The sequence below is a fragment of the Salvelinus namaycush genome, chromosome 15, assembly GCF_016432855.1.
Source record: "Salvelinus namaycush isolate Seneca chromosome 15, SaNama_1.0, whole genome shotgun sequence".
Taxonomy (NCBI): Eukaryota; Metazoa; Chordata; class Actinopteri; order Salmoniformes; family Salmonidae; genus Salvelinus; species Salvelinus namaycush.
In genome coordinates, this window is record NC_052321.1 from 38,087,049 (window position 1) to 38,207,409 (window position 120,361).

Below are 120,361 nucleotides of genomic sequence, written 5' to 3' on the forward strand. Positions count from 1 at the left end.
ACAAAACAACATCGACCACCGTAAATGTCAGGTAATATCTGGTCCCCACTGTTCATGTAATCTTATTCATTATGATTATGAGGATTAAAACGGGTCCTAGATCAGAGAAACTTTTTGAATATGTGGCAGAAAGAAGGGAACTTTGTGCAATCGAACTCAGTCCAGCACAGGACTGGGTCACTTTCAGTTTCATTTCCTGTACACTGAGGTCTTCATGGTTAGTCCTGCCTCCTTATCACACAAGACCCTCATAAACACTGTGAGATGGATAAAATTGCTGTCATACAGGTCTCAAACGTGAGGAGAGGAAGGAGAACAGCACCACAACACCAGCAAACCGTAAATTACTGTAAATATAACATATTTTATGTGTTTGTTTGTGTGATCTTGTTTGTCTATATCAGGTGTGTATACTTACTTAAGAGCCACTGAACAGTGTGTTTTTCTGTTGCTCATTAGAAAAACAAGATTTCAGTCTTAGAGGTGTGTTTCCTGACCGATTCTGCGTTTGGTTAATGATGTTTGTCCCTAATGAGACACGGAAGCCTAATCCATGTCTCATACATATGCAAACAAAGTCGGAACTGCGGTGCAGGTCTGTCTCACTGTCTATGTTATTGGATAGAGGGCAATCGCTGCAGCTGTTCACCCCATGTTAGTCGGCAAATGGACATCGTCAAATCGAAACCCAACCTTCATTTACCCGTTGTGACGCACAGATGTTCCAAACTCCGTTCTTAGACGAGGCTGACTTTATGACCCAAATGATCCTATTTACACTTTGTAGTACATTTTGACACTAGGATAACTGTTTGAGACTCAAATCGATGCCACATTCTACGGGATTTGTTGCTTTTTAAAGGCAGTATCTAAAAGGTTGAACACTGTGATGATACAATGCTAGTATTAGTTAAGAACAGCTGGCATGTTGTAAGGGTTATGTGTCCATGCCCACTAAACATATTTGTCATACCCATTCACACCCTTTTTCTACCATAAAAGCATTGTAAGAGATTGCCCTCTATTTATTACACAACATGGTTGAATATTTTCTTTAAAGACCCAGGGCAGTTGTTTTTTTAATCTCAATATCAAATCATTTCTGGGTAACAATTATAAGTTTCCATTAAAATGGCCGAAAATAAACAAAAATGTTTTTTTTTGCAAAAACTATTTCTCAAGCAAGAATTTTGCTGGGACTGTCTGGCAGTTGTCTGAGTGAGGGACTTAAGAGGAGGGGACTCATGGGATGGATATTTAACCTGAAAACTAACTGTTATTGACAGAGAGTTAGAACTCTCTTTGCTATTGGTGTATTAACAATCTAAAACTCCACCCATGCAAAACCTGCTGATTAGAAGGTTCTGGCTAAATTGTACTTCCAACAAGCCACTATTCAGAAATAACACTGAACACATTTTCTTCACACGTTTATAGAGTTAGTTTCATCAATATTATACAAAACACAGGTAAAGCAGAATGTTGACTGCACTGGGCCTATAAAGTTCCATGGTATACACTATTCATCTCGAGCGGCTAGATGTTCTTTACCATTCGGCCATCAGATTTGCCACCAATGCTCCTTATAGGACACATCACTGCACTCTATACACCTCCGTAAACTGGTCATCTCTGTAAACTGGTCATCTCTGTATACCCATCGCAAGACCCACTGGTTGATGCTTATTTATAAAACCTTCTTAGGCCTCACTCCCCCGTATCTGAGACATCTACTGCAGCCCTCATCCTCCACATACAACACCCGTTCTGTCAGTCACATTCTGTTAAAGGTCCGTCCCCAAAGCACACACATCCCTGAGTCGCTCCTCTTTTCAGTTCGCTGCAGCTAGCAACTGGAATGAGCTAGCTGCACTCTTACTGACAGCTGTAGCTGTGTTGCGTGATGCCTTGTTCTCTCTACCTTCCCTTTGTGCTGTTGTCTGTGCCCAATAATGTTTGTACCCTCTTTTGTGCTGCTACCATGTTGCCGTTATGTTGTGTTGCTACCATGCCGTGTTGTCATGTGTTGCTGCCTTGCTATGTTGTTGTCTTTATTGTAGTGTTGTGTTGTCTCTCTTGTTGTGATATGTGTTTTGTCCTATATTTATAGTGTATTTATTTTGTTGTTTTAATCCCAGGCCCCCGTCCCCGCAGGAGGCCTTTTGCCTTTTGGTAGGCCGTCATTCTAAATAAGAATTTGTTCTCAAAAGACTTGCCTGGTTAATAAAGGTTAAATTAAAAATTAAAAAATATTATGGGATTTTATTGCACACAATCACACCTACTAAAGTTCTCTCTCTCTCTCAAGGGCACCACCATGGTTCGAGCTACGTTGAACACTATGGCAGATCTAAGACGTTCTGGGTTTGGTCGTCACTTGCCCAGGCATGGACTCAAGCTCCTGTTCTGGTTCGCAAAGAATTACATCGACTTTGATATCATGGGTGAAATGGTTGCAAGATACAACCCCAACGAGGGGGGCTTTGATTTCCATCCCTTCCAGAACAGACCAGAGTGGGACTGCAGCAATGTGACCACAACTATATCTGCAATTTCCTGCAATTCCCCGCTCCAAGATAACGTCCACCCATACTATATAGTGGGCAACCTGAATCTGGAAGAATCCAATTGCCTTCCTCAGTATGTCAGAAAAGACTTTACTGGTGACCAAGACGACAGTAACATGGACCGCCTCATCATCAGTCTGCGTCCAGACGGGACTGTGGATAAGGTTTATGTGACCCAGCATGACGATGACGGTCTGAGTTTTGACCCTGACAACACCTACCGCGTCACCAGGGGTCTGCTCAGGGACATCCGTGACCTAAAGCTGCGTAAGTTCCTGAAACAGGCAGGTTATAGCAACCGCCAGCCAATCATATACATGAATGATTATGAGGACATTCTGAGTTATTTTGAAGACTTCTTGATACTGTAGTGTAGTACAGAGCTCTGTAACCATGATTCCACTATTGATCTGATTCTGAAGTGAAAGGACAGGACAGGAAAACAGCAGTATAGTTTTGCTTAGCCTTTTGCAATGTGTATTATATAGGTCAACTGATTGTATTTTCATTGTATGCTGTTGTAACCCCCTCCTGTCTTATTCATTGTTTTGTCATTTAGCTTTTTCGTGATGAAATCGATTTTTGAATAAAAAATTATCTATTTAGCATTACTATGCTATTGGTAATACAAAAAATATAAATATTTTCTATACAACATTATTGTATGTGTGTGTGTCTTGTGTGTGTCTAGCTCATGCAAATCCTATGTTATGAACAGTGCCTCTTGACTCTACCATAATACCTTTCTGTAAAAAAAAATCGGTGTAGTAAAAATTACGTTTTTCCTGTGTTTTGTATAATTTTGTACAACAGCTGATTAAACTAACACTGTAAAAAAAAATATGCAAATGTGATCAGTGTTATTTTCTGATAAATGCTATTTGAAAATACGATCGACACAGGACCTGGTTTTGCATGGGTGGAGATTCGGCGTGCCTCGTGAAATCCTCAGGCAGTATAAGTTAATAGACCAATAACAAATAGAGTTCCAAACCAGAAGAGGAACAACTTTGTGGAATGAAACAGCCCAGGGTCAGATTAGCCTGGTCCTCAGACCAGGCTGCAAGGGTTACCAGAACTACTTGGCTGTAACTCACACTCTCGGGCCCGTATTCACAAAGCGTCTCAGAGTGGAGTGTAAACACACGAAAAACGCCATTCTGATCCTTTATTATTTAATGCAAGTGGTTACACTGCTTTTGAGGAAAAATGTGTTGATAGTTCAGGGAGCATTATTTTAGTCACCTCTAATGATGAGCGTTTACTCACTTATTTTCTTCACCCCTACAAATCACTAATGTCATTAATGTCTCAGGTTGTACTGTAGCTGTGATGCCTTACCTTGTAGTCAACAGGAGTGTTGTGGCTGTAGAGGTGAGAGCCCAGACCTCCGACTGTCCCACTGCACCCTCTGGCCGCATTCATCCAGCTTGACTCCTCAGTGGTGCTGACCAAACCTCCTCCTCCTCCTCCTGCTGCTCTTCCTCCTCCTGCTCCTCCTTCTCCCGCTCCTCCTCCTCCACATGCTCCTCCTCCCTCCACGCGCATCCCAGCTGTGTCAAAAGTCAGGGTTCTCTCTATGGACCTCAGGTAGTTTAGAATGCCTAGGGAGATGCGCTATAAGGGAGAGAGGACGGGTAAGACAGCTCAGGCTCCAGATGGAATGGCAGGGTAAATAATATGTACCAGTAGATAATGGATAGCAGTTCAGCATCCCAACAGAGACTCACCGGGGAAGAGAGGACAGCTCAGGGTTCAGTGGGAGCGACAGGAGTATTAGAGAGCAGTCCCTAACAGTCTACCCTGAACTCCCTTGTGGTCTTGTGTGGCGCTAGCTACGCCAAGGTCATCGTTTCAATTCCAGCAGCAATCACGCAAGTCTCTTTGGATGAAGCTCACCTGCAGTTCCCTGATCTTGAGGTGTCGAAGGTAGAGGAGTGACAGGTAGGCTCCCCTGGCTGTGACGGTGTCTGAGGTACCCTCTTCCCCCTCCTGGCCCTCATCCAAACCCAGCAGCTGCATGCTGCTCCGGTAGCTATAGCTGGGACGAATGAGAGAGAAGGGACGCCAAATAAGCAAAAGGCATTCCGTTTTAATCCAATTGAGGTCCACATTCAAGTGATCCTATTCTGTCCTTCTTAATAATGTACCTTTCATTTATTTTCTTGACTGAAGTGGTTCTGCTCTTTGTGTTGCTTTTATCCTGTCCTCCACATCCACTGGATTCCTAACAGGAAAAAAATGCTAATTGTGGTTATAATGAACCCAGACACAATCCATTTTACATGATGAAAAAGCATGTTGCCTTTGTAGCACACATAATCACATCTCTGACTAGGTAATACATGCCTGATAAAGATTGGCAGCGCTGTAAATGCTGGTCCAGATCTGCAAGGTGTTGTGTCTGTTGGTGTGTGATGATGTCAGCGATGATGAGGGCTGGATGGCCTGAGGGTCACATACCTGGGAAGCATGCTCCCTCAGGGCCTCAGTCACTACGACAGGATCTGACAGCTGGGGAGGGAGAGAGTGAGGGAGAGAGAGAGCGAGAGAGAGGTGTCACTGTGAGTATGCAAAATAACACATGATTGAATGTAATCGTTGTTAGCCCATACTTCGATACACGATACAAGCTATAGAGATGAACGTTAATAGGTCATTTATAAAATCCCTCCTTTAGGTGTCAGACCGTTTACCTGGAGGAACCTGCGTTGAGTCCTCAGCAACTCATCATAAGACTGGAGCTCCTTCAGCTTGGTGACAAGTTTCTGTTGCCAGGGATCCCGTTTGGGCTTCACCTGTTTTGTTAGTGTTTAGTCAGAAAAGAAACATTAGGGATTGAATTTAAGGATTTGGGGCACTGGTCAGCCGGGCTAGTAGGCCGCAATTCTTTTTTAGCCTAGGTCCAAAATCTGTGCCATGCCATATTTGGAAATACAACATTTTACTAGTTTGCCACATTTTCTTCTAGCCCAGTCTGAAAAGTACTAGCCTCTGGATAAAGGGCTAGCTTAATTCCCCTCCCTTATATATCAACGTTCCTGACACCTTTTCTTCAATCATCTCTGAACTAACTTGTTAGCACTTCAAGTGTTATCAAACCAAGTACTATGCAGGACAAGGATTGACAGGAGAGAGATCACGACAGAGACTGGGACAATCCCTCTCTCTCCAGACCTGAATGTATGGTATCCAGTTAGCGTTCTTCCTCAGAGCCATGGTGCTCCTCTTCCTCCCCCACTGTCCCTCTACAGCCTCTGTCCCATCATACTGGAGGAAGGTCTTCATCACCTCCTGCTGTCTGAAGATCACCCTGAACTCCTTTGAGATCTGACCAACAAACAAAGGACCAGATTCAGAGTTGAGATAAATGCGAACAGCTCAGACGTTCGCATAACTTATTCATTGACGTCAATGAGAAACGTACACGAAATTGAGGTTTGGTGTGCGGATCTACACCAAGAGAGTGCACTACGAACCAAGTAACTTGAAATGTATGTTTCAAAGGTACTACCATGCTGAAGAGCTCCATCTCCTCTGCAGTGTTCCTGATGTTTTGGGTGTCGTAGGGCAAACGGAAGTAGGAGACCAGGCTTTGTAGTTCTGGGAGGAACTCCTCCAGTTTCACAGTGTGCATGGGAACTTGGTTAGCCAGTCTAAACATCCCTACGGAAAGGAACGATCACGAGCATGAATGAATCTCTTTTGTAGCCACATGTAGAGTTATATCTAGTTCAAGTAAGACATTTAAATGTAGAGGTTCAATAAGGTAGCAGTCAATGTTAGTGTTTACCCTCAAGCCCAGGAAAGACTTGGTCTTTATCTTCTGAAGATGTGTGGACAGATTCAATCAGCACTGGGGAACTTGATGGGGACTTCCTTAATAACTCAGAATAATCTTTATCCCTCTTCTCAGAGGCTGGGATGTAGTGGATCACCTGTAACCCATCATATAGTGTGAGGTAACAAACTGTCCTATTTCTAAATAAATCTGTTACACGGTATTCATCCACCCATCCCAAAAGTCAACCAAGCTTTGGGGTGCATCTCAGTAGTCTAAAGTGACTTCCTCTCCTTGTCTCTTTTTCTTTATCTGCTCTAATCTAAACTAGCCTTTGATTTCAGCTACATGGCGATGAAGGAGAGGAGACGAGTAGAGGAAGACACTTTAGACCATTGAGATGCAGCCATAGGATGCACCCTGAATAGTACCTTCTTCCCTATATGGGGCACTACTTTTGACCAGAGTCCTATGAGCCCTGGTCAAATGTAGTGCACTATATAGGGAAAAAGTTTCGATTTGGGACATACTCATAGGGCAACGTAGTGAAAAAGCAATGTGTTAAGTGAAAATTGTACCATAAACCTCATTGTAATCTGGCAACGAGATTTAATTTGAAACTTTTTTTCAACAATGTGCATTTCAACAAAGAGGCAACTATTTATATATTGCTTAATCTCCTCCGTATAATGCACATTGTTAAAATTATTTCACAGTGCCAGATTACAATGAGGTTTACGGTCAATTTTGCACTAAACAAGTTACTGTTGCGCTACAAAAACATCGCCCATAGTCTCTCTGATGGCCTTACTGTCAGGAAGTGGTGGATGGTCTTGGAGGCATGCAGGTGACAAACCAGCCAGGTGAGGTAGATGGTCACATCTTCCTGGGTGACAGCGTTGATGGGGTTGCCCCGCCCTGTCAGGACCTTCTCCCTGGAAACAGCCAGTCTCCTGGCCCGCTGGACAGCATCCTCATACTCACTGACCAGGTTTGATACCTGGGCCTAGTGGAACAGTATGGTGAAAGAACACACCTGACCTGGGTTCAAATAGTATTTGTTTTCTTTCAAATAATTTAGTGCTTGATTTAGCTTTCCTGCTGGAACACCACAGAGATCAACTGTTCATGTAAAAAGGATTTATTGATTGATCGATTATCCTCTATTACTCATAATAAACTAAGGTGATTTATTAAATATCAAAGTGCCAGGTTACCTTGTAGAATGGATACAGCTGCTCAATGATGTGGGAGTGACGACAGAACCGTCTCCATCTCAGCATCAGCAGGTACTTGATCTGAGCCAACTGGTAGCATCGGTCTGCATAAAACTACCATAAATACACTGAGTGTACAAAACAAAACACCTTCCCAATTTTGAGTTGCACCCCCTTTTGCCCTCACAACACCTTCAATTTGCAGGGCAGCCGTGGGGCCCTAAGCGTCACCAATGTGATCCCAATGACATTATAATCAGCACAGTTGATACCTGGTGCAGGAGAAGAGGCAGACTCTCAGGTGTGTACTCCAGGCTTAGGCAGCTTTGCAGCTCTCTCTGTAGCACATTAGACAGAGGCACCACTGGCAGTGCTTCTGCCACCTGAAGACCTCTCCTCAGGACCTGCTCTCTCTCCATACGAAAGTACGATACATCTTTAGGAACTGGAACTGAGCTATAGTACGATGAAAAAAATATATAGAATGCAGTAGAAAACAATAAAATACAAAATAACATTTACAAAAAAGACAGCCAGTATCAAACAGACAAAATCACAATCACTGGCATTTTAACTAGGCAACTTTATTTTGCTCACAGACCTCCCTCATATCCATGTGTCCATCTATACCTGTAAGACTTGGAGGGTGTTTCCAGGGGAGATCCATTCTCCTCTATTTCAGTTCTGAGAGCCGACAGCTGGACAGACAACTCTGCTTCCATCTGCTCCACCTTGGCAGTGGAGGAGACTTTGTACCCCACCTTGGACATGATGGGATGTCCTGGATACTATATAAGTAACAAACCCCAAAAGGTCATTTATGTACCACAGCAAAATCAAGCGGCATAACTCTATTGGTGGTGTTATCCAATCAAAACATCTCTGAGGAGAAATATTGCTGTTTGGGGGGGGGGTTATATAAAAAAAATTAGTAGTAGTTAGATTTCTCAATAGGTCTTCCAAAACAGAAAATGCCTTAATAACTGAATCATTGGCTCCTGAAAACAACTCCAAACTGGTTCCCAAGCGTGTTGTCCAGAGTCACCATGGAGACTATGGGGCCATAAAAGTCTAAACAGACCTATACATACTTTTGAACTCTAGAGGGCACCAGAACTTCAATAACGCCCCTTGATCCAACAGGATTGCTGACCTATGCAAATCTGAATTTTCTGACAGACAAGGACCATATGCCAAAATGTGTGTTTCAAATGTATCAATTTGTGGTAATATTTGTCTGTGCTGTTTCTTTCATTGGTGAATACACTTCTCTTTGAATAATTTCAAGGGAGATAAATACACTATGCTCTTGTAAAATATTTTCAGTGATAATATTTTTAGCCGATTTTTGTTTTCCAAAAAGAATAAAGACAATCACATCACTCAATGAAATGACAATGATAAACTTCTGTTTTAAATTTCCAAAGCAATGATCAGCAATTTAGATAAGTCAGGTGTACCTTGCAGCAATACAGTGCAATGATCTCTTGGTGGTAGATATTTACCCTACTGTACATTTCAAATACTTCATTATTCTATTATCAGCTCCCCTAGCTGGATTTAAATAGCTCAACATGCTCACTTCTCTTGGATACAGGAAAGCCGATTGGCTCCAACAGAGGATGGGCACATCCAATAAAAAATTGTCACAAGGTGCACTTCTACCAATAAATACTCAAGGACAAGGGAGTTTCATAATTCCTTTGTCACCAGCAGAAGGAGGAGAGGTTGTGATAGCCTGGACTGAACTGCATGGTGACTGTGATTGTGGATGGAGGATTAACAAGAAAGCAATATCCTGGTGCCCCCTTGAAATCAAATAATGTTTTGGGGGAGGCAGGTAGCCTAGTGGTTAGAGTGTTGGGCCAATAACTGAAAGGTTGCTGGATCAAATCCCTGAGCTGACAAGGTACACATCTGTAAAAACCCACTGTTCCCCAGTAGGCTGTCATTGTAAATAAGAATTTGTTCTTAACTGACTTGCCTGGTTAAATAAAAAAACATGGCCTTGTTATTGAATTTATGAATCAAGTGTGCATCCACACACCATACTATTCCTATCCCAAAAAGGCAGTACTCAGTTTTATTTTTAACCATCTGGTAGCTATCAATCCCCCATTTTAAGATGGCATGTTTCCCTAGCAACCATTTTCTATAGCATGATGTCTGAGGACAAAGGACATATAGGAAATCGAACAATGTTCTTAGAAGAAGGCTCCCTTTTGTCTTCAAACATTTTGCTATATAAATTCAATCCATTTTTGCTAGGTTACGCTTGCAGTAGCAGTGGAGTATTTGAGTATTAAAAAAAAAAAATACATGTTGAGATTGATAGAAATATTCAATACAATAAAAGACCGAGACACATTTTCAAGACGATTATAGTGCTTCACAAAGCTTTTATTTACATGCACCATTTCTTAGACCTACGTTACATCATCCAAAGTGAAAATACATAAGGGAATGCCAACAAACATCAAGTAGAGTGACGTAATTTAGGACCAGCAAGGTTAATAAGATCATAGGTAGGCAGTGAGTGATCTACAGTACGAGAAATAATACTGCAATATTACTTGAATGATGATACTAAACAAACAAAAAATTCAGCAAAAAACCAGCCAGTCAAATGGTTAATATCTAATCATCGTGAAACAAATCCAAAATATGTTGTATCAGGAGTCTAAATCCATCTACATTTATTACATAGAACTCCTATGTTGGTAGCGTTAAGAGTTACAAAGATGTCAAGAAAATAAGGAGTCATTAAAACTCCTAACATTTTCAACACAATAGCATAGGACACCCGTAAAGCTTGTACAATGTATGTTGACTCGAAATTTTGGTAATAATCTCTTCACTTAATCCTATTCCATGTGAGAAATCGGCTCAAAATATTTACATTATATTATTTTTGGGGCAATAATTTAAAACAGAATGTTAAAAGAGTTTATTGCTTCTGATTCTGTATGGAATGGGCTTTTCAATAACCTGATATTTCAGGCTTTGCCTAAATGTCAATATTTAGCATGAGTAAATGTTAATCCAATGTAAAAAAAAAAAATAGGAGTTTTGTAAACTGTAATTCCTTCGGGTGTTCAAAATAAGTAAAAATACAAAGTAGATCCATTCTCATTGGATGAGATTGTAAACTTAAACCTTATGTTGACCCTTTTTTGTTCTTACAAAGTATATTGGAAAACCATGAGTTAAATCCATTGTTAAATTATTGTGACAGTTGTTTTGCCTTTAGAATTGTACTTTATCCCTTATTTCTACTAAAGCGCGGCCTGTACAAAGTACATTTTCAATGTTTTATTTCTTGAATGTGGAAAAGATTTGGCAATATTCAAGAAGATATTGTACTGTAATTGTTCCCTATTTAACAGCTATCTAAATGGTATGCTACCATGCAACTGCCAGTCCTTTTTTACAACGCTTTTCCTTAAAGGTTCTGCATGGTCAATCCAACATCTGCAATGGCCGTACAGCGTTTAGAGCGACGCGGCCTCCCCAGAAGTCAGAGCATTCACACTTCTTGCGCTTCGCAGAGCTGTTGGAAGTTGTCAGGGAAGTTAATATGTGTTTATAAAGCACCTTCCGCCCCCACGTACCGTCGACCAATCATGTCAATGCAGAGCTATACGGAGCCCTCCGTATTATTACAACATTTGGGCAATGCGGTGCGGAGCTCGATTTGGCCTCTGCAAGCCTCCAGAGGCTCCGCTATCGCGTCAAAACCTCCATACGGAGCATCGGGATCGCATTTCCAGAGCAATCAAGAATTGCTATAAGGACTAACAATCAAGCAACACCTGGGCCTGTATTCATAAAGCTTCTTAGAGTTGGACTGCTGATCTAAAAGGCTAAACTGATCCTGTATCAGTACTCATACTCAGAAATGCTTTATTGAATACAGGCCATGTTATAGTGCAGAGTGACATTGCAACTTTACAAGCAGAGAATTCGCTCAGGAGTATTGAATACCAAAATCACTGAAGAAAATTAACCAAACATCACATACATACAGTACAATTAACACCATGTGGATAACCTTGCATTTGATGACGTTAAACATTTATAAACTAAACGTTCTATGATACAGGTGCATGGAATGGTTCTTTGATGCCAGGCGTTTCAAAAATACACAATTGCTCTTTTTCCTTATTTCTTTCGTCCTCTTTTCTGCTGAGAACATACCGGTAAAAAGCATCAAAAGCTGAATCAAGTATATACAAAATAATGGTAACATTCTCTGGAGCTTGTTAGATGTAAACAGGCAGTCAACCACACTGGACTGACGGCTGGTTTGGCAAAAATATTGTGTTGGTTAATGTATGGTTAAGAAATATGACATGGGAAGCAGGGTAAAAAAAACAAAATAACATTTCATTATCAGTGTTTACTAATCACCACATAAGGATAAATCCCTGAGACTTAAAATAAGTGTCTATTTCACATTTTAACTTCACATTTACTAAAATCCCACTGATAATACTGATCGTTACCGTCTCAACTCCCAACAGAGACTAAACAGAGCTCCACAGTCCCAGGCCTGTACTCACAAATCATCAATGCAGTCAGCATCCATCAGCTCATTACGTATGATAGTGTCCATGTCACAGTCCAGGCTGCTGTTGAACACGTCCAAATCCAGATCGTCAGGGATGGGAAAGTGGTCCGGAGCGATCAACTGAAATGGGTTTTCAGAGGTGCTGTTGTTGGTACCAGAGCCACCAAGCTGCATAGAAGAGTTTCTACTGGGAGACGGTAGGTGCTGGAGAAGCTGCTTGGCCTGCTGGTCCAAGTCATTGCTTGAGCACAACACTTCATTGTTAGGTGTAGACAAGCCAGCCTGAGCCCGCCAACCAGGCATTAAGGAAGTCTGGGAATTCAGACCCGCAGCACCGTCCCAGTTTGATGACATCATAGGGTCTTTGCGGAGCAGCATGGCATTCCGCCGGGAATTCTGGGACAAAGTGACAGAGGCGCTGGCTTGTGACATCAGTGGGTCAGAGTGCGTGAGCATGATGTCGCTGACATGGCTGCCATGTGTCTCCAGGCTCAGCAGGTCCTGCAGGGTGTGGTGGTGGTTGAAACGAGAGGACAGGCAGGAGAAGGAAGCTTGGTGGTTCTCCTGGATGGTCTGCATGGGGGACTGGCGTAGGGAGGTCACTGAGGAGGACGGGGGGCTGAGCTGGAAGATGGAGATGGGAGGCCCGTAGCTGCCGGAGGATGGGATGCCCAGACTACTACTACCTCCTGAACAGCTGAAGGTTAACACTGAGCTCCCCATCTGATTGGGTCCTCCGCTCTCCACCTCCTGCCCCAGGGGCTGCTTGGACGCCGTCAGGCTGATGTTGTCCAGAAGGTCGCCCATCAGGTCGTCAGGGAGCCCGTCATTGAGGTTCATAGTGAGGGCCAGGTCGGCCAGACCTAGGGGGCCGGTGGAGGGAGACAAACTGCTGGGACTGGAGTAGAGCATGGGGGAGAGGGGAGAGATGGAGTCGTCATCCAGCGCCTCGTCCAGCTCTGGGTTGGCCAGGATGGGGGAAAGGCGCCCGCTGATTGTGCTGGCGTTGGAGTTGGTGCGAGACCTGAAGTCCGTCCAGGCATCCAGTTCGTCGCTGCTGCGAGACGTGGGACTTCCTGTCCACTTGGACAAGCTAGAGGATAAGGATAAACTCTCGGAGCTGCCATCTTGGACGGCCTGTAGGCCTAGAGATGCTTTCTTCTTGGCTGCGCGGCCTCGAGCACCTTTGATCAGCTTGTTGCTGTTGTCCATGGATACGGCCCGTCGTCGTGGAGCTTTGCCGCCTTTCCCGCCCTCAGGGTTGACCATCCACCAGGAACTCTTCCCCGTTCCTTCATTCTGCACCCGCATGAAACGACTGTGGAGAGACAGGTTGTGTCGGATGGAGTTCTGGAGATAGAGGAAACGGTTAGTTTTGTGTGACACTTTAACAGGAGGTTAATACAATATTGTTACCTGTTAATTAGTGTTACTACACAGGTATAAGAGCAACAATACATAAAACATGTTTTCGATGGAGAAAGAGCCCAATGCATGTGAATTTTGCAGTATTGATTTAATCCCTGATGCAAATTTGTGGATCGTCTTTGATGTTAAAGATTCGTAGTGGTAAAATTGCTCAAAAAAAAATTTTTTTATATGGAGACTTAACCCCTGTAAAAAAAAATTTTAAAAAGCCTGTGCTCAATCATACATACACACTGGACATGAAGCTGAGAAGCAAAGTAAAGGGAGAAAACAATAATATACACACACGGGATATTACACTGCAGTTATGCAATGTGTGGGTCTCATTCTGGGAGATACAGTATTCCAATGCAGCTGTGACCTATTTTCTGTCTGCTTCTGTAAAAGGTCTAACAGATTTCCCTGGAGATATTCTCAACCATGTAGCTTCTAAATTAAAAGGGCTGGAGTCTGTCTGTGCATTCAGGTTACACTAACAGGGAGTCCTGCCACAGAGCGAAGCAAAGGAGAGCAGGGGAGAGGAGAAAACGCAGTAAGTCATTTCTGGGTCTGCAGCACCAGGGCTTGGAGAGGGGTGGGTTAATGAGAGATGTATGGATATGTGTCAGTGTTCAAGGGTAGTCCTAAGTGCCTCTACCATTTTGCCTAGCAAAATCTGATATGCACACGTCTGCCTACTATGCAAAGCTGGACATTTGTGATGCGAGATAGATCACTGACCAAACCGGCCTATTCTTTCCTATGGGTCAGTGGGCTGTTCTGTCTATATCTAAATATGGGTCAATGTTTTGGTCTGTCGACATCAAACTTCCCGAAAACCCCTCGGTCACTGACTCGCTCCAAGCCAATTACAAGATTAAACTAAGCAGTGACACACTTTTATCATCCAGTCAGGAGTGAAACATGCTTCTCTTTTCCTGAACTGTTAATGCACGACTCATCAGTCGTTCTTTTACTTAGCCTGGCAAGGTTGATAAGACTTTGCAACATGCCAACCTCTGTGGGTATGACTGTGGTTAGCTGTAAAGCTGGGAATTGGCAGGGACCCCATGATACGATATCACTATACTTACACTACCGGTCAAAAGTCTTAGAACACCTACTCATTCAAGGGTTTTTCTTTATTTTGACTATTTTCTACATTGTATAGTGTAGGCATCAAAACTATGAAATAACACATATTTCATAGTGTTTATGTTATTCTACAATGTAGAAAATAGTACAAATAAAGAAAAACCCTTGAATGAGTAGGTGTTCTAAAACGTTTGACCGGTAGTGTAGGTGCTGACATGATATGTATTGCGATTCTCACGATTCTATATGTACTGCGATTCAATACTGCCATTTTATATACAGTTGAAGTCGGGAAGGTCACATTCACTTAGGTCGGAGTCATTAAAACTCATTTTTCAACCACTCCATACATTTCTTGTTAACAAACTATAGCTTTGTGCATGACACAAGTCATTTTTCCAACAATTGATTACATACAGATTATTTCACTGTATCCCAATTCCAGTGGGTCCGAAGTTTACATACACTAAGTTGACTGTGCCTTTAAACAGCTTGGAAAATTCCAGAAAATGAAGTCATGGCTTTAGAAGATTCTGATAGGCTAATTGACATCATTTGAGTTAATTGGAGGTGTATCTGTGGATGCATTTCAAGGCCTACCTTCAAACTCAGTGCCTCTTTGCTTGACATCATGGGAAAATCAAAAGAAATCAGCTAAGACCTCAGAAAAACAATTGTAGACCTCCACAAGTCTGGTTCATCCTTGGGAGCAAATGATCCTTGGGACAAAGATCGAACTTTTTGGAGAAATGTTCTCTGGTCTGATGAAACAAAAATAGAACTGTTTGGCCATAATGACCATAGTTATGTTGAGGAAAAAGGGGGAGGCTTGCAAGCCGAAGAACACCATCCCAACCGTGAAGCACGGTGGCAGCATCATGTTGTGGGGGTGCTTTGCTGCAGGAGGGAGTGGTGCACTTCACAAAATAGATGGCATCATGGGGCAAGAAAATTATGTGGATATATTGAAGCAACATCAGTCATAAAGTTAAAGCTTGGTCGCAAATGGGTCTTCCAAATGGACAATGACCCCAAGCATACTTCCAAAGTTGTGGCAAAATGGCTTAAGGACAAAAAAGTCAAGATATTGGAGTGGCCATCACAAAGCCCTGACCTCAATCCCATAGAAAATTTATGGGCAGAACTGAAAAAGCGTGTGCGAGCAAGGAGGCCTACAAACCTGACTCAGTTACACCATCTCTCTCAGGAGGAATGGGGCAAAACTCACCCAACTTATTGTGGGAAGCTTGTGGAAGGCTACCCGAAACTTTTGACCCAAGTTAAACAATTTAAAGGCAATGCTACCAAATACTAATTGAGTGTATGTAAACTTCTGACCCACTGGGAATGTGATGAAAGAAATAAAAGCTGAAATAAATCACTCTACTATTATTCTGACATTTCACATTCTTAAAATCAAAGTGGTGATCCTAACTGACCTAAGACAGGGAATTTTTACTAGGATTAAATGTCAGGAATTGTGAAAAACTGAGTTTAAATGTATTTGGCTATGGTGTATGTAAACTTCCGACTTCAACTGTACAACACTGCCAAAGATATTGCACACCATGTCTGCTGCAGAGGGACAAGAGAGAGCCATGAGAAAACGAGTTGTGATCAGACATAGAAATTAAAAAAGTGCTGGAAACGTGCTGGCTCACCATTTTAAAAAGAAGATGGAGAACAAGCTAGAGAACGAGAAATTCCGGAGTTTTGGCACAGGTACAGCTGACTAGCGCTAGCTAGAGTTAACTACTTATTATTATCATCATCAATTATTTTTGATACTTGGAGTCAAGATATCGCAATACTCTGCTGTATCAATTTAGCTGATTAGGTTACACAAACCTACCTCATTCAGATCTAAATCTATACATTGTTGTATTATTTGTATTTTCCCATGTATAATTGCAAGTAGAATGTGATCTCTATATTTTTAGAAAAATATATATATTTTTAAACCTTTATTTAACTAGGCAAGTCAATTAATAAGAACAAATTCTTATTTACACTGACAGCCTACCCTGGCCCAAACCCGGACGACATTGGACTAATTGTGCGCCGGACTCCCAATCATGGCCAGTTGTGATAGAGCCTGGAATCGAACCAGGGTCTGTAGTGACGCCTCTAGCACTGAGATGCAGTGGGAGCCCAATATGCAGTGCTTTCTGTAAAAAGACAGAACTAGAAGCACCCACTGCGGCGCTCCCTTCCCCCACTCTGTCATACAACAGCAGCAGCCGGTAGCAGCCTTTGACCAAAGCCTCCTTGTGAAGACAGAGAGACAAACCGACACAGACACCAGAATTCTTCCAGTCTACACAAAGCAACGCCAGATCCAGAGTAAACCTCTTCCCCCTCTATTTCTCACACCGCTCACATCATCCCCGTCTCTCCCTCAGACACCCTCTATTTCTCCCTCGCTATCAATCTCTCTCGGTCCCATCTCTCACTCCCTCTTACTGCTACACATTGACCTACATAGTTTCCAGTCAGCTGATTCTGATTCTTGTGCTCGGGCCACCAGCCAAAAAAAAAAAAAAATGGAGGTATGGAGCACAGCAGCCAATGGCAAGACTCCCATTGATTGTAAACTAACCATAGTAGGTAGACCCATAACACTGTACCAGGACAATAGCTACAGCAAAGGGTGCATTGCCTAGCAACCTGGCATAATGCATCCATTCCGTAAAAAATAAGACTTACAAACAAAATGTTTCAGAACAAATGTGCACTAAATAGGTAAGTTATGTATGAAACAAGTTGGGTTGACTGCAGGGCTAAATAGAAGTATATTCAAGGTTGAACAGAAGCACTAATGTATGGCATAAAACATAGTGTTATTATCAAAGTGGGAGCCGAATTACCTACTGTATAGATTAACAACGTCAACGATTAGCCCCAAACCACTCTTCATAAAGGACATAATGCACCGACCTTGCACCAGCTCAGCCGATACAGATAGACAGTCTAAATCTTATTTCTTAATGCCACACTGTCTAATAGCTGAGATGAACTACTGACCATAGAACTATAGGCTAAATCCCTCCCTAATATGCAGACTAAACCTCTTCCTGTGTGTACAGGGTATCAGTACACTACTGTACCAGATATATAGTGTCAATAGAAGAATAGAACTAACCTATTGAAACTAAGACCTAAATGGTGATCTCTAAAGCCGTCAGCATGCTTCAGTTCGGCTGGAGGCAAGCCGAATCGTCGTTTGAAAAACTAGAAAAAAAGCGTCAATAGTACTGTTTGTCCATTTTGAGACGCCGTAGCCAGCATACACTTCCTCAAAATAATTAGAATGAATCCAACTCAATAAATCTGTAATTTTGACATTTTTGCCAAGATCATAACCACACAATTTTACATAAGATGTTTGGTGCAGTATTTCTCAATTAAAAAAATCTCTCTCGTTGAATCACAAAGACTTTATTGAAGAATCCCTACTGTTGACCAATCACCGACGAAGGGTCGTAGAATTCGGCAACCGACTTTGGCTTGCCTCAAGAAAAAAATTCGGTGTGCCCTAACAGTCAAAAAAAAAACCTTACCGATGTCCTAAACGAACTAAAATGTCACAAAATGACGTCATAACATATACACAAACTCTTCTGAACTGTTTCGGCTGGGAAGCATGCGGACGCCTTAACAGTGTGAGCCACCCACAAGTAATCATGAGTGGTTTGTTGCGTGACTATTTCCATGACTAGCTAGGTTCCCATCCAATTGGCGACAGACTTTCATGTGAATATTCAGAAATCTGCATAAAGAAAGTATGCTCATTTTCCCACCAGTGGTGGGTTTCCACCAAACTTACTTGTTGTGGCTATATATCAGTGCGTGATGACATAGTACATTGTGTGCACTTTCTCGCTTAAGTTTTCAGGTACCGAATAAAAATGTAAAGTTCAATGTGTTTTTAATCGCATTTTAAACTCTACCGATAGCTGTCAAAAACTGTTGCGTTAAATAGAAAATGTGCCTTCTCTGGTATTGGCACACCTGCACTAACAGCTCACAGGTACAGCGCGGGTAGGCTGTGCGGGTAGGCTAATGATTCAACCATATACGCATCAGCAACCACAGCTAATGAAGTCACTGAAACCCTTAAAGAGTTGCAGTCTGTTTTGGAATGGGTGGCCAGTAATAAACTGGCCCTGAACATCTCTAAAACTAAGAGCATTGTATTTGGTACAAATCATTCCTTAAGTTCTAGACCTCAGCTGAATCTGGTAATGAATCGTGTGGCTGTCGAACAAGTTCAGGAGACTAAATTACTTGGCATTACCTTAGATTGTAAACTGTCATGGTCAAAACATATAGATTCAATGGTTGTAAAGATGGGGAGAGGTCTGGCCGTAATAAAGAGATGCTCTGCTTTTTTTGACAACACACTCCAAAAAGCAAGTCCTGCAGGCTCTAGTTTTGTCTAATCTTGATTATTGTCCAGTCGTGTGGTCCAGTGCTGCAAGGAAAGACCTAGTTAAGCTGCAGCTGGCCCAGAACAGAGCGGCACGTCTTGTTCTTCATTGTAATCAGAGGGCTGATATAAATACTATGCATGCCAGTCTCTCTTGGCTAAGAGTTGAGGAGAGACTGACTACATCACTTCTTTTTATATGAAACATTAATGTGAATAAAATTCCAAATTGTTTGCATAGTCAACTTACACACAGCTCTGACACACACACTTATCCCACCAGACATGCCACCAGGGGTCTTTTCACAATCCACAAATCCAGAACAAATTCAAGAAAGCGTAGTATTATATAGAGCCCTTATTGCATGGAACTTCCTTCCATCTCATATTGCTCAAATAAACAGCAAACCTGTTTTTTTTGTTTTTTTTTAAACACCTCACGGCACAACGCCTTTCCACTATTTGACCTCGATAGTTTGTGTGTATGCATTGATATGTAGGCTACATGTGCCTTTTTAAAAAATGTATGTAGTTCTGTCCTTGTCTATTGATGTTCTGTATTATGTTTCATGGTTTGTGTGGACCCCAGGAAGAGTAGCTGCTGCTTTGGCAACAGCTAATGGGGATCCTAATAAAATACCAAATATCTACATGGAGATATTATGGATAACAATATTTTTATTTGTCAAACAACGATCATCAGGGCCGTGTCCGAATACCATACTTAAAACTGCATGCTATTTACTCATTGGCGCATACTATTTAGCGCGTACCGTTTAGTAAAGAGTATGCAGTATTCCACGGCCACAACGCAGTAGCGGCTCCTGATTGGCTTAGGTGGGGAAGGGCCGAGTGCGAATTCAACAGACATATATCGCATTAACCAGCCTAAACTCTGAATAGAATAGGTTAGTTATAGGCCTACTCATAACATTTGACCTACACCGTAGACCATATAGCCCATCTATCCCATTTAAAAAGTGCTGAAGTCAAACAGATCATTTAGTTCCATTTCGACATATTTAGTGAAACCAAAGTGCTGTAACATTTATATGAAATCAAATAGCCTAGTACACACACCAAAACTATTCTAAATGTTCAAATCAAAAGGCTAGTTCACAGAAATTCAGAACCGCTGGACAGCAACAAAATAAACTAACGCACTAATTATTGGGAACGAGATCAAAATGACTGCTAAGGCTTGATCCATAAACGAAATAGGTAGACTAGCCAACAAAACTAAAACAATCCACATGTTCAACTCAAAAGCAGCCATTTCCCGAGTCCCCGGTGCCGACAGATTCAGAAATCAAAAGATGTTTTAGTATTTCGTTTTAAAGCTCTGACGAATACCATGGGAACAAAGAACACTTCAGTGAGAAACTAGTAATCCACTTTGGGATTTAATTTTTTTTTTTTTTTTAAGAATGTTTCCAAAGATGCAATACTTGTGATCATTTTAAGGAGAACAAAAACTACTTAGCCTACATTTGAAAACTACCAAAGAAGCTTTGGGCATCTTCCCAATTTTGTAGCCTAGTTTTGTTGTTTGCTACTTGAAGAGAACTTGCAGCTCACCTCTTCCAATGCACGGTGGAAAAGTGTGCATCGAATTCTACTAGATGACAAGCCGGAATGAGTATAACACCCTGGGATTTTAACCATACTTGATTTTCGAAATGTCACATACTATTAAAACATTCTATATTTGCATACTGAGAATGCATCATTGCGTTGTTTCCCGCTATTAGTTGATTTTGGTAGCACATCCCCATATCTAATTGATCAGCTGTTGTCAAAGCTGAAACGAGTATGACGTCCAGGCATTAAAAGTATACTTGATTCTCAAAATGTCGTATACTATTAAGCTTTATTTTTTCGCATATTCAAACAGCCTACTATTGAGGACGCAAGTATGGGTATTCGGACACGGCCCGTGTCACCAGAATAAGACCCTCGTTATTGATTTATTGTTATAACTATGATCATTATCATAGTAATGATCCTAGTGGCGTTGCGGTCTAAGGCACTGCATCTCAGTGCTAGAGGCATCACTACAGACCCTGGTTCGATTCCAGGCTGTATCATAACCGGTCGTGACTGGGAGTCCCATAGGGCGCCGCACAATTGGCCCAGCATCTTCCGGGTTAGGGTTTGGCTGTCATTGTAAATTCAAATTTGACTGACTTGCCTAGTTAAATAAATGTTAAATAAAAATAAAACACCAACATTTTAATTATTCCATTTCTGTAGACCCACCAACCTCTATCCAACAGTTGCACAGGATTACAAACCTAGACTATTTCTATTTCCAGACCTCTTTTTTCCATTTAAATCCAGCAAAGCTGAAGCTTTCATTAGACTCGATTCCATGACGGATGGATTGGTTTTCCAGGCCAAACTAATCCCCAGAATCAAACGGAGGCAAGAGACAACAGACCAGACAGAGAGAGCCCTTTGCGGACCAAAATTATAGGCTTAAAGGGATATTTCAGGATTTTAGCAATGAAGATCTACCTACCTCCCAAGACTCAGATGAACTAATGGATACCATTTTTATGTCTCTGCATCCAGTATGAAGGAAGTTAGGGATAGTTTTGCGAGCCAATGCTAACTTGCTTAGCGCAGAGACGGGTAGTCTTCGGCTACAGCTAGCATGCCACCAGTCTTTGTGCGAAACTACCTCTAAACTTCCTTCACGTTTGCTTCATAGCCAAAATCCGGAACTATCCCTTTAACCACCAGGTTATAAGGGCACTAGAAGAGAGGCCTCTGATGAGAGGGACTACCTGAACTAATGAATACTCCCCAGGAAAAACAATACTCATAAAATGGGAAAAGGTGGATGAAGAAGTATCTCCACTCGGGAGAAATGAAAGGAAAATAACTACCTTCATTGGCTGTTGAGGCCAGGTAGTGGGGTCTTTTGTTTTCCCTACATACTTTAAAAATATATATATATATATATTTTAAATTTTTACCCCCTTTTCTCCCCAATTTTCGTGGTATCCAATCGCTAGTAATTACTATCTTGTCTCATCGCTACAACTCCCGTACGGGCTCGGGAGAGACGAAGGTCGAAAGCCATGCGTCCTCCGAAGCACAACCCAACCAAGCCGCACTGCTTCTTAACACAGCGCGCCTCCAACCCGGAAGCCAGCTGCACCAATGTGTCGGAGGAAACACCGTGCACCTGGCCCCCTTGGTTAGCGCGCACTGCGCCCGGACCGCCACAGGAGTCGCTGGAGCGCGATGAGACGAGGATATCCCTACCGGCCAAACCCTCCCTAACCCGGACGACGCTAGGCCAATTGTGCGTCGCCCCACGGACCTCCCGGTCGCGGCCGGCTGCGACAGAGCCTGGGCGCAAACCCAGAGACTCTGGTGGCGCAGCTAGCGCTGCGATGCAGTGCCCTAGACCACTGCGCCACCCGGGAGGCCCCTTTTTCCCTACATACTGTAGTGACCAGACCCTACGGGACCCTAGTAAAAACAAATGCACTATAAAAGGAAAGAGGATGCCATTTGGGAAACAAATGTGTTTAACTGCGCCTTTGTTCCGATTATGTCACTGAAAACTGCTCTGATGAATAAACTCAGATCAAAAGGACACCAACCTAAACTTCCACTAATATTACAATTGGTCACCCTAAATGTGTTTTAATTTCATTAAAATGTTTAATTTTCAACTGCTGACAAATATTTCTTTACAAGAAAAGTGTTTGTTGTAATTTGTTACATTGAGCCGAGATCCCCTGCAGGCCAGAGGGCCTCTTCTACATGCAAATACTCTGATAAGACTGTCAGTCAGAGGAACTCTCCACTCAGTGTTACAGTACGAGTAGCGTAAAGTGAAACTGAACAATTCGGGTTGGACCCAGGCTGACAGTATATAGCCTAAGTCTCCTAAACCAGAGCCATAGTGTAGGCCTATATGGTTCTGTCCTAAACTCCAGACAGCATCTGATTGTCCAGCTTTCTCTGAATGGTCTTCATCAAGAGGGCTGAATGACAGTGTAGGTATGCATCTGCTTCTATTACAGCACTGTCATAGGCCGGGTGACAAGAGTGGTGTTGGCTACACTCAGGAGGGGCCTCATGCAATAGTGATATCTGCATGGGGCATCCCTTGTTTCTATCAGGCAGCCACACACTTTCCAATCCCAGCTGGTTATCATTTTTTTTGTATGCATTGTAATTCCAGAAAATGTCCATAATATATCTGCCGCTGATAGTGGAATGATATGGTTTTACAGTATTACTTACCCGCCACTGTTCGCTCAATTTCAGTTTCTGTGAGAAACCCTACACTATGCAGTGCTTGTTATCATTGTACCATCTAAATCGCTGTGAAATATCTTTTCAATAACAAAAATATATCGTTTTTATAGTTGTTTGAAAATTAGTTGGTTTCAGTTTTGGTCCAAACTGTAAAAACGATATTTGTTACTGAAAATATATATTTCATAGCGATTTAGATGGTACAATGATAACAAGCACTATTAGTGCTTGTTATCTCAGATAAACTGAATTTGAGCAAACAGTGTAGAATCTTTGCAACAAGGAAATGACAGCGATTTCCACTAGATAACACAGCCACAAAGTCAGAACAGCTTTTCTCAGTATGACAACAGATGCCAATCCAGCGGGAGAACTCAATAGGCGAAAATCACAGCCAATCCCAACACTGGTGGGTAAGTAACACTATGAAACACTATCATTCCACTATTAGCGTCAGATATATTATGGACATTTTCTGAAATACATTTTCATGTGTAGCACCTATAAGAACACTATCACCCCAGGCCATATAACCCCAGGAATTACAGGAAATTAGCTTTAAAACGGCACATTGTTCGCTCTGCCCCATGGCAAAATGTGTAGAATTGCAGCAAACTTGCTTTAAAAACTAAAACATTTTCTCTACGTCCCGTGTAGAATTGCAGGAAATATACTCTAAAAACGATATAGTTATTTCTTTTATCTCCGCTGTCAAGGGGGGGCACTACTCGCAACAAATTTCACGTGGGGCCCCCAATAGAATAGGGCCGGCTCTGACTACGTGTGGGTATGGATGTGGGTAAGCAGACCCGCAAGCCACACAAAACATACTGTGGTCCTGGTATGTGTGTGATTGAATACCCCGAGTGTCCCCTCACGACAATATGTACAGTATGTAGCCTACCTAAAACAGATTAACTCCAAGTGAAAGCATTGTATATCTTTATCAACTCAGATGCCACCTGCAGATGACAGTGCACACTAAGGACACATGGGCTCACTCACACAGCCTTTGTTACAGTGTTATTACTGAAAGCATCATCCCATATCAGTGATGTCACCCTGCTGCTCACCTTCCAGCCTGCAGAGCTGTTGCTGTCTCCTTTGTCCTTGAAGTAAGGGACAGACCTCACCATCCACTCATAGATCTGGGATAATGTCAGCCTCTGGTCCGGGGAGCTCTCTATGGCCTGGGTGATGAGGTCCGCATAGGAGTAGTTCCCCCAGGCATTCCTCCTAGCTGAAGACTTCCTAGGTTGGGAGGCCAGGCCATTGAGAGCTGAGACAGCATGCGTCTGTGTGGACAAGGAGGACCCATCGACGTCATTCCCCTCTTTGGAAGTGGGATTTAGTACTTCTTCCTTAGTGGTGGTGGTGAAGCATGGGTGTTTAGAAGAGTTCTTTGTGTTCTGATGTATGGCTATGCCACCATTCACATTATTGGCAGTATAAGAGCTAGAGCTGCTGGGTGCTGTGACATCATCATCCTCTTCCTCGGGGATGCTGTCATCGTTTGATTCGGGCTTCCCTGCATTGGACTCTGGTCGAGGCAGAGGCCAGGTGCAAGACCTTGGTCGTTTCTGGGGCTCAAAGTCTGGATCGATGTCAATATCCTGAGAGAGTGGTTCATTGTGTGATACTCCAGCCATATTCCTCTCCTTGGTTTCTTGCTTGTATTCGGTATACACTGATCAACAAAGTTGCATTCCATTAATAATAGGCTATTATTCGTTTGGTTATCATGCATAATATTAGCAATCAATCACCAGACTCATTTAAAGCATGCATAATGAGTCAAATGTGTCCACGGTCCACATTCCACACCTCCAGATGATTGAACTCCACGTGCGTCCCGTCGACTGTCTTTTCTCTGATGATCGCAGCAACTTGATCGTGCGATTCAAAAGACCATTGTTTCATGTGAATTTATTACTGCAGCGTCTGTCTGTAAACAAATTGATTTATTATACATACGACATTTTAAGTGATCCAACAGAATTCCATCACCTATCTTGGGAATGGCGTGTAGCGCACCCTCTAGATTCTAGAATAACGTTAGCTAGCTACTGTATACAATCAACAGCGTTCCGTGTTTGTTTACTATTTCCAATATGCGGGTTACATTAAAAAAGAAAAATTCCTCGCTAGCGATAAGAATCCACACCTTCACATTCCAAATGGAGCTGCCATCTTGACCATTTCCTTCCCAAATCCTTTATTAACCGTGTAGCTATGAGCACCGCCGAGAGCTTTCATTCCCTGCCTCCAGTGAGCTACTGGTTTACCATCGAGAAATTATTTTCAGCATTTGTAACAAATGAAGAGTTCAGCTACTTACACAATGTTGCATGTCGAATTAATAAAACATTCGCTCTGCTTGTGATTCTGCTCCCTCTCCTCATCCCGAGCAGCGGTGCACACCACAAGCACAACCTCCAAGGCCATCTCCAGCTGGCTACTAGTACTGTATAGTCCCAGATGAAAGAAAAGACCTGCCCCCTGGATTGCACTGAAGGAATCGGCGTTAAAGTGACACGCTCACTGTATTGCATCACATTGACAGGTTGGAACGTTTCAAGTAAAGGCAACATACCAAGACATTTAATACAATAATTCTGCATAATTACAAAAGGTACTTACTTGGTATTTCAAATAATAATTATAATACTATTATGATCATGGAGGGCAAAATGACACATGGTACTACAGAGTAAAGATACACTGTATATAGAAAAGTATGTGGACACCCCTTCAAATTAGTGGATTCGGCTATTTCAGCCACACCCGTTGCTGACAGGTGTATAAAATCGGGCACACAGCCATGCAATCTCCATAGACAAACATTGGCAGTAGAATGGTCTTACTGAAGAGCACAGTGACTTTCAACGTAGCACATAGAATGCCACCTTTCCAACAAGTCAGTTTTTCACATTTCTGCCCTGTTAGAGCTGCCCCGGTCAACTATAAGTGCTGTTTGTATTTATTTAGGATCCCCATACTCTTCCTGGAGTCATACGCAATTTTAAATATTACATGACATTTCATAACACTTTACACAATACATTAGGTGTTCCCTCGGGCCACTACTCTACGATCAAATATCTACAATACCTGTTATTGTGAAGTGGAAACGTCTAGGAGCAACAACGGCTGAGCCGCGAAGTGGTAGGCCATAAAAGCCATTAGAACGGGACTGCCGGGTGCTGAAGTGAATCTGTCCTCTGTTGCAACACTCTACCGAGTTCTAAACTGCCTCTGGACGCAACGTCAGCACAATAACTCTTAGTCAGGAGCTTGCTGATATGGGCCGTACACAAGCCTAAGATCATCGTCGGCTGGAGTGGCTTAAAACTCGCCGCCAGTGGAAACGCGTTTTCTGTGATGAGTGATGAATCACGCTTCACCATCTGGCAGTCCGACGAACTAATCTGGGTTTGGCGGATGCTAGGAGAACGCTACCTGCTCGAATCTATAGTGGCAACTGTAAAGTTTGGTGGATGAGGAATAATGGTCAGGGGCTGTTTTTCATGGTTCGGGCAAGGCCCCTTTGTTCCAGTGAAGGGAAATCTTAACGCTACAGCATTCTAGACGCTTCTGTGCTTCCAACTTTGTGATAACAGTTATGGGAAGGGCCTTTCCTGTTTCAGCATGACAATGCCCCCGTGCATAAAGCGAGTTCCATACAGAAATGGTTTGTTCGAGATCTGTGTGGAAGAACTTGACTAGCCTACACAGAGCCCAGACCTCAACCCCATCTAACACCTTTGGGATGAATTGGAACACCAACTATGAGCCAGGCCTAATCGCCCAACATCAGTGCCCAACCTCACTAATGCTCTTGCGGCTAAATGGAAGCAAGTCTCTTCAGCAATCTTCCAACATCTAGTGGAAAGCCTTACCAGAAGAGTGGAGGCTGTTAAAGCATCAAACGGGAGGACCAACTCCATAGTAATGCCCATGATTTTGGAATGAGATGTTTGACGAGCAGATGTCCACATACTTCTGGTCATAAAGTGTATGTCATGTCAAACTACACAATTGTGCCCAGTAATCTGTGTTTCCTAGCCTGATCCTAGATGTTTGTACTCTTTCCCACTCCAATTATTTGACATGACAATGAGTGACAAAGAGGTGGCATGACAGCACAGCATAGGCTGGCACTCAGGTTACAGTCATTTGTTTGCTAAATAAAACTTCAAAACCATGAAGAAGGCAGGATGTTGCTTTCAACATCAGAGACAAGCAGCCTTACATACATCTGTATGAACCATACTGTAGTCATCACTCTCTATGATCTTCTCAATAAAATAATACAGTACATCACTTATTAAAATAGACAATCCTTTTCATCATAAGATATCAATAAAATAAACAAATGTACCTTGAACCAGTAGTTCCATTTGTATAAGTGGATTTCATTGAACTTTTTTGCAAACGCCATTCATACAATTTACCCTATCTACCGTATGTGTACAGTATAGAAAGAACTCCACAGATAAAGGTTTAACTTAAAATATTCTGTACAATATGGTCAGTTTGTAAAGTGCAATGGCAAAGTAAAATCATAAAGGCTTGAAGTCATACTTCCTTAGTATAATAAATATATTACATTGTTTGGAGTCCCTCGTGGTAGTGTATGTGCATGTTTGAGACGGACTACTTTGCAGTCGGACGGCGTAGAATCACTGATCTACAAATCACCACACTTATTATATGTGATCATGATTAGTGATTCTGCGCCTCGCACTGATCCCGTCAAGTGCTCAAACTGATCCCGTCAAATTAACTGATAGTCTGTACTGGTGAGGTGGTTTTCACTGTCCTCGCAGGTAGTGAAGGTTTTAGAGGGTTGATGAGGGGTACTGTGCAGCTACGTGGTGATGGTGCTCCTGTCCCCTTGCAGCCAGTACTCTTCAGTCTGCATCTCAGTGAGGCGAGACACTGTCCTTTGGAAGGCAAAGATCTCCTCTGCTCCACTGAAGATAGACAACTCACTGGCTGCATCCTGATCCAGGAACAACACATGAGGGTGTAAATGCATTCAATAGAAAAACACCATTAGTGAAAGTGTTTGGTCTTTTTTGGTGTTTTCCTAAAGTCTGAGAACAAAGCAGGTTTGGAGAGAAGCTGAGAAGTCAACAAACAGAAGGTCATAGTGTACAAAACATTGGGAACATCTGCTCTTTCCATAACTAGGTGAAAGCTATGATCCCTTACTGATGTCACCTGTTAAATCCACCTCAATCAGTGTAGATCAGAGGTCTCCAACCATTTCTAGCATGAGAACTACTTTAAAAAAATAAAACATGTCACAAGATACTTTTCTAACTTTCAAATAATCACATTATTCTCTTCTCCCGTGTCTTTAGTGTACCAGTGTACCAGAGAAAGTAGTGCACTATGTACTGTCAATATACCTGGTAAAATAAATGGTTAATAAACAACTAAGGGGGACCTATAAAATCTGTGATTCCCCCCCCTAAATTGTTTTATATTTTCCCAAATTATGTTCTCAGTTGTATTTTTTCTGGTTCTAGATTTTTTGGTCTTTCACTCTCAAAATTACAATTGTTCATAGAGAAACAACAAAATAGGATGTTCTGAGTCCATGTCAATGCTTAAATCACATCAGAAGACACATTTTTCTTCTTTCTGGAAGACTGGAAGGAATTCCCCTTTAATTGCGCATCTGGCCCTTTAATTGTGCATCTAGTGAGTAAAGAATATGCCTTCTAAGGCGCCAGTCTAGTGATGATTCTGTACTGCTACTGCTCATTTAATGTGAAAGTTTGAAAATAACAAATAATAGATACATATTATATTTGTTAATGACCGTTTACGGTGGAGTACTTGAAAATTGCATATACTTTCAGAATTGTTTAGCGAGCTACTCAAAGGTGGGCTGCGATCACCCTGTTAGGAGACCCTGGTGTAGATGAAGGGGAGAAGACAAGTTAAAGAAGGATTTTTAAGCCTTGAGACAATTGAAACAGATTGTGTATTTGTGCCATGTAGAGGGTGAATGGGCAAGACAAAATATTTAAGTGCCTTTGAGCGGGGTATGGTAGTAGATGCCGGCGCACCAGTTTGTGTGTGTCAAGAACTGCAACGTTGCTGGGGGTTTCACACTCAACAGTTTCCTGTGTGTATCAAGAATGGTCCACCACCCAAAGGACCTCCAGCCAACTTGACAACTGTGGGAAGCATTGGAGTCAACACGGGCCAGCATCCTTGTCGAAGGCTTTCAACACCTTGCCCCAACCGAATTGAGGCTGTTCTGAGGTCAAAATGGGGTGCAACTCAATATCCTAATGTTTCGTACACTCAGTATATTGTAGGTCATATACTCTCTACCTAAGTTAGAGACCAAGAAAATAATGTTGGGAGTATTTGGCTGCAATTCGTACCTTTTTTAGGTTGAGATCATCCATGAGTTCATGATGGTGGTGTTCGTGATCTCCGTCGTGTACAAAGATGTCATCCAGAGGGTGATCGGCCAGAATCACCACTCGTACCTGGGGGACCCAGGATGAGACATTTACTGACACTGGTTGTTCTCATCAAGCCTGGTCCTAAAACTGGGACCAGGCTAGTTTTTAGCAACTCAAAAAAAGAAAACAAGTGCTACTCAAACAACCTCAGCATTACATATAAAAAGCACACAAATCAAAGGATAGTCTCAAAAAACAATAACAATGTGTTACAATAATAGAAGATGTGAGATAAGAATTTATGGCGCAAAGACAAAGTTTCCTTATAAACCATACCATATTAAAATGATCCAGCCTCAAGCTTAGAAATAAAGCCCTCTGTTTTCACCCTCCCTGTATGATTATGCTTGTTGATTTTGTTTCTTATTAGGTGCAAATAAATAACAAATTAAAACTAAAGTGGTTTTAATGTTACCTTGTGGTCATAGAAAGCATCTATAAGCGTGATCAAGCGTCTCGCTTGAGTCTTCTTGTTCATAGTGAGCAGGGGAATGTTCCTGATGAATACAGTATCAAACTGCCTGGAGATCTCCAAGTAGTCACTGGCACCCAATGGCTAGAACACAAAACACATCATGTATAAGTATGCCCCTTACAGTACAGGGAGTGCATATATACAGTGAGTTCCCGAAGGTATTGGGACAGTGATATGTTTTGTTGTTTTGGCTCTGTACTCAGCACTTTGGACTTGAAACGATACAATGACTATGAGGATAAAGTGCAGACCGTCAGCTTTAATTTGAGGGTATTTTCATCCCTATCGGGTGACCCGTTTAGAGGCTGCAGCACTTAATTTACTCTCCCCATTCAATGGAATGAAAAGTATTGGGACAAATTCACTTACATGTATTAAAGTAGTCAAAAGTGTAATATTTGGTCCAATTTTCTCAGCACACAATGATTACATCAAGCTTGTGACTCTACAAATTTGTTGGATGCGTTTGCTGTTTGTTTGAGTTGTTTCAGACTATTTTGTGCTCAATAGAAATGAATGGTAAATAATGTAGTGTGTCATTTGAGTCACTTTTACTGTAAATAAGAATATAATATGTTTCTAAACACTTCTACGTGAATGTGGATGCTACCATGATTACAGATAGTCCTGAATTAATTGTGAATAATGAGTGAGAAAGTTACAGATGCACAAATATCATACCCCCAAGATAATCTCCCCTGTTATTGTAATGGTGAGAGGGTAGCATGTCTTGGGGGTATGATATTTGTGCATCTGTAACTTTCTCACTCATTATTCACAATTAATTCAGGACTATCTGTAATCATGGTAGCATCCACATTAATGTAGAAGTGTTTAGAAACATTATATTCTTATTAACAATAAAAGTGTCTCCAAAATGACAATACATAATTTACCATTAATTTCTATTGGACACAAAATAATCTGAAAAAAAAGTGCTGTAATTTCTAAACGGTTGACCTGATATGTATTTAAAAAAATACCCTCCAATTAAAGCTGACATTCTGCACTTTAACCTCATAGTAGGTCAGAGCAAAAACAACAAATGTGTCACTGTCCCAATACTGTTGGAGCTCACTGTATTTAGTATGTCTATGTGATCCCTGTGGGAATTGAACCCACAACTCTCTTACCAACTAAGTAACACAGGACGTACAGTTAAACGTACAGTCTGGTGTGGTCACTTACTCTATCACACAGCTCCTCGAAGGTACAGTCTGCTATGGTCCCACAGGTTTTCATAAGACTGACCTCCCTGGCTAGCAGTTTCAGAGTCCTTGGCCGTGTTACTAGAGAAAGAAAATCTGGTTTAGCTAAATTACAAGTAATAAACTCAACATGATGAACACAATGAAGCTCAATATATTATTAAGTATACCATTAATACAGAATGTTATGTTCATATCTTGCACCTATAATTACAGATCGCTCCATCGATCCCTCTTTATCTACACTCAATGACAACATGAGCATCTTACTGTCATTCTGTTTGAAGGCCAGCTCGTCAAACATCTTGTCCAGTATTGCCTCAACACAAGGTTCACTTGAGCTGTGTCGAAAAAGGGTAACATAGCAAAATATGATGAACCACATTATTTAAAACATGAAACTATACTGATCAAACACAAATTGGCTTGAAAGAAAGAGTTCCATACTAAAATAAATACTACCAAATATAACCTAGTAATTTGAGTATTGAAATGCCTCATGACTGTATCCATGGTTTGCACCATGCAGTTCTTACAGGAAGTACAGTTTCCCAGCTGAGGGTCTGTTTCTTCTGCGGTAGTCTATCCCAGAGTCCAGACGAAGCTCTTGGCAATAGTTCTGCATGTAAGAGGCAGACTACCATAAGACAAACCTTGCCTGTACGTTTTCAAATCAAATCACATTTTATTGGTCACATACACATATTTAGCAGATGTTATTGCGGGTGTAGCGAAATGCTTGTGTTCCTAGCGCCAACAGTGCACTAGTATCTAACAATTCACAACAATACACACAAATCTAAAAGTAAAAGAATGTGATTAAGAAATATATAAATATTAGGATGAGCAATGTCAGCGTGCCATTGACTAAAATACAGTAGAATACATTTGTCTTATATACAAAAGAAATCAGAAATGTATTTCTTATTTACCTTCAACACAGCAATAAATGGCACAAAGTTGACCCTCTGTAGTCCGTTCTTGTACAAATCTAGAAGAGAGGAATAGGTCTGGTTAGATCAGTATAGATTGTCCTCTATGGATTGTGCTGAACGCAGCTCAACAAGGTATTTGTTTTGTGATGTAATATTCTACTTGCCCTCTGGGGGCCGGTTGGACGTGGCCACTACAACAACCCCATTCTTAAAGAGGTTTTCAAAGAGCTGTTTCAGAATCATGGCATCTGCAATGTCTGTCACCTGTGGAATGAATTTACAACCAATTCACTCATATAGTTATATCCTGTTATATTTTCATGCTTCCAATACTGGGAACCATGCATAGAATAGAATATAACTTTATTAGTCCAACTCTAAAACAGGTTTTGGCTAAAACAGGATTCCTCATCATCACATCCATACATTAGCTAATGCTATTCAGATGATTTTGTACAATTATAACATGAAGGTATAACAGTAGTTACAAGTGATCAGTAAGAGGAATATCCCCCGGACCTCACCTGAAACTCATCAAAGCACAACAGACAGGCCTCTTCACTGATCTCCTCTGCTATTGGCGCAATCGGGTCATAGACTTTAGCCATCCTCCCAGCTTTCCTTTTTGGCAGGCTCTTTTTAAGGCGATGTATCCCTAAATACAATAAGTAAAAGAACAAAGATTGAGTTGACTCTGGACCTGCTCATAGATCTCAGTTCAATCAATCTGAATCTATTGCTCAACTCATTATTGACATTAAGTATGATCAACAAGTCATGTCAATCGTCATTTAGCGACACAACTTAACCTACTATTATGTACATCTAACATGAAGCCGTGGAAATGGACCCTCTTTTTCTTCTCTGTCTCCACGTATGAGTAGAACATGTCCATAACCATCGTTTTCCCTGTGCCTATAGATAAAACAGAGAAAAACGGAATGATAATTCATTGTTTCAAATGTGCAATGTAGTCAAAAAGGGAAATATCATAAATGTAATGCTAAAGTGGCAGCACAAAGATGGATATTATACAGCTACTACTTACCAACATCTCCATAGATGTAGTACCCTTTTGGGGGCTTTGGTTTAGAGAAAAACTGTCAAATAAAATAGACAGTGTTCAATGTATTGTTCAATGTATTGTGAGTGTGTGAATATAGGGTTAACTATAGATTATAGTCTATACATTATTTAATGTGTTTTGACAGTGTTAAAAATCAAATAATGTATTATTGACATCAGTAAGAACATGCATAGAAATCGGATTACTTTAGAGAAGAGGGACGTAGGCTGGTTGTTGTAACCTCTTAGGGTTTTGTGCATTTTATCCAAGGTCTGAACCACGGCTTTTTGATGCGGGTCCTCTTGTAGCGACTCATCCCTGACCAGACTGTTGTAGTGCTCCATTGGTCCGCTGTACGCTGCGGCAGCATTGCTGTCTTCTGCAGCCGGCTGGGGGAGAGCATCCGTCGAGTAGCCTGAGCAGTAGAAAATATCACGGAATCGGAATTATCGTTACATCCTGAAGCTGTGGTAACTAGTAACATAGTTAACTAGACCCCCTTGTGGCGGTTATTGGTTAACGTGCTAAGAGCAGAAACGTAACGTTATTCATTTAACGTTAGCGAGCAAACTGTCCAAAGCCAAAAGGTTCCGTCAGCGATTCGATATTCCCTCGTCTCTAAAGGTAAGTTGTGTAAGCACCGTAACAATGTAAGTAGCTATCTAAAAATGTCATTATAATAATGGCTGATTGACGCATAGGTTGCTAGTTAATTAGCTATCTAGTCTAACTAGACAGGTCAGGAATGGAATTAAGTTTGACAGCTGGCACTAGGGGTTTAGAGAAGCTAGCTATGCTAACTAACTGTCAGTACTCATTTTGAACAACACACAGCAGTCAATGTAGCTCTTGCCTCACCAAAATAATATTCTCACCTCGTCTGGAAATGTTAGTCACACCGTTACATATCGTTTTCGAGGAATAGTACTGATCTTTCAGTAGAAATCTAATGATGGGTGACACCAAGGGCGACATCTTTGACGACAACATGCACGTCGCCATTTTGGCTTCAATTCCAACTTTATTGAACAAGGCGGAAATGTACAAAACGATTCTGAAATGCGTCAGGAGAGGGCAGTAGTAGAAGAGGAAGAGCGAGGCCCAACTCGGCGGAAAATATGTGTCCTTCCAGCAGGTGGCATTTTTTTTCGTTGTTTCGTCCACCAAGCAAAGAGTTTGAGAGAGAAATCAATCAGTGTTGAATTTGGTCAACAACAAAAATGAATGGCTTATTTTTATCACATGAGGTTTATTTGATAGAATATATTTTTTGTAATGCTTAAGTTGTTACGAGTGTACTGATATAAGTAGGACTCGTGATATCACGGCAACTTTGAGAAAAAACACTAACTTTGAGATATCTCCAGATGGATAATCATGCATATTCATGGTATGAGGCCGGTAGCATAGCATCCAGTGATGTGTATTCACGGTTGCCAAGGCTTCCCCAAAAATTTTACCAATTAATTTAATTGTTTTACAATTTATCTTTAGTCTCTCAATGTTTCATCATTTCCCTTAAATTTGCAAGAGGCTGAATGTATTTGGAGCCAGATAGCTGCCAAAAGGTTGAATGTATGTATTGTTAGGATCGTAAGAAAATCCATACCTAAATTGTTAGATCGTAAGAAAAGCAATGTGTGAAACATGAAACGTAACCATTAAATTAGATCTGTAAATGTACGATGCTATGTTACGACTATGAATTAACATTTACACATTCAATTCTTACTTTACGTCTCCCTTTACTCGGTTATAAATCTTTTTTATACTTACAAACTTTTGTCAGGAATGTGACATCTGCAAAGGACATGAGCTGAACGTAGCTAGTCTAGGTTAGCTAGTCAATCAAGCAACTGTAGCCCAGACTTTAGTTGCTTTGCAGCTTCCAAAAGCAGCAGCCAAAATAAAAGTCTCGAGCTTGTTTTAGAATGACATTCGCTAACAACATTTTTCAATTTCCACCAAAAATGACATACCCAAATATAACTGCCTGTAGCTCAGGACCTGAAGCAAGGATATCAAATTATTGATGCTATTTGAAACTATTTGGGGTTAAACTGTAGACCCCAGTTCCTACATTTGAACATCAAAATGGATTTTATCAAACAAAACTATGCTACATTTTTATCTCTGGGACCCTTAGGATGACAAATCAAAGCAAGATTACTGAATGTAAGTACATTATTTACCTTCAGAGGTGAATGTATTAAACCAGTTGCTGTGATAATTTTTATGTTCTTGTGCACTCTCCTCAAACAATAGCATGGTATTTTTTCACTGTAATAGCTACTGTTGATTGAACATATTACACATGTCTATGTCCCGGAAAGATGGCTGTTGTATACAAAGTCATTCTAGTCACATTAGCGCACGTTAGCAACAACCGTCCAGGTTTAGGGACACCCATCCCATAGAGGTTAAATGGAAGAAGTTTGGAACCACCAAGCCTCTTCCTAGAGCTGTCTGCTCGGCCAAACTGAGCAATCGTGGGAGAAGGGCCTTGGTCAGGGAGGTGACCAAGAACCCGATGGTCACTCTGACAGAGCTCCAGAGTTCCTCTGTGGAGATGGGAGAACCTTCCAGAAGGACAACCATCTCTGCACCACTCCACCAATCAGGCCTTTATGGTAGAGTGGCCAGACGGAAGCACTCCTCAGTAAAAGGCACATGACAGCCCGCTTGGAGTTTGCCAAAAGGTACCTAAGGACTCTCAGACCATGATAAACAGGATACTCTGGTCTGATGAAACCAAGACTGAACTCTTTGGCCTGAATGCCAAGCGTCACGTCTGGAGGAAACCTGGTACCATCCCTACGGTGAAGCATGGTGGTGGCAGCATCATGCTGTGGGGATGTTTTTCAGCGGTAGGGACTGGGAGACTAGTCAGGATCGAAAAGTGAACGGAGCAACGTACAGAGAGATCCTTGATGAAAAACTGCTCAAGAGTGCTCAGGACCTCAGACTGGGGCCAAGTTTCAACTTCCAACAGGACAATGACCCTAAGCACACAGCCAAGACAACGCAGAAGTGGCTTCGGGATAAGTCTTTGAATGTCCTCGAGTGACCCAGTCAGAGACCAGACTTGAACCTGATGGCTCCAAAGAACATGGCTGACGTTTAACATTCTCCCAACCAATTCTGCTATTTTGTTAGTTTTTTTGCGTATTGTTTAACTTGTTTTTTAAAACTTATTGTGTACATAATGTTGCTGCTGCCGTCTCTTATGACCGAAAATAACTTCTGGACATGAGAACAGCGATTACTCACTGCGGACTGGAAGAAACTTTTTCCTTTAACGAATCCGACGAGAAGGATATCCTGCTTTCACTGGAACAGGCCCAGATCCACGCCTTTTGCGTGAAGAAAAGACGCAGGAAAAGGGGCCACAGAGAGGGCAGCCTTGAGAATCCGTAGGCGAGCGAGTAAACTCCTATTGCCATCCGTTCTTCTTGCTAACGTGCAATCATTGGAAAATAAAATTGATGACCTACGTTTTAAGATTATCCTACCAACGGGACATCAAAAACTCTAACATCTTATGTTTCACCGAGACGTGGCTGAACGACGATACGGATAATATAGAGCTAGCGGGATTTTCCATGCACCGGCAGAACAGAGACGCTACCTCTGGTAAGACGAAGGATGGGGGTGTGTGTCTATTTGTCAATAACAGCTGGTGCGCGATGTCTAATATTAAAGAAGTCTCGAGGTATTGCTCGCCTGAGGTAGAATACCTTTTGATAAGCTGTAGACCACACTATCTACCAAGAGAGTTCTCATCTATATTATTCGTAGCCATCTTTTTACCACCACAGAATGAAGCTGGAACTAAGACCGCTCTCAACCAACTCTATAAGGCCTTAAGCAAAGAAGAAAAAGCTCACCCAGAAGTGGCGCTCCTAGTGGCCGGGGACTTTAATGCAGGCAAACTTAAATCAGTTTTACCAAATTTTTACCAGCATATGTCACATGTGCAACCAGAGGGGGGAAAAAATCCTCGACCACCTTCACTCCACACACAGAGATGCATACAAAGCTCTCCCCCAACCTCCATTTGGCAAATCTGACTATAATTCTATCCTCCTGATTCCTGCTTACAAGCAAAAACTAAAGCAGGAAGTACCAGTGACTCGCTCAATACGGAAGTGGTCAGATGACGCGGATACTACACTACAGGATTGTTTTGCTAGCACAGACTGGAATATGTTCCTGGATTCATCCAATGGTATTGAGGAGTACACCACCACAATTTTACATAATTATGACATAACATTGAAGGTTGTGCAATGTAACAGCAATATTTAGACTTAGGGTTGCCACCCGTTCAATAAAATACGGAAGGGTTTTTCTCTGAAAGAATAAACGTTTTGTTTTCGAAATGATAGTTTCCGGATTTGACCAGCTTTTTTACATGGCACATATTGCACTTTTACTTTCTTCTCCAACACTGTTTAACCATTATTTAAACCAAATTGAACATGTTTCATTATTTATTTGAGACTAAAATGATTTTATTTATGTGTTATATTAAGTTAAAATAAAAGTGTTCATTCAGTATTGTTGTAATTGTCATCATTACAAATATATAAAAATCGTCCGATAAATCGGTATCGGCTTTTTTTGGTCCCCCAATAATCGGTATTGGTATCGGTGTTGAAAAATCATAATCGGTCGACGTCTAATTACAGGCAACATCCGCATCGAGCTAAAGGCTAGAGCTGCCGCTTTCAAGGAGCGGGAGACAAATCCGGACGCTTATAAGAAATCCCGCTATGCCCTCAGACGAACCATCAAACAAGCAAAGCGTCAATACAGGATTAAGATTGAATCCTACAACGTTCGTCGGATGTGGCAGGGCCTGAAAACTCTTACGAATTACAAAGGGAAACCCAGACGCGAGCTGCCCAGTGACGCGAGCCTACCAGATGAGCTAAATGCCTTTTATGCTCGCTTCGAGGCAAGCAACACTGAAGCATGCACGAGAGCACCAGCTGTTCTGGATGACTGCCGATGTGAACAAAACCTTTAAACAGGTCAACATTCACAAAGCCGCTGGACCAGACGGATTACCAGGACGTGTACTCAAAGCATGCGCGGACCAACTGTCAAGTGTCTTCACTGACATTTTCAACCTCTCCCTGACTGAGTCTGTAATACCTACATGTTTCAAGCAGACCATCATAGTCCCTGTGCCCAAGAAGCGAAGGTAACCTGCCTAAATGATTACCGCCCCGTGGCACTCCCGTCGGTAGCCATGAAGTGCTTTGAAAGGCTGGTCATGGCTCACATCAACAGCATCCTCCCGGACACCCTAGACCCACTCCAATTCGCATACCCCCCCAACAGATCCACAGATTATGCAATCTCAATTGCACTCCACACTGCTCTTTCTCACCTGGACAAAAGGAACACCTATGTGAGAATGCTGTTCATTGACTACAGCTACAGCTCTACAGCTCGTTCAACACCATAGTGCCCTCGAAGCTCATCACTAAGCTGAAGACTCTGGGACTAAACACCTCCCTCTGCAACTGGATCCTGGACTTCCTGACAGGCCGCACCCAGGTGGTAAGAGTAGGCAACAACACGTCTGCCACGCTGATCCTTAACACGGGGGCCCCTCAGGAGTGTGTACTTAGTCTCCTCCTGTATTCCCTATTCACCCATGACTGCGTGGCCAAACACGACTCCAATACCATCATTAAGTTTGCTGACGACACAACAGTGGTAGGCCTGATCACCAACAACGATGAGACGGCCTATAGGGAGGAGGTCAGAGAACTGGCAGTGTGGTGCCAGGACAACAACCTCTCCCTCAATGTGAGCAAGACAAAGCAGCTGATCGTGGACTACAGGAAAAGGCGGGCCGAACAGGCCCCCATTAACATCGACGGGGCTGTAGTGGAGCAGGTCGAGAGTTTCAAGTTCCTTGGTGTCCACATAACCAACGAACTATCATGGTCCACACATACCAAGACAGTTGTGAAGAGGGCACGACAAAACCTTTTACCCCTCAGGAGACTGAAAAGATTTGGCATGGGTCCCCAGAACCTCAAAAGGTTCTACAGCTGCATCATCGAGAGTATCCTGACCGGTTGCATCACCACCTGGTATGGCAACTGCTCGGCATCTGACTGTAAGGCGCTAGTGCGAACGGCGAACGGCCCAGTAGTGCGAACGGCCCAGTACTGCCAAGCTTCCTGCCATCCAGGACCTATATAATAGGCGGTGTCAGAGGAAAGCTCATAAAATTGTCAGAGACTCCAGTCACCCAAGTTACAGACTGTTTTCTCTGCTACCGCACGGCAAGTGGTACCGGTGCGCCAAGTCTAGGACCAAAAGGCTCCTCAACAGCTTCTACCCCCAAGCCATAAGACTGCTGAACAATTAATAAAACCGCCACTGGACAATTTGCATTGACCCCCCCCCTTTTTTGTACACTGCTGCTACTCGCTGTTTATTATCTATGCATAGTCACTTCACCCTCACCTACATGTACAAATTACCTCAACTAACCTGTACCCCCGCACACTGACTCGGTACCAGTGCCCCCTGTATATAGCCTCGTTATTGTTATTCTTATTGTGTTACTTTTTATTATTACTTTTTATTTTAGTCTACTTGGTAAATATTTTCTTAACTCTTCTTGAACTGCACTGTTGGTTAAGGGCTTGTAAGTAAGCATTTCACGGTAAAGTCTACACTTGTTGTATTCGGCGCATCTGACAAATAAAGTTTGATTTGATTGAACATCTCTGGAGAGACCTGAAAATAGCTGTGCAGCAATGCTACCGATCCAACCTGACAGAGCTTGAGAGGATCTGCAGAGAAGAATGGGAGTAACTCCCCAAATACCGGTGTGCCAATATTGTAGCGTCATACCCAAGAAGACTAGAGGCTGTAATCACTGTCAAAGGTGCTTCAACAAAGTACTGAGTAAAGTGTCTTAATACTTACGTAAACGTGATATTTACTTTTTTAAATATTTTTTTTTATACATTTGCAAAAATGTCTAAACCTGTTTTTGCTTTGTCATTATGGGGTATTGTGTCTAGATTGAAGAGGGGGGAAAAAACATGTTAATCCATTTTAGAATATGGCTGTAACGTAACCAAATATGGAAAAGTCAAGGGGTCTGAAAGCTTTCCAAATGCACTGTATTTGTCATGTAGTGACTACATGTCTTTCATGTGCATATGACAAATAAACAAACAAACTTGACGAGAGCATTCCAACGGCCAGAACTGGGTCGTTCCACAAAATGAGTGCCCTTTGATATGTTAAGTAGACATTTTTACAAATTTTGAATTTTAAAATACTTTTATATCAAATGAAGTGCCCTTTGGTATAGCCCACATGGAGAATTCAATCAATCTAATTGTCAATATGAATGAAGACTTGCTAAAGTGCATTTTTAGTAATTTATCAAATCAAATTTATTTATATAGCCCTTCTTTCATCAGCTGATATCTCAAAGTGCTGTACAGAAACCCAGCCTAAAACCCCAAACAGCAAGCAATGCAGGTGTAGAAGCACGGTGGCTAGGAAAAACTCCCTAGAAAGGCCATAACCTAGAAAGAAACCTAGAGAGGAACCAGGCTATGAGGGGTGGCCAGTCCTCTTCTGGCTGTGCCGGGTGGAGATTATAACAACATGGCCAAGATGTTCAAATGTTCATAAATGACCAGCATGGTCAAATACTAATAATCACAGTAGTTGTCGAGGGTGCAACAAGTCAGCACCTCAGGAGTAAATGTCAGTTGGCTTTTCATAGCCGATCATTAAGAGTATCTCTACCGCTTCTGCTGTCTCTAGAGAGTTGAAAACAGCAGGTCTGGGACAGGTAGCACGTCCGGTGAACAGGTCAGGGTTCCATAGGCAGAACAGTTGAAACTGGAGCAGCAGCACAGCCAGGTGGACTGGGGACAGCAAGGAGTCATCATGCCAGGTAGTCCTGAGGCATGGTCTCAGGTCCTCCGAGAGAGAGAAAGAAAGAGAGAATTAGAGAGAGCATACTTAAATTCACACAGGACACCGGATAAGACAGGAGAAATACTCCAGATATAACAGACTGACCCTAGGCCCCCGACACATAAACTACTGCAGCATAAATACTGGAGGCTGAGACAGGAGGGGTCAGGAGACACTGTGGCCCCATCCAATGATACCCCCGGACAGGGCCAAACAGGCAGGATATAACCCCACCCACTTTGCCAAAGCACATCCCCCACACCACTAGAGGGATACCTTCAACCACCAACTTACCATCCTGAGACAAGGCCGAGTATAGCCCACAAAGATCTCCGCCACGGCACAACCCAAGGGGGGGCGCCAACCCAGACAGGAAGATCACGTCAGTGACTCAACCCACTCAAGTGACGCACCCCTCTTAGGGACGGCATGGAAGAGCACCAGTAAGCCAGTGACTCAGCCCCTGTAATAGGGTTAGAGGCAGAGAATCCCAGTGGAGAGAGGGGAACCGGCCAGGCAGAGACAGCAAGGGTGGTTCGTTGCTCCAGAGCATTTCCGTTCACCTTCACACTCCTGGGCCAGACTACACTCAATCATATGACCTACTGAAGAGATGAGTCTTCAGTAAAGACTTAAAGGTTGAGACCCGAGTCTGCGTCTCTCACATGGGTAGGCAGACCATTCCATAAAAATTGAGCTCTATAGGAGAAAGCCCTGCCTCCAGCTGTTTGCTTAGAAATTCTAGGGACAATTAGGAGGCCTGCGTCTTGTGACCGTAGCGTACGTGTAGGTATGTACGGCAGGACCAAATCAGAAAGATAGGTAGGAGCAAGCCCATGTAATGCTTTGTAGGTTAGCAGTAAAACCTTGAAATCAGCCCTTGCCTTAACAGGAAGCCAGTGTAGGGAGGCTAGCACTGGAGTAATATGATCAAATTTGTTGGTTCTAGTCAAGATTCTAGCAGCCGTATTTAGCACTAACTGAAGTTTATTTAGTGCTTTATCCGGGTAGCCGGAAAGTAGAGCATTGCAGTAGTCTAACCTAGAAGTAACAAAAGCATGGATTAATTTTTCTGCATCATTTTTGGACAGAAAGTTTCAGATTTTTGCAATGTTACGTAGATGGAAAAAAGCTGTTCTTGAAACAGTCTTGATATGTTCGTCAAAAGAGAGATCAGGGTCAAGAGTAACGCCGAGGTCCTTCAGAGTTTTATTTGAGACAACTGTACAACCATCAAGATTAATTGTCAGATTTAACAGAAGATCTCTTTGTTTCTTGGGACCTAGAACAAGCATCTCTGTTTTGTCCGAGTTTAAAAGTAGAAAGTTTGCAGCCATCCACTTCCTTATGTCTGAAACACAGGCTTCTAGTGAGGGCAATTTTGGGGCTTCACCATGTTTCATTGAAATGTACAGCTGTGTGTCATCCACATAGCAGTGAATGTTAACATTATGTTTTCGAATGACATCCCCAAGAGGTAAAATATATAGTGAAAACAATAGTGGTCCTAAAACGGAACCTTGAGGAACACCGAAATGTACAGTTGATTTGTCAGAGGACAAACCATTCACAGAGACAAACTGATATCTTTCCGCCAGATAAGATCTAAACCAGGTCAGAACTTGTCCGTGTAGACCAATTTGGGTTTCCAATCTCTCCAAAAGAATGTGGTGACCGATGGTATCAAAAGCAGCACTAAGGAGCACGAGGACAGATGCAGAGCCTCGGTCTGACGCCATTAAAAGGTCATTTACCACCTTCACAAGTGCAGTCTCAGTGCTATGATGGGGTGTAAAACCAGACTGAAGCATTTCGTATACATTGTTTGTCTTCAGGAAGGCAGTGAGTTGCTGCGCAACAGCTTTTTCAAACATTTTTGAGAGGAATGGAAGATTGGATATAGGCCGATAGTTTTTTATATTTTCTGGGTCAAGGTTTGGCTTTTTCAAGAGAGGCTTTATTACTGCCACTTTTAGTGAGTTTGGTACACATCCTGTGGATAGAGAGCCGTTTATTATGTTCAACATAGGAGGGCCAAGCACAGGAAGCAGCTCTTTCAGTAGTTTAGTTGGAATAGGGTCCAGTATGCAGCTTGAATGTTTAGAGGCCATGATTATTTTCATCATTGTGTCAAGAGATATAGTACTAAAACACTTGAGTGTCTCTCTTGATCCTAGATTCTGGCAGAGTTGTGCAGACTCAGGACAACTGAGCTTTGGAGGAATACGCAGATATAAAGAGGAGTCCGTAATTTGCTTTCTAATGAGCTGATCTTTTCCTCAAAGAAGTTCATGAATTTATTACTGCTGAAGTGAAAGGTTATTTATGAAGGTTATTATTTATTTTATGTGACTAGTGATTCATTTACGTCTGTCTATAATTTCAAGGTCAACCCTGTTACTTGAACTGAACTCTTGTTTTAATATGGTAAATTTCAAAAGAAACATTGAACATCTAATAGTCAAATCATATTGTAAAAGTAGGTGAGCTGGTTCTACTTTGGCCATTTTCTGGTGTTTTGTGGTGAGAATGAGCGTAACACATCAACCCTTTTACCTACCCATAGATAGACAGGCTAAAATTATTTTAACAATTTCATTTGTTTTTGTGAATCTTGCATTCAATTTCCCCTCCTTGTTGCACACCACAAGCTGATTTAACTAGTAATTACCAGTTGGAGGACCATCCAAATGGATTTTTCCCAGATGTGGTAATATCCCACTTGGTTACAAACAAACGTAACACCACTAACCATCCATTGTAGAGCTGTATAATATCACTCATTGGAATTACAAGACCTAGACCTACACTTTGAACTACACTTTGACATATTGTGGAGTACGATGTATAGTTTTTGATTAAATCGATATAAAATCTGATAATACAAATCGATTTTTTTCATTTTTTCATTCAGCTGGAGAGGCACTTTACTATAGCATTTTTCTTTTTAACTCTCAAGATAGGAAAATATTACCACATGCCAAGAGTGTGCAAAGCTGTCACCAGCTATTTGAAGAATCTCAAATATAAAATATATTTAGACTTTTTTTTGGTTACTACATGATTCCATATGTGTTATTTCATAGTTTTGATGTCTTCACCATTGTTCTACAATGTAGAAAATAGTCAAAATGAAGAAAAACCCTGAGTACGTGTGTCCCAACTTTGGACCGGTAGTATATGCACACACTCAATACTTTCTAATTAATTTCCTATTGTAGTTAGTGGTTGGTTTGAGGATGTCTTCTGTACTCATTATTCATCCTCCCAGTTTTGAGGGAGCCTGACTCAAGCGGCAAAACATGGGAGTTACAGCCACCATGGTGTTACAGGCTTGTTGCCATGACAACAGTAGAACGTTTCTGGTAGATACACAGACACACACACACACACCATTACAGTGGAGATTCCACTCTGCGTTGCGGTTCAAGAGATTTAGAAGCAGGCAAATACACTCAAAGACACAGACAGGACAGAGGGGGTTCCATGTAGGAGATCAACTGAAAAGGGATATACTCTGCAATCCTCATTCTTTCTGATGGTGTGTGCATATTGGCTATGTCTTCTCTTCCTATTTTTCATTGTCTTTGTCTGCATGAAGGAAGGAGGAAGCATGCTGCATGCTACTGCTATATTCTGACCACTATAATAATTTAGCAGTGCCTGTGTGCATAGCCTTCTGTGCTGTGTATATATGAGACATGTATGTATTCTTTTTTTTCCCGTCAGTAGGATGGCACTTGAGGCTGCTGCTTTTTTAAGATTAGGGTGAGCACTGTCATCGTAATGGTAGTTCATAGCTGTGCAGTGAAATCAATTCCCCCCCTCCCTCCCTCCCTCCCTCTGCCACTGCTGAATGCATTAGTGTAATGAGATGTCTGCAGCCAGCCAGCCAGCCTGTGTGCCGTGCAGCGGTAGCAGCAGCAGAGACGAAAGGAGCAGGGAGAAACACGTACAGTACAGCAGCTAGAGGCAAAATGGCTTTCACAGCCTGCTGAGGGAGTGTGCTGTGCTTAAAACCTTCTCCTGCTAATCTGGACTCTAACAGGGATCGAAGAAGGGAAGAGCTTGCTTCTCAAGCGTTCTAGATCAGAGGAGATCAGGTAACGGAAGCGTAGACAAGCAGCCAGAATGTTGGGGCTCACAATGAGGATAGGATGGACTGGATGGTAGATCTGTTCCATCAGGAGGAGCTTGCTTTTATGCGTGGTTGCCTTTTGTGTTGTCTGTTTTTTAGTGTTCAACTCAATTTTCTGTAGCTGGCTGCATTAGTGCCCTGCAGCAGAATGTCTTGCAGGCTCCTCTGTTTACTGTTGTTGTGGTTAATGTGATGTGACAGCATCTTTTCCCACATCAGCCTCAGTAGCTGGAATATGGAGGCACAATTTCAATAGATTCTTATGTAGCATGTGTATGTTTGTTATATGTGAAGAGATGATTGATTCTATGAAAGAACAATGTTGATGTATGACGTGTGCACTAACAGTGGTTTAGATTACAAGCCATGCGGTCTTAAATTATTATTATATCTCCCTTTGTGTTTCCCTCCTTCCTGTATGTCTCCCTGCAGCTCCAATGAGTGTACTTGCAGCAGCACAGAAAGCAGATAACAACAGTGAAATGCAGTCGCCTGCAGTGTCTCCTTCCTTCCTCCCCAGCCAGCCAGGAAAGATTCCCGGCAGGAAGAGAGGGAGACCCCCACTTCATCGCAAGATGGATTTTCCAACCCACTACCCTGACTCCCTTCCTCCTCTCAAAGTTCCCAAGAAGAGGGGGAGAAAGCCTGGCTTCAAGGTCAGTGTCAGGGATGGGATGGGAGGGGAGAAGAAGAGGAGGGTATGGGATGGGATGGGGGGAAAGAGGGGAAGGGGGGTGGCAGTGGGGATGCAGGATGTTTAAAAATGCATATGATGGTGTAGCAAGACAGAACCCCCAGACAAATTTGTTTACATATTAGTATTAGTATTCTGATTGGCCACTGCATATGCCTAGCAAAATGTCTGCATTGTTAAAATGATTGGTGAGTGTCGCAATAAGAATAGGGAATATTATGAATTATTTCGTAAAAAGTTATTTTATTTACACTGAACAAAAAAATAAAAGCAACATGCAACAATTTCAAAGATGTTACAGTTCATATGAGGAAATCAGTCAATTGAAATAAATAAATTGGGCCCTAATCTATGGATTTCACTTGACTGGGAATAGAAATATGCATCTGTTGGTCACAGAAACCTTTTTTAAAAATGGGCCTCACAATTGGCCTCAGGAACTCGTCAATGTATTTTTGTGCATTCAAATTGCCATCGATAAAATGCAATTGTGTTTGTTGTCTGTAGCTTATGCCTGCCCATACCATAACCCCACCGCCACCATGGAGCACTCTGTTCACAACGCTGACATCAGCAAACTGCTCACCCACACGACACGAGGCTGGTTCAACATAGTACCAAATTCTCTAAAACGATGTTGGAGGCGGCTTATGATAGAGAAATTACCATTAAATTCCTCTGGCAACAGCTCTGGTGGACATTTCTACAGTTTACATTTACATTTAAGTCATTTAGCAGACGCTCTTATCCAGAGCGACTTACAAGTTGGTGCATTCACCTTATGATATCCAGTGGAACAACCACTTTACAATAGTGCATCTAACTCTTTTAAGGGGGGGGGGGGGGTTAGAAGGATTACTTTATCCTATCCTAGGTATTCCTTAAAGAGGTGGTGTTTCAGGTGTTTCCGGAAGGTGGTGAATGACTCCGCTGACCTGGCGTCGTGGGGGAGTTTGTTCCACCATTGGGGTGCCAGAGCAGCGAACAGTTTTGACTGGGCTGAGCGGGAGCTGTACTTCCTCAGAGGTAGGGAGGCGAGCAGGCCAGAGGTGGATGAACGCAGTGCCCTTGTTTGGGTGTAGGGCCTGATCAGAGCCTGAAGGTACGGAGGTGCCGTTCCCCTCACAGCTCCGTAGGCAAGCACCATGGTCTTGTAGCGGATGCGAGCTTCAACTGGAAGCCAGTGGAGAGAGCGGAGGAGCGGGGTGACGTGAGAGAACTTGGGAAGGTTGAACACCAGACGGGCTGCGGCGTTCTGGATGAGTTGTAGGGGTTTAATGGCACAGGCAGGGAGCCCAGCCAACAGCGAGTTGCAGTAGTCCAGACGGGAGATGACAAGTGCCTGGATTAGGACCTGCGCCGCTTCCTGTGTGAGGCAGGGTCGTACTCTGCGAATGTTGTAGAGCATGAACCTACAGGAACGGGTCACCGCCTTGATGTTAGTTGAGAACGACAGCGTGTTGTCCAGGATCACGCCAAGGTTCTTAGCACTCTGCGAGGAGGACACAATGGAGTTGTCAACCGTGATGGCGAGATCATGGAACGGGCAGTCCTTCCCCGGGAGGAAGAGCAGCTCCGTCTTGCCGAGGTTCAGCTTGAGGTGGTGATCCGTCATCCACACTGATATGTCTGCCAGACATGCAGAGATGCGATTCGCCACCTGGTTATCAGAAGGGGGAAAGGAGAAGATTAATTGTGTGTCGTCTGCATAGCAATGATAGGAGAGACCATGTGAGGATATGACAGAGCCAAGTGACTTGGTGTATAGCGAGAATAGGAGAGGGCCTAGAACAGAGCCCTGGGGGACACCAGTGGTGAGAGCACGTGGTGCGGAGACAGATTCTCGCCACGCCACCTGGTAGGAGCGACCTGTCAGGTAGGACGCAATCCAAGCGTGGGCCGCGCCGGAGATGCCCAACTCGGAGAGGGTGGAGAGGAGGATCTGATGGTTCACTGTATCAAAGGCAGCCGATAGGTCTAGAAGGATGAGAGCAGAGGAGAGAGAGTTAGCTTTAGCAGTGCGGAGCGCCTCCGTGACACAGAGAAGAGCAGTCTCAGTTGAGCATGCCAATTGCACACTCCCTCAACTAGAGATATCTGTGGCATTGTGTTGTGTGACGAAACAGCACATTTTAGAGTGGCCTTTTATTGTCCCCAGCACAAGGTGCACCTGTGTAATGAGCATGCTGTTTAATCAGCTTCTTGGTATGCCACACCTGTCTGGTGGATAGATTATCTTGGCAAAGGAGAAATGCTTACTAACAGGGATGTAAACAAATTTGGGCACTAAATTTGAGAAAAATAAGCTTTTTGTTGGATATTTTATTTCAGCTCATGAAACATGGAACCAACACTTTACATGTTGCGTTTACATTTTTGTTTTGTGTACAAATTGCTGTACAAATACAATACCAGTCAAATGTTTGAACACACCTACTCATTCCAGTTTTAATTTTTTATTTGTTCTACATTGTGGAATAATAATGAAGACATCAAAACTATGAAATAACACATATAGATTCATGAGAGTCCTCATGAGAGCCAGTTTCATCATAGCATTTGATGGTTTTTGCAACTGCACTTGAAGAAACTTTCAAAGTTCTTGACATTTCCGTATTGACTGACCTTCATGTCTTAAAGTAATGATGGGCTGTCATTTCTCTTTGCTTATTTGAGCTGTTCTTGCCATAATATGGACTTGGTCTTTTACCAAATAGGGCTATCTTCTGTATACCCCCCCTACTTTGTCACAACACAACTGATTGGCTCAAACACATTAAGCAGGAAACAAATTCCACAAATTAACTTTTAACAAGGCCCACCTGTTAATTGAAATTCATTTCAGGTGACTACCTCATGAAGCTGGTTGAGAGAATGCCAAGAGTGTGCAAAGCTGTCATCAAGGCAAAGGGTGGCTAATTTGAAGAATCTCAAATATAAAATATATTTTGATTTGTTTAAAACTTTTTTGGTTACTACATGATTCCTTATGTGTTATTTCATAGTTTTGATGTCTTCACTATTATTCTACAATGTAGAAAATAGTCAAAATAAAGAAAAACCCTTGAATGAGTAGATGTGTCCAAACTTTTGACTGGGACTGTATATTCATGTGGAGATTGCTGTTGAGTGTTTACTAATGCAAATTGCGAACCATAATATTTTAATAATAATAGTACTACTAATAATAATAATAATATATTCCATTTAGAAGACCTTTTATACAAAGCTACTTAGTAATGTGTGCATACATTTTATGTATGGGTGGTCCCTGGAATCGAACCCACAACCCTGCTGTGGAAGCAACATGCTCTACCAACTGAGCCATACAGGATAATTTTAGACTATTGTTGCTACCTAAAACTGGAATAAAATGCCATTATTTACAAGTGATCCATTTAAACTGTGTACAAATAACCCTGTATATACTGAGATCCTACCCTTGTGTCTCCCTGCAGCTGAAGCCCAGGATGGTGATGACTCCCCTGGCCATCTCTCCTCCCAGCAGCACCCCAGAACCAGACATGAGCTCCATCCCCCAGGATGCTGCGACCATCCCTCACTCTGCCACGCCCCAGGTGCTCACAGGTAGGCCACGCCTTTTCAGTCCCTCCTATTGTGTTCCCTGCAGTGTTTATCTACATAAACAAGCAGGGCAACATGGGTCTCTCTCTCTCGTTGTGTTCCCTGCAGTGTGTATCTACATCAACAAGCAGGCCAACATGGGTCCTAACCTGGATAGGAAGAAGCTGCAGCAGCTCCCAGATCATTTTGGGCCTGACAGGCCTTCTGTGGTGCTGCAGCAGGCTGTCCAGGGGTGCATCGACAGTGCCTTCCAGCAGAAAGCTGTGTTCACTCTCCTCACACAGGGCTACGGAGGAGAGAAAATATCAGGTATAACATAAACCCACAGATTGTATGTAGTGTAACTGAGATTTCTGTTTTATATTCATTTATTTCATTAGTAGAAATTGCCCATAGGGAAATAACAGATATTGGCATACACTCATTTGATAATCTAATAACCATGAGGTATCCTTCCTTTCTCATGTCCATTCGCCCTCTGAATGGCACACATAAACAATCCATGTCTCAATTGTCTCAAGGCTTAAAAATACTTATTTAACCCGTCTCATTCCCTTCGTCGACGCTGATTGAAGTGGATTTAACAAGTGACATCAATAAGGGAGCAATGCTTTCACTAGGATTCACCTGGTCAGTCTATGTCACGGAACGAGCAGGAGTCCTTCATGTTTTGTACACTCAGTGTAGAGAGCAATAATTTTGACCAGGGCCCATAAAGGCTCTAGAATAGGGTGACATTTGTTGCTTTGAGATTGTTGCTTGGAGACATGGCTGTAGAGTTGTGTCGCCTAGGGCAAGGTTAACTGCAACAAGCTTTACTACAATAGGAAGTCAACAAAGTTTCTAGGTTAATCAAGTGTTCCCTTTGATTTCCAGCCACCTTCGATGGGAAGCAGCACCTTCTGAGTCTGCCTGTGGTCAACAGTGTCGGCTACGTGCTACGCTTCCTCAAGAAGCTCTGTCGCAGCTTGCACTGTGAAAACCTCTTCAGCGACCAACCAATCACCCAGCATAATGCCTCCTACCAATCAGAGGGTAATGTACTGTCCTTTATTCAATTACATTCAAAGTACTTTATTTATCCTACAAGGGGCAATTATGTAGGCAGGAGTGCAGATCTGATGCATTGTACATTACTTCTTAGAAAACACAGTCCTGTAACTTAACAAGAGCCTCTGAGAAAATGTCCCTCTGAAATATTGTGGGCTCAGTTCCCCAAATATTGTACTATATTGCTTCAGATTGCACATGGAAGCACAGAATGACAATTTGTGAAATACACATCATTTGGTGTTTTACTTGTGTAATCCCTAGTAATCCATTATCAAAATCCCTGTATTCCTACCCAAACAGCTGAGACCTCCATGCCAGAAGACTACCTAGAACACTCCCATGTCCCCCAGAAATATCCTAGGCTCAATTCCCCAAACATGTGCGTTTGTTGCTTCGGATTGGACAATTAAAGCACAGAACGGCATTTCAAATACATATTTCAAAGACTTCAGCTTCTATCCAAAAGTGATTCAAAGTGTTGCAAATATTTTTTTACTTATGTCATCTCTTTCCATTCATTTCACAGCTGAAACCTCCATGCCAGAGGAGTACCTTCTGGACCCGTCAGACAAACGCTACTCAATGGACCCAGGTGACTCCGCCTTTAGTGCCATAAGCTCCTCCTACTCATCCAAACCGTCCTATGGGTTTCGCTCCTCGCAGCAATTCCCCAACAGCTCCTCCCCCATGGGCATGTGTAGACAGTCGTCTAGTCCAAATACTTTCCTGGAAGGTAACAGGATAGGTAAGAAACTGGAGAGTGGAAACTAGAGTTGCAAAATTCTGTTAATTTTCCCAAAATTACCAGGTTTTCCTGCTTATTCCCTTCTGATTCCGGCGATCTTCCAACTGGGTTTTCTGGAAAACCTGGTGATTTTGGGAAAGTTTGTTTCTTGCTATAATCACAATGCCGTAACCAGGTAAAATAGACCAGTAGTGAAATCTTTATTCTGTACCTGTCTTTCTCTTTTCTCATCCAGCGTACAATCCATCTCAGGACTCCCAGGAGTCCAAGGTGCCCCCCAGTAAGGACCCTTCCACCTGGAGTGTAGAGGACGTGGTGTGGTTCATCAGAGACGCTGACCCCCATTCCCTGGGCCCTCATGTGGACATATTCAGGAAGCATGTAGGCTACCCCTGGGCTCACTCTTAATGAATTAATATTTTGATACCTTGCATCCTCACTCCTCACCTTCTCAAAACGCCTTGGATGAGAAGGTCAGGGGGGAGGAACAGAGGAACCTTGGACCTTCTCCTCCAATATAGTTGAGAAGGAGGCGAGGAGACAGGGTGTGAGGAATCACAGAAAATCTCATTGAGATTGAGGCCTGCCCACTGGGCAAAACCTGGTTGAATAAACATTGTTTCCACGTCATTTCAACAACTGCAAAAAATGTGCTAACATTAAATCAACGTGGAAAACTGTTTGGATTAGCAAAAAGTCATCAACGTAAGGGATTTTTTTTTTTTTATGCTACCAACTTGCTACCTAAATCCAATGACATGGTGACTTTTTTTGGTTGATTTCACGTTGAATTCACGTTAGTTGACAACTTAACCAAATGTAAATCAAAACTAGATGTTGAACTGACATCGGTGTCCAGTGGATGGATCTGCAACAGTGATCGGATTATATCTGGATGTGATGTTTTGTGAAATACTAACCAGGATTTGGGTCACGTCACTTCCATTTCAATTCAGTCATTTCAGTGAACAACACTGATACACGTGTATGATTAGTTTACTTGTGGAGATATAACCTGACTTTCTTTCCCACAGGAGATAGACGGCAACGCGTTGTTACTCCTAAAGAGTGAGATGATGATGAAGTACCTAGGACTGAAGCTGGGGCCAGCCCTGAAGCTCTGCAATCACATCGACAAACTAAAACAAAACAAGTTCTGAATCTGAACATTTTTTTCACTCCATCAATCTGTGGGACCCAACTTTGTGGATGCCACCCAAATGGCACCTTTATATAGTGCACTACTTTTGACCAGAGCACTAAGGGTCCTGGTCAAAAGTAGTACACTATATAGGAAATAGGGTGCCATTTGGGATGCTATATTTGACAAATTATTTAGCATTTTCAGATGTTATGTAGCTAATGAAACAAAAATGTATTCTGACGGAAGACAACGTTTTGGGGATATTCTAGTTTTTATGTTGAAATAACTTTTTGGTTTATACAGATGGCACAATATGCTAATTCTGGAATGCATAACTGATACACTGGCAGGCAATATTGGGAAAAGTAGACTATACTACTTCGAGGATACAGTTGTCCCATAAATGAGTTTATTAATGTACCTATGTGCCCAAAGCACATAGCAAGTCACATTTATGATCTGTTGAGAAGTGGGAATTGTTTTAGATAAACTATTATTTATACTTGGTCTCCTAAAAACGTAGTTAAGGCCCCACAAATGTGTGATAAACACATAAAAATTGTCCCATATTGTTTTGATTCTATACCCTCACAAAAGTGATTTGAATGTGTCATAGGGTTGAAGCTACAGTTCCAGTTCCACATATGGTTTTGCAAAATCTATACACATCAATGTAAACTCATATTGTGAAGCATGTGATTAGAAACAGGAGTTTAAGCCCATGTTAAACATTATTAAACTCTTTTGTTTTTTACACAAAATAATGTAAACTAAACTCAGTGCAGAAATACAAATGACTTTGCATATTGTTTTACATATTATTTTGATAAAATGGTTAAAAAAAAACATGTTTGTGCTCAAATACATGACAATGAGCCATTTCTAGTTGAATATACCAGATTGTCAAATAATCATCATCTTCAGACACCTTACAAATTCATTGAAACTTGATTGTGTGGGTATTTACTATATAAATGTTTTACTACGTTATCATTCTTGAAACAGAGTTGGAGAGCATAAGGGATGACAACACTCACTGGGAAAAATGTCTACAGTATTGGGTTATGAGACCATATAGCATTGCTTGTGTGTGCCAGTTTGGCAGTATGTGTACATTTTAGTAACCAGTGTATGTGAATGGAGCTGTATATGATTACATGTTAGCCATGCCAAGTCAAATCAAGCTGGGACAATGTCTTTTATTTTGAAAATCATATTGGAAAGATATACTGTAAGTCAGAGAATAACCAAGGTATGGATGAGTTTATTTGTACTGGTGCTAAAGAAATTCTCAATGTATTGAATATCTCATGTTTGCTTTTGTGTTGTGAGTTTTAAATGGAAAACACTCAATGTGTGTATTTAACCTGGCTGTGTATCCTAAGTATTAAATTAAGAAAATATTAAGGAAACAAGGTATGGTTTGAGAGGCATCTTTCTTTGTGATATCAACCAACTTACAGAATGAAATGAAGCTTAGGATTCATGGGGAAATAATAATTAAACGTTACCAAATGTGTCCACATGGTGACACAATCATATGTTAATTCAGATTGTTCTGCTTCCTGATGCAACATTATTTATTACAGGCTACTTCAGTATATTTGAATTAGTCAAACAGTATATATAGCCTATCCTTTTTTACAGCCATGTTTGCATTGGAAGTTAGGCTACATAGGCTACATGCAGAAACCGTTGCAAATGTAGAATAGGGCAACATGCCTTACTGCAGTAGGCTTTGCAGGGGCATGTATGTGGTATAATCTGACTGAATATAACTGTTAAAGTGTAAATATTTACTGAATATTCCAGTATGATGCATAGCTCTTCAAAAAAACAAAATAAAATCCCCCAGGTAAAATACATATTTAATTATGCTGGGTGTGCTTATTGACTGGTTTTGGTCACCTCAATCATAATTTATCCATACACCTACCTATCCAATAAATGTAATTATTTGTGCTAAAAGGGAACACGACTTATAAGTCATAGATAGGCCTATACTTATTTTATCAACGCAAATATAAAATCAAGCAGTTGGAGCAATGCACAGAGACAACAGTCAACATAAGATCAATTTGTGATGCACACGGGTGACGCCGTATGTCTACAGTCGCATTACCAAAGACTAGCGTGGGATCGGTCCCTACTGCCGCTGCTGCCTGCCTGCGCCTGTCTCATCTGGAATAGCACGGGAACCCGTTATTTTTCTCTCTGCGTCTTGAAGAGGCCAATTTTAGGGTATATTCCCATTTGGGCACTCTTGATCATCGGGAGGTTTTTGACTGTCTCAAAATACACGACAGTGCAGACGACCATTAGCAATAGCATCTCCAAAAATTGTATAATAAGGTAAGAAGCATGTGTCTGCAGAATGTCGTTTTTATGTTGGCATGGCATGTATTTAAATAGTTTGAGATGATTGTCTAGAGATATAATCATTTCCATTCACGATGTATCACATAATTGGGGGTTTTCCTGCCCTTATAGACACGTTTCAATGAATGAGATTTGGGGAGAGGTTTGACGTTTTATTTGGTGGATATGTGCATCCATCATTAACATTTGCATAACGTTTAGAAATATAAAAACATGCTTAACTAATTATATTTCGAAAATAATATTCATATCATGTTTTTCCGTTGGTTTATTCACATTTCACGAGAATGACCAGTTGTCATTTGATTGGTTGATAGTTCATTTTTGACGTTTTTATCATTTTTAGATGGTGCGCATGGTGAAAAATGACATGAGTGAGTGGTGTGATTTCGGGCGGGTTATCACTAACCAGGTTTAATTCCCACACCACTGCGTCGTTTCTATCGGAATGCACTTCCATACCCCCCTCTATGTCCGAGCAGGCTTGTACCATGTACTGGATATCTGAAACGACACGTTCTATCTGCAATTAAATTGCATATTTTTCTCCACATGACGTTAGTGTTGCGCGTACATGTGATGCGGACAACTATACATTGTTATATTTGGATTTGGAACGAGGTTAATCTAAGGGACTAGAATATTAAGCCTTCAGACCACAGGAGCCAAACCCATTTTCACCTTCCCTCTGATCTCTTTTCTCATCTTCAAGCAAAATGTTCCTCCTCAAGGTCATTCCATGCCTTAGGCTCATTTGATGTTATGTAAGATCCAAATCATTTCAACACAAGCCTTTTGGTAGCATCATCTAAATATATGTCATTTTTTAATGAAAAATATCCTTTGCGCCAAATGTTGGGTATGCAATATACAGTGCAAATAGGCCAAGCCCATGTCAATGTAGTGTGCCTGTGTATTGTGTAATGTGCCTGTATGGGGGCATACATGGCCTCTGCAAAGAGGTCTGCACCTTTCTGGAATAGAAAGTGCACTGCTACATGGTTGTTGGTTCAAGCACGGTGCTTGCTGTCAATGACTCCATCACAATGTATGCCTACTGCATAGCCTAAACCTCAGGCCATCGACAGCGTTGATCACATTATGGTTGTTCCAGTTATCATGATCTCCCACAACTGTCAATTTACAATTAATCTTTGAGTTAATTTTATGTTTTCTAGGACAGGATAACATTTGAGCATGTAAGGCAACTGTATGAAGGCCCATGTATAGTTCCCACAGTCAACATATTGGCAGAACAGATGTAAGCCGTAGCCACTGCGAATCCAGGCTGTCAGATTTGTGACTTTCTATTATTTAAGATGATGATCCACTGTGAGAGAGCAGCTCACCCGTTGGGTTGATTCCCTTGTTGATTAATTATCCAGTCAATGGCTTTAAAGGATTAATGAAGTACTGCACCATCGATGCTCCCTCCCTCCGCCCAAAACATGCTGCCTGTCTGAAGAGAACCGCATCAACTCCTATCTAACTACAGACTCCCTCACTCTTCATCGTGTTATCATCTGAAGTTGCGGAAGGCATCGCCCAAGAATTTGCGAGATCAACACGAATGTCTGTTTTGTTTTTACAGGGACTTTGAGATTCCTTGTGTAATGAAAAGCGCTATATGAAATAAATATTCTTATTCTTATTATTATTGCCCATGTACCCTATGGTTTACACACTGCTGGCTTCATATAATTACTCCATTATGTGATGAGGACATGTCATTATCACTCACTTCGGTTTTCATTAATGAATAGATTCCTCTAGAGGTTTATACTTTGACGTTATTAAACGTGAACTGCAGTGTTAAAAGTATGCGTCCCAAATGGCACCCTATTCCCTATATAATAAACTACCAATGGACACTATACATTTGGGACGAACACCAAACATCAGGTTGCTGGTCATTTTGGAATCCAGAACCAAAACTCGCGTGCGAAAGTCTGTCACAAGAGACTATAGGCTACAGGTAAAACATAGACAGGTTGTTACATGATAGGTAATGATCGAACGCTTGATGTGAGTCTTGCTGACTGCAGTGTTCCTGCCCAGCACTGTGTGATGTCAGGCCAGAGACTGTGGTGCCAACAGATTTAGAAAACACAAATAGAACACTGGCATCAGGCAGGCAAAGCAATTCATTATTGATGAATAGTCTTTTCTATTTTTTTTTTATTTTTTTTACTAATTTCATTCCTTATAAAGGGACTGTTTGAAACAAAGCAGATTTGAGAGCAAACTTGTTGGTTACACTTCCTATGAAAACCCTCTCTTTATAACGCATTATAAGCACGTTTATAACACCTTATGCGTTATGCATAATGCATTATAATGCACAACATACATTTTAATGTGTGGTAGGCTATTTCTATCACCATGATTAAAATGAGGAAATGCCTTACGTACTGTGCTATATTGTACTACATGTTGGTATAAAAATACCCTGATGAAGGTCTCTTGAGACCGAAACGTTGGTCTTGGATCCATTAAATGTTGTGAAGCATCAAGATCACCCATGTGCTGGAGTTTCCTTTCTATTCAGTATAAATCCTTCCCAGTCATCATTTTCAGAGATGTTTTATGTTTTTGAGTCTCTTTGGTCATGTGCTTCCTGCACCACAGGCACCATGGGAAAACAGAACAGCAAGCTGACCCCTGAGGTGATGGAGGACCTGGTGAAGAGCACAGAGTTTAACGAACACGAGCTCAAGCAATGGTACAAAGGCTTCCTCAAGGACTGCCCCAGCGGCAGACTGAACCTGGACGAATTCCAACAGCTCTATGTCAAGGTGTGTTGCGATTGGCTACGTTCTCTTATTGCAGATCAGGTGTGGTACATCTGCTTCACATGCTGGAGACATTATTTGTATGGTGTTGTAACTTCTAACTAGGGAAATGATTGATATCATGATTATATAATGTGATTGTAAGAAATCTTTGTGAAGCTAGAACAGAGCGGAATCAGGGTTTGATTTCTCTGTTTGTATTCAAACTGCACTGTTGTTCATTATATTTTCTAACTGATCATAAAGCTTGAACAGTTGTCACTCTGAGCTATGTATTATGGAATCCTTGTAAAAGGTTCAAAGGAAGCCAGTAGAGGTGTGTGGGTAAAATCACTGGGGAGCCAAGCCAGGAAAAATTCCATATTACAACCTGTGTTGTGATAAATGGCTTTGTTTGCTCTATTACCTGTTAGTTCATATGCCTGGAAAACCATGATATATTGGCCTAAGGCCGAGACAATAAGAAGTCCAAGTGTCCGAATAAATTCAACCACACCTTTGTTACGTCACAAAACAGGAGAGCAACATCCAAAACAATTTAGTCCAATCAATGTAAGCAAAATATCATGTGGCTGTCCATGGTACTGATTTCTCTGTGTGCGTAAGTAGAAAAAACATGTTGACTCACCCTACTACCAATGCCATCCTCCTCTCTTTCATGTTGCCGGAACGGTCTATGACTCAGTCATACAGTTCACACGTTTAGTTTTTGTTATCCTAGGCTACCTTGCTAAAATGCTTGCTCTCTAGTCTAACTAGTTATCATTAGCCTACTACATCTAGCTACATATTGAACTTCCATCCTCTCAGGCCAGGAGCACAATGTATGAATTTATGGTTGCATCAGAATTGTCATTATAATCATTGGTCAGTATGGAGAATTAAGTAAAACCAAGTCCAAATCCCTATCTCCATCCATTGCTAATTTAGGAAAGGGACAATTTTAGCTAGCCTCTGGAGGACAACAACACAACGAGATGCAACAATTAAAGTTTTTTTCTGTCAATGACGTTTAGTTTTTGATGTGATGTGACTGGTGTGATGCCAAATCCAAACTGGCTTCGCTTGACACTTTTTTTTGGTGTGCCAGGACCATTCACAGTTGAGTTCACTCAGTTTAGCTCAACGCTGATTGCCTATTATTGTATACAAATAAATATCAAGGGAGGCCGAATGCTCGCTGGCTTCCCTTGCATCCAATGTTATGGGTGGCAACAATGTCATACTATTTTTGACCAGACAGCATTAGATAGATGGGCTACACATACAGAGACAGAGGGGCGCTGTTTCGCTCACTAGGATGCTTTCTCCGGTGAGAATCATTAAGCTTTTGCGAATTGAAGGAAAATTATGAAACACAGAGAGACGAAAGATAAAATATTTTCTGTTTCATTTTATTTTTCTTGGTACATTTTTGGGGGTAGCCTGGCTTCCCTTGGCATCCATGAATACACAACACTTAAGGAAGCTGTTCCTTTCAGTTAGAGATAGATCTAAAGATAGAACTAAAGACACGTTTTTAAACGTCATGTCAGAGATGAATAAATAGTTGGATATCACAGCTGTCTCTCAATCAATCACTCTACTTTTCAGTTCTTCCCGTATGGCGACGCATCAAAGTTTGCACAGCACGCCTTTAGGACCTTCGACAAGAACAGCGACGGCACCATCGACTTCCGAGAGTTCATCTGTGCCCTGTCTATCACATCGCGTGGCAGCTTCGAGCAGAAGCTCAACTGGGCCTTCAACATGTACGACCTGGATGGAGACGGCAAGATCACCAGGGTGGAGATGTTGGAGATCATCGAGGTAAGGAATCACATTGATGGCTGGTTTCCCAGACACAGATAAATCCACATTCAGGATTAAAAAGCTATTTCCTCCATTGAAATAGCTTTTTAGTCCATTATTAGGTTTAATCTGTGTCTGGGAAACCAGCCCTATACTGTGTGTTTAAAACAAATCATACTGGATTGTTACCATGACGTTTATACCATTTGTTAAAGCTATCTATCCAGTTTGAAGTAATCAGCAGTGCATGTTATTAGAATGTATTCTGCAAAGGCAAACATGGCTAAAAGGAAACATTGAGACAGAGGACAGTCAAGTTTAGCTAGATGATCAGATGTGTAGGACTACAGTGTTATATTGTGGGGAACATTGGTAAATAACTGAAGTAGTATTGAGATTAAACTTTGAACATGTTAACATATTCACCAAGACTGTCTGAAAATAGGTGTTTCATTCATTATACCCCTGTTCCTTTCTGTGGTATTGCCGTACTTATCATCCCTCCATGCCGTCCCCTTGTCTCTCTAGGCCATTTACAAAATGGTGGGCACTGTGATCATGATGAAGATGAACGAGGACGGCCTGACACCGGAGCAGAGGGTGGACAGGATCTTCAGCAAGATGGATAAGAACAACGACGACCAAATCTCATTGGATGAGTTCAAAGAGGCGGCCAAGAGCGATCCGTCCATCGTGCTCCTCTTGCAGTGTGATATGCAGAAGTGAGAAGGGGGTGCTCATCTGTATAAAACCAGACGTGTACACTCTCTTTGGACAGGCAGCACATGTTTTAATGTCTCATTTAAGTTCTTCTTCTCAGCCATTTCCACAGGAAAAAAAATTATGCTTGGACTATTTTTCAATGGACTCGCTTCTTGTGGTTGTATGCATGAGAATGTGAAATAGCTGAATCATTTTGGATATATTATATTACACAATATCATGATACATTTATATTTTATCAAACCTAACCTACCAATGTGAATTGTGCACAAGTAATCCTACTCCATTTACCCATTCACTTTTAGGCTAGCTTGTATATCAGTGAAGCGCTATACATTGAATTATTCTGTTCTTGCAGTATTTAGATGATCCATGTCCACTGCTGCAGCTAGCTGCTAATGCTAATGCTTAACATACTGGTAAATGAACAATAATTCCTATGATAATTGTAACTCGTCTCTATAATATCCAAACTTCTTGAGCTCTTGGAAAAATAGAGACCGGAACTGTGTAGGTTCCAATCTTTGCATGCATGTGTTATGTGTTCAGACTCTATAATCTAACCTCTTCAATTTTTGCATCCTCAAGAGCGGTATTCAAGAAGAAGCCCTCCGAAAAGCGTTTGGTATTGTTGCATGGGATGTACAGTAGTGATTCACCAGACCATTATATTATTAACCTCCTGTGGGAGCATGTTGCCCTCATTATTAATAACATTACGTATGTGTAATTAATATGACACGAGTTCTTGAATGATAGCTAATACGAGCCCTTGTTGTAACCTCTCACACAGAGTCCAGATGTATCTGAAAGTTGAGTATTGAACTAAAGTCCAGCACTATAGAACAACTAGTGAATAAATATGCTGCTGATGATGTACTATATTACCGTTATAATATTATTCTATTGCACTGTTGCCATCAATCAACACCAGGCCAATGCTTATCCGTCTTCAATGGTAATAACCACCTATCACTCTTAGCATTGCTGGATACATAAAGCGCCACGATAACTCCAAATTGGTTGGAATTCTCAGCCTGTACGTTTGCCCACTCGATTAACGATACAAAGTAACATCATACATATCAATATGTTTACAGTGACACAGAGCACGGCAAAAATGTAACAAATCTTGGCTTTCAAGCACGGCGTCCGGGAGCTTGTGAGTTTCCAAAGCCAGATAGGAAAAGCCTGAAGAGTTTACTGGACATACCGCGTTCCTACAAAAGGTACTTTTATAGAACACAACTTTTTATTGAAGGTTTAATCTTCTAATCTCTCGATCGATCTAAGTTTACAATGGTCTGTGATGGTGCAGAACCCCTCCACGAGTTGCAAGAAGTACTAGATAAAAACAGAGCTTCTGAAACTAAAAGTTCTAGTTCTGTTTCAAATTGACTCCTATATGGATTGCAGATATCGTGAAAATGTGCATTTCCTTGAACGTACTAGACCTATTTACCATTTCGAAGCTATGCAGGCATGTACTGGCAAACATTTCACTTATTATACTAGTGGAAGCTGACACCGTTTTTCACAGTTCTGGATACAGCATAATGTAGACTTGAATGCTCATTATTGATTATTATTTGTCTATACTATTATTTGTACGGGATGATCCAAACTTCATGGCAACAATCTTTGTCAAGTAAATGTTTATACTAAATATGAAAAATCTAATTTAAAAGATAAGTGACTGTGTATTTTGTTTGTTTTGTTCTTTTTATACATGTGGCATGTGTTGCACCCAAAATTACATAGTTACATTCTTTATGTAGTACTAATGAAACTCAATAAAAACATCTATGGGCTTTTTCAAAAGGCATGGTCTGGTAAGTGTGATGCTATTCATTAACCAATCAATCAAGAATGTTACATATTTCCGTGATCAATACACCAACATAGAAATGATGCAAGTTTGACAATTGGTTAGGTTCCAAAGGTATACGTTTTGTGACGCATTTTATTGTTGTTTGAGGTGAATTATTCACCTTTCAAGATTCTCTGATTTAACCATTTTTCCCATTTCTGTCTATTTTTCCGCCAATGTCTGTAATTGCATTTATTACAACCAATGAGAGTTAGTTAAGCCAAGATTTGTTAAATAATCAGGGGTAAAAGAAAGGTACGGCATCCCGGCAAAATAAAGGGGGGGGGGGGGGGGGGGGGGTACGCCATGGGGGTACGCCATACCGATAAAACATTAGCCTATCACAATAATGAAAAGAAAATGTCAAGAAAACCGTAGGCTGTTATACCACTTTTTATCATTACTTCATGTCAGATGCATGAAAAATGAGCGGATGGACTTGAAAACTGGTGGTGTAGGCCAGGGTTGCCCGAACTAGGTCCTAGTAAAGGAGTCCTTTGAAGATATCGTTTGAGAATCAGATAAAAAGCATCATGACTGGTTGTGTTTATGCCACAATAAAAGGTAATACATTTTAAAAGTTAAATGACAAATCTTTACGACTAGGCCCACAGAGATCCTATTAAATTAACAGGGATTCTATATGTAGTTCTATGATTAGGCCGCTAAACATTTTTTGTGCAAGCGCACGCACATATAGGAGGTCCCGTACCGGGAAGAAATTAATTATACATTCTCCCCTGTGTATATATTTTTTGCAACAGTAAGAATTCCAACTCAATTCTTAGAAGAATTGGCTGCTTAAAACACATGCAAAAATAATTTTTCTTTCGTCTCTCAGTTTCATAAATGCCCTTCAATTCGCAAGAGGCTGAATGTATGTCACTGGAGAAAGCGTCCAAGTGAACAAAACAGCGCCCCTCTATCTCTGTATGTGTAGCCCATCCATGCTGTCTGGTCAAAAATAGTATGACATTGTTGCTGCCCTAGCATTGAATGCAAGGGAAGCCAGTGAGCATTTGGCCACCCTTAATCATTTTAGGCCATCAGCATTGAGCTAAACTGAGTGAGCTCAGCTGTGAATGGCGCACCAAAAAAATGCGTCAAGGGAAGCCAGTTTGGATTTGGCTTCACACCAATCACATCACATTAGAAGCCAAACATCATTGACAGAAAACTTGAATTGTTACATCTCATTGTGTCGTTGTCCTCCGGTGGCTAGCTAGCTAGCTAGCTATAATCTGCCTTTTCCTAAATTAGACATGGATGGAGATAGGGATTTGTGGTTTTACTTAATTCTACATACTGGCCAATAATTATAACGGCGATTCCAACCATAAATTCATACATTGTGCCCATGGCCTAAGAGGATGGAAGTTCAACATGTAGCTAGATGTAGTATGCTAATGTTAACTAGCTGGCCTGGCACATCGTTGCCCATGAAAGGAAGTTAGGCTAGAGAGCAAGCATTTTAACCAGGTAGACTAGGACAACAAAAACTAGAAGCGTGTATGACAGAATCATAGACCGTTTTGGCAACATGAAAGAGGATGGCATCGGCATTTCTCTACAAGTAGGGTGAGTCAACATGTTTTTTCTACTTGCGAGCACACACACACACACGCACGCACGCACGCACGCACGCACGCACGCACGCACGCACGCACACACGCACGCACGCACACACACACACACACACACACACACACACACACACACACACACACACACACACACACACACACACACACACACAAACCTACAGCATGGTAAGTCTCCATGGTTCTAAATCAATAGTTGTTTTATAGTCCGAAAATGTTGGAAACGTTAACTTGCTTGACCATGCTGTAGGTCATGTAACTGCTTGTTACATGCAATATGATTTGTGGACTTCACTGGACAGGTGTTGCTCTCCGGTTTTGTGATGAAACAAAGGTGTGGTTGAATTTATTCTGCCATTGTCTTCTTATTGTCTCGGCCTTAGGCCTACAGTATATAGACAATACATGACCAAAAGTATGTGGAACATCTCATTTCAAAATCATGGGCATTAATTTAGAGTTGGTCTCCCCTTTGCTTCTAATAACAGCCTCCACTCTTCTGGGAAGGCATTCCACTAGATGTTGGAATATTGCTGCGGGGACATGCTTCCATTCAGCCACAAGAGCACTGATGTTGGGCGATTATGCCTGGCTCGCAGTCTGCGTTCTAATTCATCCCAAAGGTGTTTGATGGGGTTGAGGTCAGGGCTCTGTGCAGGCCAGTCAAGTTCTTCCACAGTGAACTCAACAAACCATTTCTATATGGACCTCGCTTTGTGCACGGGGGTATTGTCATGCTGAAACAGGAAGGGGCCTTCCCCAAACGGTTGCCACATAGTTGGAAGGACAGAATTGTGTAGAATATAATTGTTAGTGGTAGCGTTAAGATTTCCCTTCACTGGAACTAAGGGGCCTAGCCTGAACCATGAAAAACAGCTGCAGGCCATCATTCATCCTCCACCAAACTTTACAGTTGGCATTTTGCGTTCGGGCAGGCAGCGTTTTCCTGACATCCACCAAACACAGATTCGTCCGTCGGACGGCCAGATGGTGAAGCTTGATTCATCACTCCAGAGAACGCATTTCCACTGCTCCAGAGTCCAATGGCGGTGAGCTATACACCACTCCAGCCAGGGATCTTAGACTTGTGTGCGGCTGCTCGGCCATGGAAACCCATTTCATGAAGCTTCCGACGAACAGTTCTAGTGCTGGCGTTGCTTCCAGAGGCAGTTTTGAACTCGGTAGTGAGTGTTGCAAACGAGGACAGAAAATATTTACATGCTACTCGCTTCAGCACTCGGCGGCCTCTTTCTGTGAACTTGTGTGGCCTACTTGTCACGCCCTGACCATAGTAAGCTGTTTTTCTCTGTGTTGGTTGGGGCGTGATAGTGACTAGGGTGGGTCATCTAGGTGTTTGTATGTCTATGTTGGCCTGATATGGTTCCCAATCAGAGACAGCTGTTTATCGTTGTCTCTGATTGGGGATCATATTTAGGTAGCCATTTTCCCCATTGTTAGTTGTGGGATCTTGTCTACAGTAAGTTGCCTTTGTGCACTCTAGTAGCTTCACGTTTCGTTTGTGCTTTTGTTGTTTTGTTTAGTGAGTTTCTCTTTATTAAAATTATGTGGAACTCTATGCACGCTGCGCCTTGGTCTCATCATTACAACGATCGTGACAGAAGATCCCACCAACAAAGGACCAAGCAGCGTACCCAGGAGGAGGAAGTATCCTGGACTTGGGAAGAGATCCTGGATGAGAAGGCATCCTGGACTTGGGAGGAAATCCTGGCAGGACAGGATCGCCTTCCTTGGCGGGAGTCGCCTAGGAGCATGAGAGGACAGCAACGACGTCGGGTAGGTAGGCCACAGAAACCCCAAGACATTTTTTGCGGGGAGGCACATGGAGCAGTCGGCGAAGTTGAGGGGTGAGTCAGAGACTGTCGAGGAGTTATTGGACAAATTGGAGGAGAGTGAACGGAAGGGAGAGTTGGAGACCTTCGAGGAGTTGTTGATCAAATTGGAGGAGAGTGAAGAGAGAGAGCTGTTGGTTTGGCGTAGTATGCACGGTATTCGCCCTGAGGAGCGTGTTAGCTGTCCGATGCCACCTGCGCCAGTTCCTCGTACTCGTCCTGAAACGTGTGTTAAAGTTCCGGAACAATTGATGCCGGCTATACCAGATCTCCAGTGTACCTTCACAACCCGGTGTGTCCTGTTCCTGCTCCTCGCACTCTCCCTCAAGTGCGCTTTTCCAGTCAGGTGTGTCCTGTTCCTGCTCCTCGCACTCTCCCTCAAGTGCGTGTCCCCAGTCAGGTCCGTCCTGTTCCTCTTCCCCACACTCGCCCTGAGGTGCGTGTCATCAGCCCGGTGCCACCTGTACCGGTCCCACGCATCAGGTCTCCAGTGCTCCTCCACAGTCCAGTACGTCCTGTGCCTCCTCGCCGTGAGGTGCGTGTCATCAGCCCGGTGCCACCTGTACCGGTCCCAATCATCAGGTCTCCAGTGCGCCTCCACAGTCCAGTACGTCCTGTGCCTCCTCTCCGCACTCGCCCTGAGCTGCATGTCATCAGCCTGGTGCCACCTGTACCGGTCCCACGCATCAGGTCTCCAGTGCGCCTCCACAGTCCAGTACGTCCTGTGCCTCCTCTCCGCACTCGCCCTGAGCTGCATGTCATCAGCCCGGTGCCACCTGTACCGGTCCCACGCATCAGGCCTCCAGTGCGTCTCCACAGTCCAGAGCTTCCGGCGACAGTTCCCAGTCCAGAGCTTCCGGCGACAGTTCCCGGTCCAGAGCTTCCGGCGATGGTCCCCGGTCCGGGGTCTCCAGCGACGGTCCCCAGTCCGGGGTCTTCAGCGACGGTCCCCAGTCCGGGGCCTCTAGCGACGAGCTGCAGTCTAGAGTCTTCAGTGACGAGCTGCAGTCCAGAGCCTCCGGCGATGATCCACAGTCCGGTTCCACAAAAGCGGTGGGATCAGTGGGGGGGCTGCGTCCAGAACCGGAGCCGCCACCAACGGTAGATGCCCACCCGGACCCTCCCCTATAGGTTTAGGTTTTTCGGCTGATGCCGGCTATACACACCAGATCTCCAGTGTACCTTCACAACCCGTGTGTCCTGTTCCTGCTCCTCGCACTCTCCCTCAAGTGCGCTTTTCCAGTCAGGTGTGTCCTGTTCCTGCTCTTCGCACTCTCCCTCAAGTGCGTGTCCCCAGTCAGGTCCGTCCTGTTCCTCTTCCCCACACTCGCCCTGAGGTGCGTGTCATCAGCCCGGTGCCACCTGTACCGGTCCCACGCATCAGGTCTCCAGTGCTCCTCCACAGTCCAGTACGTCCTGTGCCTCCTCGCCGTGAGGTGCGTGTCATCAGCCCGGTGCCACCTGTACCGGTCCCAATCATCAGGTCTCCAGTGCGCCTCCACAGTCCAGTACGTCCTGTGCCTCCTCTCCGCACTCGCCCTGAGCTGCATGTCATCAGCCTGGTGCCACCTGTACCGGTCCCACGCATCAGGTCTCCAGTGCGCCTCCACAGTCCAGTACGTCCTGTGCCTCCTCTTCGCACTCGCCCTGAGCTGCATGTCATCAGCCCGGTGCCACCTGTACCGGTCCCACGCATCAGGCCTCCAGTGCGTCTCCACAGTCCAGAGCTTCCGGCGACAGTTCCCAGTCCAGAGCTTCCGGCGACAGTTCCCGGTCCAGAGCTTCCGGCGACGGTCCCCGGTCCGGGGTCTCCAGCGACGGTCCCCAGTCCGGGGTCTTCAGCGACGGTCCCCAGTCCGGGGCCTCTAGCGACGAGCTGCAGTCTAGAGTCTTCAGTGACGAGCTGCAGTCCAGAGCCTCCGGCGATGATCCACGGTCCGGTTCCACAAAAGCGGTGGGATCAGTGTAAGGAGGGGGGGGCTGCGTCCAGAACCGGAGCCGCCACCAACGGTAGATGCCCACCCGGACCTGCCCCTATAGGTTTAGGTTTTTCGACCGGGAGTCCGCACCTTTGGGGGGGGTACTGTCACACCATGACCTTAGATATCTGTTTTTCTATATATTTTGGTTAGGTCAGGGTGTGACTAGGGTGGGTACACTAGTTTTTGTATGTCTAGGGTTTTTGTATGTCTAGGGGTTTTTGTATGTCTATGTTGGCCTGATATGGTTCCCAATCACAGACAGCTGTTTATCGTTGTCTCTGATTGGGGATCATATTTAGGTAGCCATTTTCCTCATTTATGTTGTGGGATCTTGTTTTTGTATAGTTGCCTTGTGCACTGCAATACTGCACGTTTGTTAGATTCTTTGTTGTAAGTTTCACTGTTAAATGAATGTGGAACTCTACGCACGCTGCGCCTTGGTCTCATCATTATGATGAACGTGACATTACCTTTGCTTCCCTGGTGATTTTACCCACGCACCGCTACTGGCATTAGCGCAATTGCTAACTAGTCTTAGCGCAATGACTGGAAGTCTATGGTAGCTGCTAGCATGCTAGTAGGTACCATAGACTTCCAGGCATTGTGCTAACACTAGTTAGCATTGGCTCATGACACTACCTCTAACTGCCTTCATATTGGATGTAGAGACATAAAAATGGTATCCATGAGTTTTTCTTCTGGCTGTGGGGAAGTAGATAAAGGGCCCGATGTAACCCTTTAAAGCACACCATTACCATTCAAATGATTTAAAACCAATACAGTAACCTGAGCATATACAGATAAATCAATAACAGGGTTGGGCAAATTGTTTCTGAACAAGGACTACAACAAAAACTAAATTATACAGTCTATTACTAACTGTAATCAAAGTCATAGATATTTACATCTAGTGTACAACAGTATTGTACACATACACATACAGTAAGATGAAAAAGGTTTGGACGCTACAGACAGAAGTTGGCAGATCGGCTGTACCGACTTCAGAAGGCACTCAACAAATCAGCCAAAACCAAATTCACAGTTAAATGCTCAACATCGCACCACATGCTTTCAAAGTAACATTTCAATTGCACGCAATTAATGCATAAAAATTAAATACTGTATGTGAGATATCCAGGTCGCAGTTGTAAATGAGAACTTGTTCTCAACTAGCCTACCTGGTTAAATAAAGGTGGGAAAAAAAGAATATGCATAGAAATATGTGAAACTGTAACACAGATGTATCTATACAGACACTATGAAAATGTTTAGGCCCACAGTACATAATGTAATACAAGGTTCATGATTCATCCATCTGCATGGCCCACAGCAAAAAATCAGAGTCAAGCCTCCCAGAGAGGCTCCAGACTCTCCCAATATTAAATTATTGCAAACATGACTCAAATGTGTTTAAAAATGTGTTCTGATGGCATGATGTGTGCCTGATCAATCATCTATAAGTTACTCAAGCTCTGCGTCCCCTGCCTGTCCTTCAGCCCTCTCTGGATCCTGAACCTATTGGATCGTAATATGTTCACTGAAAGACAAGTTTGAGAGACACACCAACAATACATCTTTAATGTACTGCTAGTGTACTACAGTTAGTAATAGACTGTATAATTCAGTTTTTTTGTAGTCCTTGTTCAGAAACAATTTGCCCAACCCTGTTATTGATTTATCTGTATATGCTCAGGTTACTGTATTGGTTTTAAATCATTTGAATGGTAATGATGTGCTTTAAAGGGTTACATCGGGCCCTTTATCTACTTCCCCACAGCCAGAAGAAAAACTCATGGATACCATTTTTATGTCTCTACATCCAATATGAAGGCAGTTAGAGGTAGTGTCATGAGCCAATGCTAACTAGTGTTAGCACAATGCCTGGAAGCACACTAGTGTGCTAACTAGTGTTAGCACAATGCCTGGAAGTCTATGGTACCTACTAGCATGCTATCAATAATGGCAAGCAATATACAGCCTGCTATATCTGTTCTGTTCCCTCCTACTTACAGTGCATTCGGAAAGAATTCAGACCCCTTGACTTTTTCCACATTTTGATACGTTATTATTCTAAAATTGATTAAAACATTTTTTTTTAAATCCCTCGTCAATCTACACACAATACCCCATAATGACAAAGATAATTGTGCATGTCCTTTGGAAAACTAATTGGAGACAATTGTAATTTTCAACTTTTCCAAACCATAATTGATTCAGTAAGACTTAAATGAATCATAGAAGTGGAATGTTTGATGAAATACTGTTTCAAAATCGATGTGAATCCAGATGCGTAAATAACAAGCATGCATGTAGGCCTGTCTTACCATGTAGACGTCAAACTTGTCGAGGCACCTGAAGGCGGACTCAGTGATCTCCCAGAGGGAGAGGATGAAGCACACTGTAGAGAAGGATCTCTCTCCTCCAGACAGAGAATGCATGTCACTCATACAGTCGTTCTCACGGCTTGGCTGCTTCACCTGCAAAGCTCCAGGAGGTTACATAGAGGACAAGACAGAAAACAGGACAAACTAAGTTGGGTTTCACACCCATTGCTGGTGTGTATAGCTCTATCTGTTTTGTGTGGTCGTTGTCATGCATTTCCTGTTGTCTGTAAATGTTGATGGTTTAATGTTGTCTCAGTGTCAGTCCTCTTGAATGTGAAACACATTCCTGTAAAAAGGCCAAATAAATTAACTGAACAATTTTGATAAAAATCTTTGTCAAATTGATTCTGACAAATATATTGGTATTATGTAAAAGCTATAGAGGCCATTTGAAAGCTATCAGGATTAGCTCACATACCGAGATGGAGTGTCTCACTGTTGTGATCAAACATCATGTACCAACAGCAATTCATCTTTATCAGGAAATTATTAAAGTACAATTTGCATCTCACAGAGCGGGACCTATGTACATTAAGACAGAAATATGAATTCAAAAGAATGTGGGAATTTTCAATATACAGTATTCGTATTCTCAGTATTGTGGACTATAGGGCGAGTTGTGGACTAAAAGGGCCAGTCGTGGGCTAAAAAGATTGCTCAATGGAGATTATCCATTGAGCTTTTTTGTACAGGGTTAAGCTTCATCTGTGTCTGGGAAACCAGCCATAGAGTAGTATTTTTATTTTGGGGGTGTAATCTAAGCCGGGGGTGTGTGTGTGGGGGGGATACGAATTGTTTTAAGATGGTCATACCAAGGATCATTTAGCTATTTAGCTAAAAAATATATAGAATTTTTTGGGGATGAAACATTGAATTTGGCCTTAGTGCTATTAGCCCATAGAAACACATTGAATAACACATTCATACACGGATAAACAGATAGTAAAAACACACATAAATATATATATCTAAAAGAAAGTTCTGAAGTGTCTGTCCTATATCTGAGGGATATAACATTTTATTTAACGTCTTATTTTAGGCACGTAACTATCTCCATATACAATGCCTTCGGAAAGTATTCAAACCCTTCATTCAAAGCCTTATTATAAAATGAATTAAATATTTTGAAAAATCTCAGCAATCTACACACAATACCCCATAATGACAAAGGGAAAACAGGGTTTTTAGACATTTTTGCAAATGTATTAAAAATAAAAAACAGAAATAGCTTGTTTACATAAGTATTCAGACCCTTTACTATGAGACTCGAAATTGAGCTCAGGTGCATCCTGTTTCCATTGATCATCCTTGAGATGTTTCTACAACTTGATTGGAGTCCACCTGTGTTAAATTCAATTGATTGGACATGATTTGGAAAGGCACACACCTGTCTATATAAGGTCCCACAGTTGATAGTGCAAGTCAGAGCAAAAACCAAGCCATGAGGTCGATTGCTCAGTTTGGCCGGGCGGCCAGCTCTAGGAAGAGTCTTGGTGGTTCCAAAATTCTTCCATTTAAGACTTATGGAGGTCACTGTGTTCTTGGAAACCTTCAGTGCTGCAGCAATTTTTCGGTACCCTTCCCCAGATCCGTGCCTCGACACAATTCTGTCTCGGAGCTCTACGGACAATTCCTTCGACCTCATGGCTTGGTTTTTGCTCTGACATGCACTGTCAACTGTGGGACCTTATATAGACAGGTGTGTGCCTATTTTCTCTTTGTCATTATGGGGTATTGTGTGTAGATAGATGAGGGGGAAAAAAGTATACATTCATTTTAGAATAAGGCTGTAACGTAACAAAACGTGGAAAAATGGAAAGGGTCTGAATACTTTCCGAATGCACTGTACACATACAAAAATGTACTCATTGCACTGTGACGCACCACCTCCCTGTACTGTTAGTCGCTTTGGATAAAAGTGTCTGCCAAGTGGCATATACAGTGTATTAACTCTTTTCATCTTCACAGCATCAGGCACTGCATGCATGTCTCTTCACCTTCAGTGGCTCCATCTCTTCAGCCAGCTGTTCAATCCTGTTCCTCACGTCAACATACTGGCAATCAACTTCCTTGGTAGTTCTCTCCTGCTCCTCCAGCTCCTTCTTTGCTTCCTCCACAGTTTTCTTCTCACCATCGATTCTCTGCTGGTTCTCTTGAGCCACTTCTTCCTCTAGCATTTGATGAAGTTAGCACGGTCAATTTCATGTAAAGGTTTTACACCATCAATCAATCAATCAATCAATCAAACCAACATCGATCATCTCTATGGGAAATCAAAGCATCATTTGTAATCATGGATCAATAAAGTTGTATTTTTACCAAAGTGCAGATGTCATCAGTCTGTTCCGCCTCGACATTCTCAAGCTCTGTCACACTGGCCTTGACCTGATTCACTGTGGCCTGCATTCAAATATACAGGTAAACAGTTCAACGGCATCCATGTCATACATTACATAGAGGTGTAACATGCACAATAACAGACAGCAGCACTCTGCATTGATATACAGGACATATATTTTTATTTTTGAGATGCAATTGCAATTATTACAATTGTAATAAGCATGCTTACAGTCACAACACAATACCAGTCTTTTTCAGTCATTATGGGGTCATGATGGTGCTAAAGTGTGATGGAGCAACGCATCTGACTGTTGTCTCTTCAATGCGTCAATGTTTTAATTTCATACAGCAGTGACAACACAGTTCAAGCCATGACCAGAGTCTTTTTCAGAGTCATGATGGTGTTGTGTAGTTTGGCCTCCATGCGCTGGATGTCCTCAGTGGCTGAGCCCAGGTGAAGATGAAACCGGGAGAGCTGGGCCTTGTAGTTCTTCAGCTCTGACTCCAATATGCTGAGAAATGCAACTACAAATCAATACAATTCTGAAAGACAAGATCAGGTTTAGGGCGGCAACTTAATTCCCTTCAATTATCGCCTCCTGGAAAAAGAGATCATTCCTCTCATGGGACTTCCTGGTGAAATAAAACATAAAATAAATAGATAGAAAAGATTTGCTGCTGATGCGTTTCTGAGCAAGCTCTTTCATCAACCACACAACATAAATATTGAAGACATCTAAATAACTTAAAGACATCCTCCAGCGATTGTTTTACTTTTACTGTTGAAAGCGATATCCCAAGTATACTGTAAATACAGTAAAGTACACACACTAAAGAGCAACAAAAGATATATGTTTTGAGCAAAATAGTGTTTTTTTAGACACAACTGAAAACTTCAAGGAGTAGGGCATTCAAGGAGTTGGTCTGATGAGAATCCGTAATGTCATCGACCTCCCACTTGCTTGAGGAACAATAGAGGAGGGATAGAGAACAAAAGAGGAACCCCCCCACTTGTGCTATGTCATGACATACCTGGAACACCTACTGAGATGTGCCTCTTGTTAAGTAAACGAGGTCTTAAATGAGGTGAAAAGGAGACTGGAGTGCAAAATAGTAGAGACCAGATGAACAAAATAGTTACTTACCGAAATTCTGTCTCCAGATCTCCCCTGAGGTATTTGGCCATGCCGAAGTCTGGGGTGTAGTATCGGTTGCGGTAAACCTGATCTCCTTCGACAGTAAAGGCAGTTCCTCGGGGGTCGGCCTTGTTGCATCACCTTCCTGGCTGCGTCCTTCTCCTGCGATCAAAGTAGGGAAAGAGACATTAGTACCTGGGCACTTTATAACCATCCACTCGAGCAAGCAAAGGGGTCTACCTTTTACATTTGCATGCAGCAAAGTCTACTGCCAACATAAACTAGCTTCATCAAACTTCAGCTACATACAGTGCCCATTCTATGCAAGACAGCTTGATACATTCTATGATGGTACAATTAGAAACACAATTGTCAAAACCACTTTTCTATCTTTCAATTGTATCTACCTCAATGTACTCTCCTTCAAACAGTCTGTTGGACTGTGCATGCAACATGTAAATATTATGAACTTGATCAGGGTAGAAAGTAACTTTGATGATGAGAATGGATTATATGCCCCTCATGTCAATGAGACAGTTGGTAATGACTGGGTTAGCTATGCTTAGAGAGTCCAGCACCAAGGGGTAGTCAGGATGATTGACTCCCCTGAAACACAACAGAATATCTCCACAGAGTATCGTATGTCATGCTATCTCCACAGAGTATCTTATGTCATGCTATCTCCACAGGCAATCTTATGTCATGCTATCTCCACAGACTATTCGTATGTCATGCTATCTCCACAGAGTATCCTATGTCATGCTATCTCCACAGACGATCTTATGTCATGCTATCTCCACAGACTATTCTTATGTCATGCTATCTCCACAGAGTATCGTATGTCATGCTATCTCCACAGAGTACCGTATGTCATGCTATCTCCACAGAGCATCTTATGTCACGCTATCTCCACAGACGATCTTATGTCATGCTATCTCCACAGACTATTCTTATGTCATGCTATCTCCACAGAGTATCTTATGTCATGCTATCTCCACAGAGTATCTTATGTCATGCTATCTCCACAGAGTATCTTATGTCATGCTATCTCCACAGAATGCATTTGTAGAAAATAGCTTTACTGACTCAACATGTTTATATACAGTTTGTTATGTGCATATAACATCATTATTTGTTAACATGAAGACTTCTCTACACACAGCTATAACTAAATATGGTAATTGACCAAATATGGTCAACAGTAGCTACCGCTATTCAACAACAACAATAAAAATGATGTCTGCTTTCCAAATGGCACCCTATTCCCTACATAGTGCACTACTTTTTTCTTTCTTGGTTAAGAATTGAGACTGAGTTATTGACCTGTGATTTACGGTAAAAGAGGCTTTTACAGTACAGACATTAGTAAAAGTAAGTAACATCATTAACTTTTCTTTGAACATATAGAAACACACACACTGACACCGCCACAGACACTCACACACAATCCTTACAAGTAAAATCCCTTTATTTGTCTAGTCTCCACATTTGAAGAAGTCATAAGAATTTGGACAAATTCACTTATAATGTATTACAGTTTTTTTCAATTGTTTATGCACAATTTTGAAAACAGGGCCCGGTTTGTCAAAACACTACACACAATTAGCACAACCCTACACCAAAGTAGCACAACACTTCAGATCATTTGCAAAATGGAACACTTTTGTCAAAACTATACACAACTTCATAAAAATAATATTTTGTTACCATACGAAACACACACATTTCATATGACTTCAATCTTTTTTAACCAGTTACACACTGCTGTTGCTAACCTTAAACACTTTTAGCAAGTCTAATTGTCAGTGATTAGACTACTGTAAATGAAGTACACAGAGAAAGTGCAACTATACAAACACTACACAAGACCAATGCTGCAGACTGAGGAAAATATCATTTATTTCTCTCTATATACCCAAATCAGTCAACATGTCAACATGGAGAATCACAACAATACATGTCCCAGTTTTCATGCTACTACAGTAGTGTGCATAACACTGTTAGCTCAGCAAACAGACAAACGTAAAATACTGTATCCAGTGCAGGTTACAATTACAGTAAATAACAACAACAACAAACATAAAAAATAATCTGAAAAAAACTGACAATATTGTACAGAAAATACTACAGTAAACATACTATACATTATCTCTTCGCCTAGCTGGATCTGGCCAGAGAATTTCATCAACATCACAAGCAATATCGTCATTAGCAAGACAACGCGGGAAGAACCGTCTTGAATGTCGAATCCATCCTTGCACAGCTGCGGCGTCGACTTGGTCACAGGCGTCCTCCATGGCCTGAATGAGGGGTACCTGAGCCTGGGGCTGGAGATCGTAAACCTTCCACCGCCATGCAGAGAAAAACTCTTCGATAGGGTTTAGAAACGGAGTATGGTGGAAGGCATAGTACTGTCAACTGTGGATGGTGTTGAAACCAGTTCTGGACCAAAGCAGAGCGGTGGAATGACACTGTCCCAGATGACCGTGTATTGCATCTGGTGTATTTCATTACCTGCTGTGACGATGTGGTGCAATCGGTCCAAAAATGTGAAAATGTGAGGTATGTTGTAAGGGCCCATTTTGGCATGACGGAGGACAACTCCATGCTGTGAAATGGCAGCGCAAAGGGTGATGTTACCCCCACGTTGCCCTGGGACATTGATTATAGCCCTGTGGCCAATGATATTTCTGCCTCTCCTTCTTGCTTTTGTGAGGTTGAACCCTGCTTCATCAATATATATGAATTCATGCAGGATTTCCTCAGCATCCATCTGCAAAACTCCCTGAAATACAGTGAAAGACAAAATTGTGTAGTTCAAGATAGGTCTAGTATACAGTCAATGTAAAAAAGTCCTGTGTGCAGTATGCAACATCACAGTGTTAAAGTGAACAATACAAACCTCCACATACTCATGCCGCAGCCGTTTGACCCTCTCTGAATTCCGCTCAAAAGGCACTCGATAAAGTTGTTTCATTTGAACCTGATGTCTTTTCAGGATGCGTGCCAGTGTTGACTGAGAGACCTGATGGACATTATTGAAAATGGCATGGTCACCGATAATGTTGGCTTGTAGTTCTCTGAGCCTGATAGCATTATTGACCTAAACCATGTTTATTATCTCTCTCTCTTGTTCTTGCGTGAATATGGGCCCCCTTCCTCCTTGTCGTTCCCGACCCTCAATCCTATGTAGAGAATAATACATGTAACTTACTGGACAATGTCACAGGAAGGGGTATCACAAGTGCTGATATGGTGCATACAATAAGCGGCTGATTACTGTAACTGTAGACAGATCTTTGACCTGTTTTCCTGTTGAAAAGTCCTTACGACAGATGCCACTGTATATCTGCTAAGATTTGGCTGAACTCTCAGTCCAGCCTCCCTCAGCGTCAATCCGTGGTTCACAACATGGTCCACTAGTGTTGCACGAATGTCATTTGATAAGTTTGGTCCTCCTCTTCTTTGTGCACGTTCTCCTCCTGCTTCAGGTCTTCCTCGACCTCTGGCTCGGCCTCTGCCTCTTCCTCTACCTCCTTCTCCTCCTCTGTGTACTCCTCCTCTCATCCTCACTCTTCTTCTGACTCCTTCCATTTTGGTTGAAGGCAGGTGAACCTACCTGCTGCATTTTTATAGTGCTTAAACCTGATTGGTGTGTCTACAATTTAGCAATCATGTGTTTGTGCACCTGATGGCTGTGTTTAACAGATTGGCTCATAGGTGTGGTAATTTGACAGTCAGTGCTTTGGAATTGCAAGGAAGTGACATCATGATATACTTCTGTGTCTGATGTATACAAGTGTGTTTAGTGTTTTGCAAATCACTGTGTGTAATGTTTTGCAAATAGTGTGAAGCTGACAATGTGCTTACAGTTGTGCAAATCTAGCCTTGTGTTTTGCTCCTTGAGTGTAAGGTTTTGCTAATTGTGGGAAAAGTTACATTTTAGTGTGTAAGCAATCGTAAAAAACTGTAAAGTAGTCAAAAATGTAGTATTTGGTCCCACATTCCTTGCACGCAATGACAACATCAAGCATGTGACTCTACAACCTTGTTGGATGCATTTGAGGTTCGTTTGTAGAGTCACAAGCTTGACGTAGGCATGGCTTGCAAGGAATGTGGGACTAAATAATAAATGTTTGACTACTTGAATACACTATAAGCTGAATTTTTCCAAGTACTTATGACTGCTTCACATGGGGAGACTAGATACATAAAGTGCTTTCATTTCCAAACAGTAAAACAGATACGTGTGAAAATACCCTGGAACAAAAGGTGACATTATGTACTGTCGCTTCATATGAAACATTTCAAATCCAAAATGCTGGAGTATAGAGCCAAATGTAAAATGTTATCTTCACTGTCCAAATACTGATGGAGGGGAGTGTATATGGAATGGGAGTCTATAACACGAGACTTCACCTTTCACCATTTTTCACAATGATACTCTTCTGTTAGTGATGGTGGCCTTTCCACCAAGACCCACTATTACAGCAGTCAGGATGACACGTTTCCCACCTGTAAAACAAATCAGATCAAAATCACATGGCAAAACAACATGGCCGAAATAGGTCCCACTCTATAGGTCGCACTTACAGTACAGTGAATAGTCACTAAACCATGTTCCTTTCTAGGAAATTGCAGATAGGGGAAACGGTGTATTTTCAAAGCTGTCCTCAAGCCAAAGGGTGGCTACTTTGAAGAATCTCAAATATAAAATATATTTTGATTTGTTTAACACTTTTTGGGGTTACTACATGATTACATAAGTGTTATTTTATAGTTTTGATGTCTTCACTATTATTCTGCAATGTAGAAAATAGTTTAAAAAAACGTTTTAAAAACTTGAATGAGTAGGTGTGTCCTAACCTTTGACTGGTACTGTATGTTGTAGTTTAGACCCTATTTTACATCATCTGAGGTGTTTGTTTTGTGCCTGCCATCGGTTGAAACACAGCATACTATTGAATGCAGGGTAGGTGTCAGATATAAGAGAACATTGACTTGAGTGGGAATATCCATTGCTTTAAATTAAACTGTCAATCTTTTATAGGAAACCTATTGAAATCATAGAAATATAGACAATAGAATAAAAATACCCATTCAAGTTGACATTTGACGGTGGGTGGACCGGCGTAATTGGAAGTTAAAGTTTGAATTAAATTTAAATGTCAGGAGTCTGAAGGGATAGGCCCATTCTATTAACTATATTTCTATGATTGAAATGACACCCACCCTGTATTCAAGAGTATGACAGACACACCACAAACACTTCAGATTATGTCAAATAGGGTCCAAACTACAACATTTGTGATTTTTTAAATTTTTATAATTGATGTTAATAGTACATTTTTTTGTATTTATTATTAAACACTTTTTTTCCAAGAAATCATAGAATAGTTTGACAATCTTGTTTGTAAGCTTTCGAATGATATCAAACACGATCGTTTATCTTTTCAGTGATTGTCACGTTCCTGACCTTATTTCCTTTATTTTGTCTTTGTTTAGTATGGTCAGGGCGTGAGTTGGGGTGGGCATTCTATGTTATGTGTTTCTATGTTGGGTTAAATGTATTAGCCTGATATGGTTCTCAATTAGGGGTAGGTGTTTTACGTTTCCTCTGATTGAGAACCATATTTAGGTAGGCTGTTCACACTGTTTGTTTGTGGGTGATTGTTCCTGTGTCAGTGTTTGTACCACACGGGACTGTTTCGTTTCGTTCGTGTGTTCCTTCCTGTTCATGTGTTTTGTTCTCAAGTTCAGGTCTGTTCACGTCGTTTGTTATTTTGTAGTTTGTTCAAGTGTTTTTCGTCTTCGTTTAAATAAACGAGATTATGTCTTCACAATACGCTGCATTTTGGTCCAATCCTTGCTCCTCCTCAGAAGAGGAGAAAGACGAGCGTTACAGTGATGAAGACATGGATGTCTCACGGTGAGGTATGCAAAATTGGTCAACTTTGCGCTCCTCTAAGGTTCCTTTCAAATCAAAAGGGGTGCAGTCAGAAAGTGATTGAAATCATATGGAATGACCCAGAGGTACGATAAGGCATAGAAAACATGTATATATGGTAAGGCATAAAGCCAATACAAAGTGACAGTTTAAAAATCCTCTTTCTTACATTGTTGCCAACATTCTGCAGCAATACGCCATCCCATCTGGTTTGCGCTTAGTGGGATTATCATTTGCTTTTCAACAGGACAATGACCCCAAAACACCTCCAGGTTGTGTAAGGGCTATTTGACCAAGAAGGAGAGTGATGGAGTGCTGCATCAGATGACCTGGCCTCCACAATCATCCGACCTCAACCCAATTGAGATGGTTTGGGATGAGTTGGACCGCACGCAGAGTGAAGGAAAAGCAGCCAACAAGTGCTCAGTATATGTGGGAACTACTTCAAGACTGTTGGAAAAGCATTCCTTATGAAGCTGGTTGAGAGAATGCCAAGAGTGTGTAAAGCTGTCATCAAGGCAAAGAGTGACTACTTTGAACAATCTAAAATATATTTAGATTTGTTTAACACTTTTTTTGGGCTACTACATGATTCCATATGTGTTATTTCATAGTTTTGATGTCTTCACCCCCCTTCACGTAAACTGGATGTCCTTTGGGTGGTGGACCATTCTTGATACATTGCAGTATTTGACACAAACCGCTGCGCCTGGCACCTACTACCACACCCAGTTCAAAGGCACTTGAATCTTTTGTCTTGCCCATTCCCCCTCTGAATGGCGCACATACCCAATCTACATCTCAATTGTCTCAAGGCTTAAAAAGTGTTCTTCAACCTGTCTCTTCCCCTTCAACTACAGTGATTTGAAGTGGATTCAACAAGTGACATCAATAAGGGATCAGAGCTTTTACCTGGATTCACCTGGTCAGTCTACGTCATTGAAAGAGCAGGTGTTCTTAATGTTTTCTAGACACTCGGTGTATACGACCATTTTATAAATGGTATAATTGCGTGATATGATTGCTATCTGCAACCTCTACTCCCTACTTTGCTCCAAGATGAATGGGTTTCACCACTAAAGTCTTGCATCAGTACACAAGTGTCTATCCGAAAGAAAATAAAAAGTAATACAATTACTCAATATTTAAGAAGCGCAGAGAAAGGGGTGCTGGATAAAAATCTGTGCGTCCCAGAACAGCCATTCTCTCCTCCACTGTTCTTAGTCCTGCCATCTGGTGGATGTAGTTAGTGCTGGTGTACGTGGGGATGGCTTGTAGTTTTTTCAGATGAGATCTCCCCACGTTGCACCAGGCTGGACAGGCATGTTCAAGCAGGGGTCGGATGTACTGCATATGTTGATAAGCAACTGACTCTCTGTTGATAAGTTTACGTTATGGTTAGGGTAAGGTTTAGAATAAGGGTTAAGGTTAGAGTTAGGATTAGGGTTAGTAGATAGTTGAAATGTTACTGATAGTCCATCTGTAGATGCTCGACAGACTATCCAAATAAAGTGTCACCTATTTATTTAGTTAGTTGGTGTGTAGACCTGAAATTGTCAGTAGTGGAAATCATTGTCACTGGCATCCATTTAGCTCTGTATTCAAACTGGTATTTACAGGAAGTACAGCCATGTTGATGTTGTTTTTCTCTTCATTCTCTTGGAAAGTTATATTTGCTACTGAGCTGCTCTGATAGTGTGGACTATAAGGTAGCCACTTTTGATGCATTGAAAGATGTTAAGTTTTAGCTCATTGCATCAGTTGCGGAGACTAAAGAAGTGCAAGTAGACATTTTACTGTATACTCTGAGTTAGTTGCACACATGTACAACTCAATAAAGTAGTCATGTAATTTATCTCATACAGTTTTCTCTCTCTGTGACATTTCCTTACCAGATGATGGGGAAGCTGTACTTTGGTGTGGTGCAGTCTGGTTCCTGGTGCTGCTTTCATGAGTTTAACTACGTCAATGTGGAGGTACTGTCAGTCATCGCTGATCAGCTTCAGTCCATTAAGGCTGCCAAGCATAGTAACAGTTTATAGTATGCCACTTGACCTTACAGTATTCATTAGACTGCTTGTATTGTTATGGCTTAAAAAGTTTTTCATTTTCCATTGATTTAACTTGACAGATAAATAGTTTAGTTTAAGTTTTCAAATGTGTATTATAATGACCTGTTTTTCCCAAAGGCTTGTGTTCGAGGGAAGAGATATCCTCAAGTGGATCCTTCATCCCCATGAATCCAGCATAACATTTTCTGTCATGTTTTGTTTCAGATCGTAACCTTTAAATGACCTTTGATAACCTTTCGATAACATCACAGATAATACCACAGAATAGGAATGAAAACGGACTCCGTTGATCGCTCTCTTTGTGTGGATCTAACTGACAACCTAAAGTCTCGGCACCTGACTTTGACCTGCTCGCTGAGATCATGTTGTCCTCGGAGGGCTTTAAATCAGCCAAAATCAACATCCAGGAAGATCGTCAACCTCTACCAGCTCGCCAGGAAGCAGCCGTCTTAGCAGGTTGGAGTTACATAACATTACAAACATTTCAGTTAGACGTTTCATTTAAAACCGTTTAACAGTTCCGTTTAATATCAAATAGATCACTGTTCATGTTCATAACTGTTCATAGCTATGACATTCTGAAAACTTGTGCTGCTTTTGTTTACGTCTTTAGAGTCTTTCATTTTGTTCTTTTTTTCCCTCCCTTTTGTGGTTCTACTGTACTCTAGGACCGTTGTGATTTTGGAATGAGAGCCATATAGTCAGTGCGAGTTCTCGCTGGTCAGAAGATTCCCAGCTCTGTCATAAGTATTAAAGGTCCAATGTAGCCGTTTTTATCTCAATATCAAATCATTTCTGGGTAACAATTAAGTACCTTATATCAATGAGTTATTTTCCATTTCAGCTATTATATCAAATTCACGTATTCAAAGAATACTGAGTATATGGGGTATTCAACAGTCAGACCGGTGCAGACTGCCATGCGGAAACAGAAACAATAGAGCATCTCTTTTGGTACTGTCCATCGGGGGATTGTTTTTGGAGTCAGGTCCAGGAATGTTTGCTATGCCATAATATCAGGATGCGGTTGGACCTGCAAACTGTATTGCTGGGAGATTTGAAGGACCACAGTCAGTATATAGTAAATATCGTTGTGCTCTTGGCAGAAATGTTGCAGATGGGGAAGTCCCTAGTGAGACACCATGGGAGAATGGAGGGATGTATTGCAAGAGGAAATGGTAGAATGATGATTTATTGGGAAAGATGGGTTGATCTGTGGCTGTCTGAAGGGTGGAATTGATGAGTGTTGGAATAATTATATACACAAATGTACAGTACACTGTAAATGTTAGAGGTCCTCCAATCAGGGGTGAGGGTGGGGATGGGATTATTGTATGTTTTGCTTTTCGCTATTTATGTTTTGTTGTTTGGTTTCATGCTGTGAGCAGTGTATGTGAATTTTGCTAGGACTGAGTGGGAGTAGTCTTAGTGAGGGGCCTAATTGGAGGATCTTAATTGGAGGGAAATGTAACCTGAAAACTAGCTGTTATTGGCAGAGAGGTTGGCAACTCTTAGTTATTGGTCAATTAATTTATATCGCCTGGTGATGTCGCCAGGCAGGTCAAAACTCCACCCATGCAAAACAAGCTGACATTTCAGGTGGTCTTTTCAAACAGCTCTTCCACTGAGAGGGTATTATCATAATTGTCACAATTTCACAGTTTTATTCCATTCTCATTGTGTTGAAATATATATAAAACACAGGTAAATCACAGTTTTGACTGCACTGGGCCTTTAAGTACCTTACTGTATTATATTTTACCATTTTAATTTAAAACAAACAAAAATAGCTTCTTAGCAAAGAGCAATTTCTCAAGCAAGAATTTTGCTAGGACTGTCTGAGAGTGGTCTGAGTGGTGAGGGGAAACAAAAGTAGATGTTATTGGCAGAGAGGTTTGGAACTCATCGTAAGATAGCTAGGTGGGACAACCACATCACATAGTAAGTACAATTTTCCTCAGTAAAGTTGCTATCATCCCTTGTATGATCTAAATTGATAATGTTTTATGATGATACCATCTATCTTTTCATATTTGTGCAAATCTTTCGAAAACAGAAAATGGACACAATTCAATCGGTATCAATCAACAAAGAGGTTAGAACATGTACTGTATGCTATGAGAATATGTTGAAGGCTAGCTGTATTGGGTGCAGATGACTGAACTGCTCACGTTTGTCTGTGTCTGCAAGTATCTGAACAAAATCTGAACAAAATCCAAGGTATGAATACTGTCATGTGCATGTTTTGTTAATCTGTATAATTACTATTTTTTGGACTCACAGACTTCACCCCGTACAACATGAACATAACAGGAAACCTGTTTGATCACCATGTACTGCAAAATCATTCTGGCTGTGGATACGGAGAACATCAACACATTAACATCAACACATCAGAGAATATACCCATTGGACTTGGGGCTCTGCTGGGAGTTTACCTCAAATGTAGATTTTTTTATTCTGCTTTGCCATTTAAATCATAATAAATACTGACAACTAAAATATTGTGTTATTGTTATGCATATATATTAATAGTAATAATATGGGAGGGGGGTAGATAAAAAAATTTACCCCAAAAGGTTCTTCAAAAGGTTATTTGAGAATCCATTCAAAGGGGTTCTTTGAAGAATTTATAGGGGTTCCCCCATAGTTTCAATTTGAAGAACCCCTAAAGGATACTCCAGGAACCTTTATTTTTAGAGTGTAATCCAGACGGTAGATGACAAGTGCCTGGATTAGGACCTACGCCGGTTCCTGTGTGTCGTACTCCGCGGATGTTGAGTACAACTCGAGAGGACTAATTTAGCTAATTTTGACGGTGAGGAAATATATCCAAATTTCACTCGACCCAAATCTGTTATAGGTTTTCATCTAATGTAGTTTTGCCGTAATGGGATCTTAACTTAATGGCTCCTGTACATTTTGTATATGTTATTCATATTCACAGTGCCTTCAGAAAGTATTCATTCACACCCCTTGATTTATTCAACATTTGTTGTGTTACAGCCTGAATTCAAAATGGATCAAAAATAAATAAATCTCACTCCATTTACACACAATACTCCATAATGACAAAGTGAAAATATATTTTTTAAAATCTTTTCAAATGTATTGAAATAAAAAACATATCTCATTTACATAAGTATTCACACTTCTGAGTCAATATGTTTTAGAATCACCTTTTGCAGCGATTACAGCTGTGAGTATTTCTGGGTAAGTCTCTAAGAGCTTTGCACACCTGGACTGTACAAATTATTTGGCCATTATTCTTTTCAAAATTCTTCAAGCTGTGTCAAATTGCTTGTTGATCATTGCTAGACAACCATTTTCAAGTCTTGGCATAGCTTTCCAAGGATATTTAAGTCAAAATTGTAACTCGGCCACTCAGGAAAATCCACTGTCTTCTTGGTAAACAACTCCAGTGTAGATTTGGCCTTGTGTTTTAGGTTATTGTCCTGCTGAAAGGTGAATTAATCTCCCAGTGTCTGGTGGAAAGCGGACTGAACCAGGTTATCCTCTAGGACTTAGCCTGTGTTAGGCTCCAATCCGTGTATGTAAAAAAAAAACTCCCCTGTCCTTAATGTTTACAAACATACCCATAACATGACGCAGCCAACACTATGATTGAAAATATGGACAGTGGTACTCAGTAATGTATTATATTTGCCCCAAACATAAGACTTTATATTCAGGACAACATTTCTTTTGCAGTATTACTTTCGTGTCTTGTTGCAAACAGTTGTTGGAATATTTGTATTATGTACAGGCTTCCTTCTTTTCACTCTGTCAATTAGGTTAGTATTGTGGAGTAACAATGTTGATCCATCCTCAGCCCCCCCCCCCCCCCCCCCCTCTCCATGTTGACTCCAATTCTACCCACAGTTGTATCAAATAGGCTGGATGTCCTTCGGGTGGTGGACCATTCTTGAGACACACGGGAAACTGTTGAGCATGAAAAACCCAGCAGAGTTGCAGTTCTTGACACACCTGTTTGCCTGGCACCTATTACCATACCCAGTTCAAAGGCACTTACATCTTTTATCTTGCCCACTCAGCCTCTGAATGGCACACATACACAATCCATGTCTCAATTATCTCAAGGCTTAAAAATCCTTCTTTAGCCTGTCTCCTCCCCTTTATCTACACTGATTGAAGTGGATTTAAGTGGCATCAATAAGGGATCAAAGCTTTCACCTGGATTCAGCTGGTCAGTCTATGTCATGGAAAGAGCAGGTGTTCTTAATGTTTTGTATACTCCGCGTATTTTTCAACTGTGCTGTAATTTTTCAGAAAAGCTCTGAGCCTTTCTATTCTCATAGTTTCTACAGATTGAAGATGAACATTTTTACTAAAAGTATTATTATTATTATTGACCTCTCTGGTCTGTGGTTGAATCTGTGTTTGAAATTCCCTGCTCGACTGAGGGACCGTACAAATAATTGTATGTGTGTGGTACAGAGATGAGGTAGTCATTCAAAAATAATGTTAAACACTACTATTGCACACAGAGGGAGTCCATGCAAATTCAGGCTGTAATACAATAAAATGTGGAAAAAGTCAAGGGGTGTGAGTACTTTCTGAAGGCACTGTAGTTGTTTTTAATTGAAAAAATGTATTAACTTTTTTTCTGGTAGTTAAATAAGAATTGATTAATAATCTGGTGATTAAAAAAAATATATTATATATATTTTTTAATAATCTGGTGATTTTGTCTGGGTTTTTCAACACTGTGACGCTGAAATGTCCGTTTTTTCATTCTGCTAGCTAGCTAACAAGCTAAGTAGCTGTAACTGGGAGCTGTTTTTGTTTGAATGTGGGCATCGACTTCAACAGCTTGAGAGGCACTGAGAAGTGCAACAAGTGGATTGCGGAGATAGCATTGGACCGTAAATATGAGTACAACTACTCTCATGATAACCAATGTGTGGTGGGCTTTCTGGCGCAAACGGCTACACTTCTGTGTGTGCTACACATCGGTACCGTAGAGGAGTAGCTAGCCAGCGACCTAAGGAGTCCATAAGGAGAGGCTGAGGACGTCGGAGACAGTGATGTGTGCTGACGGCTGTGAACCTGTCTCTGACATGACCACTGAACTCCCTAGCTGGCTGTGGCCAAGAATGCTCCCTCCTCCCTCCACCGCTCAGACCATTCTACCTCCATTCTTGCCTCCCAGATGTTTTGATTTTGTTCAATTTGTTGTATCTCAACTTATGAATTTAAATGTTTAATTGTATGTGTTACTGTAATTCAGCTTTTAGCTGCCATAGTACGCATGAAACGAAATGCAATAAACCATTATCATCATCATAGTCATACAGTAGTTTGTTATACTAAGTGAGAATATTTGGAGTATGTCAACTTCTATATTTCTCCCCTCCAGGATCCAGTTGACCTTGACTGGAAGCTCAGGGGCTGAAATGTGTGAAGAAGCACCAGAAGCTGCTCAACATCCAGATCCCAGAAATGTCTATAGTCATGACCCTCTGCAGCATCCCGGGGGCTGTCATCAGCTTCATGCAGATGTTTCTTCTTCTTCTTCTACTTTTCTGTCTATTTGCATGGATGTTGTATTGTTTCCTATGCAGACTTTCAACAGGTTCCGTGGTGGCACAGGACTAAATCTTGAGCCATTGTCAGAGGAAGAAATTGGGAAGACCTCTGCAGACATTGATTACATAGGAAAAAGGTAAGTGTAACTGAACTCTATTGCTGTTTGTAGTTACCATATGATCTTCATTCAGCTTTGGTAAAGTTACTGTGTATTTGCAATCTTACACAGGGAGGATAACAAGTGGTTTCTACAGAAAACCCCAGAAAAACTCACGATTCTTCTCGGGAAGCTGTTTGTCTTTTAATACTATATGCCTGGGCAGTCGGAGGAGTCCTCAACCATGTGGATGACTAATGATTTCCTGCTAACTACTAAAGACAAAAGCTATTGAAAGTCGCACAAGCATCCAAAACCCTGATCCACAAGTTGTTTGAAGGCGCACCTTGCGGTATGTGAACAGAATAATTAATGTAGCCCAATAATAATTTAAATCCATTACATTTTCTATATTGGAGAAGTTATCCCTCTTCCATCAAACTTGCTTTTGTCGCTGAATATTCCAGGTGTGTCTTTACCGGCGTGGAATCGTATGATCTTCAAGTACATTGTGGATCTCATCGTTCCCTGGGATGAGTTGGTTGAGAGTCTCATACACAAAGGTCTGCTCACACCTTTACCCCCATGGAGTGCAGCAAGCATCCATACACTTTTCAAATCGTACCATTCAAGAGTATTAAGATAAGTTTCAAGTTCAAGTTTATTTACCTTATGTAATACATACTGTACACTGGAAATCATACTCAGCAGAGCTCTCACATTTAAAAACAACAGCATTAAAAATTTGTTGATTTTTTTTTTCTCCGGTAGATTATTAAATAGCTAGTCGGCTACCACCCGGTTACTCAACCCTGCACCTTAGAGGCTGCTGCCCAATATACATAGACATGTAATCACTGGTCACTTTAATAATGGAACACTAGTCACTTTAATAATGTTTACATACTGCTATACTCATTTCATATGTATATACTGTATTCTAATCTATTATATTTTAGTGCCACTCTGACATTGCTCGTCCTAATATTTATATTTCATAACATTATTTTACTTTTAGATTAGTGTGTATTGTTGTGAATTGTTAGATACTACTGCACTGTTGGAGCTAGGAACACAAGCATTTCGCTACACCCGCAATAACATCTGCTAAATATCTGTCTGTGACCAATACAATTTGATTTGAGTTTCAACAAGCATTTTGTCACTCCCGCTGCCAGCCATGCTGCCCCTGTCCCCTTTTGAGTTCTTCTCCTTCACCCCCCTTCTTCTCCTTCCAGCCAGTACATGAGAATGAGGTGCTGTAACCTGGACCCTTACAAATCACCTGCGCTCGATGATCTGGACCCATTCTTTCTGAAGCTGTCTTCCATCATCATCTCAGCCCCTATCCCTTGCCTCTTCAACCTCTCCTTACAAACATCTGAAGTCCCACAGGATTGGAAAGCTGCTACCATCATTACCACTCTTCAAATTGGGCGACAAACTAGACCCCAACTATCTCCATCTTGCCTTTCTAAAGTTTTTGAATGTCTGGTCAACCAACAGTTAACCAGCCAATTGGAGTCCCACAGTGTTCTTTCTGCGATGCAGTCTGGCATCAGAACTGGCCATAGTAGGTGAAGGCCAGAGTACCTCTGCAACACTGAAGGTTCTAATGACATATCTGCTTTTGACAACAAGCGGTATCGAGCAGCTGGTTTTATTGATCTCTAAAGCCTTTGATTCTGTTAACCACTGCATTCTGGTCAATAGACTAATCAACCTAGGGTTCTCAGAGGACTGTCTAGACTGGTTTGAAAACTATTTCTCTGGCTGTGTACAACGTGTCAAATCCGAGGGCCTGCTATCCCAACCACTGGCTGTATATATGGGAGTCCCACAAGGGTTGATTCTTGGGCCGGACCTATTCTCTGTGTATACTAACAATGTTGCGCCTTCTACTAGTGACTCTCTCATCCACCTTTATGCTGACACTATCCTGCACACAACTGGCCCCTCCCTGAACACTGTGTTGACCACCCTACAACATAGCTTTAACCACACCCAGCATGCCATCTCCGGCTTTCACCTACTCCTCAATACCAAAAAAACTAAATGTATGCTGTTCAACCGGAACCTATCTCAACCTGCCTGCCCTCCTAACATTCTCACCCCGAACGGGTCAGAGCTAGAGTATGTCGACACACCTTGGTATATGGCTGGAATGATCCCTCTCATTGCATACCCACATCACCCACCTTCAGTCTAAAGTTAAATCCAGAATTGTTTTCCTCTACCGCAACAAAACATCCACCCCAATCTGCCAAGCACACCTTCGTAAAAATGAGCATCCTGCCAATTCTGGCGAAGTAGTTTACAGGCTTGCCCTCCAAACCTCTCTTAATAAACGACACGTAATTTACCGCACTGCCATCCACTTTGTTACCAGTGCCCCCTTCAACACTCATCTCTGTGTCCTTTAAACCCTGGGTCAATTGTCTCTCGTCACCCTGGCGCCAGACCCACTGGTACCAATTTATTTACAAGTAGGCAAGTCCCCCCTCTACCTCAGCTCACTCCTCAGCAACCTGCACTCTGGTAGATATCACACGGGTCATTCCAAAGCCTGCACTTCCTTTGACCGTCATTCATTCCAGTTTTCTGTTGCCAACTACTGGAGCGAGCTGCAAAAGACCCTTGACACATTCATTACACCACACTCCTCCAAAAACATATTAACTGAGCTACTATCTGATCACCGTACCTGCTGATCATTAAATCTGCTGTGTTGACTTCGACTTTTTCTGGTCTAACCTACTGTCAATATGTCTTATTGTTGTATATTGGATGAATTTGTAACTTTCCCCCTGTATAGTGTGTTTTATTTATTTTTAGTGGTTGTCCTGTTCACTGCTGCAATGTTATGCCTCTTGGCCAGGTCATTATTGTAAATGAGAATGGGTTCTCAATTGACTTACCTGGTTAAATAAAGGTTAAATTAATTAATTAATTCAACTTCCAGCTGCAAACATGTAGATGAAATAAACTAAAACTACAACTTAAGGTTACTTTTAGATATGAAGATTAAGTCCAGAATCTGGATCACCTGTTGATAACCCAATTTCTGAAATGGTTTATAAGCTCCCAGGTCCTGCAGAACAAGGTAGCCAGAGTGTGTGTGGATATCCACTACAGCTCAACCCAGATGGCTGCTCAGTACCTGCAGGAGATGAGAAGGCTCTACTACCTAGTCCCTAGCACCTTTACTGGGTACATAGACACATTTACCAAGATGTGTCGTTCAGAGGGCTCCAAGCTCAGGAAGGTCAGATAAAGGCTGGAGATTGATTGATGGATGTGGAAGAAGAGATGGAAGAAAGATGATGATGCAAGGAACAATCCTGCGGCAAAAGGAAATGTGAATTATTATGTGGATTATAATTAATGGACATTTTTGTAGGGGTTGATACATTTTTCGTTAAGGCAAATTAAGTCTGACATTTCAGTGTAAATTACAAACTTTAGAAGTCTTTTTAAAACTCAAATGGACTACAAGTTTACATTTCCCGGAGTGGTCAAATTACGATCCTACATCTGTGAAAACACATGCGCGTGCACACACACACACTTTGATAAATGTGTTCTCTGTTGACTGTGGGTAACGTTTTGTTTATGTAAACAATTTGTTCTTATTTTGTGTTGTAAAACTGTAGGATTCCACAGCTGATTTAAATAAAGTTTTGCAAAGCAGTTCCAGCTTAAGGTGCTCTGGAATAGAGCGACATTTCAGAAATAAGGCAAGTGAACATAAACATGCTTAATTCTTCACCTAAGCATGCCTTCTACCAATATTGTTGTCAAATATACCTGATAAAAACATTTTCCAACTATTGATTTGAGGCAATCACGATGTCACAGTCAATATCTAATACTGGATTAATTGTGTGCAATAACCTTGGAGTAAGGCTGTTTTTTTTACCCTCTCTCCCGCTAGTAGGACTTGGGATGGGCACAGGGACACTTAAAGGTTATTTTACACCTTCGCAATTCATCGAGAATATGGTGTAGTGTCCTTATTTTCCTCGTCTAGGCATGGACCCAGCCTCCCACCTGGTGCGTCTGGCCCAGGAGCTGAGGGGCAGCAGCTGCACCTGGACATGGTGTCTCTGGGTCAGGTCCCAAGGGCAGAGTAGCTCATCTACAAGGCCCAGGTCCTCAAGGGCCGCTGGCTCTTCCTGCAGATCTGCCACCTGGCTTCTTGTTTTGTGCCTAGACCGCAAACCGTGGTCAAGCTTTGAGTGGACAACAGAACTTATTGGTGCATTGCGCTGTTTTGAACTTTTATTTTTGCATGTTTTATGTGTTAATATAATATTTATGTCAATGGCTAATGCCGTGTGAGACAACTATGATGTAGGATGTTTGTTGAAACCATGTCGAAGCACAAGAGGGTCCTGCGAGATTACCTCGAGGTGTGGTCCTCTCAGGTGCCGGCAGCACGCAGCACAGTTGTAGATGGGTGCCTCTCCACAGATCTAAGTGTGTTAAGTGTCTTTCATCCCTCCTCAGGTTGAAATGAAATGGCTCAGACCTGGACCCTCATTTCTGTCTGTGGCTGTACCCTAAACCAGACCCAATGTTCCCTGCCTCCATCCTGCAGAGAGCCATCGAGGTCTTCAGTCCCACAGCTCACCGTTAGAGGGCGAACCACCTATAGAAGTATACACTGAGTGTACAAAACATTAGGAACAACTCCCTAATATTGAGTTGCACCCCATTTTGCCCTCAGAACAGCCTCAATTTGTTGGGGCACAGACTCTACAAGGTGTCAAATGTTCCACAGCGATGCTGGCCCATGTTGACTCCAATGCTTTCCACAGTTGTGTCAAGTAGGCTGGACGTCCTTTGGGTGGTTTAGTTCAGTTTATTAATTCGACCATCTAAAAAAACAAGCACACATAAAACTTAAAAGCCATACATGCACATTAATAAAATCATCGAGGATAATATACAATAAAGTCTGGGACTTATTTCCATTGTGGTCCTCGAGACAAGATGGCTAGACAAGATCGAACACAGTATGGCAGTGAAATAATAAAACAAAAACATAAAAGAAGAACATCTATCTCATCATTCCAGTTACATCATAGGGGTTATTCATATGGGCATATGGGTGGTGGACCATTGGTGGACCATTCTTGATAGACATGGAAACTCTTGAGCATGAAAAACCCAGCAGTGTTGCAGTTCTTGACACACTCTAACCGGTGCACCTTGTACCTACTACCATATCCCGTTCAAAGGCACTTAAATCTTTTGTCTTGCCCATTCACCCTCAATGGCACACATACACAAATATTTCTTTAACCTGTCTCCTCCCCTTCATCTACACTGATGGAAGTGGATTTAACAAGTGACATCAATAAAGGATCATAGCTTTCACCTGGATTCACCTGGTCAGTCTATGTCATGGAAAGACATGTCCTTAATGTTTTGTACACACAGTATAGTTAGGGATTTTATTTGTATGGTGTACCCATGAGTGAACCAGTCAAATTGCCATTGTCTGAGGGTCTTCTCTCTTAGGATTCTACACAGAACACAACAATATCTATTGTTATTACAAACCCATTGCTAATGATTCTGTTCCTGACGATAGCTTTAGAGCCTCAGTTAATAATACAGTCATTTCACTTCCAGTCCTGTAGATAGCGGTGGAGCCTCCTTCACACCATGAGTCCCAGTGGAGAGGTGACAGAGGAGCTTCTGTAGGATAAAATGCAGCCCAGCCTGGAAGACTCTGCTCTTTTGCCTCCACTGATACAACAATCAATAGGATAATTATGATGTCAAATGGAATCATGTAGTAACTCCAAAAAATGTTAAACAAATCTAAATATATTTTATATTTGAGATTCTTCAAAAGTAACCACCCTTTGCCTTGATGACAGCTGGTACTGTATGTCACATAATTAAATATTACAGACAATACTTTAAAATAACCTCTGTTATGTCTGTTATTCTTTGTGTCTACATTGAGACCATTACATGATATTATATTTCTCTCTAAAGATGCCAGCTGGTCCCAGTGTAGAGCCTACATAGAGAACATGTCGGACAAGGACATGGTGGAAGTTATTGGCATGAACAGCAGGGCAGAAATGGTGATACTGCAGAACCAGGCCCAGCAGCTGCTACACACTATAGTCAGCCTGCAGCCCAGGTTCTATGAGAGCAGCCTGCTGGCCAGGTGGGTCCCAGAACCGGGTTCAAAAACTATTTGAAATACTAATATCTGGGCTTGATTGAGCTCCTCTGGAAGAATGAAACCAAAATAATAATCTCAAGAGTGCCAACTTCACCCATCTGGCACTCCAGGTAGGCAAAAGCAAAAATTACTTAAAAGATTTCAAATAGCATTTGAACCCAGGTCTACTCCATACTATAGTCAACCGGCAGCTCAACTGTCAGACAGCAGCCTGCTGGCCAGGTGGGTCTGGGTCCCCCTCCAGCAGAAATACAACCCACAAATAGATGTAATCAAATGGCTACTCGGACTATTTGCACTGTGTGTGTACCCCCCAACCCCTCTTTCACGCTACTGCTACTCTCTGTTCATCATATATGCATAGTCACTTTAACCATATCTACATATACATACTACCTCAATCAGCTCGACTAACCGGTGTCTAAATGTAGCCTCGCTACTGTTTTTTTTCACTGTCTTTTACTGTTGTTATTATTTATTTTTCTTTGAGATGAGCTGAGCCAGATCAAGCAGAGCTGTACTGATTACTGACCTGGCGTGGTTAAGCATCCACCACAGTGACTGGAACTGTGCTGGAAAGGACAAGGTGAACAGATAATATCCAAGCCAGCACATTTTGGTTTGGTTCAGCATGATAGTGTGAGAAGGGTGTTGTTGGTTGTATTATGTTGTGTAAAAAAGCTTATTGAAATGCTGAATTCTTCTTTTTCTCATGTTTGTTTGTGTGGAGCAGAGACAGACAGTTGGTGTAGTTGAGGACAGCCATGTACATCCTAAAGAAACTACCAGAGACAGTGGAGGTTGATCACACTGTTCCTCAGAGACATGCAAGTCAACATTGCAGAATCCTCCCCCTCTGACCAGGGTGATTTGCATACTTTAGATTAAAAAATAATAGATTTATTGTCCTCCAAGAAGGAAATTATTTTTCACAGGTTGTACATTTGGCTTATTTTGACACTCAACAGTGAGAGTAAAAGTGAGAGTAAGAGTGACATTGAGAGATTCTGTATATCTTTGTGTGTCCATTTTTGTTAATTGTTCTTACTGAAAGCCATCTTGTGTGTGTGTTTGTCTATTTCTGTATGTGTCCATGCATGTAAGTAAACTCTGAAGGTGAGAGATGCACAGCCTCAGCCTCCACTGACCTGCTGGTGATTCTGCATCAGGAGATCGACCGGTTGAACCACCTCCTCCATGTGGTGCTATCCAGCCTCCTTTCCTTCTCCTTTACTATCAAAGGAGAGGTGAGGTTCTGCAGGTCTACACCGCCCTGCTCACCATGATAGTCCCCTCATACTGGAAGGTATAGAAGTAAACCCTCTCCATAGCTATTATGCTCTAAATAAACTGCAATTGATGAAACTTGGATAAGAAGTAATCTCTCTGTCTTTTGTTGTTGCCTCAGTAGTACTGCTCGTATGAGTTGTATAAAATTCTGGGTTCGTGGATCCTGGACCTGGAACACAGTGTATTTCTTCAGAGCCTGGGCAGACAACATCAATATCAACCTTATGGAAAAATATAAACATTGATTAACTAAGTTAACATTTACATATTTAATCCTGTATTGTTGAAACTAATCAAAAACCTTCATTATTTTTGTCATTTAATATTAATGGGCATCTTCATTTTCATTTGAATACAGTATATGTGGGTAAGACCGATGTGAGTAAGACCTTTAAACAGGTCGACATTCACAAGGCCGCAGGGCCAGACGGATTACCAGGACGTGTACTGCGAGCATACGCTGACCAACTGGCAAGTGTGTTCACTGACATTTTCAACCTCTCCCTGCCCGAGTCTGTAATACCAAAATGTTTCAAGCAGACCACCATAGTGCTTGTGCCCAAGAACAATAAGGTAATCTGCCTAAATGATTACCAAACCGTAGCACTCACGTCTGTAGCCATGAAATGCCTTGAAAGGCTGGTCATGGCTCACATCAACACCATTTTCCCAGAAACACCTAAACCAACTCCAATTTGCATACCGCCCCAACAGATCCACAGATGCAATCTCTATTGCACTCCACACTGCCCTTTCCCACCTGGACAAAAGGAACACGCTTTTTGTTACCTTTATTTAACTAGGCAAGTCAGTTAAGAACAAATTCTTATTTTCAATGACGGCCTAGAAACAGTGGGTTAACAGCCTTGTTCAGGGGCAGAACGACAGATTTTTATCTTGTCAGCTCTGGGATTCAATCTTGCAACCTTTCGGTTACTAGTCGAACGCTCTAACCACTCACATAGGTGTTAACTGCCGCCCCGGTAACACCTATGTGAGAATGCTATTTATTGACTACAGCTCAGCGTTCAACACCATAGTGCCCTCAAAGCTCATCAATAAGCTAAGCACACTGGGACTAAACACCCCCCTCTGCAACTGGATCCTGGACTTCCTGACGGGCCGCCCCCAGGTGGTAAGGGTAGGTAACAACACATCTGCCACGCTGATCCTCAACACGGGGACCCCTCAGGGGTGCGTGCTTAGTCCCCTCCTGTACTCATGACTGCACGGACAGGCACGACTCCAACACCATCATTAAGTTTGCCGATGACACAACAGTGGTAGGACTGATCACTGACAACGACGAGACAGCCTATAGGGAAGTCAGAGACCTTGCCGTGTGGTGCCAGGACAACAACCTCTCCCTCAACGTGATCAAGACAAAGGAGGTGATTGTGGACTACAGAAAAAAAGAGGACCGGGCACGCCTCCATTCTCATCTACAGAGCTGCAGTGGAACAGGTTGAGATCTTCAAGTTCCTTGGTGTCCACATCACCAACAAACTAACATGGTCCAAGCACACCAAGACAGTCATGAAGAGGGCACAACAAAACCTATTCCCCCTCAGGAGACTGAAAAGATTTGGCATGGGTCCTCAGATCCTCAAAAGGTTCAACAGCTGCACCATCGAGAGCATCCTGACTGGTTGCATCACTGCCTGGTATGGCAACTGCTCAGCCTCCGACTGCAAGGCACTACATGAGGTAGTGCGAACGGCCTAGTACATCACTGGGGCCAAGCTTCCTGCCATCCAGGACCTCTATACCAGGCGGTGTCAGAGGAAGGCCCTAGAAATTGTCAAAGACTCCAGCCACCCTAGTCAAAGACGGTTCTCTCTTTTACCGGTACCAGAGCGTGGTACCGGAGCACCAAGTCTAGGTCCATGAGGCTTCTAAACAGCTTCTACCCCCAAGCCATAAGACTCCTGAACATCGAATCAAATGGCTACCTAGACTATTTGCATTGCCACCCCCCATTTTACACCGCTGCTACTCTCTGTTGTTATCATCTATGCATAGTCACTTTAATAACTCTACTTACATATTACCTCAACTAACCGGTGCCCCCGCACATTGACTCTGTACCGGTACCCCCCTGTATATAGTCTCGCTATTGTTATTTTACTGCTGCTCTATAATTACTTGTTACTTTTATTTCTTATCTGTATTTTTTAAAACTGCATTGTTGGTTAGGGGCTCGTAAGTAAGCTTTCACTGTAAGGTTGTACGCCTGTTGTATTCGGCGCATGTGACTAATAAAATTTGATATATTATACATTCATGGGGAATGGAAAGAAATATTACTTATTAAAGTACTTATGTTATTAACCCCTAATATTCCCTGTATATACACTCTATGCATTCAGGATACCTATGATAAGTGAGGAATACACTCTCTGAACAGTCTACCCAAGACTGACCTGCAGCAGAGCCTCAAGAACAGGAAGCAGACATAGTACAGTACAGAAACGCCTCTGAATTAAAAGGGCAACTACACCCTCCAATTCGTTTTTTTAAATCAAATTTTCCCACAGACCTCATAAATGGTAGGTTGATGTGATTTAAAGCATTGATGTGGACGAAAAGTTTGGATATTGAGAGTGAAAACCTGAAAATATAGGAAAACCCACATGGTGCCTTTCCTTTGCCGGGCAGGCAAAGTATACCCACTTCATTTCCTAAGTCTCAATACGGTCCTGGGAGCATTTGTGTAGGTATATCGAAAGGATCCCACCCTGGTCACTAATGTAGCCAACCGATGTATAGAGAGAGAAGTTTGTGTGGTCCAGAGACAAGAACTCTACCATCTATGGCAAAAGCATGGGCTCCTGAAAGGGACAATAGAACAATAGTAAAACATAATACTTTTTCACCTCGTCAAACTGATTCTATATTGAATTTAGTCTTCGCGATGCTCTAACAAGCATGTGTATCTGTAATTGGTATTCTTCAACTCTAAAAATCCAGGCTGTATCACAACCGGCCGTGATTGGGAGTCCAATAGGGCGGCGCACAATTGGCCCAGCGTCGTACGGGTTTGGCCGGTGTAGGCCGTCATTGTAAATAAGAATCTGTTCTTAATTAACCGACTTGCCTAGTTAAATAAAGGTTAAATAAAAAATAATAATAACAATAAATGCACTGTGTAGACCGTACATGACAAAAGGAAAGGAAAAAAGGAAAGACAACCAGCAAATGCATATGGGGCCACAATGTCTAATGGTGATTGCAGTGCTAGTTAAAACTGCAGTAGGATAGTCCTCCTCACAAGTGAGTGAATCAGCGGAGACAATGCTTGGTGAATAGCACTTGTTTTATCTTTGGGAGTAGATCACGTGAGAGGAGAGCTGAATTGCTCATGGGAGATAAAGGTGAGGGACAAGAATGAATCAAAGGATTGTAGTTTATGAGCTAGAAAATGACCATCCTTACCCTTTAAATAATGACAACGAATAAGTTAACCTGTTTGGGCTGCAGCCCGACACCGGTACACTTATGACAACATCCAGCTCAAGTGCAGGGCGCGAAATTCAAAAGATATTTTTTAAAAATATTTAACTTTCACACATTAACAAGTCCAAGACACCAGATGAAAGGTGCACATCTTGTGAATCAAGCCAACATGTCCGATTTTTAAAATGTTTTACAGGGAAGACACAATATGTAAATCTATTAGCTAACCACGTTAGCAAAAGACACCACTATTCTTACTCCATCAGTTTTTGACTCCATCAGTAGCTATCACAAATTCGGCCAAATAAAGATATAAATAGCCACTAACCAAGAAACAACCTCATCAGATGACAGTCTGATAACATATTTATTGTATAGCATATGTTTTGTTCGAAAAATTTGCATATTTCAGGTATAAATCATAGTTTACATTTCAGCTACAATCAGAAATTGCACCGAAAGCAGCCATAATATTTACAGACACCAACGTCAAATACCTAATTACTCATCATAAAACATTTCTGAAAAATACATAGTGTACAGTAAATGAAAGACAGGCATCTTGTGATGCCAGACAATATTTCCGATTTATTAAGTGTTTTACAGCGAAAACAAAATGTAGCATTATATTAGCTTAGCTTAGCACAATAGAAACACTTGGGCGCCGGCGACTACGACAGATATATGAAATAACATCATAAATTGGGTCTTACTTTTGCTGATCTTTCATCAGAATGTTGAACAAGGTGTCCTTTGTCCAGATGAGTCGTTGTTTGGATTCAGAATGGCAACTTTCTCTCTCCATTTAGCAAGCGCGCTAGCCGGGTTGCACGGATCTCTCCATGTAAACAAACGGAAGAGAACGGAACACGGTAAAACTCCCGAAAAAATTTCAATAATCTGATGAAACTATATTGAAAAAACATACGTTACGATGATATGGTGACATGTATCAAATAAAATCAAAGCCGGAAATAATATTCGCCTATAACGTCAGCAAAACAAAAGGCAACCCCACCGTCCAAATTGCGTTCTTCAGATTACCGGAAGTTGGGTACACGTCATTCCAAGAGGGTTTATTCCATCCCAGATCGAGATAATCACCTCCTTTCTTCTCTCACAGCCTTCTTGACACCCAGAGGAAGGTGTATGAAGTGTACGTAGACTCTTACGTTCATTGCCCATGTATAGGCATGAAGAGGAAGAGAGCCTCGATTTCAGACTTTGAACTTCCGGGTCAGGAAAAGTGCTGCAGAATGAGTTCTGTTTCACTCAGAGAAATAATTCAAACGGTTTTAGAAACTAGAGAGTGTTTTCTATCCAATAGTAATAATAATATGCATATTGTACGAGCAAGAATTGAGTACGACGCCGTTTGAAATGGACACATTTTATCAGGCTACTCAATACTGCCCCTTGCAGCCAGGATAGAGACATGGTTATTACTTGGCCTACGCTCCCTGTACTGGAACGACATGCTAGTAGTGGTAAAGCTATCTGCTACTGCTAGCTAGCAACAGTTCTACTTGTTGTAGCTATCTAGTTAGCAAGCTACGTTGCTGCGTTATAAGTAAAGTTGGGAGATATTTTACAGATTGCATTGATGGTATCACATTTCTATAACTAAACTGTCACCAGCTGTGTTTATGTACCTTAAGTACGGAGAAAGTGAATAGCAGATGAGTTCTGATTTGTTTACCGTTGAGTACTTGGCAGCGTTTGCCTGTCCAGTTAGCGAACATAAAAGTAAGTATTTAGAAAAAATTTGCAACAGCCACAATAAAGATACCTAAACTAGCAGCCATAAAAAAGTTAAAAACTTTCCATTGTCAAGCTTTAGAAAATGGACATTTGTCTTTGGTTTACAATTGTATCACTCTTACAAATTTGAGTTCGATATTGAAATACAATTTCAAGTATGAACACAGTGCCTTCGGAAAGTATTCAGACCCCTTTAATTTTTCCACATTTTGTTACGTTACAGCCTTATTCTAAAATGGATTAAATAAAAAATATTCAATCTACACACAATAACAAAGCGAAAACATTTTTGCAAATGTATAAAAATAAAATAATTTAATATCTTATTTACATAATGATTCAGACTGCCCTAAGACTCAAAATTGAGCTCAGGTGCATCCTGTTTCCATTGATCATCGTTGAGATGTTTCTACAACTTGATTGGAGTCCACCTGTGGTAAAGTCAAAGGAAAGGCACACACCTGTCTATATATGGTCCCACAGTTGACAGTGCATGTCAGAGCAAAAACCAAGAGATGAGGTCGAAGGAATTGTCTTTAGAGCTCCGAGATAGGATTGTGTTGAGGCACAGAGCTGGGGAAGGGTACCAAAAATGTCTGCAGCATTGGTCCCCAAGAACACAGTGGCCTCCATCATTCTTAAATGGAAGAAGTTTGGAACCACCAAGACTCTTCCTAGAGCTGGCCGCCCGGCCAAACTGAGCAATCGGGTGAGAAGAGCCTTGGTGAGGAAATTGTGAGCATCTGTGTTTATTGCACTATAACCCAATACTACATCACGTGATTGAATATTAGCAACTGTTGGCCTGGGCGTCTGTGTGTGTGTGTGCTGGAAGTAACAGTTAGCCCCAGATAAGTGTGCTGGGAAGCTGTGGTTAGCCTTGAGCGAGAACAGTGTGCTTTCTATGCAGGTGCAAGTGGCTCAAACAATGTTGCAGAGCTGCCTGACCTCAGTCTCTGGGGTGTGGGAGCGTAATCTACACAGCAACAGCGCCGGACACCAAGGAGCGCCAAGAGGCTGGGACTAGCCTGAGCGCCGGCGATAGGCTGAGCAAGTTTAAACCACGCTCAGCCTCTAATGTGATAGGCCAACAGACGGGTTGGAACTACGTCTATCACCGTATAAGAACAGCTGTTTACTTACATCCTGCCAGTTCTCTGTTCTATCCTGCGAGGTGATACAGAGAACACGTATATACGAAAATTGCATTTACCATTTATCGCTTGAGTTTAATAAAAATACTTAAAGTATATTCGGTGACTCTGAATCACATTTTGTCCTGATACCAGATTTGACGCAAATCCCTTATAAAGGTGATCAAGAACTCGATGGTCACTCTATGGAGATGGGAGAACCAATCAGCCTTTGTGGTAGTGGGACTGGGAGACTTGTCAGGATTGAGGGAAAGATGAATGGAGCAAAGTATAGAGAGATCCTTGATGAAAACCTGCTCCAGAGCACTCAGGAACTCAGACTGGGGCGAAGGTTCACCTTCCAACAGGACAACGACCCTAAGCACACAGCAAAGACAACACAGGAGTGGCTTCAAGACAAGTCTCTGAATGTTTTTGAGTGGCCCAGCCAGAGCCCGGACTTGAACCCGATCAAACATCTCTGGAGAGACCTGAAAGTAGCAGCGCAGCAACGCTCCCCATCCAACCTAACAGAGATTGAGAGGATCTGCAGAGAACGGGAGAAACTCCTCAAATACAGGTGTGCCAAGCTTCTAGCATCATACCCAAGAAGACTCAAGGCTGTAATCGCTGCCAAAGGTGCTTGAACAAAATACTGAGTAAAGGGTCTGAATACTTATGTAAATGTAATATTTCAGTGTTATTAATAATAAATTAGCAAACATTTCTAAAAACCTGTTTTTGCTATGTCATTATGGGGTAGTGTGTGTGGAATGATGAGGGGGAAAAAACGATTTAATCAATTTTAGATTAAGGTTGTAACCTTAGAACTCAAGGGATCTGAATACTTTCCGAAGGCACTGCAATTTCTATATTGTTTTTACTTATTTAGTTCATGTATCTTTCTGATAGTAACGCCAATCTAGAACCAGTTGTTAGCAATAAAATGGTTAGTGCATCCAAATTACAACATTAGTAAAAATGGTTTACTACTATTATAAGGGTAGGAAACCATCTAACTGAAATAATTTGGGCTAACTATCCCTTCAACATTGTGTTTTGGCTCCACAATGAGGGTTGTTATTATACCAAGGCTGTACTGTATAGGGTTGATGTAGCATTGTCCGCACATTTGTCTTGACTGAATTGCAGTTTTTATTGTGAGCTCTGGTGAGAAAGATTTCCAATGTTTATTACAAACTTAACAATTTTTCTGGCGATATCAATATAATTTCTTCCCTTGTTTTTTTGTCCCCATGTTGTCTTTGTTTGGCCAGATATGTGATGATGTACCATACCTCCAAGAGGGCAGGCTTCCTCTCCTCCTCATTCATCTCTACCAACTTCATCACATCCGAGTCTCCTACTCACTGGATATTCAGGAACACTGCCTTTCCCTGCCAACTCAAAACTTTACACAAAAAAACGAATAGATAATTATACTGTTCCTAATAAAGAAATTATCAACAGCAGTAAAGGACTGTGAAAGCTGAAATACATTGAAATGTTTATTTAAGATGTTTTTTTCTAACAAACATCTCAGTAAAACTTTACAAAAAATATTTTCTGCTTCGACACAACAGGCCAACATGACAAAGTTGTTCACTGGAACACATTATTGAAAGAACAACTACTCAGTTCCACAAATAAAGATATTTTCTCATTGACAGCAGCATAGTGATATCAAAGATATAACTAACCCAAGATCGAACAGAGCCTGTAGTTTCCAATGGGAGCAAATGAATCATAGTGGGCAGGACAAGCAAGGAGGTGGGCAGAGCCAAGCACAAGCTAGTGAGATCCTATTGGCACGTTCTAGCATTAATTTGCATATTTCTGTTAGGGAATGCCTATTCTAAAGTGTGGGTGTGCAATAATAACTCAATTCACCCTTGCACTCCTAAACAACTTTTTTCAAACTTTGGCAAAGGGTAAAGTCTACAAAATGCAGTCCTCTCAGTTGGGTACAGATTGTAGTTTTAGAAACAGAAAACTGTATGGAGATAAAATGTTTGGTCGTTGAAAATTGGCAGAATGTCGGCCAAAATCCTTCTTCTCCCACTGCCGGCCACTGGGTTTCCTCTTATCACCATATTTGGTAATGAGTGGAAACATAAACCGGATTTTTTGCATTTATACATCCGGTCCATTCAAATCTGAATTCCTCAGAACTAGATAATATGGCCTCGGGTTTATCTTTTTGATTTCCAGAATACGTAATACTCTACGTTTATTTGGTCTTGCCATGCGTCATGTACAATATACATTTACAGTACCAGTGCATTTTTTATCCAGTCACTTAAATTATAAACCTGAAGCTGGAGCAAAGCTTTAAAATAAGAGTCACTCCCGACAACACTTCTCCCCTCAGAGCATCATCTCCTCAAAAGAACAGGTCCTCTGTGAAAAACAGTGACATGAAATGGTGTGGACCATTTCACTGCCCCGTGGGCCGCGACATAACATGAGGTTATGGAAGTGTCTCCGTGCATCACACAGTTGTCTCGTGTTCCATAACAGGTGTGGTGGAAGTGGGTAGAAAGTTCTGCCTCTCCTCTTCTTCTGTGTAGACGGCCTGAACATTACTTTCCTTGTGTTGTGCAGGTGGACATTCCTGGATGATTGGCTACTCGTACAAAAACATACACTATAAACAACTCACCAAGAGATAATTCACGTTGAGATAAGATAATGGGTAATGTTAAGTACCCTTGATACAATAGCACATAGTGCCTTCAGAAAGTATTCATACCCCCTGAATTCAAAATGGATTGAATATGTTTTTTTTCTCACCCATCTACACACAATACCCCATAATGACAAAGTGAAAACATGTTTTTAGAAATGTTTGCTAATTTATTGAAAATTAAATACTGAAATATTCAATTTACATAAGTATTCACACATTGAGTCAATACTGTAACAATAAAATGTGTAAAAAGTAAAGGGGTGTGAATACTTTCTGAAGGCACTGTAGCTTTGTTGAAATGTCTCACACAGACCCAAAACAATAGGACTTGAGTGTTGCTAGCCATAATGACAAAACAATATAACATATTTTAACTGAAGCCAGAGTTCAATCATTGACGAAGGTGGGTTTTCCACAATGGACTTTTAAACGTTTGTGTCTGCTGTACACACCTGCTGAAAGTGCAGTGTGGAAATCTTATTATCGGCAATGATTGAATTCCAGCCTACCTTGAATAAATAGCCCCCTCTGCTATAAATGCATCAGGGGAACCTTCAGGAAGCAAACATTGTGGAATGCTGCAGATAGAAACGTCATGAATAGAACTGACGTGATTCCTTATTCTACACGTCAGACAAACATAACATATTTCTATCCGAACGTTGTGCCTGCTGAATGCAGCCCTGGGGACCAGACCTTGTCCAATAATTAATAAATACTTGTTTTTGTTGCAAAACGTTTTGTTGCTTTTTTTGATGTGGTTTCCACTAATGAACACAATCCTGAACTGTGAGTGTGATGAGCCCATGTGCTCTGTTGACTTACCCTGTGCCCCAGTGGGGTGGCGCAGCACAGATTCTGTTTGAGGTTTTCTGGTACGAAGAACAGCATGTTGCCCAACAGCGGATACAGAGTGCCTGGGGTCACATCCTCCTCTTTCATTGGTCCTTAAATTAAAGATAAAATCCAACCAATTAGATTAACTTGATTCCGAATCTGTTGTGAAAATGTTTGGTCTAATTTACCAAACAGAGATTAAGTGTAGTCCTGGAGTAAAAGGCATGCTCAATGAAAAATCTCAATCTCCATTGCATGCTTTTTAGTCCAGGAGTAGGTTTAATGTGTGTCTGGAAAACCAGCCCTGAGTGCATCTTCTATGGTAATGATCAAGAGCTCTCCCCTACCTGTGAGAAAGCTAACGATCAACCCTGTGATCACCACAGTGAAAGAGCTGAGAGCACTGTACCACATGAAGGATAAGGAGTAGAATCTCTGCAGACCCATTGGTTGGCTAAAGAACAGTTGAAAGACATACAGTTAATATACAATCACAAAATGTATTACAAATTTGCATCTACAGTGCCTTCAGAAAGTATTCATAACCCTTGACTTATTCCACATTTTGTTTTGTTTCTATGCTTGAAAATGTGGAGAGTGGTACTCAGTAATGTGTTGTATTGGATCTAAACATAACACTTTGTCTTCAGGACAAAAAGTGAATTGCTTTGCCACATTTTTTGCAATGTTACTTTAGTGCCTTATTGCAAACAGGATGCGTGTTCTGTATTGTCAATTAGGTTAGTTTTGTGGAGTAACTACAATGTTGTTGATCCATTCTCAGTTGTTTTCTCCTATCATCACAGCCATTAAACTCTGTTACTGTTTTAAAGTCACCATTGTCCTCATGGTGAAATCCCTGAGCATGTTTTCTTTCACTCTGGCAACTGAGTTAGGAAGGATGCCTATATCTTTGTAGTGACTGGGTGTATTGACACACCATCCAAAGTTGTAATTAATAACTTCACCATGTTCAAAGGGATATTCAATGTCTGCTTTTTTGTATTTTTACTCATCTACCAATAGGTACCCTTCTTTGCGAAGCATTGGAAAATCTCCCTGGTCCTTGTGGTTGAATCTGTGTTTGAAATTCACTGCCCGACTTAAGGACCTTACATTCATTCATTAAAAAATCATGTTAATTAAGGATCGGACCCTTTTTTTTTCTCCTTCTTCTTCCCCCGCTTAAAATGACATATCCAAATATAACTGCCTGTTGCTCAGGACCTGAAGGAAGGATATGCATATTCTTGATACCATTTGAAAGGAAACACTTTGCAGTTTGTGGAATTGTTAAAATAATATAGGAGAATATAATACTGGTTTAAGATAATACAAAGAAAAAACATGCGTTTTTTTGTATCATCATTGTTGAAATGCACGAGAAAGGCCAATATATGACTTAGGAATCTAGGCGCAATTTTGATTTTGGCCACTAGATGGCAGCAGTGTATATTCAAAGTTTTAGACTGATCCAATGAACCATTGTATTTCTGTTCAAAATGTTGTATCAAGACTGCCCAAATGTGCCTAATTGGTTTATTAATAACTTTCTAGTTCATAACTGTGCACTCTCCTCAAACAATAGCATGGTATTCTTTCACTGTAATAGCTACTGTAAATTGGACAGTGCAGTTAGATGAACAAAAATGTAAGCTTTCTGCCAATAACAGAAATGTCTATGTCCTGGGAAATGTTCTTGTTACTTACAACCTCATGCTAATTGCATTAGCCTAAGTTAGCTCAACCGTCCCGCGGGAGACCAACCGATCCTGTAGTGGTTTTAAACACTTATTGCACACTTATTATGTGACTTGTAAAGAGCACATTTCTACTCCTGAACTTATTTAGGCTTTCCATAACAAAGGGGTTGAATACTTGACTCCAAACATTTCAGCTTCTAATTTTTAATTCATTTGTAAAAATGTCTAAAAACATAATTCCATTTTGACATTATGGGGTATTGTGTAGGCTGTAGGTATTGTGTAATCTATGAGCAAACTAAATAGAATACTTTCAGATTATCTGATTATTAGTTGTTGTTTGCCTCTTATGACAGGTAAATTTTATTTGTACAGAGCTTTTCATGATACACTCAAGACTCTTACCTGGATGTACTAGTAGGCACTGCAGTACTATTGAGTGCAGTCCCTATGGCTGTGGTGATGTTTCCTGAGAGTTGTACAGCAGTGCAGTTGAAATGAGACACAGCAGCAGAACCACCAGAGGTACGGGTTACGATACTCCCGATGCCCACCCAGAAGGCCATCGCCAGGCCTGACCCCAAACCTGCCAGGGCACCCTGGAGAAACACAGTACATCAATCAATCAAATGTATTGATTGAGTCTTGACCTTTTTACATCAGCAGTTGTCACAAAGTGGTTTTAGAGTAACCCGGCGTGACGCTAAGTTTGATTCCCACAGGGATCACATTCACATACTAAAAATGCATGCCCTCACTATATACATTGAGTACTTACAGTAGAGTTAGCCCAAGGAAAGAACATCCCGAGACAGAAGATGCCAAGAAGAGGACCACCAACCATTCCAAAGATTTTGAAAACAGCCTTGAATTTAAATAAATACAAAAATGTCAGAATCAGACATAATATTTGAGTTTTAACTAAATACAGTAAGTTATTAAAATATATCAAATGTTGTCCTTACTTGCAAAACGGAATCACTCATCAAGTGGGTTAAATAGGCCATAGCCAGGCAAATCAGTCCATATGAACATGCTAGTTCAGAAACAGAAAAAGTAAATGTCCCTCTTTAATGTTGATATTATACGAGTGCTGTCTTAGAAAACGTGCTGTCTTAGAAAACATCTCACAGATAAAGTGAGGAAAGCATGATGTAGAACTTACAAATAAGTTAAAAGACACACTGTCAACAGTGAGCAGGGCCCCGTTCAGAAACAACCTCTAGTCCCTACCCCATAGGCACTTGATCTGATCTACTGTACATGAAGTGGCTGGGTCCTAGGGGATAAGGTCTATGGGGTTGTTTCTGGACAGGGCCCAAGAGATCTCAACGTACCCAGTCCCTTGGAGAGCAGGGTGGCCCTTGCCTCTGTCATGGATGAGCAGTGTGGTTTGATCAGGTCCTCCAAGGTCACTGTGGCCAGAGAGTTAAAGGCTGACGAGATGGTGCTGTGGAGACAAACATTAAACTAAGTGTCAACACCAAAGCACTCTTCTGATCCTATGCTTCTGTTTGTTCTGGATGTCTAAGCTGGGTTAATGTAAAGCCCTTTGTGACAAAGGGTGTTAAAAATATTGATTGATTGACATACCTGAGAGCTGCACTAAATAAGCAAGCTATAAACAGTCCAGACAGACCAGGTATATCCTGCAGCATGTCCATAACAAAGTATAACACCATCTGTGGATAGAGAACACATAATGGTTGGTGTACTGTAGGTAAGAGTGTGGCACTAGCTACACCAGGTTTGTGGGTTCAATTCTCACTGGAGATCACAGACACAAAAAATGTAGTGAGTGCCACTGTGCTATAGGTAATTTTGAATAAAAACATCTGCTGACTGCTAAATTGCATATTACTTAATCCACAAGCTATAATACTCTAATGATGCACTCTAAAAAAGACCAAAATAATAACACACACTTCTACTGACCTCATTTTTTGATAAGTTGCCTATTTTGTGAAATTGGTCCTCCCCACAGTAACGTGCGAACATGACCAGCCCCATGACACAGCTCAGAGCTAGAGCTACCTGTAGAGAGGGAAACACCATGTAGCAAGACCTGCAGAATCACAATGCGTTAAAATAGGTCAGTATCCATACCATTACCATGGTATTACCACATGATTCCATGTGTATGCACTGTAATGTGGTGTTGTGTATGGAGTGTGGTACATGCAGTCTTACATGATGGCTTCCCTCTCGGTCTTGGAGCTGAGGTATCTCTGGACCTGGGCCTGGTTTACCCCGTACAGAGACAGCATCAGGAAGACCCCTCCCACCCCCAGGGTCCAGAACGTGTACCTCTCCGTAGGGTCAGGATTCAGGCTGTAGAACAAACATGACAAGAGGGGGAACATAGAATTGGAATATTAGAACTGGAACTTTGGAATTGGAACATGGAATTTAAGATGTCCTTAAAATCAAACTTCAAACAGGATTGCCAGTCATCGCTTGAATACATGAAGATAGTAACCAGTCCACTCACTCTATGCCAGAGATACGGTTCCCTTCCCAGACCTTCCTCCAGACCTCTGCTAACCCTCCAGTCTGCTGGACCCCCACCACGATGACCGCCAGCTGGCCAGCAAACATCACTATGGTCTGGAAGACATCTGTCCAGATCACTGCCTTCAGGCCTCCCTGTCAGGACCAGGTACAACACAGAGGCACAGAGCCTATTATCGTATAGGCTTCAAGCTTATAATGGCTGATGTTACATCCAAAGATATAGTGAAAAAAGGACACTTAGCAATGACATTTCATAATGTCAACGTTAAACAAAAAGATTTTCTTGAGTACATTTTATTTGTACTTTAGATCATGTAATATTTCCAGTTTATTTACCATTGTTTAATAACAGCTTATTTACAAACTCTGAAAATGACAAAGAACAACTTACCAGAGTAGTATACAGTGTACACACCAGTCCAGTGGCCAGTACTGCTCCCCATAGATCAAAGCCAGTAACTATAGGGAAGCATGGAACCAAATTAAGCAACCTTTACTCATTCATAATGTGCATTTTGCACAGTTCTAGATAACCTACTCATGGCACAAAACACAGTAACATGTCCGGTTTCCCAGACACAGATTAAGCCTAGTCCTGGAATAAGAAACTCTTTCAACTGAGAATGTCCCTTGATGCATTTAAGTCCTGGACAAAAAAGCTCTTTCAACTGAGAATGTCCAGTGTTGCATTTAAGCCCAGGAATAAAAAGCTCTTTCAACTGAGAATGTCCCTTGTTGCATTTAAGTCCTGGAATAAAAAGCTCTTTCAAGTGAGAATGTCCCTTGGTTCATTTAAGTCCTGGAATACGCTTAATCTGTTTCTTGGAGACAGCCATAACCCGCCATTAAAGTGTTAAAACTTATCACTGTCTTTAAATCCTAAAACCAAAGCCTAAATTACTGACCTGCATTGAGTGCTAGGGCCGGAGTGTACACACAAACACCCATATAGATGACCTGCAAGAGATAACAGTAGTCATATCAGCGGGAAAACTGATAATCTACAACATTTATAAATTCTTTCTTTTACTTGTTTTTGTTTTTATTATTGCATCTGGTATGTATGGACCTTACTGTCTGAAAGATGAAGGTAAGTGTTCCACAGATACGCACTGGTTTGCTAAAGCGCAGTTCCAGATACTGAAAAGAAACAATACTATCACTAAGTGATATACACATCAGTATATTCAGAATGTATTTACTCATTATTTATTTCCCTACCAGAAACCAAAACTATGTAAACTCCTTAGCAGGGTTTAAAAGCTAGGCCGATAAATTTCAACTGGTATTAGCCTACATATTTTAATTCCAAAGATTTCTCTCCATCTTGAGCTAAGTTTGCAAAGAGCCTACAGTATGTACCTGGTAAGCGCTGGTAAGATGCAGCCTGTAGAACACAGGAATGAAAACATGTGCTGGAATTAATAGGCCCAAGATGTAAGCACAGCCTATGAACCAGTACTGAGTGCCATGGGTATAGATCTCTGCCGGCACGCCCACTATAGCCACCGCTGACTGAAATGTAGCGATAAGTGACAGGGATACAGGAAGGCAGCTCATGCTCCGGTCCGCTAGCAGGAACTCCTGAGTGGTGCGCTGTCGACCCCCTGACAGGGCGTAATACAGCCCTATGCCCATGGATGCCACCAGCAAAAGGGCAAATATGACATAGTCGATAGTGGTGAAGTGCATTGTTCCCAAAGGATCCATCTTGGAGCCAGCGATCAGGATATGGCTACTGTGGCTAAATGGGATGGAGATGGACGTGGAGGGGACTCCAAGTAGGACGGCTCAGCGGCGTAAGGGGAGAGACTTTGCCCACACCCATCCGTAAGGAGATCCCAACAGCCTTGCAGATTTCAGATACACTGTAATAAAATATGGGGGGGAAGCGTTGATTAACTCGGAATGCCGCCTTTATTGGTAACTACCTACCTAACTACTCCTTTAAGAAAATAGAACTTGGTTTGAGTATGATGAATTAGGTCTACGTTATTGTTTGCCACAATAAATCTATATGAAAGCACAGTCATTTCAAGAAGCTTTCACATACCTCTCCTTCAGTCCAAGACATCCGCCTGGAAAAGACAATTTGACGAGCAGGATAAATTGCCTCCACAATCTTTCAGATCCCCATCTTTACGAAGGGCAAGTCAGAAGAGATTTTCCATTACTGCCATTGCATTGCAGTTGTCAGCTTAACTGCATTTCTAAACAATTAAAAAACTTTAAAAACGCTATTTGGAGAACAACAAAAACAAGAAAAAATTATCCCAGCCATTATCACCTAGACTGCCATAGGTTAATTCACCTCAGTTGAACTACAAACACATAGCCTATTAGCTATACAGCTGTAATGTTATAGCCCTGAAACGGCGGAAATATGAGAAATTATTCACACTGACATGTAGCATTAGCGCGGAAACAAATACGTAGGACATTTTTAGAGCTGTATTGATTGCATTTTAATGTAGGCCTATAAGGAAGATGGGCCATGTGGAGATATTTAAGTTCTTTGTTTAACCCGGTTTCTCAGGGGACCACACATGGGGCCCCGACACCAAGTTTGGGAATCACTGTACTAAACCGTCTCCTCTGCATGCATTGCTGCCTCAACCTCACCAATGAGCACAACATGCCCACATCACTGTAGCCTACTTTCTGTAAAGTAAAGTTATGAGAATTTAGCGTCTTTTTTTCTCCTGCTGAGGTATGCGCCATTTAACGTTAGACATACTTCATCCTTCTAACGGATTAAGTAATACTAGCCAAAGCCCTTCAACGTTACTGCAATAGAAATATATGTTGGCAGCTAGCCACTGGATTGACCTACGGGGGTGAAGGTAGATTTAATTTATTCCCGGTATGGGAAGAATTACATATATAATCCCGATTCATTCAATAGCATCTCTGTGGGCCTAGTCGTAAAGGTCTGTCTTTTTTTTTTTTTTTACGTATTACATTTTACCGTGGCATAAACACAACCAGTCATGATGTTATCTGATTGTCAAACAATCACTTCAAACGGCTCCTTTACTAGGCTACCCGCGCACGTTCAACCACTCGCAACATATTTCCAGCCTCCAAACAGTGGTAAATGGAAATAGACATGTTACACAAAACACCAAAAAGTGCAATGACATTTGGCCAGAATCTACTGCTGTACGCACGCGTCTCGGTGGCGGCACCTAATCTCTGCCTTGGAAAAATGTTAAGTGTCCTCGTCGAACCACATCGCATTTGGGTGCGTAGGCTATATCCGTTTTCAAGTCCAATTGCTCATTTTCATGCGGTAATGATAAAAAATAGTGTAATAGCCTACATTTTTCTTTACATTCGGTTTAGTGATAGGCTCGTGTATTATTGGTACGGCGTACCCCAACTATTTATTTGACTGTGGTGCCGTACCAGAGTACTTTCACCCCTGCGTATCCTGTATATAAGCGACTATTTACCAGTTGTGTACTCATTCTCCGAGAGTCTGATATTGTTTGTTTGGGATATCTGTTGACACGGCCGCTGTTGCGGTGCGGTTTTAAAAATGCCTCGTCCAGCATCTAGCAAAACACTTTCAGCAGCGTCTCTTGTTGCCTACTTCACCGACTGAGAGATGGGGTAGTTCGTTTCACGTCTGTGCTGCTAGAGCAGTGGTTCCCAACCCTTTTCGGTTAGTGTAAGACCAACTGAGTTTTGCTATGCCTGGAGTACCGTCTTCGTGTGCATTTTACCAGTAGGCCTATGGTCTCATGAGTCTTCTCAGGTACCCCGTTGATAGGCCAAGTACTCAGGGGTGCTAGTACCCCTGGTTGGGAAACAATGCGCTAGAGGGCAATATTGTGCAACTGCAGCCTGCAATTTGGGGCGTTCCTGCATGTCGGCATTCCCCAAATCTACATGTTTGTGACACTTTTAAATGTGGGTCAAAGGGGAAATAAACCTTCTCTCAACGTCGTTACCTGAAATACGGAAAACAGTGCGCGACAGGCAGGGGCGAAGGACACGGTCTACCGGTGTCGCCACCGCTTACCGCTACCAGAGCAGATGGGAGGCTGGGGAGACAGCATACTAGCTTACTAGTTAGCTAGCACACGGTGTCCCGGCCGGCTGCGTACCGGAGAAAACTGTAACAGGCGGGTGCGAATGTCGCTCCTGCTTCCCGCTAGCACCGCAGACGAGAGGCTGGGGCGACACCGTGTGTTAGCTAACAAGTTGCTAGTTAGTTAGCACACAGTGTCGCCCCCACCTGCATTGTACCGGACTAGCTGGCTTAGCTAGCACACAGTGTCCTTCACTCCCACCTGCCCTCGCTGTCGTTAACAGAAATGCGGGGACGAAGGACACTGTACGGCTAACTCGTTACCGCTGTTGCCCCCGCCCTTCTACTGCCATCCAACGTTATAGACATTAACGCCACCTACTGTACTGGAGCGCCCCCGCCTGTCGCCGTTCTTATTCTATGGTGTAATGGCGTTCGCAACAATTGGATCATGATAATAAGGATTTAAAAAAATGAAATAATGTGGGTAAAAATTAATAAAATATCATACCATCTATCAAAAAATCTAAATCAGGTCCCTACATGGTCTCTGAAGACTCCTATGAGGTGGAACATATCCTAGCTACAATAGTCCTTGCCATGAACTCTTGGAGCCACAAAAACTTATTGGCTGCAGATATAATGTTCAGCTTCTTGGACACTTGTGCTCTACAATTAAATCACTGTGGCTATAAATGCCACAGAATCCTCTTTCTTCACAATGACTGTATCCAGATAAATCAATTGACTTAAAACACTAGCAACTGGTTGCAATGCATCCACCGCCATATCTTCAACACTTGCCTCTTGCCCCTTCAACTCTCTTCACCGCCTCCACATAGGAGATCCAGTGCACAGTCCTGATCCTTGACACCTTGACCTCCTTCAGCCTAACAGGGCACTCAAGGAAGTCCGGAGTATGAACCCCACCACATTTTCCATTCCCTGATTCTTCAATACCATACTTGTCCCATCTGCAAACATTTGATACGTGACCATATCCTTTACAATTACCACACTGTAATGGTTTGGACAAATGCTCTCGCCACACATTTCCAAGTTTCACATGTTCAGGTAGAGTCTCCTCAAACCACAATAATATTGATAGGCTTTTCTCCTTTGTTCTATTTACCATACGGGTCATGCGAAGTGCACTGACCACTTCTAGGATTTTCTGACTAAGGTACTCATCGGTGGCTCCCGAGTGGCTCAGCGGTCTAAGGCACTGCATCTCAGTGCTAGAGTCATCACTACAGACCCTGGTTTGATCCTGGGCTGTATCACAACCGGCTGTGATCGGGAGTCCCATAGGCCGGTGCACAATTGACCCAGTGCCTTCCAGGTTTGTCTGGGGTAGGCTGTCATTGTAAATAAGAATTTGTTCTTAACTGACTTGCCTTGTTAAATAAAGGTTAAAAAAAATACAACGAAACTCCAGCTATAACTCCTTTGGCAGGCGCCCTACTCCGAAGAGGAATACAGGTACTTCTGACGTGTGCAATTTTGCCAGATCCATTGCACGCTTCTTCTGTTCTTCATCGACACAATTAACCAAAACAAGGCCGCTTCTAGTCACCTTTATTGAATCCACCTTTCCCGCTGCTTTCTTCACAGTCCTCAGTATTACAAATGGATTTCCCAAATGAACCCTCTTGTCCAGAAAACGCAGTCCAATAAGAAATGTATTATTGGACCGGTACTTTTCTTCTACTACAACTTTTGCTCATTTTGTTCCATTCTTTGATTTCACTATTTTTCATTCATTATCACACACTTCACTTGCCGCACTTTCAGATTCAAGCACAGTCGTCATTTCCCAAGATACACTCCCCCCCGCCTGATATATCTTAAAAAAAAAATACCAATATAGGTATAAAGAGTGGTTCCTGTAGATGCAGAAATACCCACATGCAGGAACGACCCGAATTACAAGCCGCAATTGCACCCTTCTCCGAGGGGGCGGAGTTAGCCTTTTGAAAGCCCGTGAGCAAAGAGGTTCTAAACCTTCAGGGAACGCTTGCGAAACAGACCAGGGGTTTGAGAAGTCAATGAGGAAAGTAAAGCATTCTTCCTTAGTTGTTAATTTTCTCGAAATCTTAAATGTACAACCTAGCTTCGAGCCAATGTTTTACGTAGTTTGACATGTTATTACTCCAACCATGTGAAAGTGACACTTACATTTTTCGTCAAAAACAACTTCATATGTGACTTTGTGTGACTTTGATTTGACGGCCTACACATGCGCAGTTCGGCGCGAAACGGCCGTTTGCCCCGATGACGTGTCTCTGCGCATGAGTTTAGCTAGCCAACATCGCCATGACATCGCCTACAAGTGTGATCGGGATTTGTATTGGAGAAGCACTTTTAGCCTATCTTCATATTGTAGTCTTTGGTGTGAATGTGCGGCTAAAAGGCACATATATCGGGGACGCAGACGAACATAATGAACAAAAATCACTGTTCATGATTCCACTCGTTCGCAAAGAGTCAGGCGCGATTAGAAATCGGTCAGATCAAGAATATAAGCGTTCTGAGGTTTGTTTCATCAATACTCGGAGCAATATTTATATGTTGACCTGTAATTTATTTTCTTTGTGTACAAAATACATTTATTTTTAGCAAATTATTAAAAATGACCGAGGTCCGGACCGGTGTACTCATACGTATTTACGGTCACGTACCATTGACTGTACATCTTACCTGTATAAAATGACAGTCACACTTCCAATCCAACACTTTTGTAAATCTATGTCCTGTCATCATGCATCGCGACAAGGTTGTATGCGTTGGAAACGTGGTTTACTTTGGACCAGGCATCATCTCCAAATCTGATGATAATTGTCCCATAAGCGAAAATCAAAAGCCTCTCACAAGCTTCAGAAATTCAAACTTTTTCTGAAGTTATCTAGAGATGGTTATCTGCAAAACGACACATGGGGATGACTCATCCACGTCTCCGTTGTTCAAGAATGTCACGTTTTGGTTTGTTAACAAACACCTAAAATATGATAAATTAGCATCTAAAAGGTACACCATAACTCTTCACTTTTATCATTTAAATGTCCTCTTTGATCATAAGAATGTTTTAGTTCATTAAATGCAATCCTTTGTAAACATTTGTTGTACATGATTATAGCGCTTTTCTCTTGCAATTACTCACGCCTAGAAGGTGGGCTGGGTCATCGACAGCACAGTGGACACTATATAATACCCATAAAACCTAGCGGGAAAACCCGGTAATGGTTCCAATCATTTTTCAATTTTAGAATACTTCATATACGGTCTGTGTTTCGTGTAGGCTTACCCTGGCGTGACGTTTTGATAGCCATGTAATTCTCTAGGACAAATTGAGTGTTCTCAATATATTCTCCTCGAAAATGCTAATTAGCAACAGAGAAGACTTCAGCAAGACTACGAATTCCTGCAGGGAGCTCCTCATCTCTAATCACACTGTCAGCTACCATTCACCAGCGCGATCAGAGAGACGTTTGTGCTCAATCCATGAATGTGCGTCCCCTTTGTATGTCTTAGCTAGCCACTGACTACACTTTAGCTAGCTAGTTAGCAGAGCAGTAGATAAAAAAAAAAAAAAATGTTTTACTTAGACTAGATAAGTCTTTGTACACTATGTCGACTTTGGTGTTTAGTTCAAACCTTATGGCATTTTTCAATGAATGAGCATAAGAGCATTAAAAGGGGAGGAGACCACTAGAAGTCTGGCCATTTTGAGAAGTGCAGCTATAGTGAAGGGCGATTAACCAGTTTCGTCAGGGACAGCATGAGGGATGAAGTTTATCCTGTGTCGGTGAGTGTAGCTATTAAATTAAGTTTGAGCATCATAGCAATACAATGTTTTCTACACATCTGTCAACATTCTAAAATAAAAGAGCCACTTAATCAATTATAGATTACCCGGATACCAGACTTCGATGAGTGATAACTCAGTTCTGGAATGTCATTGAAAATTAATCTAAAAATCTATTCACATTCAAAAAATTGACTTTTAGACATCCAGCCTGTATTGTAGTTTCATGACGAGACAAATCTTCAAAAGGCACAGCATTTATTTATTCAGAGTGGTAAATGCATTCACACAGTCTTGATTTATAGAATCCTTCCCACTATATGATTGATGCCAAGTGATAAAATCCCAAGGTGTCAATTAAAAGTTTATGGAAAAACTGCATTTGTTCTCATGTGACAATGACAGTTTATTAATATTCTAAAACTAATGTCATCAATCAAATCAAACTATTTATATAGCACATTTCTTACAACAAATGCATTTCGCTACACTTGCAATAACATCTGCTAACCATGTGTATGTGACCAATAAAATTTGATTTGATTTCAAGGTGTTTAGTCATTAGATGGGGTGTTGTCTGCATAGTGGGGCACAGATAACGAAGAGGAGGGCATCAAGGCATTCAATATGGCTACAAGGATGGATGTGCAGGAGTCAGGACTTTGGGTCACATGGTCTGGGATCCTGGGTGCCTCACCGGATGGTCTGATGGGCACCACAGCAGTGGTGAAGGTCAAGTGTCCATATGGTGCAAGGGACCTTACCATTGAAGAGGCAGTGAAGTTGAATGATTTTTATATCCAGGAGGAGGGAGGGTCTTACAGGCTCAGTGAAGACCATCCTTACTGGCACCAGGTCCAAGGGCAGCTCCACATATCTGGAAGGGACACTTGCTTCATCCCCATCCAGCATGACAACCTCTGGCAGATTTATATTGCTGGATTAGAGTTTTTCAACTGCAACAGTGAACATCTGTAAATATCTTGTAAATAGTTTTTGCACAAGTCAGTTTCTATTCTTACCTTTATTTGAGGGTACACTGGATCAGTGTTCTAGTCACGCCTCCTGTCAGTACCTGTTTTCAGGGAAGGCTATGGTCCCAAAAATATTACACATAGTTCATACACAAAAATTAGGCTCCCAGAATAGGTTATATAACATACGTTTTGCTCTAAGCAGCCAACTAAAGTAATGTAGTTAACTTTATCATGGGCACATTGGGAATTTATATCTGTGATGTTCAAATTATTTCTTACCCCGTGTCTTACTTGCTGAAAGCCCCGGTCATGCCTGCCTGTTCATAAGTTAAATCACAAAGGCTGGTCTGAGTGCATCTCCCCAGTTTCATTCAGTAAAACAATTCACATTGCATTTTATCGCAGAAATGTATATATGTGATGTGTAAATTATTTCTTACGCTCTTTGTTGTGTGGAGCTTCCTTTTTTTGGTAAATACAGGGCCATTTCTCTTTCCCAACGGAAAATGGCAACTGCAGACCCGAGCATTGTCACTCGGTTTCAGGTTCGCCCGTCTGAAAGCCCACCAAAAATAGTTACTTTTACTAGCTAGCCATGTTGATTACTGAAATGGTATATCTATATTTAAATACCATAACCCAACAACTTGACTACAGTAACAGTAAAATAGACTGGGCTTTGGTCTATCTGTAGATCTAAAGTCCTACTATGTGGATGGGACATTTCTGCTGGGATGGAGGAATTATCTGGAATGCTCAACTAGATAATCAGGACAGTTTAGGGTACTATTTGCCAGAATAGGTGAAGCATTGCGATGAGTTACGCGACTGTACTTCTGACTCAAATTCTCAAGAGGAAAGGTAAAACCCTCGGTCCTCCTCAGTGACCTCAAGGCTAACAGTGATAGGGGGATCGTCTGAAAGGGACTGATGTGCAGGGATGTAAACATAAGGATTTTAGGCTCTGGCCAGCAGACCACAATTTCTACATTCAGGTCCTAAATCGGTGGCATGCAATGTTTGCTGTGTCAGGCTAGTTTGGCATATTGTCTACTAGTCCAGACTGAAAAGTACTAGACTCGGGCTAGCTTAATTTCCATCCCTGCTGACATGTATAACTGAATTCACAGGTCATTTGATTAGTCATGTTTATGTTTTGTATGGGAAAACATTGAGCCCATAAGTTCTTTGAGCGCTAGCTAGCTAGCTAGTTAATGTAAGCTCACCGTTCGTGTAGTCACTTTTCCATGTGGTGAGATGCTAGCTAATGTTATCCCAGCAGAGCAGGAGTATTTATATAACGTTTAGCTACCTAGTTACTTTAGCTCATAGTTTGTGTAGTAAGGCTTTTCTCCAGAGCCCACGGACGGTGACATGCTAACTAGTCCACGGGGGCAGGGATATTTAACGTTAGCTAGTTAGCGCTAATTGCGAACGTTAGGCGCATTCGCCAAATATTTTTATAACTAAAACTACACAAATATATACAGTTGAAGTCGGAAATTTACATACACTTAGGTTGGAGTCATTAAAACTTGTTTTTCAACCACTCCACAAATGTCTTGTTAACAAACTATAGTTGTGGCAAGTCGGATAGGACAGCTACTTTGTGCATGACACAAGTCGTTTTTCCAACAATTGTTTACAGACAGATGATTTCACTTATAATTCACTGTATCACCATTCCAGTGGGTCAGAAGTTTACATATACTAAGTTGACTGTGCCTTTAAACAGCTTGGAAAACCCCCGAAAATTATGTCATGGCTTTAGAAGCTCTGATAGGCTAATTGACATCATTTGAGTCAATTGGAGGTGTACCTGTGGATGTATTTCAAGGCCTACCTTCAAACTCAGTGCCTCTTTGCTTCACATCATGGGAAAATCAAAAGAAATCAGCCAAGACCTCAGGAAAAATAATTGTAGACCTCCACAAGTCTGGTTCATCCTTGGGAGCAATTTCCAAACGCCTGAGGGTACCACGTTCATCTGTACGAACAATAGTACGCAAGTATAAACACCATGGGACCACGCAGCCGTCATACCGCTCAGGAAGGAGACGCGCTCTGTCTCCTAGAGATGAACGTACTTTGGTGTTAAAAGTGCAAATCTATCCCAGAACAACAGCAAAGGACCTTGTGAAGATGCTGGAGGAAACAGGTACAAAAGTATATATCCATAGTAAAAACGAGTCCCATATCGACATAACCTGAAAGGCCGCTCAGCAAGGAAGAAGCCACTGCTCCAAAACTGCCATAAAAAAGCCAGACTACGGTTTGCAACTGCACATGGGGACAAAGATTGGAGAAATGTCCTCCGGTCTGATGAAACAAAAATATAACTGTTTGACCATAATGACCATCGTTATGTTTGGAGGAAAAAGGGGTAGGCTTGCAAGCTGATGAACACCATCCCAACTGTGAAGCACGGTGGTGGCAGCATCATGCTGTGAGGGTGCTTTGCTGCAGGAGGGACTGGTGCACTTCACAAAATAGATGGCATCATGAGGAAAGAAAATTATGTGGATATATTGAAGCAACATCTCAAGACATCAGTCAGGAAGTTAAAAGCTTGGTCGCAAATGG

General features: G+C 41.8%; 7 protein-coding genes across 16 annotated transcripts; 3 read left to right on the forward strand and 4 right to left on the reverse strand.

The window, feature by feature from the left end:
* The first annotated feature begins 277 nt into the window (after positions 1-277).
* On the forward strand, positions 278-3,282 carry LOC120059950. The gene is made up of 2 exons (XM_039009024.1): positions 278-349; positions 2,309-3,282. The coding sequence occupies exon 2, from the start codon at positions 2,318-2,320 to the stop codon at positions 2,936-2,938; it is 621 nt and encodes a 206-aa protein (XP_038864952.1). The 5' UTR covers positions 278-349; positions 2,309-2,317; the 3' UTR covers positions 2,939-3,282.
* Positions 3,283-4,421: 1,139 nt separating this feature from the next.
* Positions 4,422-8,335, reverse strand: LOC120060076 (putative uncharacterized protein C6orf183). The gene is made up of 10 exons (XM_039009140.1): positions 8,196-8,335; positions 7,838-8,021; positions 7,566-7,679; positions 7,160-7,354; positions 6,361-6,505; positions 6,082-6,233; positions 5,745-5,897; positions 5,264-5,365; positions 4,903-5,081; positions 4,422-4,608 (listed from the first exon to the last, which is right to left on the reverse strand). Exons 1-10 carry the CDS (start codon positions 8,333-8,335, stop codon positions 4,422-4,424), a joined length of 1,551 nt encoding a protein of 516 aa, XP_038865068.1.
* A 1,610-nt stretch (positions 8,336-9,945) lies between these two features.
* Positions 9,946-26,170, reverse strand: LOC120060507 (forkhead box protein O3-like). Of its 2 annotated transcripts, XM_039009869.1 has the most exons (4): positions 25,686-26,170; positions 25,172-25,292; positions 24,421-25,034; positions 9,946-13,485 (listed from the first exon to the last, which is right to left on the reverse strand). In XM_039009869.1, exons 3-4 carry the CDS (start codon positions 24,994-24,996, stop codon positions 12,124-12,126), a joined length of 1,938 nt encoding a protein of 645 aa, XP_038865797.1. In that variant the 5' UTR covers positions 24,997-25,034; positions 25,172-25,292; positions 25,686-26,170; the 3' UTR covers positions 9,946-12,123. The 2 variants fall into 2 exon arrangements, with proteins under 2 accessions (XP_038865797.1, XP_038865798.1); XM_039009870.1 differs by having other exon boundaries at positions 24,421-25,288.
* Positions 26,171-27,674: 1,504 nt separating this feature from the next.
* Positions 27,675-34,523, reverse strand: afg1la (AFG1 like ATPase a). The gene is made up of 13 exons (XM_039009871.1): positions 34,398-34,523; positions 33,729-33,937; positions 33,505-33,556; positions 33,270-33,371; positions 32,981-33,111; positions 32,621-32,720; positions 32,454-32,512; positions 32,058-32,140; positions 31,792-31,862; positions 31,502-31,602; positions 30,254-30,394; positions 29,755-29,862; positions 27,675-28,352 (listed from the first exon to the last, which is right to left on the reverse strand). Exons 1-13 carry the CDS (start codon positions 34,510-34,512, stop codon positions 28,218-28,220), a joined length of 1,407 nt encoding a protein of 468 aa, XP_038865799.1. The 5' UTR covers positions 34,513-34,523; the 3' UTR covers positions 27,675-28,217.
* Positions 33,899-54,267, forward strand: LOC120060509 (sex comb on midleg-like protein 4). Its single transcript, XM_039009873.1, has 8 exons — positions 33,899-34,146; positions 46,067-46,290; positions 49,787-49,916; positions 50,022-50,222; positions 50,790-50,948; positions 51,493-51,711; positions 51,947-52,092; positions 52,746-54,267. Exons 2-8 carry the CDS (start codon positions 46,072-46,074, stop codon positions 52,869-52,871), a joined length of 1,200 nt encoding a protein of 399 aa, XP_038865801.1. The 5' UTR covers positions 33,899-34,146; positions 46,067-46,071; the 3' UTR covers positions 52,872-54,267.
* A 3,600-nt stretch (positions 54,268-57,867) lies between these two features.
* Positions 57,868-60,543, forward strand: LOC120059951 (visinin-like protein 1). 2 transcript variants are annotated; one of them, XM_039009026.1, is made up of 3 exons: positions 57,868-58,029; positions 59,620-59,835; positions 60,346-60,543. In XM_039009026.1, the coding sequence occupies exons 1-3, from the start codon at positions 57,868-57,870 to the stop codon at positions 60,541-60,543; spliced, it is 576 nt and encodes a 191-aa protein (XP_038864954.1). The 2 variants fall into 2 exon arrangements, with proteins under 2 accessions (XP_038864954.1, XP_038864955.1); XM_039009027.1 differs by lacking the exon at positions 59,620-59,835.
* A 41,626-nt stretch (positions 60,544-102,169) lies between these two features.
* LOC120060510 (sodium-dependent multivitamin transporter-like) lies at positions 102,170-116,459 on the reverse strand. Of its 8 annotated transcripts, none has more exons than XM_039009880.1 (17): positions 115,697-115,957; positions 111,014-111,097; positions 110,323-110,828; positions 110,035-110,100; positions 109,866-109,917; positions 109,352-109,419; positions 108,938-109,092; positions 108,637-108,777; positions 108,382-108,511; positions 108,040-108,128; positions 107,784-107,896; positions 107,412-107,482; positions 107,225-107,311; positions 106,852-107,045; positions 105,091-105,197; positions 104,732-104,853; positions 102,170-102,628 (listed from the first exon to the last, which is right to left on the reverse strand). In XM_039009880.1, exons 3-17 carry the CDS (start codon positions 110,668-110,670, stop codon positions 102,623-102,625), a joined length of 1,749 nt encoding a protein of 582 aa, XP_038865808.1. In that variant the 5' UTR covers positions 110,671-110,828; positions 111,014-111,097; positions 115,697-115,957; the 3' UTR covers positions 102,170-102,622. The 8 variants fall into 8 exon arrangements, with proteins under 8 accessions (XP_038865808.1, XP_038865807.1, XP_038865805.1 ...); XM_039009879.1 differs by lacking the exons at positions 102,170-102,628; positions 115,697-115,957 and adding exons at positions 102,713-103,843; positions 116,301-116,459; XM_039009877.1 differs by lacking the exons at positions 102,170-102,628; positions 115,697-115,957 and adding exons at positions 102,713-103,843; positions 116,157-116,180.
* Positions 116,460-120,361: the final 3,902 nt, after the last annotated feature.

Coding starts and splice junctions, on each gene's coding strand:
- LOC120059950 (XM_039009024.1), top strand. CDS start 2,318: ATGGTTCGAGCTACGTTGAACACTATGGCAGATCTAAGACGTTCTGGG.
- LOC120060076 (XM_039009140.1), bottom strand. CDS start 8,335: ATGTCCAAGGTGGGGTACAAAGTCTCCTCCACTGCCAAGGTGGAGCAG. Junction 6,506..7,159: donor CCATCCACCACTTCCTGACA/GTAAGGCCATCA, acceptor GATGGGTTACAG/GTGATCCACTACATCCCAGC. Junction 5,082..5,263: donor CTCAACGCAGGTTCCTCCAG/GTAAACGGTCTG, acceptor CTCCCTCCCCAG/CTGTCAGATCCTGTCGTAGT.
- LOC120060507 (XM_039009870.1), bottom strand. CDS start 24,996: ATGGCTGGAGTATCACACAATGAACCACTCTCTCAGGATATTGACATC. Junction 13,486..24,420: donor ACAGCTCTGCAGGCTGGAAG/GTGAGCAGCAGG, acceptor CTCTATCTCCAG/AACTCCATCCGACACAACCT.
- afg1la (XM_039009871.1), bottom strand. CDS start 34,512: ATGTTGTCGTCAAAGATGTCGCCCTTGGTGTCACCCATCATTAGATTT. Junction 33,938..34,397: donor GACTAACATTTCCAGACGAG/GTGAGAATATTA, acceptor TCTACTGCTCAG/GCTACTCGACGGATGCTCTC. Junction 32,513..32,620: donor GTCCAACCGGCCCCCAGAGG/GCAAGTAGAATA, acceptor CCTCTCTTCTAG/ATTTGTACAAGAACGGACTA.
- LOC120060509 (XM_039009873.1), top strand. CDS start 46,072: ATGAGTGTACTTGCAGCAGCACAGAAAGCAGATAACAACAGTGAAATG. Junction 49,917..50,021: donor CACGCCCCAGGTGCTCACAG/GTAGGCCACGCC, acceptor TGTTCCCTGCAG/TGTGTATCTACATCAACAAG. Junction 52,093..52,745: donor TGGACATATTCAGGAAGCAT/GTAGGCTACCCC, acceptor TCTTTCCCACAG/GAGATAGACGGCAACGCGTT.
- LOC120059951 (XM_039009026.1), top strand. CDS start 57,868: ATGGGAAAACAGAACAGCAAGCTGACCCCTGAGGTGATGGAGGACCTG. Junction 58,030..59,619: donor TCCAACAGCTCTATGTCAAG/GTGTGTTGCGAT, acceptor TCTACTTTTCAG/TTCTTCCCGTATGGCGACGC. Junction 59,836..60,345: donor AGATGTTGGAGATCATCGAG/GTAAGGAATCAC, acceptor TTGTCTCTCTAG/GCCATTTACAAAATGGTGGG.
- LOC120060510 (XM_039009879.1), bottom strand. CDS start 110,670: ATGGATCCTTTGGGAACAATGCACTTCACCACTATCGACTATGTCATA. Junction 110,101..110,322: donor ATCTTACCAGCGCTTACCAG/GTACATACTGTA, acceptor GTTTCTTTTCAG/TATCTGGAACTGCGCTTTAG. Junction 107,483..107,783: donor CCTGCTCTCCAAGGGACTGG/GTACGTTGAGAT, acceptor TTTCTGAACTAG/CATGTTCATATGGACTGATT.